Source organism: Schistocerca piceifrons, chromosome 5, assembly GCF_021461385.2.
Source record: "Schistocerca piceifrons isolate TAMUIC-IGC-003096 chromosome 5, iqSchPice1.1, whole genome shotgun sequence".
Taxonomy (NCBI): Eukaryota; Metazoa; Arthropoda; class Insecta; order Orthoptera; family Acrididae; genus Schistocerca; species Schistocerca piceifrons.
Genome location: NC_060142.1, coordinates 563,253,528 through 563,397,706, shown reverse-complemented (window position 1 = coordinate 563,397,706; position 144,179 = coordinate 563,253,528). Strand labels below are relative to the sequence as shown.

Below are 144,179 nucleotides of genomic sequence, written 5' to 3'. Positions count from 1 at the left end.
CTTCTGGAACACCCCCCCCTCCCCCCCACCCATTACATGCTCCTGCAGAAGTTGCAGTGCCCACTGCGGCCAGCGACCTTTGCCACTGCCAGTCTCAACAGCTGATCGCTGCACCTTGCGGCGCCATTCACAGCACATCACACCACTGCCGCACCATCTGCCATTGCCCAAATTTTGTCATGCAAGATTTCATTTCTACATTATTCTCATTTTTTCAATGCAAATTAGAAAAATCCAAAATTTATTGTTAAAATTAAGTAAGGTTGTCCTTCGCAAGACCCCATAGTAACTGTCAATTTGTGCCGCCACCCCCACCCATGCTTCACTCATGCACCTGGGGGTGAAGGGTGTACAGTGGGGGCCGTTAATGAATGGATTTAATAGTATAAAATTTGATTTTTACTTTTCGCTTGATGTTTGCCAGTGCCTTCTGCCTGGCGGCTAGTGCAGCATATTAGTCACGTTGCCCAAAACCGGACAGAACCACTTTGAAACTCACGTGTTGGACCATCTGCAGCTAAACTCACATGTTGTTGATGAGGTAACACTACCAAACTACAACTTGGCTGTCCAATAGGGAGGGTTGGAGGCAGTCATGTAGGGGTGAACCCGGGGCCGCCGGGAGCAGACGTGCCGTCCGCTCTCTTCTGCTGGCAGCTTCTGACCCGACCAGACGTTCTCCTCTCCTGCTCTCTTGGGCAGCAGCCCATTCATTCTCAGCAGCTTCTCTAGGCTTGCCTTTCCTTTTTACTGCATTAAACATCCATGCAGTTAAAAATATGTTTGATTTTTCACCTCAACGGGTGCCTACTGCTTTCCCTTCCTGGCCAATTCTGATGCATTAACTATTGTATGTTACCCATCTTTACCTATAGCTTATCCCTTTTGTTGTCCACATTGTATTATCCATCTTCCCCTATAGCTTACCGCTATTTTTCTCTGGATTTCAAACATCTTTCACCATTTTATACTGTTGAACACTTTTTTCAGGTAGACAGAAAATATGAAAAGTCTTTATTTTTCTTCAGTCTTGCTTCCATTATCAACTGCAACATCAGAACTGCCTCTTTGGTTCCTTTACCTTTCCTAAGCCAAACTGGTCATCATATAACAGATCCTCAATTTTGTTTTCCTGTCTTCTGTGTACTATTCTTGACAGCAACTTGGATGCATGAACTGTCAAGCTGATTGCGCAATAATTCTCATGCTTGTCGGCTCTTGTGACCTTGGGAATTGTGTGGATGATGTTTCTCCAAAAGTCTGCTGGTATATCACGTATCATACATTCTACAGACCAATATAAATACACACATCAAAAAAAATTTTGCATCACCCCGGTTCCCGGAAATCCTAAAGGTAGACGTTGACTGTGGATGTTTATCACAGACACAGTCCCTTTGACTGTTCATAGATGTCACTAAACCTGCCCAAACATGTAATCAACTATGCATGAGCAGTGCCTAATAGATGTAGGGGGTCTGACAGCCAACCAATTCCAGTCATTTCACCAGGAAGGAGGTACATGGCTCGTGTTGTCTGTAGTTCAACCATGCCTAGATGGTCAGTACTGTAGTTTGATCATGTCCACATTGTTGCTTTGTGCCAGAAAGGGCTCTCAACAAGGAAAGTGTCCAGGCATCTCAGAGTGAACCATAGCAATGTTGTTCGTGCATGGAGGAGATAAAGTGAGACAGGAACTGTCGATGACAGGCCTCGCCCAGGCTGCCCAAGGGCTACTACTGCAGTGAATGACCGCTACCTACGGATTATGGCTCTCTCCTCTGCTCACCATTTTGAATAATGCTTTTTGTGCAGCCAAAGGACGTCATGTTACGACTCAAACTACACAATGGGTTGCATGATGCCCAACTTCATTCCCAATGTCCATGGCGAGGTCTATCTTTGTAACCATGACACCATGCAGAGCAGTACAGATGGGTCCAACAACATGCTGAATGGACCATTCAGGACTGGCATCATGTTCATTCACCAATGAGTGTCACATATGCCTTCAACCAGACAATCGTTGGAGACATGTTTGGAGGCAACCCGGTTAGGCTGAACGACTTAGACACACTGTGCAGCGAGGTGGAAGTTCCCTGCTGTTTTGGGGTGGCAATATGTGGGGCCAAAGTACACTGCTGGTGATCACGGAAGGCATCGTAAAGGCTGTACAATATGTGAATGCCATCCTCCAACTGATAGTGCAATCACATCGGCAGCATATTGATGAGGCATTCGTCTTCATGGACAACAATTCATGCTCCCATCATGCACATCTTGTGAATGACTTCCTTCAGAATAACAACATTGCTCAACTAGCATGGCAGTATGTTCTCCAGACATGAACCCTATCAGACATGCCTGGGATGAATTGAAAAGGGCTCTTTATGGACAATGTGATCCACCAACCACTCTGAGGGACCTATGCCAAATCGGTGTTAAGGAGTGGGACAATCTGGACCAACAGTGCCTTGATGAACTTGTGGGTAGTATGCCATGACGAATACAGGAAGGCATCAATGCAAGAGGATGTACTACTGGGTATTAGAGGTACCGGTGTGTGCAGCAATCTGGACCAACACCTCTGAAGGTCTCACTGTATGGTGGTACAACATGCTATGTATAGTTTTTGTGAGCAATAAAAAGGACAGAATTATGTTGATCTCTATTCCAATTTTCTGTACAGGTTCTGGAAATCTCAGAACCGAGGTGATGCAAAACTTTTTTTTTTTTTTTTTTTGCCACTTCCCCACTGGTTTTAGAAATTCTGATGGAATGTTATCCATCCCATCAGCCTTATTTGATTGTAAGTCTTCCAATTCCAAATCTTGTCCAGTATCATCATGTGCTTCTCTGCACACAATGTATGATCTACAGGATACATAAAATTACAATTACAATTACAAAGCTCTTCCAAATTCCAATTCTAATACTGAATACAATATCTCTTCCTATCAACTCCTGTTTCTTCCTCTACCATGTCATCAGATATGTCCTCCTTCTCATAGAGGCCCACAATGTACTTTTGTTTATTTATTTATTTACATGTCTAGTTCTGTAGGACCAAATTGAGAGCAAATCTCCAAGGTCAGGGAATGTGTTAGTGTATGAAATTGCAACATAGAAGTAATAACAGATAAAATAAAATGTTTGTGAACCCAAAAAAAGTCAAGCCATCAGTTTAAGTAAACACGATCGACAATATAACATAGAAATCAGCTTAATTTTTCAATGAACTCCTCAATAGAATAGAATGAGTGACCCATGAGGAAACTCTTCAGTTTTGATTTAAAAGCATGTGGATTATCGCTAAGATTTTTGAATTCTTCTGGTAGCTTATTGAAAATTTATGCAGCAGTATACTGTGCACCTTTCTGCATAAGAGCTGTACTCTTTCAACCTATTCACTCTCTTCTCTGCATTTAACAGTGGAATTCCCACTGAATTCTTAATGTTACCACCCTTGCTATTAACTGCACCTAAGGTTGTTTTGGTTTCTCCATGTGCTGAGTCAGTCCTTCTGACAATCATTTCTTTTTCAGTTTCTTCATTTTTTATGTAGCCATTTCACCTGAGATTTCCTGCATTTCCTATTTGTTTCATTACTAAGTGGTCAGTATGTCTGTACTCCTGACTGATACATTTTTGTTATATTATATAGTTTTGCATAGTAGGATATAGATAAGGACTGGGTTTGTTGTGTGTGGTCATAAGGAGAGTTAGCTGCTTTCCAGAAACATCTAGGGACTTTGTTTACCATGGCTGACATGGCTTCAGGCTAAGCTGCACCAATACTGGGTCACCTGTGACAAAAGCTGTGAGACATCTGATGCTACTGGAATCCTCTGGAAATTCTGCTGCCACTGAGCCTCCAGTGCACAATATCTGACTGATTTATACTTTCTCAAAGGTGAGTGATGGATTTATAGACAGAAGGTGAATGCAGGACCAGGCAGCACAGCTATCTGCTAATACATATGCAGCTGTATGAGGTGCTGACCAGTGTTGATAATACATATGAGGTAGCATGTGACACCTTGCCTGTTGGACTAGTGGTCAATTTCACTACGAAGGTCAGACAAGCTCAAATGATTTAAATGGCACTAACAAACAGCAGGAGCATCCACAGTAAGTTCCCACCATTAGTCTTACTTATTATAGGTAGTAAGACACGTCTAGCTTCAGGAACAGAAAGCTGTCCAAAATGGGAAGTGAGCAGCAGCAATGGATAGACACCAATCATGGAAGGAGTTTGTAGCCATGAACAACTTGATAATGTATAGAGAAGTTACTACAGGTTCTGAATATGAAAGCATGGAAGCAGGCATCAAAGAATGGTCGTACTTGGTTAACAGGTGCTTTTACAGACCATCTGCTACTGGTGTGGTGGTGGAAGAGTGCTTCCAATAAAACTTGGAGAACATTGCAAGGATGTTATCACATCATGTTATGTAGTAGAGGGAGACTTGAACTTGCCTGCTACAGAATGGGGGATTGTTGTTTCCAGAGAAGGAATTCATGTGAAACTGTTATGAGCTTTTTTTCTGAAAAATACTTCAAGCAGCTAGTTAGACAATAGACTAATTAGGATAGTGTCTTAAACCTCTCAGTAACTTACCACCTAGCTGAACTTCATGAATCAGTTAATTTGGAGGAGTGCATCAGTAGTCATATGGCAGTCATAAAATGAAAGAGTACTGATGTTACAAGGAATAATATGAAACACAGGAAATTAGTTTTGTTTGAAAAAGAGTGACAGGAAACAAACTGTAGAGTAACTGAGTAGTTAACATCTTATATTCAGCTCTGGGGATGAAAATACAGAGTGGATATAATTCAAAGGAACTATACAATACACCTTAGTTCAGTATAGGAGAAGCAAGGTGGAAGGAGGGGGGGGGGGGGGGGGGGGGGGGGAGGGAAGACCCACCAAAGTTTAATAATTGTGTTAGAAAGCTGTTACAAAGGTACAGAGATCTTCACCATTGGCTTCAGCAATGTCAAAATATTACTGACAAACAAAAGCTGAACAAAGCCAAAATGGAGATTAGGAGATCAATCTGTGAAGCATCTAACAAATTCAAAAGTAATTGTCCACCAACTGCTGTGACCAAGATCCATAGGAAATTTTGGTGTTGTGCAGAGTCAACAAGCAGATCAAAATTATCTAATCAGTTACTACAATTACAGATCTTGAAATGATAAGCTACTTCTGCAGGCAAACTTGAATATGCAGTGGAGTGTGTGTTAGAAAGTGCTGTAAATTGTAAAACTGAAACAGGTGAAGTGCACTGAAAAAGAATTTGTGTACTACATTTTTGTACTAACAGAAAAGGGGCCTATTATTGTATTATATAAAGATAAACAAAGGGTAATTTTTCTTTGTTTTTAAAAAATCTAGAAGTCTTTAGAAATGAAATTCAGATTCAGCCAATACGCACTTTTTGCTATATGACTTAGGTTTAATCTTCAGAACTACAAGTATTAAAAGGGATCAACTGATCACCTTATCAATCTCTTATAGTCTCTCATTAACAGTCCAAGAGACCACCTGATGTTGTCAGTGAAGCAAAACAATAGCTGACCAGAATACCAGATATTTATTGGTAAAGAGATGTATGATTATAATGTTGCACTGATAAACACTGGTTTTTCAGATTACAAGGCATTTAAATGTGCTTAGTAATAACTGCAAAATAAATTGCAGCTATGTCACAAGAAAAGTCATTAATGAATAGAACAATGGGAGTGTCAACTACATGCAAAAAAGTGCTACAATTACTGAGAAGAATCCCTATTGCATTCCAGAAAATACTGGATATGAATGTTCTAACAGATAAAATAGAAACTGCCCAGCAGATTAAAACTATGTATCAAACAAGGATTTGAACCTAGTATCTTTGGCTTTAGTGGGCTGATGGAATGATCGTTTCTTTCACGACTGCTGGTCCCACAAGGTGTGTAGGATAGCTTCAAGTCTTCAAGAGAGGAGAAGATGTGCTGGTGGAAGTGAAGCTGTGAGGGCAAGTTGTGAGTCACACTTGGTTAGCTCAGTTTGTAGAATACTTGCCTCCAAAAGGCAAAGGTCCTTAGTTTGAGTCCCAGTCTGGCACACAGTGTTAAAACTCCTGGTGGATTCATATCAGTGAAAATTAATTTCAGAAGAATTTTTGGTTCAGTGCCACATGTTTCCACCCTTGCTTTTGATTGCTGTATTGTTTCTGACATGAAGCGTTTGACATACTTCGCATCCACAGTAACAAATTGGCGAACAAAATTACGTACTTTGGACTATTTGTAAAACAGAGCACACTTTAATGAGAATTTTGTATTTGCACTGGATTTTGGTCAGCTTCTAACATGTGTGACATCTTGCAAACAGCTTTCTCATATAAGATGTGCAACACTGTTTCTTTTGATACATTAAGGCAGCAGCTATTCACACATCTGTAATCACTGATTATTAAAAACCACATCATGGACTCTCTATATCATTTTTGTTTGTGGTTGTATATATGGGATGCCCTTCACATTTTGCTTTGGTTCCTCCCCCTGTTTCACTTTTTAACTATTGAAAATGAAGAAGTAGATTCAGTTGCAGAGGCAGTGTTTGGTTCTGGAGGGGTCACAGTCTGAACACATTTTAGGGTGATTTTCAAAATGTTTTATTATCAGTTTCTTGATTGGGGTAGTGGTGGTGGTTGGGCATGAGATTGACATTTAAGTCCCTACAGGCATTTGTTTATTGTTCTTCAGTATGTGGGCTACCTTCATCACAGTTTCTGTTAGCTGAGAGTTAGTTTTAGCATAAACTACAGAAGAAACATAGAAATACATAATTTGACAAGCTTTCTTATGTAAATTCAAGATGTGTGTATGGAGCACAACTTATTTTAGAGCTTTAATAGCAGAAAATTCTCACAACTTGTACAAAATTATAATTGCATGATATTTATTCATTTAGCATTCTTGTGCCTCATCATTATAGAATAATATAGGATATGTCATATGTGATCTTAGATAGATAACGACATGAAACATGTAGAATTCTATGTTGGAGAATAAAATATTCTTAGATGTAATTGGAGAATAAAACATTCTTAGGTGTAACATGAAACTGTACATGTAACAGCAATCATGATAATAAATGGAAACAATTTATGTTTCAAATCAGCATTTTGGGTCTCTATGATTAAGGAAATAAGCAGTTCTATTTCAAGTGCTGATGACTCAAGTATTTCTTGACACTTTAAAAGCTCTTTCTAGTTACCATTTTTAGTTCTTTTTTTAATATGTGAAATTTTCATATTTTTTAAATTTCCTTAGTTAGTTCACTAAACAGGATTTTAGGCTGATAAAGAGCCCTTTTTCGACATGAGGATTTTGTGTGAATTTCTCTAGAAAAATTGTCTCTATTTCTCATTCTATAGTTGTGGACTTGATTGCTTAATACAGAATGTTCCTGATGTGTATTCAGAAAATTTATACTTTCATGAGTACAGATACATGGTAGGCTCATGATTTTTTCTTTGTTGAAAAAAATTGTGTGTTTCTCTATCCGTCACCCATTTTATTATTCTCTCCCATCACTCTCTTTTGAAGTATAAATGTGTGTTTATCCAAACTGTTATCCCACCAAAATATGGTGTCATATCTTACTGTGCTACATATGAGAGCAAAGTATGATCATAATACTGCATCAGTACTATAGGCAATTTTTAGCATTCCAACAAGATAACAAAACTGACTCAATTTTTTTGTTTAATATTGCTGTATTTTTCTCCCACATTAAATTTTCTTCTAGCCATACCTCTAAAAATTTAGTACAGGGGTTTACTCTTTCTTACACAGCCCACGTTGTGCTGTTAGTTTGGTTCCTAGTTTGTTTGTTGCATGTCTGAAGTTTATCTAAGCTGTTTTTGTCATTAATGATTAATTTGTTATCCCTAAACCAACAACACTACATAAAACACAGTCTCCACATGAACATAAGAGGGAAAAAATTATGAGTTCTGAAATAATTAAATTTATAAATGAGCCATCCATAAAGTGTAGGACTGCAGTGCCAATTCCACCATAAAAAGAGTTATCTGAAACAGTAGAACCACGATCATTGGAATCACAGTTATTACCACTAACAATGGCAGTACAAGAACAACAATGATGATGACAGCAATAACAACAACAACAACAGCCAACCACAGCAGAGACTTTGTCATTATCAGCTGCAGACCAACAACCAACCACCAGTACTAGCAGCAGCAGTAGCAGTTGCCACAGCACAACATTACTTAAGCTTAAAGAGGAGCCAAAGACAAGGCACAACTACATCATTTAATGAAGCTTTTTTATCGCTTCAAACCAAAAAAGGGGAAAGACTGGGACAAACCAGCTGAAAAACTTACAGATAAGTGACAACTATCTGGAAAAGAGCAGTGCATTATCAGGTTCAGAGCAACATTTAATTAAGAATAGCACTAGGAAAACTATTCCACCACCTCTATTTGAGCCAAACAAGGAGTTAACAGATGCAACAAAAGGTCACAGCACCTCCTGTAACTTGAAAATGGTCAATCTAGTACCAAAATCCTCACACTATGTAACAAGTTTGTTTCAAATACCAAAGTTACTTGCAAATTTCTCAATGCTCATCAAAATATGCAGTCACTCACAAATGGAGTAAGTGAACTTTAAGTTCTTCTAGAGACTGAACTAAAATTTGTTACTATACTTTGCATAAAAGAACATTGGCTTTAAGAGGAAAAAGGAAAAATGCTGAGTCTCCAAAATTTTGTGTTTTCTGTTAGCCAGCTATTTACGTAGAACTATATAGACTTATGTAAGAAGTGTATATGCACCTATCCTTTTTCCAAAAGATATGCATAAAGAAAGGGTTTTAGAGATACTGGAGTTGAATTGGTAGCTGAAATGTAGCTATTATTTGCTTGTATAGAGCTCCAACATGCAATGTACCTATCCAGTCATGAAATTTTGAATCATAATTCCACATCTTAACACAAATGTGCAAATATCTCATTATATGTGGGGACTTTAATATTAACTTTCAGAAAGAATCAAAACTGAAAACTGATCTTTTGAACCTTGTTTTAATTTTTAGTTTAAAGAATAAAATAGAAGCAGAAACACAGATAACAGCAAAATCAGTGTCAACCACTGACCAAATATTTTCAATATGTAAATACAATACACAGACTTTCAATATAGGCTCTGGGGATCACAACAAATAAATAATTTCTGTAGAACTAAAAAATCATTGTCAGCTTTTGAAACAGTCAGTATCAGCTGTTTTTAGGAGCCAAAATGAACAAAATATAAATTTCTTTCTGTATTTTCTAACTAGGGAAAAATGGCAAGAAATTTACAACACTGCAGCCACAAATGAAATGTCTGATGCTTTCAGTAACATCTTCTGCCATTACTTTCAACTATGTTCCCTGACCCTGGCCTAAAGAAAGGAAATAATGCAAAAAAATAAGAAAAGTAATTGGCCAAGACCAGGTATACTGATTTCACTTAGAAAAATAGATTTCTATACAAAGTATCAAAACAGATTTTGATGCTTATTTTATGAGATATAAGCATATCCTAGACAAAGTCATTAAAATGTCCAAGAAACTGACAAATGAGAATTTTGTAAAAAGTGTCCCAAACAAAATGAAGACTATATGGGACATAGTGAGAAAAGAAACAAGAGCACCACAGTACTGACCTACTCGAAAATTCAACCAAAGTATCAGACTCAAAAAAAGTTGCAGTTTAACTCCTGCTTCACAAAAGTAACAGAAAATCTTATCAAAATGCATTCACCAATGCTAGGAAAGCATAAGTTCCAAAAGTTTAAATAAGTGTCTTTTTTTTATATCCAGTGGATGAGAAAGAAGTATCAAATGTTGTTAGAGGATTAAAATCAAAATTCTCATCTGGGATTGATAACATCCCTGGTGGTATTTTAAAGAAATGGTCAGCAGTAATAGCAAAACCATTTGCAACTGTCTATAATTTCTCACTGGCTACTGGATTTTTCCATTTCTCACTGGCTACCGGGATTTTTCCTGAAAAGTTGAAAATACAAAAGTGAGGCCACTATTTAAAAACATTAAGGGACACAGGTAAAAAATTCTCTTTACTGTGTGGCTTTTCTAAAATATTGGAAAGAATACTTTATAAGAGACTGATTAATTTTATAGAAGAAAATAACCTGTTCTCAAAATCACAGCACGGTTTCCTGCCATCTTTCATTTTGTAAATGAAGCACTGACCTCAGTACACCATAAGCAGCACTTATCTGCTATATTTTTGGACCTCATCAATGCTTTTGATGTCATAAAGAATAAATTACCACTCTCAAAATTGGAACGTGTAGATGTCAGGGGTCTTGAACACAAATGGATACAATCTTACCTGAACAACAGACAACAAGTAGTGAAACTTGAACATCAAGAAGGACACAATTTACATATGTATCAGTCAGAGAAATGGAATGTTAAACATGGTGTGCCCCAAAGTTCCATTCTTGTTTCTGCTGTTTATAAACGACTTTAAGTCAGCAACTCCTTCCAAGACATGTGTAAAATTAGTAGACAACACCAACATTCTGATAAAAGGGAAGACTGTAGATGAACTGGAGATTGAAATCAAAGTATGCATGTTACACACAACTGATCAGCTCTACAGAAGCAGTCTTACCATAAATGCAGAAAAGACAGTAACTATGCATTTACATAGTGCACAAAAGATACACCCCTCAAGCCCTACCATAGTATTATCTGCAAACAATTAGAAACTGTGAACAACACTAAATTTCTGGAATATGGATCCAAGAAAACCTAAAGTGGGATACGCATGTAAGTATCAATAAGAAACTTAGTACCATCTGCTATTGCATTTGTTTATTTATTTATATCCCATAAATCCAATACTGCGAGGCATTCGCATGATGTAGGACGTGTCAGAATTATTACAAATAATACAAAAGGAATACATAAAAGTAACTCTTGCAAGAGCATATCTGGTATAAGACAAAATACACGTTAATAGGTATAGAAAAAATTACATTAGAAAATATGGTAGATCTTAATAGTTAAACGAAAGACACAGTAAAATTAACAGCGATTTTGAGTATCGTAATGCACAATAGCACATCAAATTAGTAAATGAAAAAATCAATTACAGTTAACTCTACTGAAATATTCTTCTACCGAATAGAAGGAATTATCTAATAATTACTGTTTGAGCTGTTGTCTAAATTTGGGAAGCTCGTGGATAAGTAATTTCAGTGATGGTGGGAGAGCACTGAACAGCTTGCAGCTCATGTAATGGACTCCTTTCTGTACAATAGTAAGGTTTTTTGATTCATAATGGAGGTCCATCTTCCTCCTGGTATTGTGGGTATGGTATGAATCATTGGTTTTGTACGATTAACCATTTTTACCTATGAAACATAACAGGGAGTAGATATATTGGCATGCAGTTGTCAGTATCCCTAATTTTCTGAAAAGGTTCCAACAAGAATGTCTAGGCTGGACTCCGCTCATTATCCTAATAATTCTCTTTTGGGCACTGAATATTTTTTTGGATAGTGGCTGATTACCCCATAAAACTATGCCATACAGCTATAATGCATGGAAATAACTAAAATAAGCAGTTTTTGTGGTGTCTTGGTCACATACAGTGGAAATAATACGAACAGCGAATGTTGCTGAGCTGAGTTTTTTGTGGAGGTGCAAAATATGTTCAGACCATTTTAGACTGTTCTCAATGTGTACTCCCAGAAACTTGGTTGACTCAACTTAGTAACTCACTACCATTCAATGTAATACTTAATTGATCCTCAACTTTTTTCCTTACTTGGAAATACACCAACTGGGTCTTATTAACATTTAGTGATAACCCATTATTTACAAACCAATTACATACTTCACTAAAGACAATATTGGCCAATTACTCAAGATTGAGGTTGGGAGTTTTGTTGATGAGGATAGAGGTGTCATCAGCAAAAAGAGTAAAGTGAGCTTTAAAGATAGTATGCAAGGGAAGGTCATTTATAAAGATGAGGAAGAGAAGGGGGCCAAGTACAGAGCCCTGAGGAACACCACAGCCAATAGAGCCCCGGCTAGATGACACAGAGTACCCCTCAGAGTCGTTCAACATGACCTTCTTCTCTCTTCCAGCTAGGCAGGATTTAATCCATGAGCTAACTGAGCCACTTATACCATAATATTCAGCCTTTGCTAAAAGGATTTCATTATTAACACTATCAAAGGCCTTAGAAAGGTCACAGAAGATACCAACAGGAGATAATTTATTATTAAAAGATTCTAAGATTTGATGGGTGAAGGAAAAAATAGCTTGTTCTGTTGATACACCCTGTTGAAACCTGAACTGGCCACTGTTTAATACCTTATAATGCATGAGGTGTTCAGTAAGTCTTTTATGAAGCAATTTCTTAAGAATTTTAGAAAAGGCTGTTAAAAGGGAGATAGGCCGATAGTTGGTAACCTCAGCTTTATCGCCTTTTTCAAAGTGAGGTTTGACAATAGCATACTTTAGTCTCTCAGGAACAATCCCGTGCTGGATGGATTCATTGAATATGTGGCACAGTATTTTGCTTATCTGCTTATAGCACTCCTCCTGTAAACTTGAAGAGATACCATCTATGCCAACATAATTATTGCTCTTCATCTCTCTAATTATATTCTCAATTTCATGTACTGTGACAGGAGACACTTTAATCTGCTTGGTTTTTCGCATTAATAGCTTTTTGAAGGGATAACATGCCTTCATTATCAGAACATGTTTTTCCAGTTTGTACTGCTGATGCCAGAAAGTGGTTGTCAAAAATGTCAGTGATTATTTCAACATTGTCATGAATGGTATCATTTGTTTTAATTTCTATTGTTTTTTCTGCAGCAGGGATTTTACTTGTTTCCCTTTTCATTGTGCCCCATATGGTTTTAATTTTGGTATTAGAGACATCAATTTCTGATTTTATAGAAATACTCTTTGCCTTTCTTAGAACTTTTTTAAGGATAGAGCAGTATAGTTTGTAATGTTTTTCCTTTTCTACACTATAACTGGATTTGAGTGAAGCATACATATTCCTTTTCCTTATGCAAGACGTTTTAATTCCCAGAGTTAGCCAGTTTTTATTGGAGTAGGTCTCACGTTTGGATTTGACAGTCCTTTTAGGAAAGACCGCTTCGAATAGGCGGATAAATTCATTTAGAAAAGCATTGTACTTGTCATTAACATTGTCAAAGAGCTCAATCTGGTCCCAGTCTACTTCTTGTAGGGAATTACAGAAGCTATTGATAGACTGTGCGTTAATTACTATGAAAGTTTTACAGCAGGAACTGTTCTTGCAAAGAGGGCTAACATTATCAATTGAAAGTAGTAGACCATCATGGTCTGAGAGCCCATTCAGTATATGTTTTACAGTTATGTTTAGAATTCTACTACTGTCTAAGAAGATGTTGTCAATTCGACTTATACAATTAGCCGTGACTCTAGGCATGAAAATTCTTACTGGCTGCATGAAACAACAAATGATAAAAAAATATGAGATATGTTCAAAAAATTCCAGAACTTTGTCCACAAAATTTTTCTACACTTACTTTTTATTTATTGTGCATGGTATCCTTTGAAATACTCTCCTCCACAGTTGGTATACCACTCATAACACTGTTTCCACTTCTGGAAGCAGTCTTCGTATCTCTCTCGCTGGATTGCACAAAGTGCCATCTGCAAATTTTCTTTTATCTCATCTATCATTGCAAATTTTCATCCATTCAATGGGGTTTTCAACTTTGGAAATAAAAAAATTCTGCAGGCGCTAGGTCTCCAGAGTACGGAGAGTGAGGCAGCACAGTGATTTTGTTTTTTGTGCGATAGTCATGCGCCAACAGGGATGTTGTGGGTGTGCTATTGTGATGCAAGAGCCATGAGTTGTCTCGTCACATTTCAGGCCGTTTCCTTCTCACATTTGCTCGCAGGTGTTGCAACAGGTCCTGATAGTACCATCAATTAACAGTTCAACCCTGTGGTATGAAATGATGGTGAACTAATCCTTCACAGTCAAAGAAACCTATCGACATGGCTTTGGCATTTGACATGACCTGGTGAGCTTTCATTAGTCTTGGAGAATCTTTCCTGATCTATTGTGAAGTTTTAACCTTGGTCTCAACATCATAACCATAGACCGAAAGCTTATCACCAGTTATGATTGTCTTAAGAAACATGATCTTCTTATTTGCGTGATCCAAAAGCTCTTCACATTTTATGAGGTGAAGGTCTTTCTGGTCTTGACTTATGAGCCATGGGGTGAACTTGGCAGCATCATGATCAATTCCAAGATGCTGTATCAGGATTTCATGACCTGATCGAACTGAAATGTTACACTCTTCTGCAGGCTCTTGGACAGTCAGTTTTCAATTGTTTCATTGATGTTGCTGACATGAGTGTCATCAGTACATATTGAAGAGCACCATGAGTGAGAGTCATCTTTAACTTCTGTTCAGCCATTTTTAAATTGTGTGAACTGTTCGTTACACTGAGTATGGCTAAAGCATTCATCACCATAGACTTCCTGTATCATTTGGTGCGCCTCTGTAAAGATTTTCTTGAGTTTCAAGCAAAATTTAATGCAGATGCATTGCTCCTCTAACTCTGCCATCTAGAAATTTGCAAACTTTGTGACACAACATTCTACCGAATACAGCACCGAACAATAACAAACAGATGTACAACAATGAAACTTACAACAGTTATATATTAAACAGAGACTTTTGCAGGGATGCCAACTGCATATTTCTCCAACACATTATTGGCACAAAAATATGAATATTTCAGAATTTTTTGACCAGACCTTATAATTATGCACAGGTAGAATCACCATTGTGATACAGTATAATATTTTTTGAGCGGCTCACCTACCAGCAGATGCTTTATTGTCCATAAAAGAATTATAAGGCTCATAAGAAATGTAACTGCTAGAAGCTCATGCAGGTCACTACTTAAGAACCTAGAAATTCTTCCACCCCGCAGCTCGTGGTGTCGTGGTCAAGTTCTTGCTTCCCAAGCACAGGGTCCCAGGTTCGATTCCCGGCGGGGTCGCAGATTTTCACCTGCCTCGAGATGACTCTGTATTTGTGTTGCCCTCATCATTTTATCATCATTCGTGAAAGTGGTGAGACTGGACTGAGCAAAGGTTGGGAATTTGTATGTGCACTGATGACCGCGCAGTTGAGTGTCCCACAAACCAAACATCATCATCTTTCACTATCTTGCATATACATTTTGTAAGTTTCTTTTCATTAAGAAAATAACGTACACTGAACACCGAGTTGTGCAAAAAAATGAAACAGTTCATAAATACAGTACTCGACAGGAACTGCAGAGTGAATATGCAAAAACAAAACATAGATGAGATGGGCCCCTACTAGCAGGGAAAAAATTTTACAATAAGTTATCACGAAAAATTTAAGAAATTTTGAAATGGCTTGAAATATATATCTTTTAAATAGATCATGTTATAGTGTTGATGAATATATATATAGTCCTCAACTACATAGAAGCTAGTGAAGCTAACTGCTTCTAAAATCTGGATGAGTTCCTGTAGAATACATCAGTAGCTAACATAACCAGTGTTAAAGAATGTCACATAAGTTGTAAATATTTTCCGATTTTTAAATTTGTATCTTATGGACAAATGTAGAACAAATGTAAAAGCTATAAACTGTAGTCATGAAGAATCCAAAAAATTGTAAAAATTACTCTGATTTTTAAATAAGATTAATTGTTGTTCATTGATTTGAAAAGTGTCATGTTTTAATCTACGTTTGTTTCCTTAAAAAATGAATTTTTTAGCTATGATCAACACAATGATTTAAAATCCTCTTGCCTTTTTCTCTAGAAAACAGTTATAAGTTCTGCAGAAGAACATGAAGACATTAATCTATGTGCATACATTTGCTTGCAGTTCTATCATATGTAAACTTATTTATATTGTAGTAGATATACAATTCATAATAATCACATTAATTTGAAGCCATTTTGACTATTTTTCGACCGTGACTGACTCAAGAAATATGTAAAGGTTTTTTACATTATTAGTTTTAATTACCGTTACTAGTCACAAACTTTGTCAACTATTGTATTGCTTATTTATTTAGCGACATGTTACGAGGTTAAACCCCATCTTCAGGTTAAATGGCATTACAAAAACAACTTTACAAGAAGGTCATACTGATGTTACATAGTCTTTTCGTAAATGCTGTGGTCATCCATTGGAAGAAGAGAAAACTTAATAAGAGGCGATGTCACTTTGGAAGCTGGACTGATGTTTAGCAGTAACTTGGAAACACGATTACAAACAGTTCTGTAGTGCAGTGGACAAGATGGCGGTCGAAATACAGCTGGTTTCGATTTGACTATCGAGTTGTCGATCTATGTGGTGTCAGATGTCTTCTGCACATCTTGGTATCGTATTACAGATGTGATTGACGTAATATATAACAATTTGAGCATGTGTTACAATATTATTGAACACATCATGATGTAAACTATTTATTTTACATATTTCAGAGCTATTGCTGGGGCTACATTCCTTTTACAATTTCACTACAGTACTCCTAGAATAAAAGATACATTACATGACAGTCGTTTGACTTTAACCTCAGCAATAGCTCTCAAATATGTAAAATAAATAGTTTATATCATGATGTGTTCAATAATATTGTAACAGATGCTCGAATTGTTATGTATTTCGTCAATCTACATCTGTAATACGATAACGAGATGTGCAGAACACATGTAAACATCTGACACCACATAGATCGACAAATCGATAGTCAAATCGAAGCCAACTGTATTTCGACCGCCATCTCGTCCACTGCAGTACAGAACTGTTTGTGATCGTGTTTCCAAGTTACTGCTATGTTAGTGACAATTTGTGAACAGTGACCAAGAGAGCCACGGAAATGGAAACACCGCAGCGTTTCACAACGAGACTGCCATGCCAGAAGAACAAAGTGAGTGACCATTACAAACCGTTTTCGTGCAAACTTCAGTTCAGCCTCCAAAGTGATATCGGCTCTTACTAGGTTTTCTCTTCTTCCACAGGATGACCACAGCATTTACGAAAAGACCATGTAACATCAGTATGACCTTATTGTAAAGTTGTTTTTGTAAAGCTGTTTAACCTGAAGATGAGGTTTAACCCTCGAAACGTGTCGCTAAATAAATACATAATACAATAGTTGACAATGTTTATGACTGGTACTGGTAATTTAAAAAAAATAGACGTGTCCAAAATCTATTTGTAACTATGTACAAAAATTACGAAACAGATCAATCAATCATATGTCTGCTTCTTCTGCAGCTACTGTGTCTCTCTCCTGTAGGTCAGCTTTGTACATAGCTTTAACAATCAGACTGATGTCATCAGCAAACAACACTGTATCTGCTGCTGATATATGGTTTGGCATGCCATTTAGGAATATTTAGGACAGCAATGGCCCCAGTACAGAGTCCTGTGGCACCCCATGCTTGGTTCTTTGTATACAGATGAGTAGTAAACTTTATCTCTTGTTGTATCTCTACCAATTGGTATCTGTTAGAAAGATATAATATGAACCAATCATATGTTGCTCCATGACCCCTGTAGCAATATAGTTTTCTGAGCAATAAATTATGGTTTATGACATAGATAAAAAAACAGGTCACAATTTTATTGATTGTTGTCTATGGAATGTATAAGTTTTAAAAAGTTATAGGTTGCTGGGTCAGTTGATATGTTTTCCCTAAAACCATTTCTGTCTGTCAACTAATATGTGACTTTTATTGAGAAAATGGGAAAGTCTTTCATTCATGCATACCCTTTCAATTACTTTTGAAACTCCTGATAACAGTGATATAGGTCAGTAACTGGTGACATCAGACTGGTCACTCTTCTTGTAAATTGTTTTGACAACAGAATATTTTAGTTTCTCTGGGAAGACTCCTGGTTTGAATGACACATTAACGATGTCAGCAAGTTGGGAATCTTATGTATCTTGCACTGTGCTTTATTGCTTTGTCTAAAATCCCAACCCTGCCATATCACATTTTATTTTTTAACATATCTATAAGATTTCATACCTGTAATGCAGTAAAATGATTTAGAAACATGGTTTTATCGTTCAAGGGGAACTGCAATATAGAGCTGAAATTAGATTTTCTTTGAATTAATTTTGCTGGTGTATTTGTATAATGTTTATTGAAAATGTTGGCTATCTGCAGTGGATCCTCAACAGTCTTCCATTAACTTTTGATTGTAAACTGTTGTTTTTTTTTGTTTACCTATAATCCTATTTAAACAATGGAAAATCCAGGATGAAATGTAACAATATTATGAAAAGAAAAGTTACTACTCACAATACAGTGGAGATGCCGAATGCCAAATGGGCATAACAGAAAGACAAACGGCCTGAGACTGCAGTTATGTATGTGAGTTGATTTGCATGACTGTGTGTGTTTGTGTCTGTCTGCCTAGAGAGTAATATTATTTGATTGTTACCTTTCCTGATATATGACATGCGACAATAAAGTAATGAGACTGATTTTCTTTGTAAGATGTGGCAACCCTGCAGGTTTGTGTAGGCACAATATCTTTGACCTTGGTCTATAAGCTGCTTCTATTCCAAGCAGCACATCGATGCAACTGCTCAGTCGTGAGTTGTGCTGCAATAACCGGAAATGGAACCGCATAATATTGCACAAAGGTATGCCATTTCATTTTACTTTAAATTAGGTTATGTCAAGAGCTCAAGTTTTTTGTTGGCATAAAATGTTTAGTGAAGGCAGAAAGAATGTTGAAGATGAAGACCGCAGTGGATGACCATCAACCTCATGGATGGATGTCAACTTGGCCAGGGTGCATGAACTCATACGATCTGATCGAAGATTATCTGTGAAAATGATTCCAGAAGAATCGAACATCAATTGAGAAACGATTCATGTAATAATAACTGACGATTTGTGCGAAAATGGTCCCAAAAAATCTCACACCACAACAGCGAGAAACACGGAAAAATGTGGCAGACGATCTGTTACAGAAAACGGAAATCAATCCACAATTGTTGAGCCGTGTTATCACTGGTGATGAAAGTTGGTTTTTTCAGTACGATCAAGAGACAAAAAGCCAAAGTTCGCAATGGTGCTCAAAGGGATCACCCAGACCAAAAAAAGCTTGCATGTCAAAGTCAAAAGAGAAATGCATGCTTGTCTGCTTCTTTGATTCCAAGGGAATTGTTCATAAAGAGTGGATGCCTCCTGGACAAACAGTTAACCAATATTACTACAAAGAAATTTTAGAAAGAATTCGTAAAAGCGGTCTTCATGTCCATGTCAATATTGCTGATAATTGGATTCTGCATCACAATAATGTGCCACCCCATACTACCCTGTCAGTACAGCAATTTTTAACCTCAAAACAAATTTCAGTACTACCACAGCCACCTTATTCACCAGATATCAATCGCTCCATGCGACTTTTTTCTGTTTCCAAGAGTCAAAACGGTGGTCAAGAGACACCATTTTCAAACAACACAAGATGTCCAAAAAGTTGTGACGAGGGTCTTGGAGGATATTACAGAAGATGAGTTCCAGATATGAGCTGGAAAAAGTGTGTGCAATCAGAAGGGAACTACTTTGAAGGAGACAACACTAAACTTGACTAAAACAGTAAGCAAATTTTTTTTCCCCATAAGTCTCATTACTTTATTGTCGCACCTCATACAAGTCATCATTAAGTACCTTAGTTGCTATTATAGGGGAGAGTGGGGCACATTGAACCATAAAAAATATTTCTCCATGTTACTCATCCAATAATTTTATGACAGAGTTGTGATTTACAGATGTTACAGTTTAATCATTCAAGCATCAAATGGCATTATATGATTGCATTGTCAGTAATTGTTTTTTAGCTGCACGCCTTTGAAGAAAACTTTGTAAATCGTTCATGTGCCCCACACGTGAGATACAATGAACCACTTATACATGTTCATTGAAAGAACCTATTTAGTATAAAAAGTCAGTGTAAATATACTTTAAGCATAATGTTTACATATAGTCCATGTGTGAATCATATAATTAAATCTGTAGGCACACAATCATGTTACATATTTTGGAATTGCCAAACATCAATGAACTCAAAGCTGATTCCAAATTTGAAATATGATTTTTGTCTCTTTGTCACACCATTAGTAGCAGGTCATGGGAACATATAAAGTATGTTGCTAGTTGGAACAAAAGCTTCATCCTTTACCTGAGGAAAATAAAGTTCCCTCCCATTTTTTCACTTTTTCTCAAAAATCATACCTGACAAGTCTCCTGCGTCATCCTTCAGTTTCAAAATCTTCCCCATGTAGTAAACCGGTGTTTTGTTTTTCAGTTCATATTTGGTCAAAACGAAATCATCCGTTTCTGGTAATTTGTCCAAGTCTTCAAAGTTGTACTCAAGATTCACCACACACATCCACATTGGCATCGCTCTCTTCATAATGCACCTCACTAATGTCGTCATCTGATTCCTGCTCATAAAGCTTCCAGTTGACCTTTTTATTGGGATGTTTTGTGGCTTGCAACAAATCTTTGTCTGGTGTATCAGTAGCAATTAAACTTCGTCCTCTCTTATATTTATTGCTCTTCTTTCTGTTCTCTGCTTTTGGATGTCCTCGAATTATTTCAGAAGAAACTCCATTAGGGAAAGCTGTTTGGGTGTTAAGCACTGCATATGGTCCTGCTTGCTGCAGATCTTGTGACTGGCTGACATTGACTGAGGCTTGTCCTGCAGATTGTGCATCCTTGATACAATGGAGAGAATTAACATCTGAAGTTGTTCTGTTTGCCTCCATGACCCTGTCTGTTATTTCGCTGACCATGAAGTCTTCGTCAGTGAAGATGTCTTCATCAAATGGAAATATTCCACGTTTCTTGAAAGCAGACCATATGTTAGCGGGTGTCATTGATCTGTCATGAGCAATTTTGACACATGCAGCTACATCATAAATAGTGAGAGGAGTGCCTTTCCTGTGCAGGAGTTTTGTATTTAATGTTGAGTAATAAGTTCCCTTGAATGAAGAGAACACTCCTACATCTAGAGGCTGCAGTTTGTTTGAGGTATGTGGAGGTATAGTTAGCAAACCACCCCATTGGCTTTTGCTACATCTATTACCTCAATTGATAGATGGCTTTCATGATTGTCTAAAATTAGAAGCGCAGGATTGTCTTTGCTACTAGTGGATTTGTGGATGAAATGTTTCATGACATCCACAAAAAGTTCACTATTCATCCAGCAAGTCTTTGTTGCTAAACCCAGGGCGTCTGTTGGTGCATTACTTATCATATGTTGTTTAAAATGTACTTGAGGAAAAACCATTGCTTGGGGCAGGAAAGTACCACCTGCACTGATTATGCAACAAGTGGTCACTAAGACACCATGTTCTCCACTAGAATTGAGAAGTCTGTTTACTTCCCTTTTGTGCCACTACCTTTGGATTCCAATCTGGTACAGTTGAGATACTGGTTTCATCCAGATTGAAAACCCTTTTACCATCAGTGAAAGTAGGGTATCTTCGGTGAAGGCCTTCCAAGTTTTTGAAAATAATTCGAAACAGTATACTGATTAAAGGACATTACTCTTGATAAGCTGCAGCCCTCTGGGGCTCGGATACTTAAACTGGGATTTCGTTTCATGAAACCACAGAACCAGTCTACATCATCCATTCCCTCTGTCCAGTTCTCAGGATATTTCACGCCATTTTTCAAAGCATGCACACTTGCTAAGTGCCTGCATGTTTTAGTGACAACACCAAAGCATATCTTAGAAGAATGCAACAAATACTCCACTAATTCTTTCTCCTGATCCACAGAAAATACCTTACAACTGTTATACTTTGGTGTCAATCTTTCACTGGAACCACACTTAATGTTTTGAACATATCAACGAAGAGTAAGGTAAGGCAGTAAATGAGTTTTAGCTGCTTGGAGAACTGCCATGCCCTTATTAAGAACATCCTGTACAGCTTCTTGCATAACATCATGGCCAGTTTTACCCCTGTCCGTCTTCCTGTGGTATTAATGAACCATCTTCAAACCTGATAATATAAAACAGGATTGCTGAATGTCTGTAATTTAAAAGCCTTAAATACCTACACGTATGTTTTTATCCATGCTATGGAAACAAAGTACAGAGTGCTTGTATTGGACAATTAAAAGATTCCTGTGGCACAATGGACCACCCTGGGGCACAGTGAACCATGGCTCATTGTGCACTGCGAGAGCTTGGTTCAATGTGCCCCAACAGTACATATTTCAAACAAAGCTCATGTGAGGTTATGTATGAACACGGTTAATATTTGGAGATCTATATCATTAAATTGCAGTATTGATATTGTTACAATGACTTACTTTCTCTAAAATTTGGTGACAAAGGACTGAAAAAAGTCAGTCTATCTACATCCCCAAAAATTACTTCACTGTTATGAAACTAGCATATCACCAGTACAGCACTAATGGTGGGAACTAGTTCCTGCAGAAAACAAATGGCAGTCAGTAGAGCAGTACTGACAACATTTGCACAGAGGAAAGAATAATTTACCACCTTATACTGAAATTATGCTATCTGATTCATTGTTCCCCATGGTTCAGAGTGCCCCACTCTCGCCTAACTTTCTTATATGATATCCTGTAAACTTTTACACACTGTTTTGATGCGGTAGTATTTCTAGCAGATTGGTTTAATCTTCTGATGGCGTCTACTGATTCCTTTGGTCCTGACTAAGGTTTTTGTGACGTTTCTTACAGTTGTAAGGCAAATGCTGGACTGAGGTCCTCTTCCAAATATTACCAACTGGGATCCTAATTAGTCCATTACCAGATGCATTGTACTTCACTGAAAATACTGGGCTTCACAATGGCCCATGTCTAAAGCAACCTGCTGTAGCCTTCACAGTACAGACCTGAATGTACAAAAAATACAGTGTCCCCCACAGGTAAGTATTGTTTTTATTTTCTTTGTTTCTTTGTAAGTATCAGGACTGTTATCAAAGTTATTCCCAAATGAGGTGAAAGTCAGGTTAAAACCTTTAAGCTCATCTTTGAATTAATTTTAATGATAGGTCACTCACCTGAAGCAGTTATATCACTGCTGAGATTGCAGAGAGAGAGAGAGAGAGAGAGAGAGAGAGAGAAAGAGAGAGGGAGGGAGAGAGAGAGAGAGAGAGAGAGAGAGAGAGAGAGAGAGAGAGAGAGAGAGAGACAAGGAGGGTGCATATTGGTAGCTGAAAGTATGTGGTTACATAAAAAATATGGCGCTGTTAACCACTTATCAGGTATTCAAATATGTTTGTAGACAGTCTTGTGGACTGAAGAATATTGATGGTGGTCTCTTAAGCTCTAGATGTAAATAGTGAAATATTCTGTGATGGGGCCTCCAACGGTATACTTCATGTATAGCCTCCTCTTTCAGTCAACTTTCCTAACTGATGCTAATAATTCTCTCGGCACCTTTATCAGTGTGCTGACCAGCTTGCAGCAGGTGTTTGTTACTCACATCAAGGAATGTTGGACAATGCTGCAGCTAATAGCCAATAAATCAAACATCCACAAACTGAACACTGTCTCTTGTGCAGGATGTGGTCTAACCTAGAATACTACATCAATTTGGTAAGGCCGTGTGAGTAATACTCATTCCCCACCATTCACTTTTCCCGTGACTGAACTTCAAATGCACAGCATTATCCAGAAGCACTTTCACATGGGCAAGAAAATGCCAAGTGTGATCCAACAGATGTGTGACTCTAACATGTAGCTAAGGAAATATGATGGTTAGCTACATAAACTGCAGAGCACAGTGGAAGGAAACGATGAATTGATGAGTACAGGATGTGCAGTATACCTGGTTCCCATCCTGTTGCTGAATACCCAGAAATGATCCATTTTGCTCATACAGTGCATGAACTGTGACATGATCATATGTGAGTGCATCATGCTCAATTGTCAGTTGGTGACTATGGCTGACGCGCCTGACCAACACATAGGTTCTCAAAAGGGCAAGTGTAAACCAGATTTTCACTTTCCCAAAGTGGAAATTTTCTGACATGTTCTACATCCTGGAGGACCATCTCACCACGGATCAATTGGAATGAGAGAGAGAGAGAGTCAAAAAAGAAGTACTGGAATTGAGATTGTGATGCGCTTTTGCCAGTCAATCACAGTTCAAGTGATGTCGCTAGATAATACCGGTAGCAGCACATATTCAGAGCATAACTTAAATAGTGCGGACACACTAATAGAAAAAGTTAATGGTTTAAATTAACATGCATACAGCATAGCCACAAGAAAAGCTAAGATGCCACATATAATATTGGTCTTTTTAGCGTTATCCTTTAAGAAATACCATATACCAATGAGCCAGTAAAATTTTAACTAATGGAAGAATTTTTCAGGCTGGTGCTCAGTATTAAGTTTTGATTGAGAGTCAAACGGTCCGTGATTTAAGAAATTCTTCGCATATTTTCACATGTAACATAATTCAACTTGCGTAAAAGGAAATTTACTTTGAAAGTAACGTTTCTAAAAACACCATTCACAATATTTTCCCACGTTCTGTTAGAAATGTAAACAGCTGTGACGTCATGCTCATCAAAAGCAGTTTGTTGCTACGTAGAACTGCATAACCTTCGTCCTAAAAGCCTTTGACACCTTTTCCTGTCGGCAGACGCTTGTGTGTGCCACAGTCTATTCTGGTGTATGCACCGTTTTTGTTGTTATAAACGGCGTATTTTCTTTGCAACCAAGTTTTTCCTCGTACTATTCTCTGTTTTTTGTTTTATTGCTTCAGTATTATCAGAGTCTAACATAACAGTCGCGACACTTCGCCTCGATTTTGTTGCCTATCGCGCTAGCAGCGCCCCAAGCGGCCAGTAATTTCAACTGTGATTTCGGCACGATCCTGAAAGCGAATAGTGGTTGTTTATTTTGATTCCTACAATGGTTTTTACAAGCGGGAGCGTTTGTAGCGCAATAAATTGCAGCAACAACAGGATGAAGACACCACAGCTCTCTTTTTTTAGGTTTCCTAAGGATCCTGAGAGGTATATACCATCATGTTACTAAACTGTATCGTCAGGATTCACTTGAAAACTACATGTGTATTAATGATTAATGTTTCGTTTTAGGAGCAGAAAATGGCTAATTAACAGCAGACGAGAAGACCTTATGTAAAAAGGCCCAATTTAAATGTAAATAATATTAGGTTTTGTTCGCTACTTTCCGAACAAAACCAGTTCATGGACGCAGATAATAATAAACTCGTGTGGAATGCAGTACCCAGACTGTTTGACATCCCAAATAAGCCACCTCAACTGACGATGAAGAGGAAACTGCCACAAAAATTCGGCAATCCATCTAAAGCTGTAAAACAGTCCTGTGAAACAGAAGCAGCCAGTTCAGCTCTCGATGTATCAGTGCCAGATTCGTGTTGTAAACACAGACCTGTTTTGACGATGAAGTGGTTAGATTAAGTGCAGTTATTCGTGTTTTACAAAGTCGTAATGTTTGGTATTATTTCATTCACTTCTGCTGTTAGTCACTTAATTTTCCTTCCTTCCTTCGTGTGATGACATTATTCTGTTAGCACATTATTCACTGACAGATTGTTTTCAAATTATTCAAATATTTGGTTTTGTGTGAAATGTAATGTAATCAGCTCATTATAATATTTTCTACATATTTAACCCACTATTTGGCAGCTGCTTGTCCCACTTAGAATAATATAAAGATGAAGGTCGTACTTGTGGCAACAGGGGACAATGACAAACACAGTAGGCCTACAGAACGATAAATAAGCTGTCGATCGCTTTTGCATGTAGAGGTACTTGTCTGTGCTTCTTACGTGTGAATCTGTGTGTTTATATTCTTCTGATATCAACGAGGTAAGCTGCAATTCTATCCAACGTCACAAGCATTTCTTCACGAATGTGTTGTAGCTTGCCACTCGATTCATGGTTTTTGTCCATACTTGCGGTTATTTTAGAATCATTTTTAAAAATATTTTTGCCTTCTGATACTACACAAACCCTTGGGGGCAAAAAAATAACTCAAATATTTCGTAAATTACGTCGGAAATGGATGCAAAACAAACATAATGCTTACGACGCGTCTGATGTTCACCTTACTCGCCGCTTGGAGCGCTAGTGTCGCTCCATCTGTCATAACAACTTTTACAGCAGTGAGTGTCGCGACTGTTATGTTAGACTGTGGTATTCTTCTGCAGTAGCGGGGTAAAGTAAAAATGTTTGTTAGAGTAGGCCTTATCAGCTCTTAGCAGACAAAATTACAAACATTTAAACGAAAACTAAAACAATGAAAAATTACTAGAAGTCTAAACAATTCCCAGGATTTTCCTGGGTGAAAAAGTTCTCGCGCTTTTCCCGGGGCGTACACACCCAGCTCCACAAGTGCGTTTACCACACACTGACGTCGGAAACTATTCACGGCCCACCGAGAGTGGTTTGGGGCGAGGTAGTACACGTCATCTCGGGCAACTTCCGGCGACCTGCACGAAGCTGATTTGCCCTTTCTCCGTCTCATACCGCACCCGAGTGAAGAGCGCGTGGCTCGGGCATGCGGATGGAGTGCTCTAGCGTAATGGATTACGCGGGGCCAGATGGGTGCAGGGCGTACCTTGGCCCACTCCCAGTTCCTCTTGTCGCCGTCGCCGAGGCTGAGGTTGGCGCGGCGCAGGAAGGCGGCGTGCAGGGCTCGGTCACGGCGGCCGCCGTGCCACACGTCCCACAGCAGGCCGCCGTCCAGGGTCTCGCACAGGCGCAGCGAGGCGCGGTAGTCCCTCTCACCGGACACCACGTCCATCGCCACCGGCAGCCGCCCCCACAGCGCCCACGCGTCCACCGTCACTACACTGCGGACACACGGGCCACGTCTTCCTCTCTTCTCAGCAGTTAGGAGGGCGGAACACTTCAAAGATGGGCAACGAGCATCCAAAATACGAAGGGTAATCACACAGTCTTACATATCATTCACAAAAAAAGCTACGTAATTAACTTTTTGTTTAAATGCGGATTGACAATAATATACACGTGCCACAGTACTGTAGCATGCCGCAAGATACTACAGAATGAAGTGAAGTACCATGTCGGAATTAAGTGTTCTGCATCTGAACAAGAACATCGCCGCAACAATCCGTGTTGAGTTGGTGGAAGTGGGCGATAACTATACACTATCGTATATTAGTGTCCCTTGGTTCAAGAATCATAAAAGAAGGTTGTATACATGGAAGAATCCTGGAGATACTAGAAGGTATCAGATATATAATGGTAAGACAGAGATTTAGGAACCACGTCTTAAATTGTAAGACATTTCCAGGGCCAGATGTGCACTCTGACCACAATCTATTGGTTATGAACTGTAGATTAAAACTGAAGAAACTGCAAAGAGGTGGGAATTTAAGGAGATGGGACCTGGATAAACTGACAGAAGCAGAGGTTGTACAGAGTTTCAGGGAGAGAATAAGGGAACAATTGACAGGACTGGGGGAAAGAAATACAGTAGAAGAAGAATGGGTAGAACTGAGGGATGAAGTAGTGAAGGCAGCAGAGGATCAAGTAGGTAAAAAGACGAGGGCTAGTAGAAATCCTTGGGTAACAGAAGATATATTGAATTTAATTGATGAAAGGAGAAAAAATAAAAATGCAGTAAATGAAGCAGGCAAAAAGGAATACAAACGTCTCAAAAATGAGATTGACAGGAAGTGCAAAATAGCTAAGCAGGGATCGCTAGAGGACAAATGTAAGGATGTAGAGGCTTATCTCACTAGGGGAAGATAGATACTGCCTACAGGAAAATTAAAGAGACCTTTGGAGAGAAGAGAGCCACTCGCATGAATATCAAGAGCTCAGATGGAAACCCAGTTCTAAGGAAAGAAGGGAAAGCAGAAAGGTGGAAGGAGTATATAGGGGGTCTATACAAGGGCGGTGTACTTGAGGACAATATTATGGAAATGAAAGAGGATGTAGATGAAGATGAAATGGGAGATACGATACTGCGTGAAGAGTTTGACAGAGCACTGAAAGACCTGAGTCGAAACAAGGCCCCGGGAGTAGACAACATTCCATTGGAACTACTGATGGCATTTGACAACGTTGACTGGAATACTCTCTTTCAAATTCTGAAGGTGGCAGGGATAAAATACAGGGAACGAAAGGCTATTTACAATTTGTACAGAAACCAGATGGCAGTTATAAGAGTCGTGGGGCATAAAAGGAAAGCAGTGGTTGGGAAGGGAGTGAGACAGGCTTGTAGCCTATCCCCGATGTTATTCAATCTGTATATTGAGCAGGCAGTGAAGGAAACAAAATAAAAATTCGAAGTAGGAATTAAAATCCATGGAGAAGAAATAAAAACTTTCAGTTTCGCCGATGACATTGTAATTATGTCAGAGACAGCAAAGGACCTGGAAGAGCAGCTGAACGGAATGGACAGTGTCTTGAAAGGAGGATATAAGATGAACATCAACAAAAGCAAAACGAGGATAATGGAATGTAGTAGAATTAAGTCGGGTGATGCTGAGGGAATTAGATTAGGAAATGAGACGCTTAAAGTAGTAAAGGAGTTTTGCTATTTGGGGAGCAAAATAACTGATTATGGACGAAGTAGAGAGGATATAAAATGTAGACTGGCAATGGCAAGGAAATCGTTTCTGAAGAAGAGAAATTTGTTAACATCGAGTATAGATTTAAGTGTAAGGAAGTCGTTTCTGAAAGTATTTGAATGGAGTGTAGCCTTGTATGGAAGTGAAACGTGGACGATAAATAGTTTAGACAAGAAGAGAATACAAGGTTTAAAAATGTGGTGCTGCAGAAGAATGCTGATGATTAGCTGGATAGATCACATAACTAATGAGGAGGTATTGAATAGAATTGTGGAGAAGAGGAGTTTGTGGCACAACTTGACTAGAAGAAGGGATCGGTTGGTAGGGCATATTCTGAGACATCAAGGGATCACCAGTTTAGTATTGGAGGAAAGCATGGAGGGTAAAAATCGTCGATGGAGACCAAGAGATGAATACACTAAACAGATTCAGACGGATGTAGGTTGCAGTAGTTACTGGGAGATGAAGAAGCTTGCACAGGGTAGAGTAGCATGGAAAGCTGCCTCAAACCAGTCTCTAGACGGAAGACCACAACAACAACAACTTATCACGCAGAAAAAGTAAAGCTACGTAATTAATTTCTTGTTTATATGCGGGTACACACGTGCCACAGTACTGTAGCACGCCGCTAGACACTGCAGAATAAAGTGAAGTATCGTGTGGCAACTTGTTTTCTGCATCTGAACAAGAACAGCACCGCAGCAGTCCGTGTTGAGTTGATGGAAGTATGCGGTACCAATACACCATCATAGATTGGTGTCCACAGAAATTTTTCCACAGGGGAGTAAGTCTCTAAAATTGGCTTTTATTACTATATCCCAGAGAACTGATGATTATCCATTCAACATTTCTTACATTACATTAATACTTGTTCCATAGATAATGAATACATTTCATAACGATGTGGAATGTGTCAGTTTAACATAAGTTCTCGTTACACATGTTTCTTTAAATAGGTAGATTACCTTAATACTAGAAAGACAGGAATTGTTTCATGATTACCTCCAAAGTAAATCTTTTTGTGTTATTAGGTTAGTGCGTTAAGTTCGCAGCGTTTTTGTTTTGCATATTAACATTCCGGTTACTATGTGTTTATTTATCGATTGTCACGTATGATTTGCAATTCACTGTCGCTGTTTGAGTTAACATCTTGCCATTTTGACAGTGAGTGGCGCTGTGGACGCGATGAAATGGAGTACCAAGTGGAGAAATCGGACCATTTCCGACGTGTTCTTCTGTTTGAATGTAGTAGAGGAGTAAGAGCAGCGGAAGCAGCCAGAAATGTTTTCGCCGTGTATGGGTATGACGCCATTCGTCAGAGCGCAGCAAGAAAATGATTTTCTTGTTTTAAGGAGAATCATTGTAACATTAGTGGCTCTCCACGTTGAGGATGGCCTTCAGGGTTTGATGAAGATCGTTTAAACGCATGAATCCGTAATGTTCCACATGAGTGTACTCGATAAGTGGCGAATCTGATGAACTGTGACCATTCCTCCATCCGGCGACATTTTCATGCAATGGGGAAGGCTAAAAATCGGGTGTATGGGTACCGCATGCGCTAAGCCAAAATCAGTGGGCGGCAATATGTGCATCTCTGCTTGCTCGTCATCAACTATCTGGCGAACAACACAGATCATTCCTATCCTTTATCGGCACTAGTGACGAGAAACGGTGTCTTTATGCTAATATAAGGGAAAGAAATGAATAGGTGAGGCCAAACAAATCGGTCGTGTCCCTTACAAAGACCTGCGTACATCCACGAAAGAAAGTTATGCATCTGGTGTAACAGCGACAGTGTGGTACATTACATCTACATCTACATGGATACTCTGGTAATCACATTTAAGTGCCTGGCAGAGGGTTCATCGAACCTCCTTCACAATTCTCTATTATTCCTATCTCGTATAGCGCGCGGAAAGAATGAACACCTACATCTTTCCGTACGAGCTCTGATTTCCCTTATTTTATCGTGGTGATCTTTCCTCCCTATGTAGGTCAGTGTCAACAAAATATTTTCGCATTCGGAGGAGAAAGTTGGCGATTGGTATTTCGTGAGAAGATTCCGTCACAACGAAAAACGCCTTTTTTTTAATGATTTCCAGCTCAAATCATGTATCATTTCTGTGGCACTTTCTCCCATATTTCGTGATAATACAAAACGTGCTGCCTTTCTTTGAACTTTTTCGATATACTCCGTCCGTCCTATCTGGTAAGGATCCCACACCGCGCAGCAGTATTCTAAAAGAGGACGGACAAGCGTAGTGTAGGCAGTCTCCTTAAAAGGACTGTTACATTTTCTAAGTGTCCTGCCAATAAAACACAGTCTTTGATTAGCCTTCCCCACAGCATTTTCTATGTGTTTCTTCCAATTTAAGTTGTTGGTAATTGTAATACCTAGGTATGTAGTTGAATTTACGGCTTTTAGATTGAACTGATTTATCGTGTAGCCGAAGTTTAACGAGTTTCTTTTAGCACTCATGTGGATGACTTCACATTTTTTTGTTATTTAGGGTCAACTACCACTTTTCGCACCATTGAGATATCTTTTCTAAATCGTTTTGTAGTTTGTTTTGATCTTCTGATGACTTTATTAGTCGATAAACGACAGCGTCATCTGCAAACAACCGAAGACAGCTCCTCAGATTGTCTCCAAAATCGTTTATAGAGGTAAGGAACAGCAAAGGGTCTATAACACTACCCTGGGGAACGCCAGGAATCACGTCTGTTTTACTCGATGACTTTCCGTCAATTACTACGAATTGCCTCACGCAGGTGCAACCATTTATTGCAGACGTAGTCCGAGAATGACAACCAGGAAGATTGCGTAAAGTTATGTTGCTCCACGATACCACCCGCCTGCATCCTGCCACACTGACGAAAAAACACTATAGAGGAGTTGGGTTGGGAACTCATACCACACTCTTCTTTTTCGCTGAACTTGCTCCCTAGATTTTCACCTTCTGCGCTCTCCACTAAACAACCTTCAGGGAACCTCCTTTCCGGATGAAAATACGCTCCGAACATTACTCGACGAGTTTTTCGCCTCAAAGCCATTTGATCTCCACAGCTGCCGAATCAAAAAGTTGCGCTAGCGTTGGCGGACTGTTGTCAAAAGTGAAGGAGAATATATTACTGATGACTAAAGTCTCTGTGATGTGTGTCTGTTCTGTTTATTAAACTTACGGAAAAACGCTTCGAACTTGTGCACTAACCCAATAATTGAGGGATTATGTGCGTGACACGTTTTCGAAGTTGATGATCTAAAATTAAATCCTTTTACTATTACATCTAACATATATCGAATAAAATGATCAATAAGTTGGGATGTAAAGCATTAAAATGTTTGGAAGAAAGATTTTTATTCATACGCCAGAAATGTTGAATTGATATTGAATGCGAAAATTCTGCAGTAGGAAAAAATCAGAAAGGAGAATATTGTTCGTTGTAAACGATAATAACCAGTCATGAAGGGCCTTTGACTAACCTTTCTCGAAAGTGGAAATGCAGAGAACAAATTAAAAACGCTGATACACCGTTCCCTAAAACTCTGCTTACTAAGAATACATCTACTCATATTCACAAAAATGCAATTCCAATCATATCAAATGAAAGCTTTGAAATTACAGTTCTAAATAATAAAATGATCAATTGTTTTCCTAATAGGAGCTGATGAGGAACTTAAAAACCACGAAGAACCATATGTGATACGGAACTACAGAGAATGGAACATTACACCTGATCCTGTTTAAAAGCGAAGCAGAATCGCCGAGGCTGTTGCCCGAATTCGTCAGTTACTAAGTTAGTAAAATTAGGTTATTCAATCACTTTTGTTCTGCGAACACTTAGGATCTACAACTCACTTAACATGTTTTCATTCGTTGTAGAACCCAGCCACAATTTTACTCTTCATAGAGTACTGCTTGCTCAGCGCTGCATGTAGTTGAAGGCAAAGCAAGAGCAGTCAATAGAGCCCTTTTTTTATAGCAGGAGAAAACTCATATTCATCAGTAATGTCGATGATTGATAAATTTATGGGTATTTGTACTCTCGTTGACCAAAAAACTGTGCCGGCCGGTGTGGCCGAGTGGTTCTAGGAGCTTCAGTCTGCAACCGCGAGACCGCTATGGTCGCAGGTTCGAATCCTGCCTCGGGCATGGATGTGTGTGATGTCCTTAGGTTAGTAAGGTTTAAGTAGTTCTAAGTTCTAGGGGACTGACGAGCTCAGATGTTAAGTCCCATAGTGCTCAGAGCCATTTGAACCATTTCTGAAACCAAAAAATTGTACCACAGCGTTGCTTCAGACAAAAACTTACCAACATTATTATAATTTTGAGCCACTTGGACTTGCCGAGCTGTAAACTATCGAGGACATATATCACCGCATTCTAAATTTCGTATGACATCCAGATGTCAGATATGTGTAGAAAACTGCAGAGCGAACCTAATCAGTATTGCAATTTGAGAAAAGCTGTAAAACACAATTTACAGTATTGATATCTACTAACCTTGGTATCTTACCTACATAGCCTTCATCACCAGAAACCGAAAGAGAACAGAGGAAGTTGTTTGTCGGACGTGGATGTTTTTACAAAAGAGAGAGGACTGCTGAAGAACTCCGCACAGACTGTAAAGCTGACTGTCCTCCCGCCTTCCCATCGCAGAAGTATACATCTTTCTCCTGCAAAGTCCGAATTACTTGGAAGTAGGTTCAGCTGACGACTTGTGTCGAACTGTTTACTATTTAAAACATCGGTCCCTGACTCCTGCTTGGCCATGCAAGTCCTGAAAAATATCAATGACTGTTGTTACAGGCTTTAGCTAAACTAATTCACCAAGATACCTTATCCAAGCTACATTTCCTCCCAGCGCTATGAAATGGCGTAACGTACTCTTGGCTAACGACGCTTATAAGGATATTCTCAATGGTTTAACTGTAATGCACTCTCTCTGAACGTCAATAAAACTCATTATGTATAATTTCACGTGACAGTGTAATGGACAACATCTACAGCAAGTGAACTGTGGTAAGCTATTGGGTGTGTACCTTGATAACAAATTAGACTGACCCGATCACATCCTAGATCTGGAAGAAGACTTTATTCTGCAGGTTTTACTTTACGCATATTTGCATTATTTACACTTAAGGATGCCAGTAGAGCTGGTTACTTTGGATATTTCCATATACTGTTGTCTTCCGGTATCATCCCCTGCGGTAACAAGACCCGACCAATAAAAGAAAAAAAAAAAACGGTATTTATCGGTATTTATCGCTCAGAAGAGAGCTACAGGCATCATAAGTGGTGTGCATCCAAGACACTCGTGCAGGAATCTGTTCTGGAAACACCAGGTTTTCGTAATGACATCTCATTATATATTCTCTCTTACATGTTTCATTAATAAAAATCACTCTCTCTTCGAGAGTAATAGTGACTATCATAGCTGCAGTGTCAAAAGTCGACTTACATAGTAACCAGTGAAACTTTACCCTTATACAGAAACGAGTAAACCATTTGGGCATCAAAGTTTACTATGCTCTACCTGGAAATCTCAAGACTCTTGCTATTGAAACACCAAAATTCAAGAGCTAATGGAAGAAGTAACTGGTACGAAATTCATTCTATTCAATTTGTAATTTTTCAGTGCAAATGAGTAAGTATTTATGTAGCATTCAATTGTACAGATGACTGAGCCATTTAATGCAAGCATAAAAGTAAACTATTCCTAATATGAATAACTCACTGTGTGTATAAATGTTATTATTTCTGTTTGTGTGTTACGAAGCAACATTATTTGTTACGATGTGTATCATGAAGCAACCATATTGCACTTTACTGTATAGTAAATATTGTGATAAGACTGACTCATTCCATATCCTAGCAACTCCTTGCTATTGCGGTCAACGGAAATCGCAATTAATGAATAAATAAACTGAATGTCTTCTCGTGATGCACACGACAAAGCTGACGTGAAGCGAACTGTTCACTACACACGGTACCTCACGTGGCGTTCTGTGAAGCCAAACAATATTCCAGGAAACGCAGGGTTTACCTATTCTGATTATGTCGACTGCGACGGAGAATTTAAATCCGCTGCAATTGGGATATGCCCGCAGGCAATTTGACTACAATACTCGAAGAAACCAGAGAAAAAAGTCGGCACTGCTCACAAGAGCGGTTTTTAAACCATCGTTTGATCCGTGGTTCAGCAGCCTGCTCGGCATTGGGGACTCACAAACGAGTAAAGTCCGTCCTCCATAATCGAGTGTCTGTTGCTACATTTTTCTAATGAGAAAATCATAGTTGATTAGTATTGTCTGACTGTCATTACTCACATAATGCTACCACTGGCTAAACGAGAGGTTTTGCGGAATCACGGGAAGTCCCTTCTAGAAATGTACGAGTATTCTGTAACGGATAATAAATCTGTACTTCAGATTTCTGGGTGTGGGAGATGGGGGAAGGCAAATGCCTTCTCTTTCCCCTCCACCCGTCCCCCTTGCGGACGTCTGTGCCATCATATGACACAGTGGTTGGGTGGTGCAGAGGTGTCCAATGTGGTCAAGAATGTCAGAGTGATGAAGAACCAATGCCAGAACATCTCTCTGTGGAGGAGGTCCGAAGAGGCCGTATCAAAATCGAGACGATAGTGGAAAATTAAAAAGCAGTCAAGGATCAATTTTCAACATCTTGCACAACATTTCGATCTTGGCAAAGGTCACCGACCATTAGGTTTGCAACTGCTCACACCTAGTCAATGAGACCACCGAACTGATTTTAACATGGTTTTCTATCTCCGCAGAGAACGAAGCGCTGTGATGGCTGCTTACAGACGGCAGAGCCCGCGCAGAATACCGTGGCCGATAGCTGCGCAGGCAGCAAGGCACGCGTGGGGAGAGCGATAGTGGTTGCACCTGCAGGCAGGCGCTGGAAGGGAAGTGCCGATCCCCTCCAACACCACACTTGCATGGTAATAAGAAAGATCTATTACCTCTGCTTTGGTTTAGTGTCTAAAATGAATTTCGTCGAAAATGCAGCGATTTGTTTTCTCCTGGCTTGTTAAACATTTGTAACTTTCAGAGAAGTGTCACAAGTGGAGAATTTTGAGTAAAACCTACACACTTCTCTTATTGTTATGTTAAAATTTGCGTCTTTTGCCAAAACTCAGCGGAATTTACACTGTCTCACGTCACTAATTCGTTGTGCAGATGCAGTTGCAAAAGAATTCTGAAATAGCGGTTTAAAAGGCTATGAAATGAAAAACTGAAGAAAGTAAAGCTACCATGCATGGCATTTCAAAATGCTATGCATTTCTCATTTCATCAGCTATTGACAGCCCTTAAAAATTACATTCTTTCATCGAGAAAGCCTGTAGGTAATTCGGTAGATAATGAAGTTTTGCATAATAACCATACGGCAAAATACTCTCCTCTTTACGTGCTATCATTTGCCAAACTCTCATTTCTTATCTCAAACCCTTTATGAAATATGAGGATGTTGTCGATATTTCACTCTGGCTTTATCGCTTGTGTGGCGCGATCGCAAATGACTGTGACTACGTCAGATCAGCTTCTTTAACATTGGTGGCAGACAGAGACCTCCATCCAAGTCTAAAGTAAAATTTAATCTTTCTTTCTTCCTTTTTCAGGGCCTTGTTCCACTGCAACGCGGGGTCGGCCTTGTTACTATTGATTTGGCAGTGTTAGTTGCATAGGGTGGCCGGATGCCCTTCCTACTGCCTCCCCAAACGCCCCGGGACAGAATTAGTATACCCCAGCTGTCTGTCTCTAGTGGAAGCCATGGAATAGTGCGAACGTTTTCAAATGTCTGCGAATTGTGTAGCAGAGGCGGAACGTGTGGACCAGCCCGCTAGTCACCTAGCGGGATGCGGAAAGCCGCCTAAAAACCACATCCAGGCTGGCCTGCATACCGGCCATCGCTGTTAATCCGCCGGGCGGATTCGATTCGGGGCCGGCGCGCCTACCCGTGTCCAGGAAGCAGCGCATTAGCACTCTCGACTAACCTGGCAGATCTAAAGAAAAATTCAGTATGTTCGCTAAATTTCACACACACCAACATATTACATAATATGCACCAAACACAAAATCATAGCGACCGCTACTTTTGATTGCAAACTTTTTCGAATTTCGCTCTATGTCTTAATTCCACGCAAATATCACAATAACTATGACCATTAACGAAATGAAGGGCACATCATAATGAACCTGACAAAGCTACAAATAAAGCAAAAATGAGTTTTTTTTGCCGAATAGCTTCTGTAAAATCGTTCGAGAAAGACTGCAGGGCGTGCACCTCGATTCTGTCATCACCAACCGGCCGATAGATGGCAGACTGTGTCGGCGTCCTCTTCTGAACAAATGAATGAACTCTCTCAGCACTTTGGACGAAAATTGGTGCCTGCGCATTGGGCACTGTATCCTCCATGGTCTGTAATCGTCGCACCTCCACTTCTCAAACGTTGGATGCCAACAAATTTAATGAGACTATTGTCGCTCCTGTGCTACAGTCAACTTGTACAGAACTAAAACCGTTTTCAGCTTGTGCGGGGGTACACATGGATCCTCTATGACCTCATCCCCTTCCTCCACCTCCTCCTTTTCCTTGAACACATCCACACCCTGTACATTGTCCGCCACCTTGATCCCTCCCCCCCACCCCCTGGTGTCTCCCTTCCTCTCCACCCCCAGCCTGTTGCTGTGCCTTTACCATTGTGTCCCACCCTCTCTCCATCTCCACACCCTCCACCTTCTTTCCCAACACAACTTCCAGCATCTACCCCTCCCAGATGATGAGCTTCCCCCTGACGTCTACCCTTCCAACCAGCTCTAACTCCACCTTCCTCCTGCCCCCTCCTCAGGGCTCCCTCTCCTCCCCCTCCCTTCTTCTGAGTGGTTTTCCCCCTCCTACGCCCCCTCCCTCTCCCGTGCTCCCCTTCAGTGTCTCTGCATTCCCTCCTGCCTTCTCTTCCCTCTTCATCTACCGCCCCACCTGTCTCCTGATTCTTGGTGCAACCCTTGATGCCTCTACTCTTTTCACCCCGCTCCCTTTCCTGCTGCACCTTACTCTCCACTCCTTTTCCATCCTCTCAGGCCTCCCACTCGCCAGGTCCCTCCTGGCAGTTTTATTCTCTGTTGTGTGTGCTCCATCTCTTCAAGTGGTTTTTAAGTGTCTTGTTCTGGAGTGTTTTTATTACTGTGGGCAACGTTTAACCTTTGCATGTGGCTACCGTGCCCACGTCTCTATGTCAGTGTATTTTTACCTCCATTATCTCCCCTTCCTCTGTTTTTATGCTCCCCTTTTTATGGCCTCTATATGTATCATTTTCTTCTTTTATTAGCTATCATGTCTCTCGGCTGAAGATCGACGGATTGTGCTGCTGACATCCCTCCTCTGCCCACATGGGGCAGGGGAATGAAATCATAATGAAAATAAAAAAAGTTTGGGAGTACTGGGAAGAGTAAGTGTCAATCACCAGTAGAAGATTTTTTGTGGTTAATGGTGTAGTGTGAAGGCGGTAAATTCCATCTCTGTCAAGTTTGTTGAGACAAATGGAATCCGAGTTTAGTGTGGCATGCAGAGCACCTGTACAGATTAAGTCTAACACAAGAAGTGGCCTAAATCCTCAAATTATCTTTTTAACTGGACCTGAAATTGTCTTCCAAACTGAAAAAAAGGCTTGATAATACAATATCAGTTTTCATAAAAAATAGATTCATTCAGCAGCATTAATACAGTACAGTACATAACCAAGAAGGCTACTGGTTGTCATTACAAATACTGTATTTCTCTAAAATCTTCTGGTTTCTGATGGTGAAGAGCTAGAGGTGCGAGGGGTGTATAGACTGTAATTACACAGTTTCATTAAGTAGTTAATTTCATGTCTTTACATGTGTCCTACTCACATGAGAGAGAACACTCTGCAATTGTCGTAACAATAATAAGAGGACAGGCTCCGTGCAGTCTGTTCACAGGAAGATAAACGATTTCTGAGGGGAGGGCGGGGAGCGGAGGAAGCAAGCGGATACTCCAAGGGCGCTGACTGTGCCATCTACCAGCTGTCAGCTACCCCGTATTGCGCGTTTACGAAAATAAAAACTGAGATAGGGACGATGCGGATGAAGACACACAAGAAGTAGACAGGCACAATTAAAAAACACAGCCATAGTCTGGTTTCTCTTTGCATGAGATAAAAAACACAACTAGCGATAGTATGGTGGCTGTTCGCAACACTGACGAGGGACACACAACAGTGAACACTCACTCATAACAGCGCTATACAGTGACACGGCGAGATGGGGCATGGGGGGGGGGGGTGGGAGGACCCTGACCTATGAGGGGGGAAAGGGGGGGAGGGGAGGAAAAGAAAAAAGGGGGAGCCGGTGGAGGGAGGGGACATCGAAAAGGGGGGGGGGGGGCTGGGCGGACGCGAGAAGTAGCGGGAAAGGCAGTGGAGAGGAGAGTAGAAAGGACTCGGGGGAGAGAGAGAGGCAGATAGAGGGTAGGCAGGGAAAATACAGGATGGAAGGGGGGGAAGATGAAGCCCAGGGAAAGGGCAGAGGAAAGGAGGGGAAGGTGAGGGGAATGCTTCGTTTCTCATCAAGAAATCTATTAATTTGCGACACAACATGGCACAACAATCATTTCGTAATTGCTACTTCCATACGCAAAGTTATGTGTTAGATTGCTGAGATTGGCAGCAGCTTGGGGGCACAAAACATGAGCAGGCCGAAGTCGACCGACTTCTGCCGATTCATATCTATATTGAAAAAATAGGAGGTATTCGTTCATAGCTCTGTGAAAAGATTCCTGCGCCGTTGTTTGTGTCATCTGCTCAGTGCTGTCACCTAGTTAACAGCCAGATGAGAAAAAATTCTCTACTTAGTAGCTGCTACGTTTTCGTTTCTCGCTTTTTTTTCCTTATATCTTTACAGCGTCCATTTCGCTAACTGTAGTAGCTGAAGCTGGCTAACTCATAAAATAAACGTGACGTTAACTTTTGTTTCTTAACAATATTGGGAGTAAGACCCATTTCAAAGAAAATTATATTCTGCGAGAAAGCCACTCTGTTGTAAAAACAGTGCTGCCACCAATTTTACGCCTTGTAGAAGGGGAATATGACATTTTTGATGATATAAATATGTTTGTCGGGTTTTTGTGAATGAACGCGATGGTATTTTGTGAGGTGTCCTGCTATTTTATCTTTGCAATGAATGTTCTGGCAGTTATTAGTGAAGTCAGCGGAATGCAAGCAGTATGTTCGAAGTAAACAGATGGGAAAATGCCAAAGTCGATAAATGAGTTCTAAATGCCGGACGCCCTCCTCGGCTACTCAGCCTAATCGTTGTTTATCATCAGATAACGACGGAGAATAGCCCTACATTAAGTAGCATCGACATTGTGATTTCTCCGACAGACTTGTCGAAATCAGTGGATATGAATGATGAATGAACACGCGACAGATAAATTAATGCGCCATAATGCAGATATCTACTTCTACATGTAAGAAGAGCGACGGAAAATCGACTGTATGCCTCCGTTATCTTCGTGGTCCTCACGCGAAATGTATGTTGGCGGCAGTAGATTCGTTCTGCTATTAGCTTCAGATGTCGGCTCTCTAAATTTTCTCAAGAGCGTTCCTCGAAAAGAACGTCGTCTTTCCCCAGCGATTCCGGTTTGAATTCCCGAAGGATCTCCTTACACTTGCGCGTTGTTCGAACCTAACGGTAACAAATCTAGCAGCCCGCCTTTGAACTACTGCGACGTCTTCCTTTAATCCGACCTAGTACGGATTCCAAACATTCTAGAAGTACTCAAGAATAAGTCGCACCAGCGTTCTATATGCGGTCTCCTTTACAGGTGAATCACTCTTTCCTAAAGCGCTGCCAATGAACTGAAGGCGACCATTTGCCTTACCTACCACAGTTTTCACATGCCCGTTCCATCTCATATCGCTATGCAACGTTACGCCTAGATATTTAAACGACTTGACTCTGTCAAGCTGGACATTAAAAATACTGTATCCGAACATTACAGGTTTGTTCTTCCAAGTCATCCGCATTAACTTACATTTTTCCACATTTAGGGTTAGCTGCCATTCATCACACTAACTGCAAATTTTGGCTGAGTCGTCTTGTATCTTCCTACAGTCACTTAACTTCGACACCTTACCGTACACCACGGCGTCATCCTAAACAAGCGCAGACTGCTGCCCACCCTGTTCACCAAATCATCTATGTATGTAGACAACAACAGCGGTGCTATCACATTTTCCTGGGGAACTCCTGACGATAACGTTGTCTCTGATTAACACTCGCTGTTGAGGACAACATACTGGTTTCTATTATTTAAGAAGTCTTCGAGCCACTCACATATCTATGAACTTATTTCATATTCTCATACCTTAGCTAACAGCCTGCAATGGGGCGCCGTGTCAAATGGTTTCCGGAAATCTAGAAATAGGGTATCTGTTGCCCCTTCATCCATAGTTACCATGATATCAAATGAGAAAGGGGCAAGCTGAGTTTCGAAAGAGCGATGCTTTCCAAAACCATGCTGATTCGTGGAAGTAAGCTTCTTAGCCACAAGAAAGTTTATTATATTAGAAATGAGAATATATTCAAAGATTCTGTAGCAAACAGAAGTTACGGATATTGGTCTGTAATTTTGCGGGTCCGTTCTTCTACCTTTCTTATGTAATGGGGTCACCTGCAGTTTTTTCCAGTCGCTTGGGACTTCGTGCTGGGCGAGAGATTCACGATAAACGCAAGTTAGGTAAGGGAATAATGCCGCAGAGTGCTCCTCGTAAAATCGAACTGGAATTCCATCCGGACCTGGTGATTTATTTGTTTTCAAATCTTTCAGTTCCTTCTCTACGCCAAGTATACTTATTTCTATTTCGTCCAAACGGGAGTCTGTCCGATGGTCAAACGACGGTATGTTTGTACGGTTCTCATGCATGAACGATTTCTTGAACGTGAGCAGCTGCCACACACAGCGATCAACAAGGGACTGAATGGAAGTCTTAGACCCGCTTAGCGATTTTACATACGACCAGAATTTTGTGGGGTTCCGTGCCAGATCTTTTGCTAAGCTATGACGGTGATGGTTGTTGTATGCCTTCCGCATAGATCTTTTCACACGAATCTCTACTAACCGTCGCCTGTCATCGTTTGTGCGTCCCCTTTTGAACCTAGAGTGCAACAGCCTCTGCTTCCTCAGCATCTTTCGAATTTCGTTATTAAATCAAGTTGGGTCTTTTTCATCCTTTATCCACTTACTAGGCACGTAACTCTCCGGACCACGATTTATGATCTACTTAAACATTACCCATAATTCCTCTACATACATGTTACTGGTACTATGTTATGCCAATTCACTAAGATGGATGTTAATAACTGCTTATCTGCCCTATTTAGCAGAAATTTTTCTTCTGGCTTTCTTGACTGATTTATTAACTTTCATAATCATTTTTGTTATAATGGCATCATGATCGCTCATTCCCGTTTCTATACTGACATTGTCCATAAGGTCCAGCCTGTTTGTAGCTACAAGGTTTAGATACTTCCATTTCGTATGGGCTGCCGAGATAGTTGCTCAAGAGAGTTTTTTAAAAACGTGTTCAAAAGTATTTCTCATGACTGTTTCTGTGTACCCCCAGCAATGAATTCATAGACATCCCAGTTTATACTCGGCAGGTTAAAGTCGGCTCCATCTAGTATTACATGATCTGAATATTTACGCGCTATTGACCGTATCATCAGCAAACAATCGCAGATTACGGTCTACACAGTCCACCAGATCGTTTGTGCATATAGAAAATAATAGCGGTCCTATCACGCTTCCCTGGGGAACTCCTGACGATACCCTTGTCTCGGATGAATACTTGCCGCCGAGAACAACATACAGGTTTCTACTACTTACAAAATCTTGGATCCACTCATATATCTGGGAACCTACTGCATAACGTACCTTCGTTATCAGTATGCAGTGGGGCACCGTGTCAAATACTTTCCGGAAATCTAGAAATATGGAATCTGTCTGTTGCTCTTCATCCATAGTGCGCAGTGTAGTATCTCACTTTCGTATTTGCCTGAACGAAAGTGGAATTGCTGTACGCCATTTTCCCGAAATTGTCATGAGTGACTGGCTCTACACTCCCATTATGATGCCCTTTAAGCTTACATGAACAAAACACCTTGTCAGTGGCATGTCTGCCGAAATGGTATTCAAATTCTACTCTCTGACCTCACCAAGCATCACACCACCAATTGCGCTATCCAAGCACTTTCAGTAGACAGATTCAAAGCCTCTGCTTGCTGAAAAAAAAACGTGTTCAAAAGTATTTCATTCATTTCGCTCCGTGACTGTAAAGCTCTGGCATCAATTACAACTTCGATTAATCCTCGCATTGAAATGTCCCAGGGCGTAACAATTAATTAGCAAATACTCATCTCCATTTCTCGGCGATCTCCAATGCTGCAGAAGCAGCTAGAGAATTTTTTGCGAGTTATCTGGTCCACTCAAATTTGCAATAACTTGCTGAGTTGTTGACAGTGAGGCTATTGATTTGAGAACGCTAAGAGAAATTCCAAGGAATTCAGGTTTACATCATGTCCTCTTTCAAAACCACTCGTTTGTTTCGTAAAACTGTCGCTAAAGTATCTCACAAAAACTGTCGGAAAACTGACTGTCACACCTGGCTAATTCGCCACTCCTTACATATGTTTGTGACAAAACTGCCTACGCTATCCATTATTGGGAACAGAAATTTATGGATTACAGTCAAAATCTTGCTAGTGTACACAGATTGTCGTCATGCAGTTAAGCATTAATTCGTTCTTCTCACATTGCAACATGAAGTGTTAACCGCTTTTAGCTTTTAGTACTGAAATTCGTAAAGCTTGTGTGTGCAATTACAGTTGCGAAGTGTTTATTTTTTGCCTGGAGTGATAATGATATTTTATTTAATTGCTTTTGGGTGAGTTTGTACGCTAATTACAATTTCATCGATACCAGGGGGAGTCTCCGCTATTATCCGCACTAAAGGTGGCCATACCGGCTATTACATAGGTGGTTATGATGTCCTGGCTGATCAGTGTATAACTACCAATACATGATCGTTAGGATGAATATGACATGAAGTGTTGACCACAGGTGTCAGGCTTATATACATTTTATAACAACCTTATTTCATACAATGAAGGCCTTCACGAGCGGATCTTTCAGCTGCCGAGAATTCTTCCGGGTTGTATGGCCGTGGTCCATGGAACTCTTCAATCCTTGACGTTTGGTAAAACCGGGGGAGGGGTGCGATGAGCTCTGACGCCACATTCAATCACATCCCAGACGTGTTCGATCGGGTTCAGATGTGGTGAGTTGGGAGTCCAGCAAATCAATTGGAACTCGCCACTGTGTTCACTAAACCACTCCATCACACTCCTGGCCATGTGACACGGCGTCGAAGAGGAGGAAAGAAGATCTACATAGAAACATAGAAACACTCACAGACACAATAGATAGAGCAGATTAAAATTTAACGACCATATGTACAGAACGAGTGACAATAGACTAGCGAAGAAAAGTTTTAACTTCATTACCAAACTAAGAAACAGGACGGGATGGCTGGAAGAGACAAGAAAGGGCTTGAGAAAACTTAACGTCGTAGAAAATACCATACCTAACAGAGAAAGTTTCAGGCTACTGATCAATACTGTAAAATTTTCTGTCCAACAACGAAATTCACAACCTATGAGGGCGATATCAAATGAACAGAGACAGTGGCGCCGTCACACTAACCTACATATCTGAAAGGAATTGCTAAGAGGACAAAAACCAACTGTGACTGGCTAAACCGGAGACCTGAACATGTACTGTGGGAATAGGGTGTAGAAAAATTCCCACTACCAGTCACAATAAAAGATTATTTATTCGCCACACGACCGGTTTCGGTCTTGTGCGCCACCTCAGGTGTTTATACTTTCATGTCAATGTTTATATTGCTGGAGATCAATAAAGATGAAGCATCATTATTATAATTACGCTGTGGTGACAGTTTTTCCATTTGGTTGCACACTCATTATCATTTTCACGTCCATATTTCAGTTTTATAAAGTTTAGCTGCATATTTCACTATTATGACGTGAACTCGTGAAATACACTGTGTTCACACACAAACATGCAATGGAATCTACTATTGTCACTGACAGCACACGTTGTTGACATACCTACCTTACCTCCGAGCAAGTGGACTCGCCCGTCCCACGTCATCAGCGTGCGCACAATCGAGGGAAAAACAGTCACTCGTGAGCGAGCGGTCTAACGTAACTGTGTCACTATGTTTTCGAAACAGGAACAACGGAGTTGGTTCAAGATTGAATGCACCAGAGGTCGTATAGCACGACAGTGTCATCAAGGTCTTAAAGAGGCGCGCGGGGAATCGACATTACCATACAGAACAGTGGCACGTTGGGTAAAAGCCTTCAACGAAGGTCGGCAAACTGTGGCAGACATACATCGGGCAGGTCGTCCTAGCGTCTCTGAAGAAGAAGAAGAAGTGCATGCTGTTGCCGCGTTAGTGGACAGTGATCGACGCCATACGATTCGTGAGCTCGCCGACGAAACCGGATTAGCGCATACGACTGTGCTTCGCATCCTGAAGGAGCGCCTGGGCATACAAAAAATTGCATCTCGATGGTTTCTGCATGACTTGAGGGAAATGCAGAAATGGATGCGTCACGACGCTGCTCAGACACACTTGGAGCGATATGAGCGCGAAGGAGAGGCTTTCCTACGCCGTATCGTAACAATGGATGAGACATGGGCCACATCGTACGAGCCAAAACTGAAACCACGAGCCAAAATTGAAACACCAATCCAACGAATGGCGTCATTATGGGTCGACGCGGAAGTCGAAAGTGAGTCAGAGGCCAAGAATGGTCAAAGTTATGTGATCGTGTTGTGAGTTAACGAGCATTGCGCTCTCATTTAAATATATGGCCAAAAGAGTCAGCCCTCAGGAATTGTGAAACGAACCCTGTCGTCCAGGACCGCGTGCCACAAAGGGCGCAGATTCACCACGAGATGGGGAAAGTCACAGGCGTCTATTTTCTATTGAGGCCTAAGTGCTGTAGTGTGCGAGTGAGATAGACGAGAACCTACGTCATAGGGAAACCCAGTAGAAACCATTTGCGGCCGAGGAGACGCAGCAGTGTTAAATATGGCGGACGTGAGATTGGCCGTAAAGGGAAACACTTATGAAAACTATTTAATATTGTAGTAATGCAGGGAATCAAGCCACAGTAATTTTAATCTGCCGTCCTCCATAAATTTTCATGGTGATCCCAATATAACTTGAATATTGATCATGTCTATAATAGTTTAGGATTTACGGTTAAAGTGAAAATAACGAGTTTTGTAACAAAGACCTGAATGCTAAAATCTGAACACTTTGGTCGATCTTAACGATCGACATTTCATATAGAAGCGCATCATTAAAATGGCAAACGTTGTAAATATCAACTCTGTAACTTTATTTCTTTAGATGATATAGTAAATTTAAATTATCAGTATTTTCTGTTAAGCATCAGATCATAATTTCCTCCAAACAAAACACATTGAACGATGACAGCATGACACCTTTTTGAATCATTAGGTAATAGAATATTTGTTGTAAAGTTTACTTCATAATACTTAATTTTGTTCTTTATTTATTTATCAGAAAGCACATTGGTGCAAGGCAACTGGCCGTGACATTCAAAGTTAAGAAGGAAATTGTATTGGTTTTATGTAAAAGAATTTAACAATGGATGTTATTGTTACTTTATTTAGAACGTGAAAGTGGTCAAGCTTCGATTATTTAAATATGTTAAAATGTAAAATAATGGAGATAAGCTGTAGCCAATCAGATGGACGGTTTCAGGAAGTTGGGCGAAGATGTTCGGCGCGAAGGGAAACGTGGCCGGGCCGGGCAGAGGGACAGTTCGGCTGGAGACACCAAAGGGTACAGCTCTGCAGCAGACGCGAAAGCGGAAAGTCGGTCTTTAGGCAGCTAGGAAGTGAAACAACTTATAAAATTTCGCGTTGTGTGGTATCGCGGGACGTAGTCTCTGGGCGGTGGTCGGGCGCGCGCCTGGTGTCAACTCTAACTTTTCGTGTAAATATCGGTGTTGGACTTCTGTCTCGCGATGAGATTGTGAATGATCGAACTGTATCAAATGGATATGCTCTCGAGTGTAACAGTAACTCTAAATATGACCACTTTCGCTATTAGTTTGCTTTCTGAATAAACATTATTAAAACCAAATCGCAACTGTGTGGCCTACATCAGTTATCGGTCGTTAATTTAGTTCCCGATGTTATCATTACTGTTATTATATGTTATATTAACTTTGAATTTCTCAAACTTGCCATCAGCCAGACAATTTAACCAAAGGGTCACAAGTGTCTAATTTGGGGCGTGTAATGCGACACGTGCGGTTCAACCCCCAGACGAGTTTGAGCCAAGACATTTCAACGAAGAGGAAACGCATGTGAGCCCGAACATCTCTGGGATGTTAGCTCGCAGTGTTATCCTAACGCATGACGTTCCTCCACGGCAGACCGTCAATGCACAGTATTACTGTTCGTTTTTGGAGCATCATCTGCGACCAGCTTTGCGAAAGAAGCGGCGCCACTTTCTGCGCAACCCACCCATCATTCTGCGCGACAAAGCGCGGGCGCATGCAGGCCAGTCTGTGGCTGCTCTGTTCGGTCGAAGGGACTGGGAAGTACTGTACCATCCACCATACTCCCCGGACTTACGTCCTCGTGACTTTGACTTGATTCCGAAGATGAAGTAACCACTTCGTGGAATTCGCTTCAGAACTGTTCCAGAGATTCGACAGGCAGTAGACCGCTCCATTTGCACCATCAACAACAGAACAAGCTCTGCTAACGGTATACTGCGCCTTCCACGTCGCCGTAAATGGGTTCTACACAACGCAGCTGACTACTTTGAAGGACAGTGACAGGTACAAACATGTAACTCTTTTGTATCGGTTGTGAATAAATAGTTGCCACTATTTGAGTTCCAACCCTCGTACATTCCTACATGTTTGTATATAAAAACACGGAATGCATGATTGTTGTTGAAGAAAGAAGAGTGGGAATAACTTGTGATTTTAAATTAACTTGTAATTCGCGTGGCTATGAATTTTCATTTTCCTCCTCCAAAAAACTGACACTGGCACCTATGAATACAATTTTACGTTAGCGTATGCTCTGAGGTGCATTGCACAGGGCAGGGAAGGAGGTAATTTATTGTGTGGTTTTCTGAACATGCCTCCACCTTGTGCAAGGTCTGAAAAAATAATTAAAGCAATGTCTGATGCTGTATGCGAAAAATATTCAAATTTGCGTGAATTCCTAAGGGACCAAACTGCTTAGGTTATCGGTCCCTAGACTTACACACTACTTAAACTAACTTAAACGAACTTATCCTAAGAACAACACACACACCCATGCCCGAGGGAGGACTCGAACCTCCGGCGGAAGGGAGACCGCGAGTTTCTATGAAGAAAGCAGTGCAGAAACTGTGGAAATAAGCAAAAAAGAAATAGATCCTGGGGTAGATATGCATGACAGTCAATGTCCTACAAATGTTACTGACCTGTGTGTATCTGTAGATGGGACCTGGATGAAAAGGAGTCACGCATCTCTGTATGCAGTTGCATCTGTTATTGGTATTGACTCAGGTAAAGTTTTAGATGTAGAAATTTTGTTTAAACACTGTACTGCCATCACAATGCAACTAGGAAAATGTCCAACAATGAAGACAGTGAGAAACTGTGACAAGAAAAGCGTACAGTAACATGCTCTAAAAATTATAGTGGTTCAAGTGGGGGCATGGAGGCTACTGCAGTTGAGAGGATGTTCTCCAGATCTGAGGACCAGTATGGTGGTAGATATACTAAATACCTTGGTGATGGGGACTCCTCTTCATTCAAAGCTGTAACAGAAAAAAATCTGTACAATAGAAAATAGAAAAGTTGGAATGTATTGGCCACATCCAAAAGAGGCTTGGTGATAGACTTCGTCGCTTGCTGAAAGAGAAGAAAGGTGAAGTACTTGAGGATGGAAAACAACTAGGAGGAAAAGGTAGGCTTACTCTGAAAGAAAATGTTTCTCTTCAGTTATTTTACGGGACAACTATCAGGACAAGCACACATAACTTAGAGGCAATGAGGCGTGCTGTGTGGGCAGTTTTTTTCCACAAACTATCCACTGACCAAGTCCGCCCCTCGTGGTCTCGCGGTAGAGTTCTCGTTTCCCGAGCACGGGGTCCCGGGTTCGATTCCCGGCGGGGTCAGGAATTTTTCCTGCCTCGAGATGACTGGGTGTTATTGTGTCGTCTTCATCATTATCATTCATCCCCATTACGGTCGGAGGAAGGCAATGGCAAACCACCTCCACTAGGACCTTGCCTAGTAAGGCGGCGCGGTTCTCCCGCGTCGCTCCCCTACGCTCTGTAAAGAAGTTTGGGACTCATCATCATCATCATCCACTGACCAAACACCAATGCACAATCTGTGTCTGAAAGACGATTGGTATAAGTTCAGCAACAGAAATGAGACGTATTCACATACACTCATTACCAGAACCTGTTATGAAAGCAGTTAAGCCCGCATTAAGGTTTGTTGTAAACCCTGATTTACTGAGAAAGTGTCTCCACGGAAGGACACAAAGTGAAAATGAAAGCCTCAATAATTTAATTTGGATTAGACGCTCAAAAAGGACATTCTATGTGCTTGAAGTACTCAAAATAGGTGTCTATGATGCAGCTTTATGTTACAATAACTGAAATAATGGCAGAATTGAAGTGCTGAAGAGAGTTGGTATAGATCCTGGTACGTTTACAGCAAAAGCATTTTACACCATCGACGAGAGCAGGGTCAAGAAAGCTAACAGATCAGTGTCTTAACTGCAAATACAGGCTAGGCAGATTCCAAGAGGAGAGAAGAGAAACCTGGAGGATGAGGAGTATGAGTAAGGCGGATTTTAAAATTGAGGTTGTAATGTGGCTATAATTTTGCACCTTACAAGCACTCATCCACATACTTTGCCGTGAACTACAATCACAATTAGGTACCGTTCGATAGGTTGTACATCGTATATACGAATATTTAAAGGAGACTGACATTGTCACTTACACCTTGTACATAACTGTTAACGCTTATTGCACGAGAGGTGACGGATTGTCTTTATTATCAGAACGGCGTAATGAATGATTGCCTATACTAGTAGAGGTTGGAACGAGAATGGAAATGAAACGACAGGCAGAACTCAAGTTCTGGGTGCAAGGCCCGCACAAGTGTTGGTCCTGCTTAAAAACAGGAAGTAGCTAAACGGACGTCGTGGCACCTGAGCTCTGGAGCACAATAGGGTGACGGCCGGCCGCTATTGTAGCAGGACCGGAGGGATAACCGGGAACTCTGCAAATCTTGGACGCAGGTGAGAGGAACGAAGAAGCGGCACCACGGAAACCACGCAGCCTGGGTTATTTCCAAGGATTTTTACTCAGAAGCGTCCCATTGTACGAGTATAGGTTTTTCCTCGCAAACTTTCCGCGCTGGACGACAAAAAGACTAAAATATGGTTGGTTGGCGTTTGGAAGAATCTCTAGAGAGGGAAAATATTCCATGTTTTCGGGAATATGATTCGTTTTCGGAATTACGAGGGTGGGGAGCCGAGTCTTGCTGGGAAGCCAGCAGTGGAGAGACGAGGTCTTGCGTTGTGAGGGCCCGTGTATTATGGTCGCTCAGTATCAGCTTTGTTGGTACAGATGGACTTGCTGTCTTTGCTCTCAGGAGAGTTTATAGTTAGAACAGTTAGGCACTGTACTGTTGTGAAACTATACGATTCTGGACTTCAACCTCCGGGTTGGAAGTCGTCGTTGAGTACGCAGCGTTCCGTAATTGAGAGCACTTCTTCTGAGACGTTATCTGAACTCCGTCCTTGTGGCTGGGATTGCGCGTTTCTCGTCTGTAGAGCACAGAGAGGAGAAGAAGGTATTAGAGTATATTAATCAGAGGACCACCTTCTGCCGTCCTATTGTTTGAATGAGTTTTTATATTTTGTGGCTTGAGTTCTTCCATTATCACAGACGAGTACGAGAACCATCACTTCAAAAATGGTTCAAATGGCTCTGAGCACTATGGGACTTAACTTCTAAGGTCATCAGTCCCCTAGAACTACTTAAACCTAACTATCCTAAGGACATCACACACATCCATGCCCGAGGCAGGATTCGAACCTGCGACCGTAGCGGTCGCGCGGTTCCAGACTGTAGCGCCTTTAACCGCTTGGCCACCACGGCCGGCAACCATCACTTCGACGCACTGGACGCAGTACATACGGTGATGTCGCAAATTGCTTCGGCTTATTAGGACTATAAAGCTAAACAGCTGTGATTACGTTACTTTATTTCCACTGGGGTTCCACACCACCGTAGATCATCTTTGAAAGTAGTGTCTTCTAGTGTTTGGTACGTAGATGATGTCAGTCATTTCGCGTTAGTGATATTAGACCGCGCAGTCATAATACGGGGCAGAGTTAGGCAATTGATTAATAATTTTGGTTAGGAAATGTAGACAATTATACTTAAAGGGTTGATTTTAATCTATAATAAATATATATTTGACAACAACATTTACATTTACTAGTATTAGTTGCCTTCATCATTCATTTATGTTTAGATTGTAATTTATATGTAAAAAAGAACATTGAGAGACACTAAGATCTGCTTCAGGTGGGTAGTCAGACTGAGCCAAATCATCATTTCAGCGTTTATTATTTTACGTTGTGCACATTCATTTTTACAGCTGCCTGGAGTAGAATCTTGGAAGGTAAGCTTATTACATGTAGAAGTATGAGAAGAAAATCGTGGAACCTCATTTTCTGTTTTTTACATTTTTTACGTTGTTAGAAGCCTTTATGCGCTAATGCTATGAAAGTTTCAGGAACTGTTCTCAACGTGTTGCTGTCAACCTGGAACTAAAAAATACGATATCCTGCAATTACATTCAGATTTTTAGATGATTGTATGTAGAAAAAAAAATAATTTTGGATTTGCAAAATTAAAAACTCTGTTATTAATAGACACTGTACCATAAATTAATAACTGTGATCCAGAGGTCTTATAAACTTCTCAGGGCACTAAAATAAATTTTTCAGATTAATTGCATGATTGGAATTTGTTATGGCTTTTTATAAAAAAATAAAAAATTTAAAATTTCAAATTACTGGAAAAATATTTATCCTGCATATTTTATTATATTTTTCCGTTAAAAAACAGCTCTTTTGCTTTACACACACAAACTTTTGGAGTTGTACATTAATAAATATGGCTGTAATGATTTTTTAAATAAATTTTTACATTTTCCTTTACACCCCCCCCTCCCCTCCCCTTAAGACAGAGCCTGGCCGCTAGCTGCGACCACAGTTTGCTGAGCCAAGCTGTTCCGTTGCAGATCTAAATCTGGATCTACATCTCGCAGAAACACAATTCCAACAGCAGCACCAACCTCGAAGATCAGCACAGTAGACAGCAACGAGTGGCCAGCAGTCTGTAAAACAACTTTCATCCCTTTCGACGTCGGTTTCCTTTAGACTATACTTCAAAACTGGTATGCGCTGGTTGACTTAAGTATTGTAATTTTGTACCAGAAACTACCGTCAGTGATAGGTACCCGACTGTACAGGGCTATTACAAATGATTGAAGCGATTTCATAAATTCACTGTAGCTCCATTCATTGACATATGATCACGACACACTACAGATACGTAGAAAAACTCATAAAGTTTTGTTCGGCTGAAGCCGCACTTCAGGTTTCTGCCGCCATAGCGCTCGACAGCGCAGTGAGACAAAATGGCGACAGGAGCCGAGAAAGCGTATGTCGTGCTTGAAATGCACTCGCATCAGTCAGTCATAACAGTGCAACGACACTTCAGGACGAAGTTCAACAAAGATCCACCAACTGCTAACTCCATTCGGCGATGGTATGCGCATTTTAAAGCTTCTGGATGCCTCACGGTTTAAAGTTTACGGCCCCTTTTTCTTCTGCGAAAAAAAAAAAAAAAAACGTTACAGGACACGTGTATCTGGACATGCTGGAAAATTGGCGCATGCCACAACTGGAGACCGACAGCGCCGACTTCATCTTTCAACAGGATGGTGCTCCACCGCACTTCCATCATGATGTTCGGCATTTCTTAAACAGGAGATAGGAAAACCGATGGATCGGTCGTGGTGGAGATCATGATCAGCAATTCATGTCATGGCCTCCACGCTCTCCCGACTTAACCCCATGCGATTTCTTTTTGTGGGGTTATGTGAAAGATTCAGTGTTTAAACCTCCTCTACCAAGAAACGTGCCAGAACTGCGAGCTCGTATCAACGATGCTTTCGAACTCATTGATGGGGACATGCTGCGCCGAGTGTGGGAGGAACTTGATTATCGACTTGATGTCTGCCGAATCACTAAAGGGGCACATATCGAACATTTGTGAATGCCTAAAAAAACTTTTTGAGTTTTTGTATGTGTGTGCAAAGCATTGTGAAAATATCTCATATAATAAAGTTATTGTAGAGCTGTGAAATCGCTTCAATCATTTGTAATAACCCTGTATTTAGGGTTTTACTGATCGACGTCTGACCTAGGCAGTCACTTCAAGCGTTCTTGTTACTGTCAGCGAATCAAACTGAGACTGTTATTCATTATCTATATCATAACAACAGGAGCGTTAATTTGGTAGCCAACAGAATTACAGTAAAGACGAATATGGCCTGTAAATAGTTTTCTTTTTTTTTTGATTCATCAGTCTTCTGACTGGTTTGATGCGACCCACCACGAATTCCTCTCCTGTGCCAACTTCTTCATCTTGGAGTAGCTCTTGCGACCTACGTCCTCAATTATTTGCATGATGTACTTCAATCTCTGTCTTCCTCTACAGTTTTTTTCCTCTACAGCTCTCTCTGGTAGCACGGAAGTCTTTCCCTGATGTCTTAACAGAAGTCCTTATTCTTGGAGTAGCTCTTGCGACCTACGTCCTCAATTATTTGCATGATGTACTTCAATCTCTGTCTTCCTCTACAGTTTTTTTTTCCTCTACAGCTCTCTCTGGTGGCACGGACGTCCTTCCCTGATGTCTTAACAGAAGTCCTATCATCCTGCGCCTTCTCCTTATCAGTGTTTTCACGTATTCCTTTCCTCGCCGTTTCTGTGCAGAACCTCCTTATTTCTTACCTTATCACTCCACGTAATTTTCAAAATTTGTCTGTAGCACCACACCTCAAATGGTTCGATTCTCTTCTGTTCTGGTTTTCCCACAGTCCATGTTTCACTACCACACAATGCTGTGCTCCAAAGGTACATTCTCAGATATTTCTTCCGCAATTAAGGCCTATGTTAGATACTTGTCAGGAATGCCTTTTTTGCCAATGCTAGTCTATTTTTGATGTACTCCTTGCCCCGTCCATCATTGGTTATTTTGCTGCCTAGGTAGTAGAATTCCTTATCTTCATCTGCTTCGTGACCATCAATCCTGATGTTATGTTTCCGGCTGTTGTCATTTCCGTTACTTCTCATCACTTTCACCATTTTTCGATTTAATCTCAGTCCATATTCTGTATTCATTAGACTGTTCATTCCATTCAGCAGATCATGCAATTCTTCTTCACTTTCACTCAGATTGGCAATGTCATCAGCGAATCTTATAGTTGGTATCGATTCACCTTGAATTTTAATTCCACTCCTGAACCTTCCTTTTATTTCCGTCATTGGTTCTTCGATGTACAGATTGAACATTAGGGACGAAAGACTACATGACTTTCTCACACACTTTTTAATCCGAACACTTCGTTCTTGGTCGTCCACTCTTATTATTCCCTCTTGGCTTTTGTAGATATTATATATTACCCGCCTCTCCCTAGAGCTTGCGCCTATTTTTCTCGGGGTTTGGAACATCTTGCACCATTTCACAATGTTGAACGCTTTTTCCAGGTCTAGAAAGCCTATGAACGTGTCTTGTTTTTTTCTTTAGTCTTACATTCATTATCAAAGTCAGAATTGCCTCTCTGGTGCCTTTACCTTTCCTGAAGCCAAACTGATTGTCATATAACACATCCTCAATTTTCTTTTCCATTCTTCTGTGTATTACTCTTGTCAGCAACTTGGACGCATGAGCAGTTAAGCTGATTGTGCAATAATCCTGCGGAGCCAGAACGCAGATTGATAGCCCTATTATAACGAAAGAGTGAAAAGAGGTAGGCACAAGCGTACCTAAGAAGAATGAGAAGTATGAGTTAAATTTAAGTGATATATCCTGAATCATCGCTATGCTGTCTGGGGGCAGCGAAATATTGCTGGATACAACAGAATGGCCGATATGGTATGGAAACTGCCGACAGTAGTAAATTGCGCGTCCACGCGTGCGCACGTGTGTGTGTGTTTGTTTGTTTGTTTGTGTGTGTGTGTGTGTGTGTGTGTGTGTGTGTGTGTGTTTGTGTGTGTTTGTGTGTGTTTCTACCTCAGACTACAATAAAGAGGAATAGTGAAGCTACATAGGACAATATACTGCTTAACTGTTCTCCGAGGAGTCATGGACTGTGCGGCTGCTCCCGGCGGAGGTTCGAGTCCTCCCTCGGGCATGGGTGTGTGTGTTTGTCCTTAGGATAGTTTAGGTTAAGAAGTGTGTAAGCTTAGGGATTGATGACCTTAGCAATAAAGTCCCATAAGATTTCACACACATTTAAACATTTTTTTGTTCTCCGAGGAACATTGATGCTAAAGTCATCATAAATAATCGTAGAAGAGGCGATGTTATTAGTAACATAATTCTCAGTCGTAGTAATAGTTCCTGTAGAAAAAAACCAGTGTAGTGGTGGTAGTAGTAATTACTTGTATTAGTGGTAGTCGTAACTGTAATACTTATTTACGTTGGTTTTTATTGTAGGAGCAGTACATGCTATTACAATAGTACTGACAGCAGTAGGTATCTGCGAAATTAGTCAACATAATTTGAAATTACGTTAGCCAGTTGCCATTTTTATTTGACAATAAAGGAATACGCGACTAACGTGTAAAAAGATGCCTCAGTAAAACTACATGTAGAGTAGCGTAACGGAAATGTTAGAATGATAGTGGTACAAAGAAATAAACAGAAGAAATAACTGTAAACTCAGTTCGGTGTTTAGAATAGTAAATAAGAAAGAAAAGTAAATAGATTATCATGAAGATTCATATAAATGTGATTTCATACTTAATCAGTCCATTGCTGTAATCAAGAAACTGGATATTATAAATAAATGAATAGGCTACTGCAGTGGGAATTCTAGTGGACAGCAGCCAGCATAGCGAGCCGACGAGTTTGCTTTGGCGCTGCAGACTTCGATGTAACGGCGATGCGCCCACAGAACGATTTTGGGTTCCTTCCGCGTCAGTCACATATTGTGTGACGGTCGTTGTTTCAAGTAATCCTGTTGATCAAGCTCTGTCGCCACAGTTACCAGTTACAGTGCAACATTAAGCAATGGTCCCTTCCTTTAATTTTCTGTTTATGATTCGCGTTCATAATCTTGGTGGTACTTTTTATGACATCTATAATTAAGCTGTTACCATAGCTAATCTTGTGCATTAGGTTAGTCTGCTGTCATAAAAGGCAAGCCCCGTCTACATACTGTATTTTAAATCTTGAAAAGTTAATTTTGATGTACAAAATGGTTTTGGTTTCATAGCGTTCATTATTGTTAAATGGAATTCGATTTTCTCAGGTTCGCTTATTTTGATTTGTTTAAATGTTGGACTCTCCGTCTGGAGCAAATAAGGTCGGTGGGCATAAATATTTTATAAGCTGTTATAGAGTTGAATGTTTACTGAATCATCTGTGAGCTGTTGTAAAGCATATTGCACGCAATAAGCTCAGTTCTCCTACTTCCTTTCTGTCCAGCCTGAGAGCTTGCCCTATCACTAATAGTACAAAAATACCTTCACAGCTTCTTCGTCTGTGCCCCTTCTTTCCAGTGGCCGAGCAGTTCTTGGCGCTTCAGTCCGGAGCCGCGCTGCTGCTACAGTCGCAGGTTGGAATCCTGTCTCGGGCATGGATGTGTGTGATATCCTTAGATTAGTTAGGTTTAAGTAGTTCTAAGTCTAGGGGACTGATGACCTCAGATGTTAAGTCCCATAGTGCTTAGAGCCATTTGAACCATTTTTCCAGTCGCGTCTTACTTTACGAATGCTGATCGAACTGCCCTCTAAGTAATTCCATTCACATGCATCTTCTTACCCACGTGACGTACAGTTATCACATTCCAAGGTTTGGACATTACTGATGCAACAACGGCGAGACCGCCGTGATCTCCCGTAAGACATTCTGACGGACTCGCAAATTCGCAACGAGCATATCGTTCCGCTAAATGGAACAGCCAGACTCTGACATCACGGAAGGACATAAATAATCGAAGGAAACAGAAGACAGGGCAGAGTCGAGAGGAAGCGGAGTTTTGGACAAGCTTGACAGCGGCGGCTTGGCTGACACCTCATCAAACTTTACCGGCTATTCGGAAATTCGTCAAGTTTGGGTTATAAATATTTAAATGGTGACGTTTTTATGGCGAATAGTCAGTTACTGTCACCGACTTTCAGCTGCGTTACCTATGTCAGTCAACTCACAGTACTTGTAAAATGGTTAGGAGATGTTAAATATTCCTACTAAGGTGAGATTTTGAAGAAGCTCTTGACCATTCGAGCCTCTGCTCGCTTAAATTACCATCTAAGACAGGCTGAAATTAAAGAAATTTCTCTCTCTCTCGCTTCCACTAACGTCATGCCATGGTCACAGAACTCTACCCACCTAAAATCTGCTTCAGTAATGTTGAGTCGGGCTTAGTACCCATTACTCTACGACACCGGTCATCGAAGATATGTTTGTCATAGGTGGCGAACTGTATCCACGCACGAGATTCATTGATTCTTCGCTTTACACAAGTGTCGGTTCTCTCCGCACTTGATGTGAACCTTCATTCAGCCATCCTGTTTTGCCAGCAAGGCTCTATCAGCGAGGGCAGGAGAGGCAATTTCCCGGCTTCTAACAGAAAAAAAACTATCTCCTCAAACCAAACTCAGTTCTTGCACCGCTACACAGACAAATATATCAACCCAGTACAGTTTTAAGAAAACCAAATCATACAATGGAGTCCTACTACCAGCAAATGTACCAAGAAGTATTTGTCGTTAAATTTCAAATCGGTTTTGCCATTCTCCACTCTTCTACTTGCAACTGAAAGTGCCATATGGCTCTGTGTTCTAATAGCTTGCAATAGCGCTGTAGCTTCAATTCGCGACGTTTTTTGTTTAATTGGACAATACGAAATTGTTAAGGCTTTCGTGGCCACTTGTTGACAAACTGCCTATTGGCTTCTGTCTCGGGTTCATCTAATGACTTTTCTGACGTTTCACCAGCACGAGTGGCTGGCATTGTCAAAGCTTCACCCTCCATTGCCGGTGGTGAACTGGAGGCGAGCTCGCGGCCGCAGACTATATGTACCTGGCGCGCCAACGTCCGAGGGCTTCTCCGCGGTCATTTCCGGTGCGGTTCTCCTCTTGCTACCTGCGACGGTAGTTCGCTGCAGTACGGGCAGCCAGGATCCGTTTACCTTAAGGCTTTCCTCTTTCTTGTTGAAACTGTTCGCGTGTTTTTGGATTTCTACAGCTTCTCTGAACAAGCGCGTGTGATAGTGCTTCTCTACAGTCAGGACTTCCGTGTCGACGAATTTTATTACGTGGTCGGTCTCATTCAGTGCATGCTATGCCACGGCCGATTTCTCCACCTGCCCCAACCTGCAATGCCGCTTATGCTCTTTGATCCTGGTGTTAATTGATCGTCCAGTCATTCCGACATAAACATTTTCGCATGTGCATGGTATACGGTATATTCCCGACATTGCAAGTGGGTCTCTTTTCTCCTTCGCCGATCTAAGACACTCTTTCATCTTCCTTGTCGGTTTGAAAATCGTCTTTACGCCGTGTTTGCGCAATATACGGCCGATTCTGTCCGTCACTCTGGGAATGTATGGCAGAAAGGCCGTACCCGACATTTCTTTTTCTGGTTCCTTACTTTGCCGAGTGTTTGGCTCTGTTACACTTCTAATGTAATTTGTGGAGTACCCATTGCTCCGCAGAACAGTTTCCAGGTGTTGCATTTCTCGTTTGAGATGTTGAGGCTCACATATTCGTCCTGCTCTCGTTACGAGCGTACTAATCATGCCTCTATTCTGGCTCGGGTGGTGGTTTGACAGATTGTGCAGGTATCGGTCCGTGTGTGTCGGTTTCCGATACACGCTGTGTCCCAGGTTTTCGCCGTCCCTTGTGACCAGCACATCTAGAAATGGCAGTTTCTTGTCCTTTTCTACTTCCATGGTAAATGTTATGTTGGCATGGAGGCTGTTCAAGTGTCTCAGGAATTCACCGAGCTGTTCTTCACCATGGCTCCACACCACGAAAGTATCATCGACGTACCTGTACCACACCTTAGGTTTGCAAGTCGCCGAGTCCAGTGCCTGTGCTTCGAATTGTTCCATGAAGAAGTTGGCCACCACTGGACTGAGAGGACTACCCATGGCGACACCTTCCAGCTGTTCGTAGAAATCGCCATTCCACGTGAAATAGCTCGTGGTGAGACATGCATGGAAGAGCTTTTTGATGTCTTGCGGGAACATGGAACCGATGTGCTCCAGAGCGTCCCTGAGTGGCACTTTCGTAAATAACGAAACAACATCAGAACTGACCAGGATGTCGTTTGGCGCAAGTTTCAGTTTCTTCAGCTTACTTGCAAGTTTCAGTTTCAGTTTCTTCAGCTTACTTGCGCCAAACGACATCCTGGTCAGTTTTGATGTTGTTTCGTTATTTACGAAAGTGCCACTCAGGGACGCTCTGGAGCACATCGGTTCCATGTTCCCGCAAGACATCAAAAAGCTCTTCCATGCATGTCTCACCACGAGCTATTTCACGTGGAATGGCGATTTCTACGAACAGCTGGAAGGTGTCGCCATGGGTAGTCCTCTCAGTCCAGTGGTGGCCAACTTCTTCATGGAACAATTCGAAGCACAGGCACTGGACTCGGCGACTTGCAAACCTAAGGTGTGGTACAGGTACGTCGATGATACTTTCGTGGTGTGGAGCCATGGTGAAGAACAACTCGGTGAATTCCTGAGACACTTGAACAGCCTCCATGCCAACATAACATTTACCATGGAAGTAGAAAAGGACAAGAAACTGCCATTTCTAGATGTGCTGGTCACAAGGGACGGCGAAAACCTGGGACACAGCGTGTATCGGAAACCGACACACACGAACCGATACCTGCACAATCTGTCAAACCACCACCCGAGCCAGAATAGAGGCATGATTAGTACGCTCGTAACGAGAGCAGGACGAATATGTGAGCCTCAACATCTCAAACGAGAAATGCAACACCTGGAAACTGTTCTGCGGAGCAATGGGTACTCCACAAATTACATTAGAAGTGTAACAGAGCCAAACACTCGGCAAAGTAAGGAACCAGAAAAAGAAATGTCGGGTACGGCCTTTCTGCCATATATTCCCAGAGTGACGGACAGAATCGGCCGTATATTGCGCAAACACGGCGTAAAGACGATTTTCAAACCGACAAGGAAGATGAAAGAGTGTCTTAGATCGGCGAAGGAGAAAAGAGACCCACTTGCAATGTCGGGAATATACCGTATACCATGCACATGCGGAAAAGTTTATGTCGGAATGACTGGACGATCAATTAACACCAGGATCAAAGAGCATAAGCGGCATTGCAGGTTGGGGCAGGTGGAGAAATCGGCCGTGGCAGAGCATGCACTGAATGAGACCGACCACGTAATAAAATTCGTCGACACGTAAGTTCTGGCTGTAGAGAAGCACTATCACACGCGCTTGTTCAGAGAAGCTGTAGAAATCCAAAAACACGCGAACAGTTTCAACAAGAAAGAGGAAAGCCTTAAGGTAAACGGATCCTGGCTGCCCGTACTGCAGCGAACTACCGTCGCAGGTAGCAAGAGGAGAACCGCACCGGAAATGACCGCGGAGAAGCCCTCGGACGTTGGCGCGCCAGGTACATATAGTCTGCGGCCGCGAGCTCGCCTCCAGTTCACCACCGGCAATGGAGAGTGAAGCTTTGACAATGCCAGCCACTCGTGCTGGCAAAACGTCAGAAAAATCATTAGAGGAACGTCGGCCGAAGAACCCGAGACAGAAGCCAATAGGTAATTGGACACTGTCAAAAGCTTCAAAAACATGACTATAGAAAATATACGCATGTATCTGGACATTAGATGTCTGGCAGCAAAACAATATTTACAAATCTCGTACGGACTACACTATTTCAGTGAAGTACAGTGTAGATGGTTGGTTGATTGGTTGGATGTTTTTGGGGAAGGAGACCAGACAGCGTGGTCATCGGTCTCATCGGATTAGGGAAGGATGGGGAAGGAAGTCGGCCGTCTCCTTTCAGAGGAACCATCCCGGCATTTGCCTGGAGTGATTTAGGGAAATCACGGAAAACCTAAATCAGGATGGCCGGACGCGGGATTGAACCGTCGTCCTCCCGAATGCGAGTCCAGTGTCTAACCACTGCGCCACCTCGCTCGGGATGGTTGGTACCTGTTACAAAATGTAATATTATGCTTGGAGATTAACAGCAGTTTTTCAACTGTTTTGAGTTTCGTTTTTGGAAACTAGCTGCAAAACCCGGTATTTCCCGGATATTCATTTTGCCATTTTTCAATTATAAACGAAATGAAAAAAAAGAACTGTGATATTATTGAACTATGGAAAAAAATTCATTTCCATGTTTAGGTGAAAACAGCTTTGAAATTATGAAACAGTCGTATAAACAAATATGCACAAATTAAAAATGTGTAAGTACAGCAGCCAAATTAAGAAACATGACCCTGGACAATTTCTGTACTCTGGGCGCAGCTGCTCCGTGCGTCTACAACGCGATTTTGTAAACGTCTCTACGGCAACGCCTCATTATAGCTCTATAGACGACTACAGCTTTCGCCTATAGCAGTTTACGCTTCGCAGTTGAAAGAAGCCAGTTGTAAGGGACTTCCTTAGATTGACTCTTAGTAGTAAATAGTATATGTATTAAAGCTTCATGCATGGTGCAGCACTTTTTCACGTGTCTCAGTGTTTTTGACGTCATATCTCTAGAACTACGTACAATGATATACTTGTGTAGGTACATTCAGCAACATATATGAATACTGTAAACGAATAGCTGTAGTAGCAAAGAAGTAATATACATAAACGTCACATATGATGCAGCAGCTTCTCACGCATGTCAATGTTTACGGCATCATATCACCTGACCTGTGTGTCATACACTGTTGTAGATATATTCAGCGGCATATGTGCATACTATCTGCAAAATATTTTGCGAATAGTATTAGTAGAAAAGAAGTAATATATTTAAAAGTCATGCACAGTACGGCAGTTTCTTTAGCATCTGTGTGTGTATGACATCAATCTCCAGAACAATGATGGGTAGGTGGTTCAAACTCCACAGCGATTGCTGCCTGACAGTAAGGGATATGCGTACCAAGTTCGGTTGACATTGGTCCAGTGGTTTAGGAGGTGTGAAACACACACACCCACCCACCCACCCACACACACACACACACACACACACACACACACACACACACACACACACACACACGCGTACATACATACATCGTATTTCCCTTCGTTTCCTCCACTCGTTGATATGAGTTTACCTCCTCCCCGTCCGCAGCTCGTGGTCGTGCGGTAGCGTTCTCGCTTCCCACGCCCAGGTTCCCGGGTTCGATTCCCGGCGGGGTCAGGGATTTTCTCTGCCTCGTGATGACTGGGTGTTGTGTGATGTCCTTAGGTTAGTTAGGTTTAAGTAGTTCTAAGTTCTAGGGGACTGATGACCATAGATGTTCAGTCCCATAGTGCTCAGAGCCATATGAACCATTTGAACCCCCTCCCCCCCCACCCGCCCTCCTTCCTGAACGCGAAACATCGTTCTTTTGCCTTGAAACACTATTCAGAAATCTCACCTGAGCGTTTTTTGTTTTTGAGTGTTTATTCGGGGCCGGCCGCGGTGGCCGTGCGGTTCTAGGCGCTTCAGTCCGGAACCGCGTGACTGCTACGGATGCAGGTTCGGATCCTGCCTCGGGCATGGACGTGTGTGGTGTCCTTAGGTTAGTTAGGTTTAAGTAGTTCTAAGTTCTAGGGGACTGATGACCTCAGATGTTGAGTCCCATAGTGCTCTGAGCCATTTGAACCATTTTTTGTTTATTCGGAGTAGAAGCTACTTAGCCACAAAGACAGGGAAACAAACGGTAGTGGAGCTCGCTACCCAGTGAAAGCCCTTCCATTTGCCACTGTGTTAAATTAAATGCACAGCTCTTTGCTGTAGATTACCATGAGGAGAGCTTGACGTCATGTGCTTTGTTTGCATCGATGTTAGTGAAAATAGAGAGAAGCTTGCCGGAGAAACCATAGGTAACTACAGCCTAGTGTGAGAAGGGGATTATTCATGTAGTTCCAATAATTTCTTGTACAAAGTTGACTTCTACAAGAGGGCTAATAAAAGAGGCCCAACTGTTCTTCATCGTGTACATATATTTCATTCCGTCTTATTTTACTTAATGAAGAGGGTGTTTCTGACGCCAGACACGCAAGAACAGCGTGACTATCGCTAATGCACTAAATTATTTTTCCGAATTATTCTGGATTAGTGAAAACCTTCCCTTCGGTGCCTGACTCCTTAAACGTGAGCGCGGAAATTGTATCGAGACGAGAAAAACAAATATCTTTGGTTACTGAGAGACTAATGTGAACCTTTCTTCTGTAAACAGTGTAGTTCGGCGCATGAATTTTTAAAGGAGAGCATAATAAATTGTAATAAATGAAGAAATACACAAATGACTTATATTGCTGAGTGACACACGCTGATTTTTCTTCAGTAAACAAGGCAGTCATCCTGCCAGAAAACACAGGCAGCAGAATTTTCCTCAAAAATAGGCCATCGCTTCTATAGTACGACAGTCGATGTTAACGAGAGCGGGGCTGATGGGACACGCTTCGCTTATACACTTCGATTATACAATCATGTATAGCCGTAGTAGAGTCTATCTGATTATTAAGAAACGGAGTAAGTTACACAATAGGCAACGACGCATTAAAGCCCACCAGAAGAGTAATAGTTGATAGTAATGTTTACAACACAGGCTTTTACGATGGTACTAAATAGCTGAGTCTTCAGCGTCCTTAAGAGACGAGTAGGGTGAAAATTGAATAAAACAACTATGTGCTCTAACATCAAACAGGAAGAAGAAACGAAAAGGATTTAAAATACAACAGAGACCTAAAGAAAATCACGAAGAACATTAAAACTAAAAATAGGTGTAAACGACATAAAAAACTAACAATAAAATAAATTACATAAGTGCAGAACAAGAGCATGTACAAAGGGAACAGATTCTTATGATTGGGTAAACACTTAATAATAATGGATGACATAGAACTTCGTAGTGTCGTCAGCCACAACCGTAGAGTACACAACGAATGTAAGTAAAATGAACAAGACAGCTGTAATTGGTGATTTTTTACTGTCACAACCGGTGTCGCTGTATTGAAATAGAAATAGCATCCTCAGGTGAAAAAAACCGTCACATTAGCGCACCAAGGATTTGACTTTTGACTACGAATGTAGGGGGCGTCTTGGAGCGCTAATGTGACACTGTTTTCAACTGAGGACGCTGCTTTAATGCAGCGAAACCGCTTGTGACAATAAAGAAATCACCAATTACAGCTGTCTTGCGGCTCATTTTACTTCCATTCACTACGAATAATGGATTTAACAGCAACTCTTCAACACACTAAAATCTCTCTCCCGGTATCGTGATAGGGAGGCCGGACAATCCATACAACTTTTATTTGTACACACTCGTCTCATTCATATTTAAAATAGTGGGCGGATCATCTGGGGGAGACAGATCAGTCATTCTCATCTGCGTATAAGAATTTCCCAAGTGTGTTGTTTGGTAATACACGACGGCCTACACGCATTTAAACACTTTAAAACATGGGCGAGAGGTGTGCAATATTGGCCATTGTGTACGTCTGCCACTGACTAGTGCAGCTGGACACGTCCCCTTAATAAGATCTTACACATAATTGTTCCGTGGCACTTGGTCCGGAGGTAGCTGGTTCATTTTCTGAATTTAAAGGAGAAATGCTGTTAACAATCCACGCTGAGCAGGTGGAAGAGTGCGGCAACAATGCATCAACGTACGACACAGTGATTAGCGCATATATTTCCAGTGTGGCCACATAAGTCTGAATGACGAAGAACAACATGTATGAAGAAACAGAAATGGCAAAAGAAGTGGAGGCCTCAGCGCTCGAATAGTGGTGTATCACAAGCGAGGCGATAGTATAAAAAGTGAAAATCAGTCATGAATCATTTATCAGTACGTTGTAGGATACTCTGAATACGAGTACGGTGGCTCCCCACTTGTTCCATGACTGCTGATATCCACTTAAAAAGGCTTTCGAGCAGTGGGAGTGGCGGAATGTTGCAGCTGCGTCGAAACAATCCAGGTACCTTCTTTTGGCGCCTAATCACCATGGAAGGGCCCTGGGTGTCTCGTGAGACAAAGGAGTAAACCAAACAGTTGCTTCACCACCTACGAGAAACGTGAAGACCCAACCATCATCGGGGGAGGTGGCGCAGAGCGTTCTTTTGGGACTGCCATGCTGCGTTGCTAATAGATTGTGCACGTAAGAGGCAAACCGTCACGGAAGTATACTACCAAAATCTCGTGGCGATGTTACGGGAGGCTCTTCAAACGATGTGTTGCGGGAAGCTGAACAAGGGGGGTGTTTTTACTCCACGACAACGCCACAGATCGTTGGGCGCACTACACGATCACATCCATGGCCGTCCGCAGAAATTTGTCCAAGAGGGGACAAGATTCCAGAATTGTCATTTTGATATAACACCTTAGCTGAATTTGAGAACTTGTTGTGCCACAAGAAATAAGTCTGACAGGAATTACACGTAGCTCACAGTATCTTAAGGGTTTGATAGCTATACACTCAATATTTTTTGAAGGTAGATTACTGTTATACCTTAAATATAAGCGTGTTTCGTAAATATATTCAAAGTACATCTTTTTGCACTGTTAATACACTGACGGAAAAAATCGAAACATCATAAAATAACTAATGTGGAGTACCGGAATGAAATTTCAGAGATATATTTGTCTAGTTAACATATTTAAGTAATGGACATTACAAGATCACTGGTTAATATCAGCGAGAGATAAGCCATTGCAAATGTCAAATGTTGGTACATTAATCACAGGTGTAACTACCAGAATGTTGAACGCGAGAATACAAACGCGCATGCATTGTGTTACACAGATGACTTTGCTCTTGGTCGGTTAATGCTGTTTGTGGATGACGCTGGAGTTGTCGTCCGATGACGTCGCATATGCGCTCGATTACAGATAAATTTGATAATCGAGCAGACAAGAACATGTCGACACTCTATAGTGCGTGATGGGCTACAACAGCGGTATGTGAGCTAGCATTATCCTATTGTGAAACACCCGCTAAAATGCACACAGGTGGAATCACCAGAGTGATGTACAAATTTGCAGTCAGGATGCGTTGGATAACCACCAGAGTGCTCCAAGTGTTATACGAAATCGCACCTTGGAGCATAACTCTGGATGTAGGTCCAAAGTGTCCAGCACGCTGGAAGATTGGTCGCAGGTCCTCAACTGGCTTCCTAACAAACGCACGGCCGTTAATGGCACCGAGGCAGAAACAGCTTCCGTCAGAAAACACTGCAGACCTCCATCATGCCCTCTAATGAGCTCTCGCTTGCCATCACCGAAATCGCAAATGTCGGTGGTTTGTGGTCCGTGGAATGCACGCTACAGGGCGTCTGAACGATTTGTAACAGTTGTTTGTGTCACTGTGGTGTAAACTGCTGCTCAGAATACTGCTGCAGATGCTTTAGGATGCGCCACAGCCTTACGACGAACTCGATGGTCTTCCCTCTCGGTAGTGCCAACTGTTCGTCAGGAGCCCAAATTTTTTGGGATCATACATTCCCGTGACCTCCGTTGCCAGGAACCGTGTACAGCAACTACATCTTTACAAAAGTATTTCTGGAGTATCGCAGGGGGGACATCCAGCTGCTCTTAGCCCTACTATACGACGTCGTTAAACGCAGTGAGGTGTCGGTAATGGCGTCTTTGTCACTTTAAAGGCATTCTTGACTAGCACTAGTCACCATGTCCAGTCGCAAACGTAACTAACGCTCACGACCGTTACAGCATGTGATTGGAGCAAACCTGATTTCCTTACTCATAGTGGCGCTATTAGCGCCAATGTTATGGGATCGGCGTGAAATTCGAATAGACGTCATCTTTCAGATGCAGAAACACGCTTATCAAATTCCCTTTATGTTGCACAACTCCTCTTTGGTGTTGAGATCTTTTTCCTTCAGTGTACGAATATGGAGGTTAGAAGACTTTCGAAAACAACCATCAAATTATTCAGTATAACCAACTCTTAATAACGTATGACTGAACCAACACGATCTTCATCTCCCTTGTTTGGCACGTCATTGTTTAGTCACGGCAACTGGATTACAGAGTTCGTCACTATGGCTAGATGTCACGCAAGATTGTGCCCTATATACACACATGCTCATAAATTAAGGATAATTGGAGAATGTGGTGCCACACAATTTGGCACTACACAAAACTGGCGCTAATACCATAGGCACATAGGGAACACACACGACACAGATCTGTAAGCCCACGGTATTGGTGATAAGTTGAGGAAACCGTCCCAAAACACATGTGCTACAAAACGCCACTGTTTCCCGCTCACGTAACCCGACATCAATATGGGATATGACCACCATGCACACGTACACTGGCCACACAATGAGTTGGCATACTCTGGATCAGGTGGTCGAGCAACTGCTGGGGTATAGCCTCCCATTCTTGCACCAGTGCCTGTCGGAGCTCCTGAAATGTCCTAGGGGTTTGAAGACATGCAGTGATACGTCGACCGAGAGCATCCCAGACATGCTCGATGGGGTTTAGGACTGGAGCACAGGCAGGCCACTCCATTCGCCTCATATCTTCTGTTTCAAGCTACTCCTCCACGATGGCAGCTCGGTGGGGCCATGCGTTATGATCCATCAGGAGGAAGGTGGGACCCACTGCACCCCTGAAATGGCGGACATACTGGTGCAAAATGACGTCCCGATACACCGGACCTGTTACAGTTCCTCTGTCAAAGACATGCACGGGTGTACGTCGACCAATCATAATCCCACCCCTCACCATCAAACCACGACCTCCATACAGGTCCCTTTCAAGGACATTAAGGGGTTGGTATCTGGTTCCTGGTTCATGCCGCCAGATGAAAACCCGGCGAGAATCACTATTCAGACTTTATCTGGACTCGTCCGTGAACATAACCTGGGACAATTGTTCCAAAGATCATGTACTGTGTTCTTGACACCAGGCTTTACGGGCTCTCCTGTGACCAAGGGTCAATGGAAAGCACCTTGCAGGTCTCTGGGTGAATAAATCATGTCTGTTCAGTCGTCTGTAGACTGTGTGTCTGGAGACAACTGATCCAGTGGCTGCGGTAAGGTCCCGAGCAAGGCTACCTGCAGTACTCCGTGGCCGTTTGCGGGCACTGAAGGTGAGATATCGGTCTTCTCGTGGTGTTGTACACTGTGGACGTCCCGTACTGTAGCGCCTGGACACGTTTCCTGTCTACTGGAATCGTTGCCACAATCTTGAGATGACACTTTGTGGCACACGGAGGGCCCGTGCTACGACCTGCTGTGTTCGATCAGCCTCCAGTCGCCCTAGTAATCAACCCCTCAAACGTCATCAATATGTGTTCTTTGAGCCATTTTCAGCACACAGTCACCATTAGCGCGTCTGAAAACGTCTGCACACTTACTCGCTGCACCGTACTGACATGCACCAATACACCTCTGCGTATGTGGACTGCTGCCAGCGCTACCATGCAACAACCGCAGATCAAATGTACCGCATGGTCACACCCCGAAGTGATTTAAACCCGCAAAACACCTACCAGAGTGTTGTTTCGCAATGTATCAGCATTATCCTTAATTTATGAGCATAAATGTAGTTTAAGAACCATATACGTATTGAAGACTGTGCAAACACCTTTTCGACCTTGATATTTGACCACTCTTTCCTCTCTTCCAGGGCAGAAACTGGTATTTCTTTTTTTCCCTACATCTACAGCATACCTACAGCATCGCATGACCCTGTTCTTCATACTCTGCTACAAATGCTCTAACTTGTAAAACTGAATGTAGTGTCGGCGAGCTTTAATGGAACAAATGCAAACTTATAGCTGAGATTAAGACGAGCGCAAGCGAAGGGGCTGTTCTTATGGGAAATGCGGACGGTTGTCAGGTACGTGTACTTTGGCCACGTTTTACTGTGCTTGATGTTGGAACGACTCTTTCCTGTTACTCATTAAAGGGCTGTATAAGGAGGCGACAGAGAAAAGATCGTGTACTCTACTCAGAGATGACGAAAGCCATGGGATACCCCCTTATATCGTGTCGCACCTCCTTTTGCCCGGAGTGGTTGGCAGCTTGACGGGGCATAGACTCAACAAGTCACTGGAAGCCCTGCAGAAATATAGCCATCCACAAGAAGTGACTTCTGAATTATGTCCCACAAATGTTCTATGGGACTCACATCGTGCAATCTGGGTGGCCTAATCATTCGTTTGAATCACCCAGGCTGTTCTTCAAATCAATCGTGAACAATTGTGGCCCGGTGACATGGCGCATTGCCATCCACAAATATTTCATCGTTGTTTGGGAACATGTAGTCTATGAATTGAATACAAATGGTTCCCAAGTAGGCGAACATAACCATTTCCAGTCAATGATTGGTCCAGTTAGACCGGGGGACCCAGTACATTCCATGTAAACACAGCCCATACCATTATGGAGCCACCACGAACTTGCACAGTGCCTTGTTGACAATTTGGGCCCACGGCTTCGTGTGGTATGCGCCACACTCTAAGATTGCCATCAGCTCTTACCATCTGAAATCGGGACTCATATGACCAGGCCACAGTTTTCCAGTCGTCTAAGGTTCATCTGATATGGCCACGAGCCCAGAAGAGTTGCTGTAGCCGATATCGTGCTGTTAGCAAAGGCACTCGCATCGCTCGCCTGCTGTCATAGCAAATAAACGCCAGATTTCGCCGTACTATCCTAACGGATATATTCGTCGTACGTTCCACATTGATTTCTGCGGCTGTTTCACGCAGTGTTGTAGTCTGTTAACACTGAAACTCCACGCAACCGCCTCTGCTCTCAGTTGTTAAGTAAAGGCCGTCGGCCACTACGTTGCCCGTGGTGAGACGTAATGTCTAAAATTTGCTATTCTCGGCACAGTCTTGACACTCCGGTTCTCGGAATCTTGAATTCCCTAACTATTTCTGAAATGGAACGTCCTATGCGTCTGACTCCAACTACCATTCCGCTACCATAATCACGACGTAGACTTTTTCACATGAATGACCTAAGAGCAGACGAGAGCTACCGCCATCTGTAGGTTGTGTATGTCGCTATGCCATGACTTTTGCCACACCAATCTATTTTGACACTGTTCTGTAAAAGTTCGCATCCATCACTGTTGCAAAACAATGCCGATATTGCTGCCATGACTCTAAAAGGACTGTATAATTTTTCGTGAACAGCCAGACAACCAGCCAACGTAGTTTTTACTAAACCACAGTATTTCCCTTTGCGTTTGGCAGTGTTGGGTCTGTGGTTGAGTAGAATCGGAGACAACCATGGTATCGATAGCTACGATGCCACAACGTAGATGCGCTCTGCTAGGTTGGCACTACGGCAGACACCGACGACAGCGCACTCTAGCCGGAGCGGGAGAGCCCTACGAGCTCCTCTCTAGATTCTCCCCATTTCATAAAGAGCACACGGCCTGGAAACATCGCTTCAACCTCACAAAGTGTTGGCTTGCTATGGAGACTATGTACTACTTACGACGGGTCTAAGGTTTCGCACATCAGTGCAAAGTTATGTATCCAGTTAATATTGTGATATAGTAAAACCATTTCTAAGAGCAGTACCGAGAGATTTTCACCTTTCCCTACTCCTACTCACTTCCTACATTCGGCCTACCCTTCAGCTTACAGGAGCAGACCCACGCGCCGCCAATCAAGTGGGATACAAAAACAACTATAAAAGCTCTACTACAATTCCAGAGGGAGAAAGTGCTCCCCCTTGCCCCCTGCCTCCCCCCCCCCCTTCCCCAACCACCCTGCTGATGGCACCCACTGACTCTCTCTGTTTGCTTGGATGAAGAAACTGTTGCGTAGCAGGAATTTTCAGAGCGAGTACGAGGTTATTTTTAATGTGGAACGGCCGGCCGAAGTGGCCGAGCGGTTCTAGGCGCTACAGTCTGGAACCACGCGACCGCTACGGTCGCAGGTTCGAATCCTGCCTCGGGCATGGATGTGTGTGATGTCCTTAGGCTAGTTAGGTTTAAGTAGTTCTAAGTTCTAGGGGACTGATGACCTTAGAAGTTAAGTCCCATAGTGCTCAGAGCCATCTGAACCATCTTAATGTGGAACGTTTCCTCAATAGCCGTTATGCAGACATTTACAACCAAGGTCCCCTCCGATTTCTCTATCAGTCGAAAAATGTATGACGATTTAGGGTCAACGTGCAGAGAAGGACTGACTTCATATCGACTTTCATGGTCACAGATTAATTATTGAGAGAGAATTTTTTCTCTAATTAAAATTAAATGGATACCCTTTGTACCTGCCTGTGTCCTATGTGAAGTCTCAAAGCTGACGATAGTTACTTCATGGAGTGGGGGAATGTGACACTTCTGATTATCGGCCAAATACGCGAAGCTCTGACTTTTTATTTATTTATTTAGCGTATGGCATCTACAGAGTAAAATTGCACACACACTATTAATTAATGTAATAAACGAATTACAAATATATTATTAAATGATTGATTGCAAACAACAATATGCGAAAGTTTAGGGAGACAGCCACTGCAGCTATTACAAGTCCACATCTACAGTAAGTAGGTCAGCCACTGAACAGCACGTGGAGTAGCATTCATGATATCCCTCCATTCTTCTTCAAACCTCCTCGCAGAACATTCGAAGATCAGGTGAAGTATTGTTTTTTCTTCTGCACCACAGTCGCATCGTGTGTCATCAGTGAGTTTCCATTTGTGGAGAATGGCCTTACACCTGCCGTGGTTAGTCCTCACACGATTAAGTCTGCACCAAGTTCTTCGGGGCATTTGCATTCCTTCCACCGGTACTGGAGGACCAAAATCAGTGATGAGAGGATAGTGATTATTCAGCGACCAGTATTGCCTCCATTCCCTTGTTATGTCGTACCTTTCTGGGAATTTGAGGACTTCGTCTTCCCATACAGGTTTCCTGGATTTTAGGCGGGTAGTTAGTAGATGGTCCAATATTTTTCGGATAGGTATATTTTCAGAGACAGAGGGGTCATTAATTTTCTTACATTCTCGGATAGCTGCTTGTTTCTTTGTTGCTGTTCGTAAGAAATGTTCTGGCACTGACTTTCTTGATCTCCCTTGCTTTCTTTTCACACGAATTCTTACCATCACAAAGACGATACACGCGACCCCACACTCTACGCATACTCGTTACAGTAATTGACACCGAACAGGGACACCTAACAACTTATTACACAAGAAACAGAAGCAGCGTGCGGTAGCGTTCTCGCTTCCCGCGCCCGGGTTCCCGGGTTCGATTATCGGCGGGATCAGGGATTTTCTCTGCCTCGTGATGACTGGGTGTTGTGTGATGTCCTTAGGTTAGTTAGGTTTAAGTATATGAGATTCGTCTACTTCTACTATTTTATTCGGTCCACCAATTGGCACACTGTGATTTGTCACAATCACGTAGCACACTTCTCGACAAAACCCAAAGTAGTCACACAGGGTATTTGCCGATAACTCAGTTTTTGATGCTGTGGCTTGCAACGAGTAATCTCTAATCCAGCTCGACACAAGAATTACGCTCGTCTGAACTGATAATTTGGAGGACTCGAGCCACGTACTTTTCCTGGTGCTGGTTCGCTTTCCACAGAGTCCGCAATGAAATTGCAACGGAATCTCAGTGTCCACACTCCTCTTACGAAGTTTCACAGACTTCGCAGCACCACAGTCAACACAGTCCCTCCTTTCCTCGTCCGGTGGAATTCCATATTTCCGGCAAAAAGTCAAACATTTGTCTATGCTGGAAATGCTTGGAATTAGAGTTTTCCATGTGAGGCAATCCGAAGAAGAAACTTGAGAAGCAGCACACATTACACTCGCTATCAAGAGAAACCGTGTCGATTTCCCAATGGAATCACAAACAATTATGGCGGGAATGTAATGTATACCAACTGAAGAAACAACGCAAAACTGATAAAAATGACGATCACACATAATTTATCATAACGCGCGTCACGAGACTTCCATAATCGATTTACTATCGCACGTTCGATATCTATCGTTTGGAGCCCTCCAACTTAGCCAGGCAATCATTCTTGGAAATTACCTAGTGAGGAACTATTGTACTGTATTATATTGAAGCATACTCACAGATCCCCGTCCACTATCAGCGACAGCTTCTCGACGTCACACACTCGCAGCATTTTGACACGGAGAGCGAATTTTACGTTGTTCCCAGATTATATGAAGTGGGCTCCAGCCTCTATTTCCTCACAATGGTTCTACAGACGTTGCTAGAGTAACAGAGCTGAGCTTGCGAGTATTGTTGCTGGAGTTGAGGTCCTTCCAGAGATAATACCATTCAGTCTATCTTTCAGCTACATTTTTAACACTATTCACATTTTACGACCAAACTGTGCTGGCTACAGCTATCGTTAACGAATCTAGTGAATGTCACAAATACTTAAAATAAAACAGTTAACCATTAACGCAAGTTATTTGTGTGTATCTTAAGTGCGTTCATTATAGTGAATTATTTTATAGTTGGGAATTTTCTAATAGCTTTAAACTCTCAGGATTTAAGCTGACTTGTAGAAATTATATAGAAAAGACAATTTTTGGGGTTTCCAATTGGTATGGATGTTAGTATCCACTGTTCCTTTCACGCTGCCCTGCCCTGCGCTGTTTAGCATCTCTGGAGCCATCATACCATAGGTGAGATCTATTAAACTGAGTCATTTCATTCTCACTGGCGTTTTGCAAATATGAAACTAACATGCGTATTGAAAACCAGATGTCACTTACGATTTAGTTCTGTATTTTCTTGATAAGGAATAGGTTACTGTTATGTGTTCCACAGTTATTGAACACGTAAAACAATGTCTTTGAAAACACATTATGATATAAAATTTATTTCACTCATAATGTGACAGACATTGTGTGTACTGTGTATTGAACTGGGGCCCTAGAAACGACGGAGAGACGTCGTCCCGCCGTAGCCCTCAGTGGTTCACAACCCCATAACAGGCTACAACAGCCACGCACCCCGCCGCCGCCCCACACTGAACCCAGGGTTATTGTGCGGTTCAGCCTCCGGTGGACCCCCCCGGAACGTCTCGCACCAGACGAGTGAAACTCCGATGTGTGCGTGCTAGAGTAATTATGGTGTATGCGTACATGGAGACAGTGTTTGCGCAGCAATCGCCGACATAGTGTAACTGAGGTGGAATAAGGGGAACCAGCCCGCATTCGCCGAGGCAGATGGAAAACCACCTTAAAAACCATCCACAGACTGGCCGGCACACCGGACCTCGACACTAATCCGCCGGGCGGATTACTGCCGGGGACCGGCACGCCTTTCCGCCCTGAAAGCAGTGCGTTAGATCGCACGGCTAACCGGGCGAGCTCTGGGATACTTGTACTCTACAATGTCATAAAACAACGAGGACCTCAGAGAGAAATGTTCTAGAAACTGTTTATTTTAGTTTAAACGGCGTCATGTAGTAATGCTTATTGAAATTAGTTAAACACCCTGTGTGTTACGTGGGTTAAATCCAGAACCCGAAAAATAAGAAATAATAGTAGTTTCACTGATAACTTGGTGTTATACATGAGAATTTAGTACATATGATTTTGAAAACTGTTCACCTCCAAAATTTCTCTCTTTGGAAACAGCTGCATAATGACTATGGGAAAACAGAGCCTAATGGTACGGAATAGCGCTGCAGGGAGAACCAAAGATCATGGCACAGCCTCTCTACTTATTTTCTTTCTTTATGGTATTTTTCTGACTCATCTGTAACGCAATGACGTTGTATTTTGTTTTCTATGTTGCGAATACGTCTGCAGTCACACAGGTATGGGTTGGTTTACCATAAGATCGGACCTCACAGACTTACAACGAGGACAGATGTACGAGACCGCCTAACTGGTAAATATTTGACAGCTGTGACATGACACTGGGAGCATTTAGAGGTAGGCCTACTGCCTGCTGTGTATTTATAGCACATTGAATTCATGGAAAATTCAAATGTGGAAGGGAACCTAAACTTACTGAAAAGATTGTCAGTGTGTGGGTGTTATGTTGACGAGTTACACAGTGGATTGATCTGACAAGTTCCCTTTGGTTCCTGCAAGAAGCAATTTCCACCCCACACTCCTACAGAAGTCAGACAGACGCTCCCAACGTACCAAAAAGAAACGCCTCAAAAACTTTCAGCAATAAATATCTTCTCGAGTCATCCACTGTAAAGGAAATACACAAAAAATATTCTATTTTCTTACGTAACTAGGGGGATACTTGGGTACTAGAGTATTGCTAGTTAGTGTAAGAAAAACATTAAACGAACGAATAATCTTATTTATTGCAAAATTTAAGAAAAATCGATGAAACTCTTATTTATAAACTTATACACAAATTTAGGGTGCTTTTCGGAATAGGAGGTTACCTCTTATGGATAGGAATCCAATTAATGACATTTATATACAAAGTGTGGGAAAACTCTTTTATCCCTTTTCTTTAAGAATGTTATTTACTCAGCGGCATTGCTGAGAGCCACGCCTACTCAACTTAAATAATTATCTGGCTGAATTTTTCTAAGTGTAGTCGAGGCTGTCACGTGAGAAATGTAATAGAGTGACGTGAATGAAGTATGTTACTTCTAATGGAGGAAAGATGGTGCTCGCCTACACTGCAGTGCACAATATTGTGAGCTGCGACGACTGCTGCCTGCGTCGCTCGCCAATGAAAAATAACAAAACTACCTCTTTCTATCTGGATTGACCTTTGCCAATCGAACTCTCACTACACCTTGATGAAGTCAAGGACTCCTATCTGCCTCTAGTCTAACTATTGGCGTGGTACACCAGTCAGATAACCAGTCCACCGCAATGCCACTCAATGTTCGCTCGCAGGCGCTAACAAATACTCTGTCTGTGTTCACACCGCACATTAAGTGTCGCGGCCAACACAGTGAACAAACGCTTAATCCCGAGCAACTCAGTATAGAGTATCACTTCAATTCGCTAGTGTCAGCGGTTCTCTCTCAATGGAGCACTGAGTAGAGACTTTGTTCCTCACTCTCTGCATACACGCACGAGCGCACTCACTCCTGCTACGTGTTCCTGCTACAAGAGCGTCACTGGAACGACTTCCCTCCATGCAAAAAGCGAAAGGGTATATCATCCGCTGTCTTTCCCTCAATCCTCCGGCTTATTGTGTCGGGAATAGTCAACCAATTAGCGTTTTTCTTACAAACAGGAGAATGGCTAAGCCGACCAATTCGGAAATACATAGCATCTACATTAGGCGTTTACTGTCCACTTTTGAGAACTCTGAAACTGCGCACTAGGGCCGTCAAAAAATGCGTATGCTGGGGCTCTCCCAAACAATACAGCGGGTTTTGCTTTTAAGGTGAACACACAGGTCATTATCCCTTTTCTCTGACAAAAACTATTTTGGTCTGTGGGTGGCCAGCCGTCCGGAGCACCAGCATGCTAACTCACCCTCCTACAGACTTTCCAGCGGGCTGGTTGCCTCCGCCAAACAAAAACTCCTGTGGCCATAATGTCTTGAATGTTTGTGTACGCCAGCCTCGACTTTTTAATCTTGGTGTGCACTTGGGATTAATTTATTAGATTTGCATATCGATTAAATGGAAATATGTGAAATTGACTCTACCCTATCGAGTTTGGGCTCGAATGAAACGTCTTGATATGCAGAATACGATGGTGAGATCGGAATATGTAAGAAATGAAGTTCAAGAGGCCATGCTACCTTACAAGATCGCGACAGATGAGTTCAATATACGCCCAGAGAATACAGCATGAATGGAAACATTGCAAGTGGAATTGTGCACACAAAATTTTTGTGGCAGCACTAGTGTTTCCACAGGTTTTGTAATCTGAGTGAATGCAAAAAGAAGACTTCAGTGTTACAAACAGTACAAAATCCGAAATGACAAAGAAACATGAATGTGGTCTGGCAACTCCACTTGTACAATACTACCAGTAATGATCCATCCCAGGTTCGCAAGAGTGGGACTAACCATTTACTGCCAGATGAGTTGTCTGGCATAGTGGTAATATTAGTCAATTACATGCACAAACCTTCTTCGCGAATAACTCCATCTGTTAATGAAAACCATTTCAAAAACCCTGCAGTAGTTCCTGAGTTGAGCCATCGCATACAGACAGAAAGAAGCAGTGGATGATTTTAATTTATAATGTGTATAGTTCTCCAACAGTAGGACACGTTTTGCCCCATGGAGAACAGCACGATAAGCATAAAATCAAAACTGTTTTCTTACATTTGTGAAGCATGATGGAGATGGTGAAATGGTTTGGGTGATTATTTCTTAATTTTAAGTAGTCCTATGGCTACGCTGAAGCGACACTATTACTGTTTATGAATTCATTTCAGGTCATCATTTTCAGTACATGCCACATACATTGTTCCCAGCAGCCACTTGCATATTGCAGCATGGAAATACCCGCATATCATGGTCAGTTATGTCCAGAATTGATTCGGTGAGTATTAGATGAAAAATTTCCATAAATCTCAACAATCGCTAGATTTAAATACCGTACAGCTAGCGTTAGAGATAACGCGAATAGCGTAAATATTCACTGACAACATACACCCACACACAATATTAAAATACGGGTTTAAGGCGTTGTAACATTTATTATGTTCAACTTACAATTGTAAATAATACACCAAATGAAAGAGAAACTCGTACAGTTTTGTTTGTATATCTGAGCGCAATGGGAAGAGCATGGAATAACAAAGAGTTACTGAAAAACGTACTGAACGAGTGTGAGTCATTCACGTTTAGCCCCAAGAGATATCCCCGCAGGAAGTTTATGGATCTTTCTTTTACGGTGAATCACCTGTAACTGATGTTTCTTATCTTGGTGTGCTACAGCTATGGCCCGTGCCTCAATCGGAAGAAGTTGAACAACACATCTTTATTTGGGAGCAAGATGGTGCGCCGCCTCACAGGCATAACTCAGTACGCGACTGGTTAAGCGATGTTGTATCCGACCGGTGGATTGGGCGTAAGGAGGCGGTTGACACAGAATTTTATGCATGACCTCCACGATCACACACGATCTGTGTTTCTCTTTCATTTGGTGTATTATTTATAATTGTAAGGTGAATGTAATATGTGCTACAAAGCCTTAAAACCCATATATTCATTTTGAAAGATTCCGTAAGTATATAATATTAAGTGTGTGCAATAGTTTGACCAACTGCTTCAGTGCACAGCACAGACGTAATAGCCACTCCGGCCGGCTTGCAAGGATTATTATCAGCGGATTTCCCTCTACGAGAAGGATTTTGTCGATGGTTTTTGCGCCAGACTAGCACAATTATGGGATTTCTGTCATCAGTTCTCTTTACCGACGAAGCAATCTTTATCAGAACTGGCGTTATCAGTCTGTATAATCGTCATCTGTGAACTACAGATACGGTACATGGTCAGAGGAACTTTCATTCGTCAGCGCCATCTACCGTGGCAACGATGCATTTCCGGACACATATCCATAGGACCTTTTTTCCTCCATTTCCAGTCAGGAATTCGTCCCTGCAATTTGTCGGTTTTATTAACGTTCACCATGTATAACAACTGCAGGTAAGTACTCCTTTAATAAACTGATAAATGTCCGCAACTCGTGGTCTAGTAACAGTCGACGCGGTAGCTCAGCGTGTTCGGTCAGAGGGTTAGCTACCCTCTGTAACAAAAAACTGAGTGAACGGATCATCGGACGTCCGCCCTGAACAAATTCAACGAACAATACAGAACAAAATGAGATAAAAAAAGGTGGCTAGCGTTGCTACCTCTGGATCACGGGATCCTGGGTTCGATTCCCAGCCGGGTTGGGGATTATCTTCACACGGGGACTGGGTGTTTGGGTGGTCCTCATCACATCATCATCATTGGCGAGACGGGACTGTGTAAAGATTGGGAATTTGTACGGGCGCTGATAACCGTGGAGTTGAGCGCCCCACAAACTAAACATTATCATCACATCATCATGAACTGAAAATCACTATATTAACCTGATCTCAGTGAATTTGTTTTGTCTACTCACAGGCGAGGACTGGACAGCAAATCGTGGGGAGGTATAGACTACCTGAGAGCAGAATGCAGAGCTTTATGCAGATTCTGCCCATACGAGTTTCTTAGGTTAGCGTTATTAGTAACTCATCTCTATATTCCACGTAGTGTTAATGCATTCTGTGAAAGTAAACGCCTTCAGGCGTGTCTGTACACTGTGTCAACAGTGATTCATAAAACGCACTGCAGAGGGTCAGTATAAATTTGTGAAATGCCCTGTAGTTGCTTCTTGTGACGTAACGAGGTAGATACAATGGTGAATTATTTGTTCGCTCTTCAGTCTGCAGACCTATAAAGGAGGTAACCGCATGACCAGAATCCGTCTACCTGCCTTATCTCACACAGGCGCTCTCCGTCCACTCCGCCTTCCCGACACCCCTCCAGACCGTCACACCCCCAGAACATAACAACTTATCCTTTAATGCGGCTATACTGAACATAGATGTGGCAAACACATTTATTAATTGTTATTCATCCAATTCCTTTAATAGTAATCAGTAATTTTATACCATTACAACACTATTTTAATAACCTGCGATTTTTCTATCCTTTGCAATGAGGAAATTATTAATCCTAGAGAAAAGATAAACAGTAATTATTCTGTAGGAAGCGTAATGTAATTAATTTTGTACTTGGAAATATTTTTGCTAGGAGCCGCAGTTATCGAGTTGTTCAAGAAAAACATTAAAAAGTGACCTTTAAACGACTCCCACCCCTTCTTACGCTTACACACCACCACTGGGGATTTTTTAGTATGCTGTTTATGACATTGCCTCCCATCACAGTAAAAAATAGTGACTATCCGATTTTTTCCCCTATTCGACTTTTTTGATGGTTGACTGGCCTACGGCATCTGCTGATCAAATTACCTCAAATGCTAATCACCGGCCTTAACATTACGAACGTAACACCTGCTTTCCACATTATGAAATGCTGTGTACCCATTGGCATTCCATAACGTAACGCCGGGTGCTGGGCCCGTATGATGATGACGAATGCAAAGTGGCAATGTTCGTTCTCTCCGCAGCCTCTGATGTAGTACGCAGAGCCTGGACACCTCTGCAAAGGAGTCGTCGTTCCACGCCTGTGGTATGCATGGCGTTGGGTATGGCTCTCTCGAACCGCTCTATTTCGTATTCGCATGACAGTTGCGGGCTCCCACCAACGCGAGCGGCAGTATCATATAACAGTGCTCTGCAGTCTCGATAGGCCGCGATCATACCGTCGTCAAATTGGGAGATGTGGTGGTGGGTGTTTCTCCTTCTTACGTGAGACGTAATAGGATCTTCTCACAAGCAACCAAAATTCAAATGCCGTTTCTGAATGAGAAATATGCTGCGTAATCTTTCCTTTATAGGGGTAAGCTGAGTAAAGTGACTACACTATGGAAAAATATTGTTTTTCTCTGACATCAAGTCATAGACAAGCTTATGAAATATACACTGAAGAGCCAAAGAAACTGGTACACCTGCCTAGTATCGTGCAGGGCCCCCGAGAGAACGCAGAGCTGCCACAGCACGACATGGCACGGACTCGACTAATGTCTGAAGTAGTTTGGAGGTCATTGAAACCATTAATCCTGATGAGTTGTCAATAAATCCGTAAGAGTACGAGGGGGTTGGAGATCTGGACAGCATGTTGCAAGGCATTCCAGATATTGTCAATAACGTTCATGGCTAGGGAGTCTGGTCGCCAGTGGAAGTGTTCCTGGAGCCACTCTGTAGCAATTCTGGACGTGTGGGATGTCTCATTGTTCTGCTGGAATTACCCAAGTCTGTCGGAATGCACAATTCACATGAATGGATGCAGGTGATCAGACCGGATGCTTACGTACGTGTCAACTGAGTAGTATCTAGACGTATCAGTGGTCCCAGACCACTCCAACTGCACACACCCCACACCATTACAAAGCCTGCACCAGCTTGAACACTCCCTTGCTGACATGCAGGGTCCGTGGATTCATGAGGTTGTCTCTATATCCGTACACCTCCATCCGCTCGATATAATTTGAAACGAAACTCGTCCGACCAGGCAACATGTTTACAGTCATCAATAATCCAATGTCGGTGTTGACGGACACAGGCGGGGCGTAAAGCTTTGTGTCATGGAGTCATCAAGGGTAGACGAGTGGGTCTTCGGTTCCGGAAGCCCATATCAATGATGTTTCGTTGAATGGTTCGCAAACTGACACTTGTCGATGACTCATAATTGAAATTTGTAGTAATTTGCAGAAGGGTTGCAATTTTGTCACGTTGAACGAGTCTCTTCAATCGTCGCCGGTTTCTTTCTTTCAGGATCTTTTTCCAGCCGCAGCGATGTCCGAGATTTGATGTTTTACCGGGTTCCTCATATTAACGATACACTCGTGAAATGGTCGTAAGGAAAAATCCCCACTTCATCGCTACTTCGGAGATGCTGTGACCCATCGTCGTACGCCGACTTAAACACTATGTTCAAACTCACTTAAAATCTTGATAACCTGCCAATGTAGCAGCAGTAACCAATGTCTTATATAGGTGTTGCCGACCACAGCGCCATATTCTACCTGTTTACATAACTGTGTGTTTGAATACGAATGCCTATACCAGTTTTTTGGCGCTTCAGTGTATTTGTATGAAATTCATACATTCTGTACTATAACACAATTGTATTGTTATTTAAATCCTCGTTTTGTATTAAAAAAAGAGCCTCAACGAACGTCTGCAAAATGGCACAGCAGGTAGGGAAAAGTGACCAGAGACAGAGAAAAAGAAAAATAGGATTCAGGTGAAGTGGAATCAGGTAGGGAAAAATGGCCAGAGAGAGAAAAGGAAAAATAGGATTCAGATGGAATCTGATTTTCTAAGGCTAATGTATGGATGTTTCTTCTTAAACTCTGTCACTCAATCCTTAACTGCCATCTTTTTCTCTTTGTTGAATGCGTGTGGTAGACTATTCCGCTCACCAAACTGAAATGCCAAGTGGCGTAAATCAGTTACTTGTGTGTCATAATAACATCATTCCACCTCAGAAACAAGGGAAAAGAGTTCTTCCTCTCGCTCCTGGTCGACTATACATATTAAGTTCCCAAGAACCTTCTTGTCCCCAGTAGCATGACTTTTTTTGTTTTTTATTGGAAGAATTCTTCTTTTAAGTGTGTTTCTTGAGATGTTGAATAGTTTGGCTGATGCAGCAAACGGCATCTCTTCTTTTCTTACAGTATCCAATGCCTGTTGCGTAGCTTGGGAATCTCATGATTATTGTAATGATTTTATTAAATAAATTGATTGCATCTTAACATTCACTTGAAAAGTAGAATATAACTTCCCACCAATTTGTTAATAATGCCTTACTATATGTATTTCCATTGTCTTGCAACAAGGTGAATACATTACAAAACGTATGTTTGGACAAAATGGCCACTCGATCACATCGTCACCTTCCATCTGTAACCTACTCTACCCATCATGTCCCAAATAAAAGCGCCAGTCCATTTTGTCTTCACTTGCGTGGTGTCGCACTCCAAACCAAACGCCATTATCTAAATGTTGTCTGAATACGAAATTACGAGGATTGTCCAGAAAGTAAGTTCCGATCGGTCGCTAAATGGAAACCACAGTGAAAATCAGAAACATTTTATTTGCAAGAGTTAGCTACACTTTCCAGCTATTTCTCTACATAGTCGCCGCTCCGACTTAGACATTTGTCAGAGCGCTATACCAAATTACCAACACCATCGTCATAGAAGGCAGCCGCCTGTGCTTTGCGATAATTTTCTACGCTGGTCTATAGCGCGTAGCCTGCGCCCAAGTGTTGTCTTCGTATCTAGCGTTTCATGTGAACAGAGATGATACTCAGGACGAGCCAATTAGGGCTGTGTTGTGGGTGGTCGAACACTTCCTATCGAAAGGGCTGCAGTAGCGTCTTCACTGCCCCTGCAGAGTGCGGCTGAGAATTGCCATGAAGAAGGAAGTGCGTGGCAGTGGTGTTGGGTGGGCTGCATTCATTAAGGCGAAGCCTCCCAACTGGCCCTCCTACTTGGCGGGAGGCATCGTTGTTCTAAGCACCTTTACTCGCTCACAGTGTGCTCACAACTGAAAAGAGCGTCTTGATGCGATCGACGGTCATACCAGAGACACTGACCAAAACGTCTGTGAAAAGCTTCATCGGATATTCACCGTGGTGTACATTTTGCGACCGATCGGAACTTACTTTCTGAACAAACCTCGTATATAAAATATGCAGTTCCTAAACATTTGGTTTTGAAAGCTAAAATTAATTTCTTACCAGCTTTGTAACAATTAACTGCTGCAATACATATTTTTAATATGTGAAAATGAATTTTTTAACTTGCCTTACAGTAGACGTGGAAAAGTTACAAAATACTTCAGAACAGAGGAGCGCGAGCAACAAGCGCCACAGAACTCGCTGACAAAACCAGGAAAGTCTATTGGAAGATTTTCAAATGTTTGCTAGAAGGCTGCCCACTCTCCAAGAGAATAAAACGAAGCGACCACTATATCCGTCCTGCCCACTGTAGCCGTCGTTATTGTATACAGGATGTAGAAGCTGTTACACTGACCAAAGTTTTGTGGTTTACAATCTTTTTCACTTCGTAATACGTTTTACACTGCATGCCAATTTGATGTTAGTTGCATTCCTTCATCATGGTGTCGCAATTTCAGTGACCACCAGTGTGTGTTACACCTAACATTTGATTGAAAAGTCGGTGGATAATATGGTGATTTGAGCTGTACAGCATACTTACTTCACGTGTTAATTCTACGCCTTTCGAATGGGATTCCGCTAAATCAAACAAAACAGTGTCAAGCGTCACAGATATTTAACATCGACCGCTAAAGTGGAGCACCACTAATCTCTTATCGAACGCTGGCAGCGTTTGTTATTTCTGTGGGAACAACATCCTTATCGCAGGTGCCAATTACCCCGCAGTAAACAAAGTGTTTGCCGGCTCACCGCAGCACGCGAGGGCAAATCGTGTTGACGCTACGCGGGGGCAGCGAGAGCCACGCGTTGCCGTCACCGGATGCCAGTGGCGCCCTAGTCACGTGACGGACCCCACACATGTCAAGATGGCGGCACTGATCGCCATGGCGAGGGCAGCCGGACTGCTGTCCTTCCGTCTCTCCTCTGGCGGCAGGTACGAATATTCCACTGATCTCAGCAATGAATTACAGCACTAACACACAATACTTTCTTATTTTTCACTTTAAACGTGAATTCTCTTATGGGATGTTTTTAGCCTCGTAGTGCACAGTGAAATATTTAGTGTATCAAGTGACACCTCCCACAAACCTCATTCTCAACACCCTATAGTCTTCCCTATCTGCTAGGCGGGATTAGCCGAGCGGTCTAGGGCGCTACAGTCATGGACTGTGCGGCTGGTCCCGGCGGAGGTTCGAATCCTCCCTCGGGCATGGGTGTGTGTGTGTGTGTTTGTCCTTAGGATAATTTAGACTAAGTAGTGTGTAAGCTTAGGGACTGATGACCTTAGCAGTTAAGTCCCATAAGATTTCACTCACATTTGAACATTTTCTTCCTTATCCTTGAGAAACCTGGCCAGGTGCCGCGTTTCTATCAACATGTCACAACTTTTCTCGTTTTTCGCGCAGTCCATATCCTTCCCAATGAAATTTCTATCGCCTTCCCCTCCCTGACCATGAACTCGTCCCTGCGCTCTACCCTCCCTTCCTCCTGTGACCTATTCTACATATCCTGTCCCAAATAAAAGCACCAGTCCACTTTTTCTTCACCTTCTTGGTGTCCCACTCCAACCCAAAACGCCTGCAGACCAAGTGTCAGTTCCTTCAAACAGAGAAACCTCCCATCTACACTACTGGCCATTAAAATTGCTACACCAAGAAGAAATGCAGATGATAAACGGATATTCACTGGACAAATATATTATACTAGAACTGACATGTGATTACATTTTCACGCAATTTAGGTGCATAGATCCTGAGAAATCAGTACCCAGAACAACCACCTCTGGCCGTAATAACGGCCTTGACACGCCTGGGCATGGAGTCAAACAGAGCTTGGATGGCGTGTACAGGTACAGCTGCCCACGCAGCTTCAATACGATACCACAGTTCATCAAGAGTAATGACTGGCGTATTGTGACGAACCAGTTGCTAGGCCACCATTGACCAGAATTTTCAAATGGTGAGAGATCCGGAGAATATGCTGGTCAGGGCAGCAGTCGAACATTTTCTGTATCCAGAAAGGCCCGTACAGGACCTGCAACATGCGGTCGTGCATTATGCCGCTGAAATGTAGGGTTTTGCAGGGATCGAATGAAGGGTAGTGCCACGGGTCGTAACACATCTGAAATGTAACGTCCACTGTTCAAAGTGCCGTCTATGCGAACAAGAGGTGACCGAGACGTGTAAACAGTGGCACCCCATACCATCACGCTTGGTGATACGCCAGTATGGCGATGACGAATAAACGATTCCAATGTGCATTCACCGCGATGTCACCAAACACGGATGCGACCATCATGTTGCTGTAAACAGAACCTGGATTCATCCGAAAAAATGACGTTTTGCCATTCGTGCATCCAAGTTCGTCGTTGAGTACATCATCGCATTCGCTCCTGTCTGTGATGCAGCGCCAAGGGTAATCGCAGCCATGGTCTCCGAGCTGATAATCCATGCTGCTGCCAACGTCGTCGAACTGTTCGTGCAGATGGTTGTTGTCTTGCAAACGTCCCCATCTGTTGACTCTGGGATCGAGACGTGGCTGCACGATCCGTCACAGCCATGCGGATAAGATGCCTGTCATCTCGACTGTTAGTGATACGAGGCCGTTGGGATCCAGCACGACGTTCCGTATTACCCTCCTCAACCCACCGATTCCATATTCTGCTAACAGTCGTTGGATCTCGACCAACGCGAGCAACAATGTCGCGATACGATGAACCGCAATCACGATAGGCTACAATCCGACCTTTATCATAGTCGGAAACGTGATAGTAAGATTTGTCCTCTTTACACGAGGCACCACAACAACGTTTCACCAAGCAACGCCGGTCAACTGCTGTTTGTGAATGAGAAATCGGTTGGAAACTTTCCTCACGTCAGCACGTTGTAAGTGTCGCCACCGGCGCCAACCTTGTGTGAATGCTCTGAAAAGCTGATCATTTGAATATCACAGCATCATCTTCCCGTCGCTTAAATTTCGCGTCTGTTGCACGTCATCTTCGTGGTGTAGCAATTTTAATGGCCAGTAGTGTATTTCCATCCCCATAACCTCCTCATAACACCCACATTCCTATCGCTACCAGTGGTTACTAGGAGCCCATATCTCATTATCATCATTATGATTAAGAATATAAATCACATCGCCATTAAGTATTAAAAAAAATCTTCATCTGTATTTTAGCCTTAATAAGTTTCTTTAATTTTAACCCGAACTGTGTTATAAAAATAAATATCTGAAGAGTGGGAACATGGCCACTGTCAGTCTCCCCCACCGATTGGGGGAGGGGACTGTGAGTAACGTTAAATAAAAAAAAAAGATAGATACTGGAATGCCTCTGCTCGTAGATCATGATTTACAAGTACACAGGCCGGCCGGTGTGGCCGAGCGGTTCTAGGCGCTGCAGTCCGGAACCGCGCGACTGCTACGGTCGCAGGTTCGAATCCTGCCTCGGGCGTGGATGTGTGCGATGTCCTTAGGTTAGTTAGGTTTAAGTAGTTCTAAGTTCTAGGGGACTGATGACCTCAGCAGTTAAGTCCCATAGTGCTCATAGCCATTTTTTGAACAAGTGCACAGTAGCAAAGCAAGTTTTGCGTTAGTTGCAAGACCTCTTAGTTAAGATGCGAATAGTTCCGTGAATTGTCGCAGGCAGCTGTACCACATGAATTACACAGCCAACGTCACTTTGTACCAATTCACCACAAAGCAACATACAGATGTTTTGCAGCACCAGATAATTTTAAGTAACGAATGTTTCTGTGAAGCTGACAATGGTGTAATTGTAGTGCCAATGGCATAATTCTCGTTGCATTAGTTCTGAAGTGCGATGGTGACTACAAACTTTACGCAGGTTGGACTACCAGATAAACCTAAATAACAAGTTATCACAGAACACAAAATTGCTTGTAATTTGCCGTTATATTCACATACCATTTTCTGAGCATACGCCATAATCCTTCACAGCAATACAATGATGAGCAGGTGGATCAGAAAAACCAAACACACTCTTATGCCATGATGTCGACGAAAATTAGTGGCCCTGACTCCACAAGGCACCGGAAGTGCTGGACAATCATACTGATTCACGACCACTCATTCATCGCCCACAATTCACGGACATTGTTAGCAGTGTGGTCGAATGTGCGCACATCTCATTTGATGAAGTTCTAGGTGGACAGAACAGGACTGACATCAGGGAACCTTGGTGGTCACGCAAGTATCTTGAGGCCCATGGAGTGCTCCTCCATGCATTCTAACACAGACGATCCTAGTGTTTCCGTGACCAGAGATGGAGCGCCCCAAAGTCTAATGAAACAAATCAGCCGCAAGTGTTTAGAAGGCTGTCACTCATATAAAACGGACCTGTTGCAGCATCTACCTTATGACACTGTTTGGAGTCAGTGGCGTTGTGCGTTTTTTTGTAGAAGTGACAGTTCGTTGTATATATGCTGTAGGTGAATAAATGAATGACCGAGCGAAGTAGCGCAGTGATCAGCACGCTGGACCCGCATTCAGGAGGACAACAGTTCAAGTCCGTGCTAGGCCATCCTGATTTAGGTTTTCTGTGATTTCTCTAAATTGCTTATGGCAAATGGCGGGATGGTTCCCTTTACAAGGGCACGGCCGATTTCGTTCCCCACCCTTCCCTAATTCAAACTTGTGCTTCATCTCTAATGACCTCAACGTCGACGGGACACTAGTCTCCTTCTCTCCCAATAAACAAATGCAAATTACTGGTGGAAGTGTAGGACACCTCAGCAGTAAAGTTCATTGGCAACGTTGGTTATGCGCATGTTAACATCTGTGGGTCAATAAAATGTGGCTACCAGAAGTACATGTATGTATCCCATAGCGAAGGGTATGGTACGGCTGTTCACCTGTTGTTCTTCAGCACTGAATTTGCAAGTGATCTGCTGCAGCGTGGAGTATATACGCTGAAGAAGCAAAGAAACTGTTACACCTGTCTAATATCCTGTAGGGCTCCCGCAAGCACTCAGAAGTGCCGCAACACGACGTGGCATGGATTCGAATAATGTCTGAAGTAGTGCTGGAGGGAACTGACACCACAAAACCTGCAGGGCTGTCCATAATTCTGTAAGAGTACGAGGGGGTGGAGATCTCTTCTGAACAGCACGTTGCAAGGCATCCCAACTATGCTCAATAATATTCATGTCTGGGGAGTCTGGTGGCCAGTGGAAGAGTTTAAACTCAGAAGAGTGTTCCTAGTGTCACTCTGCAGCTATTCTGGACGTGTGGGGTGTCGCATTGCCCTGCTGAAATTACCCAAGTCCGTCGGAATGCACAATGCACATGAATGGATGCAGATGATCAGACAGTATGCTTACGTACGTGTCACCTGTCAGAGTCGTATCTAGAGTGTCAGGGGTCCCATATCACTCCAACTGCGCACGCCCGCCTCACACCATTACAGAGCCTTCACCAGATTGAACAGCCCCCTGCTGACATGCCGGCTCCATGGATTCATGAAATTGCCTCCATATCCGTACACGTCCATCCGCTCGATACAATTTGAAACGAGACGTCCGGCCAGAGAACACGTTTCCAGTCATCAACTGTCCAATGTCGGTGTTCTCGGGACCAGGCGACGCATAACGCTTTGTGTCGTGCAGTCATCAACGGTACACGGCAGAACCTTCGGCTCCGAAAGCCCATATCGATGATGTTCGTTGAATGGTTCGCACAATGACACTTGTCGACAACCCAGCATTGAAATCTGCAGCAGTTTGCGGAAGGGTTGCACTTCTGTCACGTTGAACGATTCTCTTCAGTCGTCATTGGTCCCGTTCTTGCAGGACCTTTTTCCGGCCGTAGCGATGTTGGGGATTTGATGTTTTACCGGATTTATGATATTCACGGTACACTCGTGAAATGGTTGTACGGGAAAATCCTCACTTCGTCGCTACCTCGGAGATGCTGTGTCCCATCACTCGGGGGCCACTATGACAACAAGTCCAAACTCACTTGAATCTTGATAACTTGCCATTTTAGCAGCAGTAGCTGATCTAACAACTGCCAGACACATGTTGTCCCATATAGGCATTGCCGACCGCAGCGCCTTTTTCTACCTGTTTACATATCTCTGTATTTGAATATGAATGCCTGTACCAGTATCTTTGACGCTTCAGTGTATATGTGCAAAGTCTACTTTTTTCATCCCTAGTGAAAACCTGATGGAGCTTTGTGCAGATGGGTCACAGTATCTCTAGCATGTCTGTCTATGGCGTCACGGTCACGTCGCACTTTCCAGTTTTGAGCTCACGGCAAGCACGCACAGATGCCTAGAACAATAGTGTCTCCTGCATGCCGTCATTTGATTTCATCATGCTGAGGGGTTCCGCCTAATTTCGTGCAGCCACATCATGTAACTGCCGTACATGACAGCACAGTGCAGTAATGGTGCGGGAACTTTGAAGCAGGGCTTACAGATGATAAAGGCGATCAGGGAAGGAAGCGATCGTCAACCGATGATCTTGCCCAGTGATAGGATTAGTCGATTCGAGAAAATCGTCTACGAAGTGCAGTTCAGAACAAGTGAAGAGTGATGTCATCAGACATTGTCCGTCTTCATGACGACGCTCGGCCGCATATTACATCTGAAACGAAGGGGCATCGGCAGCGTTCTCGATGCGAAGTGTTTGACCACTCATCATACAGCCTGGACTTGGCACATTTTCATCCTTTCATCATTTGCTCACGTGTGCCGCTGACCATGAGAACATATGGCATAGACGACGAGCCGCAGACCAGCATACAGAACTGGCACAGACAGCTGCGTTCTTTGATGAGGATATTGGAAAGTTGGTAGGTGCAACGCTGTGACAACTGTCTATTACAGAGTAGAGACTGTGTAGTGACGTAGCTGGAAGGTGTAGCTAAATGCTGGAAATAAAACTTTTGCATCTTTGCTGGGTCACCAGCGAGGTAGCCAGTCTGTGTGGTGGGCCTGTTATGCACAACTCTGGTTCAGCCCCCTGACAACCCAGTGATCACTTCTGGTAACTAAGCTGTCACCACCTTGAGTTTGGTTGCTCATCTTCTTGGGAATCAGAACTCATGTCAAGCACTGCCATGCTAGACAGCCCTTGCTGTGACTGGGTGGTGCCAACAGGCCAACAGGCCGAGCCCCTGATCCAAGTGGGTGGTACCAGGAGAAACGCTCTGCACGTTTATCGTCCCAAGCTCCACACTTCTGGCTGCTCTTCTGCGGCTGACTCTTCAGACAGAAATAGTTTTAGCCTTAATAAGTTTCTTAAATTCCTACGTTTGCTTCCTCAGCCTACATCTCCCTGGCCACTCCCTGGGAGAAGGGCCAGGTCCACTCATTTGGGGCCAAACCCCCTCTGCTCGACTAGATTTGTTCTGAGACGAAGCGTTACACTCCTCTTCTTTGAAGAACACACTGAAGATTAGTTTCGTGAAGTTGACCCCCTGAGTAAGATGTGATCTGGTTCCCTATTTATCAAAACCTCTTCTGCAAGTCAGTCGCTTCCCTTTGGACTTGTGGGTGCGTAGGAGACATTACAGTGAATAGTATTCTTTACCAGTCCTTAAATATTACACAGGGCATTATTTTCCACAGGGATTTCCTTCTTCAGGCTGATGAGGAACTCAGGACTAATTTGGCATGGCATGGCTTTAATTTCGACTGGCGAGTCCACAGAGGACAATTGTATTGATACTGGCGCTTTGATACTGGCGTTGGTGGGGAGGCTTGCGTGCCTCAGCGATACAGATGGCCGTACCGTAGGTGCAACCACAACGGGGAGGGGTATCTGTTGAGAGGCCAGACAAACATGTGGTTCCTGAAGAGGGGCAGCAGCCTTTTCAGTAGTTGCAGGGGCAACAGTCTGGATGATTGACTGATCTGTCCTTGTAACATTAACCAAAACGGCCTTGCTGTGCTGGTACTGCGAACGACTGAAAGCAAGGGGAAACAACAGCCGTATTTTTTCCCGAGGACATGCAGCTTTACTGTATGATTAAATGATGATGGAGTCCTCTTGGGTAGAATATTCCACAGGTAAAATAGTCCCCCATTCGGATCTCCGGGCGGGGACTACTCAGGAGGACGTCGTTATCAGGAGAAAGAAAACTGGCGTTCTACGGATCAGAGCGTGGAATGTCAGATCCCTTAATCGGGCAGGTAGGTTAGAAAATTTAAAAAGGGAAATGGATAGGTTAAACTTAGATATAGTAGGAATTAGCGAAGTTCGGTGGCAGGAGGAACATAGTAGGTGAATATGGATTGGGGGGAAGAAATGAAAGAGGAAGCCGCCTTGTAGAATTTTGCACAGAGCATAACTTAATCATAACTAACACTTGGTTCAAGAATCATAAAATAAGGTTGTATACCTGGAGGAATCCTGGAGATACTAAAAGGTATCAGATAGATTATATAATGGTAAGACAGAGATTTAGGAACCAGGTTTTAAATTGTAAGACATTTACAGGGGCAGATGTGGATTCTGACCACAATCTATTGGTTATGAACTGCAGATTGAAACTGAAGAAACTGCAAAAAGGTGGGAATTTAAGGAGATGGGACCTGGATAAACTCAAAGAACCAGAGGTTGTAGAGAGTTTCAGGGAGAGCATAAGGGAACAATTGACAGGAATGGGGGAAAGAAATACAGTAGAAGAAGAATGGGTAGCTCTGAGGGATGAAGTAGTGAAGGCAGCAGGCGATCAAGTAGGTAAAAAGACGAGGGCTAATAGAAATCCTTGGGTAACAGAAGAAATATTGAATTTAATTGATGAAAGGAGAAAATATAAAAATGCAGTAAATGAAGCAGGCAAAAAGGAATACAAACGTCTCAAAAATGAGATCGACAGGAAGTGCAAAATCGCTAAGCAGGGATGGCTAGAGGACAAATGTAAGGATGTAGAGCCTTGTCTCACGAGGGGTAAGATAGATACTGCTTACAGGAAAATTAAAGAGACCTTTGGAGAGAAGAGAACCGCTTGTATGAATATCAAGAGCTCAGATTGCAACCCAGTTCTAAGCAAAGAAGGGAAGGGAGAAAGGTGGGAGGAGTATATAGAGGGTTTATACAAGGGCGATGTACTTGAGGACAATATTATGGAAATGGAAGAGGATGTAGATGAAGACGAAATGGGAGATAAGATACTGCGTGAAGAGTTTGGCAGAGCACTGAAAGACCTGAGTCGAAACAAGGTCCCGGGAGTAGACAACATTCCATTAGAACTACCGATGGCCTTGGGAGAGCCAGCCATAACAAAAGTCTACCATCTGGTGAGCAAGATGTATGAGACAGGCGAAATACCCTCAGACTTCAAGAAGGATATAATAATTCCAATCCCAAAGAAAGCAGGTGTTGACAGATGTGAAAATTACCGAACTATCAGTTTAATAAGCCACAGCTGCAAAATACTAACGCGAATTCTTTACAGACGAATGGAAAAACTGGTAGAAGCGGACCTCGGGGAAGATCAGTTTGGATTCCGTAGAAATGTTGGAACACGTGAGGCTATACTAATCTTACGACTTATCTTAGAAGAGAGATTAAGAAAAGGCAAACCTACGTTTCTAGCATTTGTAGACTTAGAGAAAGCTTTTGACAATGTTAGCTGGAATACTCTCTTTCAAATTCTGAAGGTGGCAGGGGTAAAATACAGGGAGCGAAAGGCTATTTACAATTTGTACAGAAACCAGATGGCAGTTATAAGAGTCGAGGGGCATGAAAGGGAAGCAGTGGTTGGGAAAGGAGTGAGACAGGGTTGTAGCCTCTCCCCGATGTTATTCAATCTGTATATTGAGCAAGCAGTAAAGGAAACAAAAGAAAAATTCGGACTAGGTATTAAAGTCCATGGAGAAGAAATAAAAACTTTGAGGTTCGCCGATGACATTGTAATTCTGTCAGAGACAGCAAAGGACTTGGAAGAGCAGCTGAACGGAATGGACAGTGTCTTGAAAGGAGGATATAAGATGAACATCAACAAAAGCAAAACGAGGATAATGGAATGTAGTCGAATTAAGTCAGGTGATGCTGAGGGAATTAGATTAGGAAATGAGACACGTAAAGTAGTAAAGGAGTTTTGCTATTTGTCGAGCAAATTAACTGATGATGGTCGAAGTAGAGAGGATATAAAATGTAGACTGGCAATGGCAAGGAAAGCGTTTCTGAAGAAGAGAAATTTGTTAATATCGAGTGTAGATTTAAGTGTCAGGAAGTCGTTTCTGAAAGTATTTGTATGGAGTGTAGCCATATACGGTATAGAAGTGAAACATGGACGATAAATAGTTTGGACAAGAAGAGAATAGAAGCTTTCGAAATGTGGTGCTACAGAAGAATGCTGAAGATAAGGTGGGTAGATCACGTAACTAATGAGGAGGTATTGAATGGGATTGGGGAGAAGAGAAGTTTGTGGCACAACTTGACTAGAAGAAGGGATCGGTTGGTAGGACATGTTTTGAGGCATCAAGGAATCACAAATTTAGCATTGGAGGGCAGCGTGGAGGGTAAAAATCGTAGCGGGAGACCAAGAGATGAATACACTAAGCAGATTCAGAAGGATGTAGGTTGCAGTAAGTACTGGGAGATGAAGAAGCTTGCACAGGATAGAGTAGCATGGAGAGCTGCATCAAACCAGTCTCAGGACTGAAGACCACAACAACAACAATGGTTTACTGTTGCAACGTGAAGCCCTGTTTCCTGTGTCTCTGTTTTGGTCACATGTCTTTGCAATGTGAGGTGACTCTTATTTGCAGCAACTGTGGCCATCCTCTCCATGTGGGGAATCCTTGCACCCCACTGCCCAAGTGTTTGAACTGTTCTGGATCGCATTCCCCTCGCCTGACAGATTGTCCATTCCATAAATAGGAAAGGAAGATTCAGGAATTGAAAACTCTCGATCGTCTATTCTACTCTGAGGCCCAACAGAAAGTCGACCATCTCCCTTGGTATCTCTAACATCTACCATTGCTTCTGTTGCATCGTTTTCTCCTACTTCTTCCTCTTTATCTCCATCTGTCTTCATTTCATTTCTTCCTCCCTATTATTTCCCATTCGGTCCCTTCATGGAATTGTTCCTTTTCCTCAGTTGGTGAAGATATCCTCTTCTCTGGCACCCCCCAGCGTCTCCAGGATAAGAAACCTTGCAGAGTATGAGTGCCCCAACTGACCTGAAGTAACCTTCAGGCTGCTTATTCTCTCTCAGGTCACAATATTGCCTTTACTTGGTATCTTCCCCACCACCCTGCAAAGGAAGGCCCTCCCCAGTGTCTACAGGACAAGAAACCTGTCGCTTCGACTCAGCCAGGGTACTCTTGCTCTGTGGGCCTTGAGAAACCCCCCCCCCCCCCCCCCTCCCATGTCCTATCAGACACTGGCGTGGCACAATGATCGAGTCTGGTCCATCCAGTGTCCATCAGGACTTTTATACTACTGTCCTCCAATGGAAGTGTAGTGGTTACCATCGTCATCTTCTGGACTTGTAGTCTCTTTTTTCTCTCTACTCTGTAGCTTGTGATGTATTGCAGGAGTATCACTTCGTGGATAATCATTTGCCGAATCTTTGTGATTTCCAAACCTCTTGCCGAAACCAGGTCGGCTCTTTGCGAGCCTCCAGTGCTGTCTGTATCTTGGTTCACATGGACATTACTACTGTCTGAGTTCCTATTCAAACTGCACTGAAAGCAGTGGCTATTCGGATCTATCTGTGGTAACAGAGTGTAAATAGACCAGCCTCCTACGCTTGCTGCTCTTCTTGCCCTTCTTAGGCAGCTACCTCTTCCCTTCTTCTCCTTGGGGATTTTAACACCCATAACCCTCTGTGGGGCAGTGCTATGACCACTTACCAGGTCAGGATTGTTGAAGACCTGCCAGTGGAGAGATCGTGACGATTTGTGCAACAGCAAACGTTTTCCTTTTATCGTTTCTTAAGCGTCATTCACCTGGATGCCCTTCATGGTAGACCTTTACTAATGTGGATTAAGATGGATTTTCCTTGGCTGCTATCCCACCTGCTCTACCACATAATGGCACTGGTGAGTCCATAGAGATTTTGACTGACGCCATCCTTTTCGCAGCTGCTTCAGCAACTCCCTCTTCCTCGGAATCTCCCTGATGGAAGACTGTCCCTTGGTAGACCCCCAAAATTGATGTCGCTTTTAAAGACCTCTGTTGTGCCTTCCAACACTACAAATGGCATCCATCTCTCATTCATCTCCTGGCCTTTAAATGGCTTTGTGTGCAGGCCCATTATCTAATTAAAAGCCAGATGTCGATTGCTGGGAACGATATGTCACTTCCATAGGGCCATATACTCTCTCTTCACAGGTATGGGCAAAGATCAGGCGCATTTGTGGCCGCAATTCTCCCAGAGGTGTCCTGGGAATTACCCTGAATGGTGTTATCCTCACCAACCCAGACTCATTCGCTAATCATTTTGCTTGGCATTTCGCCCAGTCCTCAGCATCCTTCCATTATCTGCCCATGTTCCACCTCCTTAAACACTATCTGGAACGACTCCCTTTAGTTTTCGTTCCCAATCGCCTGGAGCCTTATAATGCCCTATTTAGCGAGTGGGAATTCTCCAGTGGCCTTGCTCTGCCCCAACGTGGGTCCTGGACTGGACTGGGTGCACAAGCAAATATTTCAACACTTATTGGTGGCTATTCAGTGTCACATACCTGCCCTTTTTTAACTGACTCCAGAGCGACGGGGCGACTGGGAATTCCCTTCCCATTCACGGGGAAGTGTCGTTATTCCAGTTGGGAAATAGGGTAAACAGCCTCTTCAGATGGAGAGCTACTGTCTGATCACTTTAACCAATGCCCCCTGCAAGTTGTTTGAATATGTGGTGAGTTGAAGGCTTTACTGGATCCTGGAATCCTGGGACCCTTTGGCTTCGACCCAGGGTGATTTTCGCCAAGGCCGTTCTAATGTGGATAATATAGTCCACCTGGAATCTGCAATCTGTAACCGCTCATTAGAAAGTGGGTATTCAGAAACCAATATTAGATTGAATTCTGTAATACGAAATGATCCAAGAGCCAAAAAACAGCAGTAGTCTTTCGGAGAAATAGTTAGTTAAAATTTTACAAAGAGTAGATACTAGAAATAGAGAAACGCAAAGTAATACAAAGGGAATCCAAGGAAGACATAACTGAGCTGCGTTTTGTTTTGAACATAATATATAAGCCAATGCGCAGTATTGTTAGCTCTCTTGAGTCTTTGTTTTCAATGGTGCATGTTCGCAGTTTTCCATGGTAGTCGGAAGCTAGGGATTATAAGCCTAATTAAACATAATTCTGATAACTGGGTTAGACATTGGAGTGGTGAATAATAGATTATTTTGAGATATCGGGACGGAAAATAGTTGGACCTTCTCACACTAATATCTTTGCCGAGCGTTGTCAAGGTGATTCTGCTAATAAAAGAGACGTGAGACATAGTGTCCGTGAAAAGGCAAAATTTATGCTGAACAGACCTTGAAAGAACTCGGACTTATTATTAATATCGTGTCGGGAGAATTAAGGAGCTTAGACACTGTAAAGACAGAGACATATTTATGATTTATCAGATATTAATAGTTTCATGGAAATCATTTCTTTGGTGATAGGAACGCGAAGGAAACTGGTACGATACACACTAGGATCAGCTCCTTCCTTGATTCCCCAGTACCATCTCTCATTAATTTAAGAATTGAAGTATGTCAATAAAACAGAATATATACGAGACTTTCTCCGTGTTTTCTAAATCACAGAAATCAGCTAGTACATAGAAGATTATATCTGTGAACATTCAAGGGTTATTGAGAAAAGCTGGTTAGCTGTTACAAACAGATAATAGGATGTAACGAAGGCATTTTGACTACGAAGGTAACTAAATCAAATTATTTGGGAAACAAAAATTAGAAAAAAATAGACTGGGAGCCGACTGCTATGTTACTACTGAGTAATAAAATCACTGTCTTTGCATCCGTCGTGGTTGAAAGTATATGGAATGTCTCTGGAAATAAGAAACGAGATCAATTTCCAACTGCTAGTTCACACAAATAGATTCACAACGTGATTCAAAGATGTTTTATGCCCGACCCACAAGGCAAGGAATGGTTCTCAACTAGCCGGGACAATATATATACAAACTTGTGAGATATGTGTGATATGTGGCTTATGAGCAGCCGCTCGTCCATGAAATCCAAGTTTTCTCACCTCCCGCCTAATTGTCATAGTACTTGCAGTGGACCCTGATGCAGTTTCGAATTCCTGTGGACAGATGTCTGCCTATTACACATTACGACCCTCTTCAACTGTCGGCGGTGTCTGTTAGCCAACAGACGAGCTCGGCCTGCAAGCTTTTGTGCTGTACGTGTTCTTTCACGTTTCCACTTCACTATCACATCGGAAACAGTGGCCCTAGGGATGTTTAGGAGTGTGGAAATCTCGCATACAGACGTATGACATCCGATCGTCTGACCATGTTCGAAGTCCGTGAGTTCCGCGGAGCGCCCCATTCTGCTCTCTCACAATTTCCAATGATTACTGAGGTCGCTGACATGGAGTACCTGGCAGTAGGTGGCAGCACAATGCACCAAATATGAAAAGCTTATGTTTCTGGGGGTGTCCGCATACTTTTGATCACATAATGTAGCTCCAAGGTGCGACGCGCCCCCGCCACAGCAATGACGCGCCCGCATAGCTGGAGGTTGGAGGTAGTTTTAGCGGGCCGATCGGCCGCCGGTATCCATCACCAGAAGGTCGTCGTGGTTGGCCTCCAGTGTCAACAATCGTCATTCTCTCCGGGCTCGCTTATTTATGCGTCTTTTCCCTACGCCCCTGACGTAGTTCCTTTGGAGGGGACAAGTGGAGTGTCTTTAATAATTAGAACGTCATCTTTCTTCAGCCCGCTTCAGCCTCTGAACACAGGTCACTAGGTACTGTTGTAACTGGAACGTATGGGTTCTTCACAGCACGTCGGTGCCCTGTGCTGCCCTGATTACTTCACATTTGTATACGGTGCTCTCCGGGCCGTGCCTCCTAGCCTGCGAGGGGTGTCGTAAACCTGCCTCGCAGACTCGTTTGCAAAATATCAACATCGACCGCACCTGTCATCCGATGTGCCAATCGGTCACTTAACCACTACCTTCCAGCCATAGCTGCTCGAGATTTACAAGAATTCCACTTATTCGTGGCGCAACAAGTGTATTAATAATTAGGAATGCGTAAATCGTTGTGGAGTTAGAAGTGCACCCATAATTAGGGAGCTACTCAGTTACTCCATAATACATGTAAGAATAATACTGAAGAGGGGCAACTTTGAAATTGTCTTCGTGACAATGTTGAGATTGTTAGAAATGGACTATTTACTCCATCAGAAAATGGTGTGAGGTGATTCTGCCATTAACCATTGCATATAATTTCACAGTAATTGCTGTGAATTAATTTAGTGAATACATGACAAATCTAAATACACGATGCCCAAGCCTCGCTCCTCTCTGAAAGCAGGTTTGTGTCCTAGCAATTGGGAAGTATCAATGAATAATGATATACGATGAGAAATCCACTAATTGTAAGGAAAACTTGAAAACATGAAGGAATTGCTGTTATGAGTTTATAAATGACGTAATTACAATGGAACAATCACAACATGCAATACATCAAAGATTTTATGTATTACTCAATCTGTGTTAATGCCCTAAGGTACAATCACTATATCCCATTTTTGAAATGACAATTTTACACCTATACACATCAGGAAATATTTATGGCAGTTAGCATTACTTATTAAACATTGTATTAATATGAAACATACGTTATCATGACCATTAAATATTGAAATTCAAAGTTGCAAAGCGATAAGAATTGGAGCGAAAACGTAAGGCCACTAGGAAGAGGGGTGAATGGTAGATTTTGGTTTATTGAAAGAATGTTAAGAAACTATCGCTCATCTACAAAGGATATCGCCTATAGAATAGTAGTGTGACACATTCTTGAGTACTGCTCGAGTTTTTGAGACTCCCCCCAGGTCGGATTAAAGAAAGACATTGAAGCAATTGAAAAGCGTGCTGTTAGTTTTGTTACAAGTGGGTTCGATCAACACGCTTGTATTATAGAGATGCTTCGTGAACGTAGATGGGAATCCCTGGAGGGAATGCGACTTTCTTTTCGCGAAAGGCTATTGAGAAAAAAGATAGAGAATCAGCATTTGCGGCTGACAGCAGTGTGATTCTGCTGCCGCCAAGGTACATTTCGCGGAAGGACTACGAAGGCGCCGGCCGGTGTGGCCGTGCGGTTCTAAGCGCGTCAGTTTGGAACCGCGTGACCGCTACGGTCGCAGGTTCGAATCCTGCCTCGGGCATGGATGTGTGTGATGTCCTTAGGTCAGTTAGGTTTAAGTAGTTCTAAGTTCTAGGGGACTGATGACCTCAGCAGTTAAGTCCCATAGTGCTCAGAGCCATTTGAACCATTTGAACTACGAAGACAAGATGAGATAAATTAGGGCTTTTAAACTAAAACTAAACTAAATTCCTCCCGAACAGGCCATGAAGGCTCAACGGTACTGACCGGCCGCCATGTCATCCTCAGCTCATAGGCGTCACTGGATGCGAATATGGAGGGGCATGTGGTCAGCACACCGCTCTCCCGGCCGTATCTCAGTTTCCGAGACCGGAGCCACTACTTCTCGATCAAGTAGCTCCTCAGTTTGCCTCACAAGGGCTGAGTGCACCCCGCTGGCCAACAGCGCTCGGAAGACCGGATGGTCACCCATCCCAGTGCTAGCCCAGCCCGACAGCGCTTAACTTCGGTGATCTGACGGGAACCGGTGTTACAACTGCGGCAAGGCCGTTGGCACAAATTAGGGATCTTACGGAGACATATAGACAACCGTTTTTCCCTCGCTACATCTGCAAGCGGAACTGGAAAGGAAATGACTAGTAAAAGCACAAGGTACCTTCCGCCATGTTCCGTGTAATGGCTTGCGTGGTGTGTATGTAGGTGTAGATGTACCGCACACGTTATTTAATTACGCGGCACATGCAAACATCACAGCACAACGAAGGTAGTATCTACACAATATTATAAATTTTTCAAAATATCCTTATAATATGATAGGTGAACACTGATAAATTTCTTGTATAAATACAGTTACAATTGTCGCTAGAAACGTTAACTGACTTCAAGTACTTAATGCCAGTAAGACTCAGTGGTAGTATTAATGGTAGTTTAAATTATTCAATTCACATAATAAATAATATTGGCAGTGTGACAAGCAACACTCACTGCTAAAATATGCCTGTTAGTCACAATTACAGTCACAAATAGGAAGTAAGTTCATGAGTTGGTGGAATTATTAAAATAGATTTTATAATAGGTTGCACAGTACAGAATATGCATTGGAAATCTACAACGTATAAGGATTACATCATAGTTACTAGAATGAACAGTAGGTCTGAAATGTTCATACAACTTACAGGACTGCAGCCTGGTAACGTTTTTGAGGATGTTACTCAGATACATTCCGGTAAGTCATCAGAACATATTCTCTCTAGCGTGATAGGCTGCCCAGATGTAAGAAAAGATAATACTTACTTTAATGAGTTGATCTTCCTAATATTAATTTGTTTACTGTTTACATTTTGTTAGACTTAATGCAGAGACATAAAATAAAATACAAAGAGCAACAATAGGATATTTTATGTTGTGTTACCATTTTGTGCAACTTTCCTCTTTCAAAGCAACAATACACTACAGAACATAAATAAGCAACATTACAATTACATGTGAACTGACACAAATTTTAATTTGTGTTTTCATATTGCTACTAAAATTCAATAAATGATTTTAATAGTTTCTGTAATTTTTCCAAGAATTTTACGTGTCCCTGTGAAATTTCTTTATTCAGCTCTTCCTTTGAAGCATTTCTTATAGAATGACATAGCAGAAACACATTCCAATAAGTTGATAATTATTTTATTTATTAATACGCAATTTACCAATTTATTCCTTCTATTAGTGAATATTTTCTTAGTATAGAAAACCCTTCCAAAAAGCCCGATCGAGTGTGAGGATTCTACAAATTTGTTCATGAACACAGACAAATGAAGAAACTCATAACTTGTATTCACACTGATTACCTAAACTGAAAATTTATTAGGATTTTACCACTTTAAGTATTTATCGTATTTGTATGTCAAAGTCTGTGATATTATTTATCAAAATTGATCTAACTCTTTATAAAATGCGGAAAACGTTTACAGTTGAGTTATTGTATTTATTTGTTATGTGTGCGGATTTAAAAACTGTGAAAAATTTAATTCCACATTTTGTTGTTGTTGCAAATTCTGTTTTTTTTGAGATCACCCATCTACCAAGAAACATTATTATCTATTTCTGAATATTGTGTAATTGGTCTTATTGTTACTCGGTTCACTAGTAAATGTGGCCACTATTATTCTTTCAGTAGAGGCTAATATCAAGAATTACGGTTCAAAATTCTTGTACTTTATTTCTGATCGACTACAAAGATTGTTTGTAGCGTACACTCAAAGAAAAAAAGAAACGACGCACCATGAAGAAATTATCCGCGTAGCACAGAAATCAGTAGATGTGATGAACATGTACTGACAAACAAATTATTGCAGTGTCAGAAAAATTGGATGATTTGTTGAAGAGAAAGAGCTTAACAAATGGAGCAAGTCAATATCGTGTTGGTCCACTTCTGGTCCTTAGGTAAGCAGTTATTCGACTTCGCATTGATTGACAGGGTTGTTGGACGTCCTCCTGTAGAATGTTGTGTCAAATCCTGTCCAGTTGGCACGTTAGATCGAAATCCCCTGCTGGATGGAGTGCTCTACCCATAATGCTCAAAACATTCTCAATAGGGGAGAGATTTGGCGACCTTGCTGGACAAGGTAGGGTTTGGCAAGCACGAAAACAAGCAGTAGAAAATCTCCGTGCCGGTGGACATTATCTAGCTGTAATCCCATGAAGGTTAACCTAACGGTGCGGAGAATATCTTCGACGTACCGCTGTGCTGTGAGGTCGCCGCGGATGTCAACCAGAGGATTCTTCTGTGAATAGAAATGGCTCCTCAGAACATCACTCCAATGTGTAGGGCGTATGGTGCGCGCCTGCCACGTTGTTTTCCTACCGCTGTCCGGGGCATCTCCAGACACGTTTCGCTGGTCATTGGGGCTCATTTCAAGCGGCACTCATCACTGAAGACAATTGTACTCCAGTCAGTGAGATTCCAGACCGAAGATAGAATTTGACACATTATCCCTGAAGAGGACATCCATCAACTATTACTTAATGCTAAGCCAAGTAACTACTTGCATAGGGCCAGAAGTGGACCTACACGTTTTTGACGTGCTCAATTTTTTAATCATTTATTTGTCTGCACACGTAGAGCACATCTAACGATCTATTGATTTCCGTCCCATTCTAATAATTTGTCTTAGAGTGGATTTATGTACTTCAGAAATTCTTTTACTCTACGAAAACTATTTGGGATATTTATTTGAAATATACTTTTATTGAGGTAGTGAGAGGAGTTATGCAGTTATTCCAGTTATGTAGTTACGCCAGCAATGTTTGACAGCCTGATTTTATATTTTGTTCAAAAATGGTTCAAATGGTTCTGAGCACTATGGGACTTAACATCTAAGGTCATCAGTCCCCCAGAACTTAGAACTACTTAAACCTAACTAACCTAAGGACATCACACACATCCATGTCCGAGGCAGGATTCGAACCTGCGACCGTAGCAGTCGCGCGGTTCCGGACTGAAGCGCTTAGAACCGCTCGGCCACCGCGGCCTGTTCATATTTTGTATTTTAAATTTTGTTACATGAGCTGCATGTAGGTCGTTCATCTTTGCTTCCTATAGCGCAGTTTGGATAAGGACACGACGTTCAAACGGTACGCAGTCAGTTGTTAACGTATATTTACTTTTTCGAAATTTGCAGTTCGGATCTAACATCTAGCCTGCCTAAAGTAGGATCCTTTGAACTTCCTTGACCTGCTATTCCTCTTGGAGTCTTGAAATTTGTTGTGTGATTAGACGTACTGTGAAATCCCTAACTTAGTATATAGTTGTTATTTCCTCTTAAAGTGCGATTTTTTGATCGTCATCTATTGGGTTTGGGAAACTGTAGATCTCTGGAAAGCGTTTGACACAGCACCCACTGCCGACTGTTAACGATTGTCCGAGCATGCTGAATAGATTCTCAGATATGTGAGCGGCTCGACGACTTTTTAAGTAATAGCTGTCCTTTACGGCAAGACAATGGTATCATCTGGAATGCCCCAGGGAAATGTGACAGGACCGATCTTGTTCTCTATTTACATAAATGAACTGACGGATAGGATGAACAGCAGTCTGCTACTGTTTGATGATGATGGTGTAGTATACGGGAAAGTAATGCTAAGCGACTGCAGGAGGATGGAAGATGACTTAGAATTTTGCAGCTTGCTGTAAATGTAGAAAATGTAACTTAATGCACATGAGTAGGAAAAACAGTCCTGTAATGTTCGAATACATTGTTAGTGGTATGCTACTTAGTATAGTCAAGTCAATAAAATATCTAAACGTAAAGTTAGTAAGGAATATGAAATGGAGCGAGCAAATAAGGACGCTGGTAAAGAAGGCGAATGGTCGTCTTCTCTTTATTACGAGAACTTTAGGAAAGTATATTTCGACATTATCAAAGGAACAGACTACTGTTGATAAGAAGTATAGGATCTAACTTACTCTCACCAAGCATAAGTGCGTTTGCGCTTGCTAAGAGTAAGTGCGATGTTGTACTTCGTATCAAGTGTTCTGTTCCGACAATGACAATATGCCGAAAAGCGCAAGGAAGAAATAAAGTAAATATTTTGCGGTCAAGACGAGCGTTTCATCATAAACTAACGGTTCCTTTAGGTATCAGAGTATTCGTATGAGAATTATCCAAGTGTACTGCTAGAACACTCTGCTACCTTAAGTAGTACTGTACTTTTGCGTTGAACACGACTAGGAATTCGACGTTAATTTGACTTTCATTCCCCCTCATGACGGCTTAGTAAATGATTTATTAACTTCTCTGACTGCTGTGTTGCCTACCTCGAGAACTTTGCTTTGTGACAGCTGGCAGTCAATGCTTAATGCAGACATGCTCAATCATCTTCACTGTGGCAGTTCTGCATGTTCTGCGCAGCGTAATTAGTAAAATAATGTAGGACTCATTTTGCTAGTTTGTCCATAAATAAGATTCTGGCAGAGGTAGGTGTGAGTGAATGGAAATAGACAGTTTGACGGAAGAGTGGAGAGCTCTCTGCAATTTACAATGTTTGCGACAGGGAAATCTAATGACGCCAACTGTTGTGTCTTTGTGCTCTTCCGTGGTGGAACGTGGCTCAAGATAGGTAGCAAGTATGTGGGAGTTGATCGTACTGACCCACTAACAATGCGCATAGCCTGGTTAAGTTGTCGGTCTATCTTTTTTTAAGTGAAGACTATTAAACCAGACAGGCGCACAGTACTCTGCTGCAGAGTATACAAAATCAAATGCTGATAGCCGGGGAGTGTCTGCTGACGATACCCAACGAGAACCGCAGAGTTTATGGAGAATGTTGATTCTGGTTTTGAGCTTAGCAGATGTTCGTATCAAGTGCTCCTTAAAAGAAAATGTCCTGTCTACCGTGATCCCAAGTTATTTTGGGTGCATATTACGATGAAGTTTGTCTCCTTCAAAATAGACGTCGAGGGCTCCGTGTGCCAATCCACTTGATAGATAAAAATATGAAACTTCTGTTTTATTTGATATTGGTTGTAGCCTCCATTTGCGGAACTTGTGGCTTAATACATGTAGATCAGAAGCTAGGATTTCTCCAGTTCTTTCAAAAGTTGGGTAGCTATTGCTCAGTCGCCTGCATAGCCAAACTTTCTGGACTGTGTTGGAGAGATATCAGACATATGTAGATTAAACAGGATGATAGGATGTCGATTATAAGATTCACATTTGACATTGCTCCCCTCAGTGAAAATGATGAACAATTGCAGTGACTGTTGAATGGAATGAACAATCTAATTAGTACTAAATATATAGCGAGAGTAAATTGAAGAAAGACCAAAGCAATGGCAGAAATGAAAATAGTGAGAAACTTAATACGAAAATCAATAATCACGAAGCAGACGAAGCTAAGGAACTCTTCCACCATGGAAGCAGAATAACCCATGACCGATGAAGCAAGGAGGACGTAAAAATCAGACTAGTGCTGACAGAAAGGGGCTTCCTGTCCAAAAGAGGTCCACTAGCATCAAACATAGGCCTTAGTTTGAGAAAGAAATTTCTGAGATTGTACCCTTGGAACACAGTACTGTATGGTAGTGGGTCATGAACGGAAGACAATTGAGGCATTTGAGAATTGCTGCTACAGAACAATGTTGAAAATTAAGTGTACTGATAAGGTAAGGAATGAGAATATTTTCTGCAGAATCGCCGAAGAAAGGAACATATGGTACACAGACAAGAAGAAGGTACAGGATAATATGACATGTGTTTAGACATCATGTAATAACTTCTATGGTACTAGAGGGAGTTGGAGAGGGTGAATATTGTCAGGGACGACAGAGATTGGAATACACCCTACAAATTATTGAGGATGTAGGCTGCAAGTGCTACCGTGAGATGAAGAAGTTGAAACAGAGAGGAATTCGTTGCGTGCGCCATCAAACCAGTCGTAAGACTGATAACTACGGAAAACTGCAAAATAACCATACTAAGGTTACTCAGTGTACAAGCCAACGGTCGTTAACGCCCTGCACGGATTCCGTCCGGGTCTAGGTCACCGCCCTGTCTCTTGAACTATCGCGTTGTGCATTAAGGTTCCGTTCTCCTTGGTCAGCCTATAAAATAAGCAATTTTTACAATTCCTTTGGAAAAATTTATGAAACAATCGACGTAAATCCTTTTATGCATTATTTATTGATTCTTGGACACAATTTTCTGATTTTTTAAAAGAAATCCTGTCATCATTATGCCCCCCACCCGAGGAGTTAAAGTTGCTCCGTCCAAAATGAGATGTGTCCACGACGAAAGATCTGCCGTCTGCGAATATTATTGCGAATATTTGCGGAGTTCAGGGCTTCCGTCATGGCCACATCTCATTTTAGATTGAGCGAATTTAACGCCTCGGATGGGGGCTTAATGATGACTGAATTCCTTAAAAAATCTGAAAATGTTGACCAATTATCGGTCAATAATGTGCAAAAAGATTTACGTTGATTGCATAATTAGTTTTTCCAAAGAATATCGTAAAAATCGCTTATTTTATGGGCTGATGGAGGAGAAAGGACCCTTAATCTATATAGTTCTGGTGACCCCATCCCCCAACCTAGTGCACACGTTAAGCGCTACATGGTTGGTACGCAAATTGTAGCCCGGTTACCTCATAAAATCGGAAATAACTTACAGAAGATGTGTGGTCGTTCTAGACTGGGAAGCGAGTTTAGAGGAGGATTTATTATGAATGATAAAACGGGAATTTATCAATCTGGAAACACCAAGAGGAACAATGTCCAGATATGGAAATCCGAACTCCCACTGTTATCACTGAACCAAACGTGAAGAAATGTGTACATGTCTTCTGCCACTTCCAGATGACCTACGATTGGCTCATCTACCTTCACTGGGACATGTATCTCATCTGTCTCCATAGACATGAAACGATAGACATTGGTTAACGTAACAGCTCAAGGCCGAGGAACCGTAGCAGCCATTCCAACAAGACGGGGCGATACAAATGAACCTACAGAAGTTGTTAAAGTGACGTTATCCAGTTCGAATTGTTCTTTTAGCATGGCCACAGACTCCTACACATTCCTGCTGCTTTTTCAGATCTCTCGCTGTAAGATGATCTCCTGTGGTATTCATCAACGTCACTCTTTACATCCCTGCCGACATGGACAGCATGGCAAGATGTATTGATACAGACACTAAAAACTTCTTGCTAGACCTCATTGAGAGAGCTTGGTAACAAGCTTTCTACAGCTCGTATCTCGGTCATATGAAGGAAGGAAAATTAAGGTTTAAAGTCCGGTTCATGATGAGATGTTCTAGGAAGGAGCCCAAGCTCGGAATGAGGAAGAAAATCGAGGGTGTCCTTGGCTAAGGAATCACCCCAGCTTTTGCCTTAAACGATTTAGGAAAATCACAGAAACATAAATCTGGATGACCAGACTGGGTTCGATCAACTGTCATCCCAACGTCTTACTGCTATGCCACACCGTATAATTCCCAGTCAGATTCCAGCCCAAATGCTGATGATATGTCAGCGAGCACAGCAAGCTTTCATCAGCTTGGCAGAATGGCGTTGGCTGCACGAGCGAACCTCCTACGGTCAGTCAGACCTGTGCGGTCATGCATGAACCAGGTGTGCTTGTCGAGCGTTTATGCTGCAGCACCCCATACCAGCCAGTTCCACATACACTGTGATTTGTAGTACGACACTTCCTTGGTTCAGTCGCAATCCAATATAGAGCTGCTTGGGCTTACGTATGGTTGTAAGGTGACAGTTTGCTCGTGAGTTGGCGAATCCGTATCGATGGGAGTCTATTTGGGTCTGTAAAATTTCGTAATGTGGGCGACACTATGGATGGCAAAAGTGGGCATATCGTGATTTGGCCAGATTTGGCCACTGACAGAGCTGTCAGAGCTGGCACCAACGAGAGCCGTCAATCCAGTTCTGTATTCGCATGGCGAATCCGCGTGAGCGGCGTTCGTCTACATCACTCGCTATCCACGCGCACGCGGAAGCAAGCGGCTGGCAGGTCACTCACTCACTATCAAGCGGGGCTCACTCACAGAGTGATAGGCAAGAGCCGCCTGCACTTTCCACGTGGGTAAGTAAATCTAGGCTGTACCTACACAGCTTCGACACAACACCGCGGCAATAATTGGGCTAGCAAACGTTCGAATGTATTTAGCATTAGAATTTATTTTTAGATGTTGGTTTTCCATATTTTCTGAGGAGAAGATGTGTGCTGTACCTGAGATTCACTAAATTTTACCGCAATATAACGATAATTAAAGTGACAACCGAATGTTGAATGTTATTTAAGTTCATTGTTTCACCAGTGAAACTGTATATTTCTGTAAAATAATAGCTGATGAAATAATGCTCACTTTCAGTCAGCTGCTAAACTCGCACTGATGTTTAGACATATTTTGAACAGAACAGTTAAAAAGATTTACGTTGAGGAGTGTGACAACAGACTATAATTTGTAATTAACAAAAAAACTTTAATCCATCTACACCATAAGCTTCCGTGAGTAAATTGAGCAAGTGAACTAATATTACGCATTAAAGTTGATAATATGAACAGAAAGAGAAAGGAAGCGAAAATGTACTGAAGGACTCGATGGCTATTCTTCGAATAGATTTCTATCTGGATAATTATTCGAATAAGTAGATCATTCAGACAAATTTCTTGGCCAAAAAATGTTTTGTAAGTTAAATAACGAGTAGCAAATAACGCGTGTATTTTCTTTGGTTATTTATTGTACAGAATTAGTATTTGTCCTCTTAGCTCAGTGCAGTTACTGTTTGATAAATAACTTATTAATAATTTATCCAGAAACGTGTCTTTGTGGCTCAGTGGCTTGAGTTCGAGACTACGAAGCTAAAGGCATAGGGTTTTACCTACGATACTCTCTGTTACTTATTTCTTCTTTCACTTATAACAAAGACAATAAAGGCAAATTAAGTTGCACCGTATTACGGAGTACCTGTTGAAATGTATGTCCCACTCTAACTGGCTGTATAAGGATGTCCAGAGGTGGGAGGAAGCCAATGGCACACCACCATGCCCAGTAAAGTACTGTAGTGCTGAAACCTACTTTCGAATTCAGCACAGCTTTACTTTATTTACGGCATAACAAATGAAACATAACAATTCTTGAAGACAAGACGACCTTAGTAGTTTTGCCTGTAGCGCTCCAGGCAGCCGCAATGTGGAGCAGCCAACTGACAGTCAGTGGTGACCGAACTGTCTATTTCCATTCATCCATGCGTGAATACCAGAAGATTGCTAATAACATTGACCTTCCAATAATGGGCGACGTATTCCCTGCGGATCGAAAAAGACTAAGATCAAGACCTTTCATTCTCATCACAGCCAGGATGAATGGAAACGCTGCTGGCAACAAAACTGTTCCCCACGATGCCTGAAGCTACCATGCATCCAGAAGAAACCCCTGGATTCGACCAGCCTCGAGCAATTTGGACTATCTTGAACCGCGCCATGGACGATGCGCAGACACTCTCTACAAGTGTCACATCTTCAGCACCATCCTGTGACTGTGGTGCGGAACGAGAGACAGTTGCTCATGTTGTATCGACATGTCCCGCACGTGCCTACAAGGGTCCTTTCGAAGATTGCCTCACAGCGAAGAGTGATGTTATAAAATACATAAAAGACGTTGATATCCGTCTGTTATTCGTGTTAATTTATCCTGGAGAGCTGTGCGTAAATGTTGACGGTAGTAGTTTTGTAATCTTTGTATATGTATTGCCTTACGATAAATAAATAAGTAAAATTCTGTATTGAAATCCCAACCTTGAATCTATCTTTTATTCTCACCATTGCTTCTTCGATGTATAGACTGAACTGTAGGGGCGAAAGACTACATCCTTGTCTTGCAACCTTTTTAATTCGAGAACTTCGTTTTTTGGTGTTCCAGTCTTACCGTTCCCTCTTGGTTCTTCGCGTATTGTATATCACCCGTCTTTTCATACAGGTTACCCTTATTTTTCTCATAATTTCGGAAACGTTGCACCATTTCACGCTGTCGAACGCTTTTTATGAGTCGGCAAGCCCTTAAGAAGTATGTTTCTTATGTCTTACTTCCGTTATAAGCCACAACATCAGGACTGTCTCTTCGGGGGCTTCACTGTTCTTAACCCAAACAGATCATCTGAAGCAGAGGTTCCCAAAAAAATTTTGTCAAGGAGCCCCTCATCGAGCATGATTGCTACCTTGTCGTATCACAGTATCAAGTACCTAAAAAACAAATTAAATGTCTTTTTATACGTTTTTTATTTTTGGTACTTAGAAAAAACATTGACATATTCATTGTTGAAAAAATATTGAGCTTAAAACTTTTTCAATTTAGCCATCATTGTTATCGTTAAATTTTTGATTATCGCTCAAAATCTTTGTCTTCAAATCCGGGTGTTTAATATAACAAACTCCTTAAAAAAATAAAAATTAAGTATGAACTGAAAATGACAGGAAAAATTTAAAACTGAGTGTATTGGTCTTTCGAGTGTACTACACTTGAGATTGCATAGAGTAGACATGTGTGAAAAATAAGAAAACTCTAATTTCATACAAAGTATTATTTACTTGAAAAAATACAGTTACAACAGAGTACTCCATCAGTATACAGTTACTTTTAATTTTCAGTTCTTAATGAGATGAGTTCAATCTGACCTTTGAGTCCATTATTTCTGAAATATTAGGTTCCAAACTTGAAACTTTCACTCTGAAATCCGACAGCTTGTCGAGCCGATTCCTATATTTGTTTTTCATGAAACACATGGAAGAAAATGCTTGCTCACACCGATATGTGGTTGCAAATGGAAGGATATTTTTCATTGCCTTATCTCCAAGTTTCTTGTAGTCCTTGCGTGCTGATGCCCAGAAGTCTGTAATTTTATCACCGATGAAAATGTTTATCGTCGTACCACAGCTGGACAGATCCACAAGTTGATCTTGCTCTTCTTCAGTGAGGCCTTGGATTTTGTCTATTTATTCACAGCTGAAGGGATTTCGAATCCATCTGTCGCCAGGGTCAGGTCCAGGGAAATACTCTCTAAAAGTGGTGGTTAGGCTGCGTAGATGCTCGGCTGTATTGATCTTGATCTGGTCAGGCAAACTCTCCTCTGAAGACTCCAAGAATTGTTTTAAAGTAGAAAAGTTAGTTATTGACTTTTCTTGTATCCTTGAAGCCCAGATCTGACCCTTTTTGACCATAGCACTAATCTTATCCTCTACTTTGGAACATGTCTACATTTTTTCCTTATAAACTCAAGTTTAACACATTAGCTAAGTACGCAACTGAGCAAAACCAAGAGAAGTTAGTGAGAAAATACACGTACTTTGTGTCAAGAAGGAAGACACGAACCTTTACTCTAAGTTAAAAAAATCTTCTTGACAAGATCCTACCTCGAGAAAGCCATCTTACTTCCGTATGAGAAACAAGTTGCTCATGCTCACTGCCGATCTCTTTACACAACAAAGAAAATAAGCTGGATTGCAGATGTCGGGTTTTAACGTGGTTGATGATTTGAACTACTTCGTTAAGTATCTTTTGCAAAGGTGCAGGCAATCTTTTGGCTACTAAGGCTTCACGATGGATACAACAGTGAGTCCATTTCACCTCAGGGGCTACTGCTTTGATACGAGCTAGAAGTCCTGTTTTTTTGCCAGCCGTTGACTTTGTTCCATCCGTCGACAAGACTACACATTTTTTCCAGGTGACATCGTCTTCATTGAGATAATTATTTAATGCAGTAAAAATATCATCTGCTGTTGTATGCAGTAGTTCCCATGAAAAAATAAAATCTTCGAACAATTGCTCCTCCCAGAAGAATCGTGCGAAAACCATCATAGCTTTTTTTTGATATGTCTGTGCTTTCATCCAATTGTAGAGCGTACATGTCACTCATGCAAAATATAGCCAGCAATGTCTCTTCGATGTTAACTGCAATAAGAAGATGAAGAAGTTGATGAAATGTATGATGAGATAAAAGAAATTATTCAGGTAGTGAAGGGAGATGAAAATTTAAGTCATGGGTGACTGGAATTCGACAGTAGGAAAAGGAAGAGAAGGAAACATAGTGGGTGAATATGGATTGGGGCTAAGAAATGAAAGAAGAAGCCGCCTGGTAGAATTTTGCACAGAGCATAACTTAATCATAGCTAACACTTGGTTCAAGAATCATGAAAGAAGGTTGTATACATGGAAGAACCCTGGAGATACTAAAAGGTTTCAGATAGACTATATAATGGTAAGACAGAGATTTAGGAACCAGATTTTAAATTGTAAGACATTTCCAGGGGCAGATGTGGACACTGACCACAATCTATTGGTTATGAACTGTAGATTAAAACTGAAGAAACTGCAAAAAGGTGGGAATTTAAGGAGGTGGGACCTGGATAAACTGAAAGAACCAGAGGTTGTAGAGAGTTTCAGGGAGAGCATAAGGGAACAATTGACAGGATTGGGGGAAAGAAATACAGTAGAAGAAGAATGGGTAGCTTTGAGGAATGAAATAGTGAAGGCAGCAGAGGATCAAGTAGGTAAAAAGACGAGGGCTAGTAGAAATCCTTGGGTAACAGAAGAGATACTGAATTTAGTTGATGAAAGGAGAAAATACAAAAATGCAGCAAGTGATGCAGGCAAAAAGGAACACAAACGTCTCAAAAATGAGATCGACAGGAAGTGCAAAATCGCTAAGCAGGGATGGCTAGAGGACAAATGTAAGGATGTAGAGGCTTATCTCACTAGGGGTAAGATAGATACTGCCTACAGGAAAATTAAAGAGACCTTTGGAGAAAAGAGAACCACTTGCATAAATATCAATAGCTCAGATGGAAACCCAGTTTTAAGCAAACAAGGGAAACCAGAAAGGTGGAAGGAGTATATAGAGGGTCTATACAGGGGCGATTTTCTTGAGGACAATATTATGGAAATGGAAGAGGAGGTAGACGAAGACGAAATGGGAGGTACGACACTGCGTGAAGAGTTTGACAGAGCACTGTAAGACCTAAGTCGAAACAAGGCCCCGGGAGTAGACAACATTCCACTAGAACTACAGACAACCTTGGGAGAGCCAGTCCTGATAAAACTCTACCATCTGCTGAGCAAGATGTATGAGACAGGCGAAATACCCTCAGACTTCAAGAAGAATATAATAATTCCAATCCCAAAGAAAGCAGGTGTTGACAGATGTGAAAATTACCGAACTATCAGGTGCAAAATACTGACGCGAATTCTTTACAGACGAATGGAAAAACTGGTAGAAGCCGACCTCGGGGAAGATCAGTTTGGATTCCGTAGAAATGTTGGAACACGTGAGGCAATACTGACCCTACGACGTATCTTAGCAGAAAGATTACGGAAAGGCAAACCTACGTTTCTAGCATTTGTAGACTTAGAGAAAGCTTTTGAAAATGTTGACTGGGATACTCTCTTTCAAATTCTGAAGGTGGCAGGGGTAAAATACAGGGAGCGAATGGCTATTTACAATTTGTACAGAAAGCAGATGGCAGCTATAAGAGTCGAGGGATATGAAAGGGAAGCAGTGGTTGGGAAGGGAGTGAGACAGGGTTGTACCCTCTCCCCGATGCTGTTCAATCTGTATATTGAGCAAGCAGTAAAGGAAATGAAAGAAAAGTTAAGACTAGGTATTAAAATCCATGGAGAAGAAATAAAAACCTTGAGGTTCGCCGATGACATTGTAATTCTGTCAGAGACAGCAAAGAACTTGGAAGAGCAGCTGAACGGAATGGACAGTGTCTTGAAATGAGGGTATAACGTGAACATCAACAAAAGCAAAACGAGGATAATGGAATGTAGTCGAATCAAGTCGGGTGACGCTGAGGGAATTAGATTAGGAAATGAGACACTTAAAGTAGAAAAGGAGTTTTGCTATTCGGGGAGCAAAATAACTGATGATGGTCGAAGTAGAGAGGATATAAAATGTAGACTGGCAATGGCAAGGAAAGCGTTTCTGAAGAAGAGAAATTTGTTAACATCGAGTATTGATTTAAGTGTCAGGAAATCGTTTCTGAAGGTATTTGTATGGAGTGTAGCCATGTATGGAAGTGAAACATGGACGATAAATAGTTTGGACAAGAAGAGAATAGAAACTTTCGAAATGTGGTACTACAGAAGAATGCTGAAGATTAGATGGGTAGATCACATAACTAATGAGGAGGTATTGAATAGAATTTGGGAGAAGCGGAGTTTGTGGCACAACTTGACTAGAAGAAGGGATCTGTTGGTAGGACATGTTGTGAGGCATCAAGGGATCACCAATTTAGTACTGGAGGGCAGCGTGAAGGGCAAAAATCATAGAGAGAGACCAAGAGATGAATACACTAAGCAGATTCAGAAGGATGTAGGCTGCAGTAAGTACAGGGAGATGAAGAGGCTTGCACAGGATAGAGTAGCATGGAGAGCTTCATCAAACAAGTCTCAGGACTGAAGACCACAACAACAACAACAACAACTGCAATATCAGTAATTCGTCTTTGAACAGTATTATTTGAGAGCGGGACAGTTCCTATTACCTTAGCAGCTGCATCACCTAACATTCTCTTGCAAAGTATTATTGCTGATGGCAGTATAAGTTCCTCAGCAATTGTGTCGTTTTTTTCCCACATTTCGCAACAAGCTGTACCACCTCGTAAGACGCAAGGGTTGCATTTTCATTTATATTTGCACCACAGTGTTTGATAATTGTTTTACGAAAGGTATTCAACTCTCCTAATTTATTTTTGAAAAAATCTAATGACTTACTTTTGTACTCTGGGAGCTCTGTTTCAAGATGGCGCTTGAGTTTTGCTGGTTTCATACATTCATTCGAAAGGTTTTCATAGGAAATTACACCGAGCGAGGTGGCGCAGTGGTTAGCACACTGGACTCGCATTCGGGAGGACGACGGTTCAATCCCGTCTCCGGCCATCCTGATTTAGGTTTTCCGTGATTTCCCTAAATCGTTTCAGGCAAATGCCGGGATGGTTCCTTTGAAAGGGCACGGCCGATTTCCTTCCCAATCCTTCCCTAACCCGAGCTTGCGCTCCGTCTCTAATGACCTCGTTGTCGACGGGACGTTAAACACTAACCACCACCACCATAGGAAATTACACATTGAGGTTTAGGCTGTTTCTCAGGTCCAGTGAACGTAAAACAGATTTCCAAGTAATCAGAGTTATATTTTCTAATTTTTCCAGTAAGCTTAACACTGATCTTGGAAGGGTTAGATTAAAGGGACGCCGACGATTTAGGTTCAACGGACACTGACAACTTCGGTCCGAGAGTCGCTGACTTACTTGAAGATCAAATGCATTATCTTCCACTTCATCTGTATGCCTTTCTCGTTTTAACGAACCACTTTTTAACCAACGGTCGATTTTTAACTATGCGAACTGTAGCTTCCGCGAAAAACAACGCTTTACAGACACTACTGTTTTAATACATATATTGAGTATGTAAACAACACCGTCTGTGAAAGCACTGGCAATAAATTAACAATGACCGATGTCGTGTGAAATGCGAGTTTCTGTGTAAAGTGACTGTCAGTTGTCAAGCAACAAAGAGGCAGCGCTCGCAGTCTTACGGCATACAGCAAAACTATTTGTCTCTATCTAATTCTAGTTTTGCGCTAGAGAGTGCTAGTGTCAGTTGGCTTTAGGAAGACGGTAGATACAGAAGTTAGCGTTCGCTAAAGTTTTGCTCATGCAGGAAGCAGCCAAAACAAAAAATCTGTTATCATACGAAACACATTTAATATAGTTTTTATTCTAATAGCATATTCTAATAGCATAGCTCGTGGACCGCCTGTTGGGAACCACTGGTGTAGACTATATCTGTATACATTGTTGATGAAAATATGGGTTTATGGCCGGCCAGAGTGACCGAGCGGTTCTAGGCGCTACAGTCTGGAACCGCGCGTCCGCTAGGATCGCAGGTTCGAATCCTGCCTCGGGCATGGATGTGTGTGATGTCCTTAGGTTAGTTAGGTTTAAGTATTTCTAAGTTCTAGGGGACAGATGACCTCTTAAGTTAAGTCCCATAGTGCTCAGAGCCATTTTATAGGTTTATGAAATTTTATACTAACTTCTGATTATTCGCTTTATCTTTCATATAGTACGGTTTATTGTGCAGACTGCAGCCGTACTGGGTGTGCTGGAAGCCAGGCAAGTACCTGGCTGCAGTACACGCTTTGGTGCTCAGTGGGGTTTCCGCCCTGCTGCTGCTGCTGCAGCTTCACACCCATGACGACCTCCGCCTGGATCTGGTCGCCATCATGATGGTACAGGTGAGCCACAGCGTCCGTTGCTGCCAGAATGGTTAAAACTATGAAGCCTGTAACTTACCTGTCGTCGTAAGTTCACTGGTCAACATTTTAGTAACTATTTTACGAGGGTTAGTCACAACGTTTTAATTATCACCTTGAAATGTTATGCATTTAATTTATTCAGTCTTTAAGAACACACTGAAATCTTCGGAACACAGTTCCGTAAGACGCCGCTAGAGTAAAAAAAAAGGTTGGATCACAGCCTACCTTCACTTTAGCAATTTATTTCTAAAATCACAACAGAGCTCAATACTGACAATGTCGCATACTGTTTCTTAATGAAGAAAATAGACATTAGCAGAGATGACGTGCAAAAACTACTTTCCTTAGCCAAAATACTTTATAAAATCGTTAATATTTTATTACGATGTGTCTTGTCCCTCTTTGTGGATGGAAGTGCCGGCCGCTGTGGCCGAGCGGTTCTAGGCGTTTCAGTCTGGAACCGCGCGACTGCTACGGTCGCAGGCTCGAATCCTGCCTCGGGCATGGATGTGTGTGATGTCCTTAGGTTAGTTAGGTTTAAGCAATTCTAAATTCTAGGGGACTGATGACCTTAAATGTTAAGTCCCATAGCGCTCAGAGCCTTTTTTTTTTTTTTTTTTTTTTTTTTTTTTGGATGGAAGTGACAGAGTATCCTTGCAAAACTCTAGATGGTCTCTCTCTATGCATCTCGTAACTCTTCCTTTGTCTTTAACCTACCCTTCCTGCAGCACTAAGCACTATCTCTGAATTAATTTGGAACTGACCTAAAGTTGGAGGGTAATATACCCACTGTCCTCAATGTCTCTGAAGGAAAAGAACGAGCTGAGTTTCACGTAATCAATACTCTTCGATATTTTACTTTTGCAAAGAGTGGAATGTGTTCCAAGTTTGTACTGAACGACGATAGTGATAAAGACCAGTGTTCTCAACGGAATTTTGTTGTAAGTTCTTATGGGATCAAACTGCTGAGGTCATCTGTCCCTAAGCCTACACACTACTTAATCCAACTTAAACTAACTTACGCTAAGGACGACATACACACCCATGCCCAAGGGAACACTCGAACACCCGACGGAGGGAGTCACATGGACCGTGACAAGGCGCCTGAGACCGCGTGGCTACCCCGCGCGGCTCAGTATTCTCATTTCAATACTGTAACTGCCATTCTGAGAAGACTGTTTTGTATCAGTCTTACTCACATTACTCATCCAATTAAACTCACTCTCTCTAGATTGCATGCTGAGGAGTTTAGCACTCTTTATTGGTTTATAGTATATACGAGTCTGATACGTTTGACAGTATCGTGGTGATATAATGGGCGATTAAGAAGAAGAAACGTTTGATCTGTGCGTAACAGAGCTCCAGATGGAGGAAGTTTGAAACATTTTATATAAATCGCTTGTGCTATTAGTTCTATAGAGCTGTTGTAGTGTTTGGATTCCATACCAATTAGTTACTGGGAAGAGAGAAATGATCATAGCACATAAAAACACACTCTTAAGGCTTCACGGTTCTGCACCTAAGCATTCTGTATTGTAATTTTATTCCTGATATATTAGTCACGTGGTTAATACGCCAATGTCGGAAATATATTTCGAACACCTAACATACGTTCACGCTGGAAGTTTTCTATCCTACTCACTATGATGAGAAACTTTGAGATGATAAAACTATTCCCCACCACACCAAAGGAAAAAAAGGATAAATCCTTTGTGATCCATGCACTCTATAGCTTTCCAGAAATATATAGCGAACACTGATCACATCCGATTACGGTCTGGAAGCTATGCTACACTCGCATAAGTCCTATAAAATGATCATCAGCAATGGGAAATACATGAAACGACATCTTATAAGGAAATAGACAAACACAAGGCAGTGGTGTTTGACATGTGAAATTACACGCCATGCTGCTCTAACTCCATGAACAGAACATCAACTCTTCCACGCACAACATCTGTCAAGCAGAAGTATACACAGAGATTGCAGTACCTCACAAACCCCTGTCACTAAATTAGAATCACCGAAATTATGAAACTGAAGACTATTTGTGTCAAAGATGCGGCAGGGGAATGAAGTACTTCGCATGCGTCTTATGTGGCAGGAGAATGAAGTACTTCACATGCATCTTCGTTCGTCTATAGGAGGGTGCCAAAATACGTTTTCATTGGTCTGTTGGACATGATTCATCACACATACTTTGGAAGTCCTCTGCTGACTGTGCTATGGAGAGGTTGGCTGTTAACGATGACAGGTAGTGCTCTAATGCACATATGGAACATGCAGTTGTACACGAGTCGAACGCAGGTTACACATCTGATATACCCAGACAACAACAGAAAACGTGGTTAAATGTGTGATAAATGACCAGTCGCAATATCTTCCTCTCTCTAGAATGCATCATCAGTTTACCATTAAATCATATCTTGTTACAATCCCCTCAACCGATTATTCCATCTGCTTTCTGTGTTTGGTGGTTGATGGCCAGATGCATGATGCTGTAGTGATGATTTTGTTTGGTGCAAGATGCGAATTGTGTTTATTACAACGATATGGTATGGTGGTACAATCGTTTGTGATGGATGGAGATCGGTTTCATATCGAAAAATTCAAGCTTTCCTCGACAGTAGCAGAGCAGTGTAATTGATGAAATGTCTTTGGCGATAGTTTCTGAATTTCCTAATCTGTAGAACACTTATTGCAGGACTTAACTGTCAGTGCAGTATGACTGCGGCATGTTTTTCGGTCTTTACAAAATAGTTTGCAGCCAAAATTCATCTGCGAAAGAGGCGGACAGTGCTTTCACACCAGCAGGAGCAATTTGGTGGGTAAATTCAGTAAGAGCCAATCAGAGTGCCCCATTCATAGGGTATTCCATAACGTCACAGAGTCACAAGACATCCTTTGTGGGGGCACAGGAGTCTCTACAGACTAGTTCAAACAAGACAGGAGTAGAAAAAGGTATCTACGGAAAGTTTCGTAGCGTTAGAGACTCACGATATGTCTTCTTTGTTCGAGTGTTCAGAGACAAGTGCAGGGGTACCAGACTACCCTGGTTCTGACAAGTGGGACGCTGTCCTCCATCCGCCACTGTGGCTTTAGAGCATCTCCAGACCAGTAGTTGTAGGATTTAGAAAATTCATCGAAATTCCAGCTATTTTTCTCTTCTGTAGGACAGTGCTTCGAATTCCCTTTCACACAACCGAGCTGCTGTGTATTTGCGTTTTTTCATGATCTGCTGAGGGTATCGAAAAATCTCACTAACTTTGAGACGTGATTGTTCTGACTTTCCCATCTCTGCTTAGACACCAGTGTGCTTCCAAAAGTGAGGGAAATAAAAAATAAGTGCCTTAACATCCCTGACCCCAGCAGCAAATATAGACTATGGCCACTCAGCGTTTCAGAATAGTGATGAATACCACAGCAGTTGTAGGGCTCAGAAATTTATTTTCTCTCTGACAATACCTTCAAACAAGCAGCTAATACTCGAAAAGTGGTAAGCATCCTATTTAAAGTTACAGAGATATTTATTTAGAGTTGTAGGTGAAGTGAGCACACTATGTGGAGTTTGATTCTTCCTGCTACTAGTTTCGAATGGTACTGTGAATTTTTTCTCGGCAAGATAACAATCGTTGTGTGTCGTCGTCAGTATCGAGCTCTGTTGTGATTTTAGAAATAAATAAACTGCATGAAATTTATGGCAGCAAACTGCTTAAATAAATAGTATTCCGCAGTGCCTAGGCTCCTGCATACTTTTAAAATAAACAGTATGCCTGATAATTGTTTAAACAATATTCCAATACCTTAAATTGCCCAATGCACTTGATGACGATATAACAGCATACTGTCAGATCTTCCCAGTATAACAGTCCAACACTGACTGAGCGTTTTTTCTCGTCATTTCCAGGGGTGAGTTGGTGGTGGAGTTCGTGGTGACGTCATGGAGTGGGGGTTAGTTAGGTTAATGAAGATAGCTCAGTTGCCCCATTTTCCTGCTAAAATTTAAATTTTCTGCCATTTAAGATTATTTCCCAGAGGAGTGGTGGAGAAAGGAGACATGTGCCGACTCGGGAAGCCATTGACGTCATCAGGGGTTGATTATAATTAATTAATCTAATTAATTAATTTTTATCATTTTTTATCAGTTTGGCATCAAAAGTATCCATCCTAGTACGGCCATTATCCCTCTATTGTGATGGGCGTATCATAAGGACTGAGAATATCATAGCAACCCATGGCTGCAAACGTCAGGGGTAAGTCGTAGCAGAGGTTGAAGATAGGAAAGGAAGCAAGAGAGTGATGAATTTGAAACGTACCCATGGCGTACGACGTGAATGTAGCTCGAATATTATAACAGATGCGCGAACTTTGCACCATGAGACACCACGCATGCTTGACATCGATGGAGTTTCTTTGATTGTAGCAGCTGTGCAAACAATTCTTGCTACGAGATCAATTTCAGACTCCACGTAATTGCGGTACTTGGGAGGTTTGTTCATTTTGGACTGGCTGCTCATAGGCATTTGAATAGCTGATTCTCACATCGATGCAGTGGGCGTGGTGGACCGGTTTCCTCGCCCCCGCACTCGATGGATTTGTGGAGCCTTGATTTTATGGTGTGGGGAGGCATGAATCCACACACAATCCACGTGAACCACACAATTCAATGGAGTCTGAAATTGATGTCATCGAAAGAATCCTCTGTACTCAAGTATTACAGAGACACTTCGGGAGCTCAAATGGGAAGTCCTGGAGGCAAGACGACGGTCTTTCCGTGAGGCATTGTTGCGGAAATTTAGAGAACAGTTATTTGAGGCCGTCTGCTGACCGATAGTACTGCCGCCGCAGTACATTTCGCCGAAGGACCACGAAGATAAGATGAAGGAAAATTGGATCCGTATGAAGGTTTATAGATACTCGTTTTGGCCCCGCTCTATTTGAAAGTGAAACACGAAAAGAAATGGCTAGTAGTGGTAAGTGGTACTCTTCGACATGCAACGTATGGTGGCTTGCGGAAAATGTATGTGGATGTAGAAACGAACCCGTGATCAAACACGCCGCTATTCGTTGGATCTTCCTACTCCTACTGCCAATCCAGTCTAGTAAGGGTCCCAAACCGTTGATAAGTCGAGCAAGTGTTTTGAAAGGGATTTCCTTAAGAGTCTTCTATGCATCTTACTCTGGCATCTTCTTTTCCTACTATTTGTTTTATGGGATCATTCCACTTAAAAAAAATGGTTCAAATAGCTCTGAGCACTATGGGACTTAATATCTGAGGTCATCAGTTCCCTAGAACTTAGAACTACTTAAACCTAACTTACCTAAGGACATTACACACATCCATGCCCGAGGCAGGATTCGAACCTGCGACCGTAGCGGTCGCGCGGTTCCAGACTGAAGCGCCTAGAACCGCTCGGCCACACAGGCCGGCTCCACTTAAAAGTCGCACCGGATGGCTACTCCTTGATATTCTACCGTAGTTACTGTTTCTAGCAATTTCACATGAATGGTGTAATTCTACAGTATTGGATTTCTTGATCTATATATGCGCAATGTCTTACACTTGTTGACGCCCAGTGTCAACTGCCAGTCCCTGCACCGTTCACTAATCTTCACTTTCCGACGTTAGCTGCAAGACTATTACGGTTCTATCATGATTCCTTGGGTTACTGCTGTCATTATGTATAGGTCTGTCGACTATGTTTTCTTAAGAGTGACGTGTCGATTTCTATCTACAAGAAAAGTCTAGAATCCAGTCGCAAATCTGGTCTGGTATTGGAAAGCTCGTATTTCTTTTCTGTAAACGGCAGTAGAAGACTGTCTCAAATGCGTTCCAGAAGTCAGGAGACAAGGATCAATCCGATCGCCGATGTTTCTGACGCTGAGGATGTCATGGAGCAGCAGAGCCAGCTGAGTTCCGCAACATCTCTTTTTGCAAATCCATGTTGACTTTTCTATACGAAAATGTGGAGAAATTATCCTTCTCCAAGTACGTCATACTTCTAGAACATAAAATGTTCCGTCGTTGTGCAACAAACGGACGTCAGCCATACAGGCCTTCCTCATCCTAGTGATGCCATTACTAAGGCTACAGAGGGTGTTACATGGCGCTAGCGTGATATGTGCTGCGGGTGACTTACGTTTTTGTGGTCGACAAGCTTACTCGAAGCCGTGATTGGCCGCGGTGCTACAGGTGTTGCCCGGCGCGGCGGCGCTGTGGTCGTCGCTGCAGCGTGAGGACGCTACGCTGCGCTGCCTGCAGCTGTCGCGCGGCTGCGGCTGCGGGCTGCCACGGCTGGCTGGCGCGGCAGCGGGGCTGGCGCCAGTGGCGGCGTGCGCGTCGGCGTCGTGGGGCGGCGCGCCGTGGCGCGCGGCGGCGCTGCTGGCGCTGTGGGCGCCCTCCGCGCTGCAGGACTGCCTCGCCGCCTGGTGGGCCGAAGCCGCGGGCCGGGCCGCCGCCAGCCTCAACAACCAGCTGACCGCCGTGGCGGCGGGCGGGCTGCGGAGGCGCGCGCACGTCGCTGCCGGTAAATGCGAGAGCTGACACGTTCTCAGTTCCAGCAGGATCTCGCGAAATTGATGTACTACTCAAATACTGCATTGCAGAAGGAGGTCTGATTAACTAGTAACCAAACGAAAACCGTTTAATGGCTGCTCTCGTTTTAGCTCTTGGTTCTGGTATGTGGAATGGTTTCCATCTTCACCTCACAATGAGATGACAAAAGTTTTGTGATGCAGCATGGATATCTGCCCCTCCCAAGTTCTATAAGTCCGTACAGATCCTCAGTCGCTATGCACTCCGCCTATCTTACTGCGTTCGGATACATTCCCCTACAAGGATCATCTAACAACTCATCAAATTCCCGCCTTTTCTCACTCACATTCAACAGTTCCGAACAACTCGACTCCAATAGTTTTATCGTTTCTCCTCCACTTTCCAGTCCTCATATACTGCCAAGCCTTTATCAACACATTCCACTAACCCTCCACCTACACACCCTGCTCCTACTCTTCCAAAGATACTTCAACTACCGTCCTCTTCAAGATCGTGATTTCCACCCTGACATTTACCTTTCCCACATTTTCTTACCACCCTTTTCTCCCATCTGTTTTTCTTTTCACACACCCCTTTTCTCAGCTGCTATTATCGCCACCAATTCCCCCTCAACTCCACACCTCCTTCTGTCCCAACTCCTACCCCGATCGCTTCTATGCACCAGTCCTCCATCCTTATACCACCACATTCCTACCTTCCTTACCGACCAACATTTCTCACAATAGAGTCCCTGTCCCAGCACATGTCCTTCCGTTTCTTAATGACAGAAAAGAGCTGCCTTCAAATATCAGTGTTTCGGCGTCTGGTTATAAATGTGTTGTCATCCTGTTCAGTCTGGTGTTTTTCCCAGCTGGGCACACGTAGGAAAGGCTAGCCGGTCGGAGTGGCCGAGCGGTTCTAGGCGCTACAGTCTGTAACCGAGAGACCGCTACGGTCGCAGGTTCGAATCCTGCCTCGGGCATGGATGTGTGTGATGTTCTTAGGTTAGTTACGTTTAAGTATTTCTAGGTTCTACGAAACTGATGACCTCAGAAGTTGAGTCCCATAGTGCTCAGAGCCATTTGAACAAGTTTTTGAAAGGCTAGAACGTTTTAGTTTGCTTTTTACCTGAGCATAGCTGCCCCAGATTCTGACTATTCTTTTTTAGCAATGTAATTTTACAATTTAGTGACATTTTATTCTGATGAAGACACCTCTGGTAGTTGTCGAAACCTAGGTCAACGTACTTACCGTTTATGTGCAACGGGTTGACTGTTTAATCCTATGTTGAAACTAGTATATGGTTGCTGAGTAACAGCCAAGTTCAAAACTTTATCATCTGCAGTGCCTCTCCTGGGTTCATGACCGCACTGGTAGCATCCTAGGCAACAGGAAACCGTCCCGATTTCAGGTGGTAGGAGCTGATGGCAGGGTTCGATTGTGGCGCAGACCCCACGAAATCATGGATCCAAGATGCCAACAATGCACTATGCCAACTTCTGGTGGCTCCATAATGGTGTGGGCCATGTTTACATAGAATGGACTGGGTCCTCTGGTGCAACTTCACCGATCATTGACTGAAAATAGCTATGTTCGGCTACTTGGAGACAATTTTCAGCCATTCATGGGCTTCGTCTACCCAAACAACGATTAAATTTTTATGGATGACACTGTACCATGTCACTGGCCACAACTATTCGTGACTGGGTTGAAGAACATTCTCGACAATTCGAGCGAATTATTTGGCCACCTAGATCGCACGACATGAATCCCATCGAAAATTTGTGGGACGTCACTGAGTCTTCATTTCATGCAGTGACAACGGTTTTGCAATTGTGGTCGGCTACAGGTGCAGAATGGCTCAATATTTCAGCAGGGGTCCTTTCAGCGACTTGTTGAGTCCCTGCCACGTCGATATGGTGCACTTTACCGGCAAAAGGAGGTCTGACATGATATTTGGAGCTGTTCCGTGACTTTTGTCGCCTGAATCTATTTCAGACTATTGTAACAACATTTACCAACACGAAAATGCTACACAATTTAGAGCAGAGACTACCATAAGTGAAAGAATTTTTGTTCACATGTTTGAGACCTTTGGAGAAAAGAGAACTACTTATATGAATATTAGGAGCTCAGGTGGAAACCCAGTTCTAAGCACAGAAGGGAAAGCAGAAAGGTGGAAGTAGTATATAGAGGGTCTATACAAGAGCGATGTACTTGACGATAATATTGTGGAAATGGAAGAGGATGTAGATGAAGATGAAATGGGGGATACGATACTGCGTGAAGAGTTTGACAGAGCACTGAAAGACCTGAGTCGAAACAAGGCCCCGGGAGTAGACAACATTTCATTAGAACTACTGACAGCATTGGGAGAGCCAGTCCTGACATAGTTCTACCATCTGGTGAGCAAGATGTATGAGACAGGCGGAATACCCTCAGACTTCAAGAAGAATACAATAATTCCAATCCGAAAGAAAGCAGGTGTTGACAGATGTGAAAATTACCGAACTATCAGCTTAATAAGTCACAGCTGCAAAATACTAACACGAGTTCTGTACAGACGAATGGAAAAACTGGTAGAAGCCGACCTCGGGGAAGATCAGTTTGGATTCCGTAGAAATATTGGAACACTTAAGGCAATACTGACCAAACGACTTATCTTAGAAGAAAGATTAAGGAAAGGCAAACCTACGTTTCTGGCATTTGTAGACTTAGAGAAAGCTTTTCACAATGTTGACTGGAATACTCTCTTTCAAATTCTAAAGGTGGCAGGGGTAAAATACAGGGAGCGAAAGGCTATTTACAATTTGTACAGAAACCAGAGGGCAGTTATAAGAGTCGAGGGACATGAAAGGGAAGCAGTGGTTGAGAAGGGAGTGCGGCAGAGTTGTAGCCTCTCCCCGATGTTATTCAATCTGTGTATTGAGCAAGCAGTAAAGGAAACAAAAGAAAAATTTGGAGTAGGTATTAAAATTCATGGAGAAGAAATAAAAACTTTGAGTTTCGCCGATGACATTGTAATTCTGTCAGAGACAGCAAAGGACTTGGAAGAGAAGTTGAATGGAATGGACAGTGTCTTGAAAGGAGGATATAAGATGAACATCAACAAAAGCAAAACGAAGATAATGGAATGTAGTCGAATTAAGTCGGGTGATGCTGAGGGAATTAGATTAAGAAATGAGACACTTAAAGTAGTAAAGGAGTTTTGCTACTTGGAGAGCAAAATAACTGATGATGCTCGAAGTAGAGAAGATATAAAATGTAGACTGACAATGGCAGGGAAAACATTTCTGAAGAAGAGAAATTTGTTAACATCGAGTATAGATTTAAGTGTAAGGAAGTCGTTTCTGAAGGTATTTGTATGGAGTGTAGCCATGTTTGGAAGTGAAACGTAGACGATAAATAGTTTAGACAAAAAGAGAATAGAAGCTTTCGAAATGTGGTGCTACAGAAGAATGCTGAAGATTAGATGGGTAGATCACATAACTAATAAAGAGGTATTGAATAGAATTGGGGAGAAGAGGAGTTTGTGGCACAATTTGACAAGAAGAAGGGACCGGTTGGTAGGACATGTTGTGAGGCATCAGGGGATCACAAATTTAGAATTGGAGGGCAACGTGGAGGGTAAAAATCGTAGAGAGAGGCCAAGAGATGAATACACTAAGCAGATTCAGAAGGATGTAGGTTGCAGTAAGTACTGGGAGATGAAGAAGCTTGCACAGGATAGGGTAGCATGGAGAGCTGTATCAAACCAGTCTCAGGACTGAAGACCACAACAACAACATGTTTGAGCTGAGCGAAAACAAAACCCCCTTGAAAATGGATTTTTGTCCGAATTTTCGTAGCCAAACATAGAGTGGGAAATGGACAAATGGGGCATCTAACTACCAGCGTGAGGTTTAGTTTTGTAGTTTTGTAATAAAAGATTTAATTACTTCAAAGTAATGAGGGAACTTAAGAAAAACGTAGTGGTTTGATGGAAATCTTTGTCCGAATTATCATAGCCAAACGAAGACTGGGAAATAAACAGATGGCGTATCTAACTACCGCGCGGGATTAGCCGAGCGGTCTGGGGCGCTGCAGTCATGGACTGTGTGGTTGGTCCCAGCGGAGGTTCGAGTCCTCCCTCGGGCATGTGTGTGTGTGTTTGTCCTTAGGATAATTTAGGCTAAGTAGTGTGTAAGTTTAGGGACTGATGACCTTAGCAGTTTAGTCCCATAAGATTACACACACATTTGAACATTTTTTGGTATCTAACTGACCATTGTGAATCCGGTTAAAAAATTATTTATCAGTGTGATAAAAAGCTTAATTAATGATTCGAGGGTAATCTAAAATATTCCACGAATTGATGCTGCTAGCGATGTGAAGTGCTAAAAAATTTATCTCTTCAAAGTTTAGTTATTTCGCGCATAAGAAGCAACTTTGATGTGATATTTAATAGCCAATAGAAAGAAATTGAAATAAAAAGTTTTGAGAGAAAAGGTCAAAGGTTTTGTGAAAAGTTTTAAAACTGAGGAATAAAGTAGATAAGAGAAACATTTGAAGCATCTTTGAATGATGCACGAAATCAAGTGCAGCAAATAAGCATCCGGCTGAGAAATTCAATGTTTGACTTAGAATCTTAAAATTTTAAAAAATAATAGAGGATATACGTTTGGTTGATTATGTAGAAGACGCGATCTCATTTAGTGTACATGATTTTGGACATCATTCAAAGACGTGTGCAAACCTTTCTCCAATCTATTTTATTTCTTATTTTTAGACAGGAGGTCAAGGGGATCTGACAGAGAACTTAGGGCAACATTCAACCGACTGTGAATAGGTCAGGTCCCCTTAGACCTTGGATCCACAGACACACACACACACACACACACACACACACACACACACACACACACACACACACACACAAACACGACTATGGAGTGCTGTTTAGCATATCGTTAAGATATGACCTACACTGAAGAGAAACACTCCATAAGATCACGCAAATTATTTTTAAGATAGTGATAGCGTCACGGAAACAGAAACGTGTTAATGAAATGATAATTAATAAGAGTGGCCCAATCAAGCATGAAAATATGGGTACCACACCACACACACAGATATATTAATAAGGTAAGGTATCATTTACCCACAAGGAACGAGTGGTCAGGTAACAGTCAGATTTATTATCGTAAATCGTTGATATGTGAATTGCCCAATGACATGACTGAGTGAGCATTTAAGAACTGGACTAGGGATTATAACTGAAGCATAGCCTTGGGATAGGTGGGAGGGTACAAAAAGGCATGATTATGAGAATAAAGGGCGGATATGGCCAATGACTGCAAGAGTGGTTAATGGTTACAGAAAGAACGCCGGCCGCGGTGGTCTCGCGGTTCTAGGCGCTCAGTCCGGAACCACGCGACTGCTACGGTCGTAGGTTCGAATCCTGCCTCGGGCATGGATGTGTGTGATGTCCTTAGGTTAGTTAGGTTTAAGTAGTTCTAAGTTCTAGGGGACTGATGACCACAGATGTTAAGTCCCATAGTGCTCAGAACCATTTGAACCATTTTTTGAACAGAAAGAACACGGAAAAATACACACATCAAAAGAAAGTTTTGTATCACCTCGGTTCCGAGAGTTCCCGAACCTGTACAGAAAATTGGAATAGAGAGCAACATAAATATCATTTCCGCCCTTTTTATTGCGCATGAAAACCACACATTCCATCTTCTACCATCATACAGCGAGATCTTCATAGGTGGTGGTCCAAGTTGCTGTGTACACACCGATACCTCTAATGCCCAGTAGCACTTCCTCTTGCATTGAAGCATGCCTGTATTTGTCGTGGCATACTATCCACAAGTTCATCAACGCACTGTTTGACCAGATTGTCCCACTCCTCAACAGCGATTTGGCGTAGATCCCTCAGAATAGTTCGTGGGTTACGTCGTCCATAAACAGCCCTTTTCACTCTATCCCAGGCATGTTCGATAGGGCTTTTGTCTGGAGAACATGCTGGCCACTATAGTTTAGCGATGTCGTTATACTGAAGGAAGTCATTCAGAAGATGTGCACCAAGGGGACGCGAATTATCGTCTATGGAGACATATGCCTCGCCAATATGATGCCGATATGGTTGCACTATCGGTCGAAGGATGGCATTCACGTATCGTACAGCCGTTACGGTGCCTTCCATGACCACCAGCGGCTTACGTCGGCTCCACATAATGCCGCCCCAAAACAGCAAGGAACCTCCACCTTGCTGCACTCGGGCAATGTATCTAAGGCGTTCAGCTTGACCGGGTTGCCTCTAAACAAGTCTCCGACGACTGTCTGGTTGAAGGCACTCATCGGTGAAAAGAAAGTGATGCCAATCCTGAATGGTCCATTCGGCATGTTGTTGGGCCCATCTGTACTGCCCTGCAAGGGATTGTGGTTGCAAAGATGGACCTCGCCATGGACGTCGGGAGTGGAGTTGCCCATTATGCAGACTATTGCGCACGGTTTGAGTAGTAACGCGACGTCTTGTGGCTGCACACAAAGCATGGTGGCGTTGCTGTCAGGGTTCCTCCGATCCATAATCCGTAGGTAGGAGCCATCCATTGCAGTAGTAGCCCTTGGGCGACCAGAGTGAGGCATGTCATCGACAGTTCCTGTCTCTCTGTATCTCCTCCATGCCCGAACAACATCGCTTTGGTTCACTCCGAGACGCCGGGACACTTCCCTTATTGAGAGCTCTTCATGGCAACAAGTAACAATGCGGACGTGATCAAACCGCGGTATAGACCGCCTATGCATGGTTGAACTACAGACAACACGAGCCACGTACCTCCTTCTTGGTGGAATGACTGGAACTGATTGGCTGTCGGAGCCCCTCCGTTTAATAGGCGCTGCTCATGCATGGTTGTTTACATCTTTGGCCGGGTTTAGTGACATCTATGAACAGTCAAAGGGACTGTGTCTGTGATACAGTATCCAAAGGCAACGTCTATTTTCAGGAGTTCTGTGAACTGGGGTGACGCAAAACTTTTTTTGATGTGTGTAAATACGAACACACGAAAGGTCGCCAAAATGCTTGACGAAAGCAACTAGGTGGCCGGAAGAAAGGAGTTAACTAATATCACTTCCCTACCAAATCGATGATGGCCATGCCAGCCCATTCTTACTACACTCCTGCAGCTTGAATGCGAAAGACACTGGAGATTCAGAGTTCAAACTGACCTCTGCACTCTTACTTATCCTTCACAAGGTTTGTCTTATAGCAACTCTTTAAAATTGTGCTGCAGGTCCGCAAGTGCTCTCTTTCAGCGTCCAGTGGCAAGTATTTACTCTTCCATTGTCCAGAAGCAAAAATTCTTAAACTTAACGCTCTGAAACTTAGATGTTTCTGCCAGAGCAGGAATCTCGCTGGCCAGTTGTAGCAGACATTGCGAATTCCGTCCAGTAATAATTTGTGATGAGGTTAGACAAATCCCTGTTCCTGCGGATTTCGTTATTATTAACGAGGCTGTTGTGGCTTGGTGAGGACGACAGAAAACCTCTCTTACTCCATAGTATGATTATTAAGTAAATAGGATGGCCTACATACAGACATGAACGAAAAAGCGTGTGCTCTGCAGAAAATAATATTATGAACCAATGAGGAAGGCTGTGACTAAAAGTTTAAGGTTCTTCTGTGACATGGCTGACGAGGTGCCGGAGTTTGTCATGCTCCTGTGTCTCTGAAATGCTGCAGTTGGCTTAGATTTTCATCTTTCTAAAAGGAGTTTTTGGAAACGCGAACAACGTTGTTTCTTAAGAAAAAGTTGGCCCCTTTTGACCACCAGGAGAGTCGGGGCAGGCGCGAGGTGAATTGCGTCCTCTGCTATCTACGCTCGGCGTCAGCCTTGAGCTCAACGACTTTATGATGCCTTTCCCTGTTCCTTTAACAACCTCCTATCACGTCGCCGCCAGCTTGGACTCTTTCATCTGTGCAGAAAATAGCAATCCCTCACTACAACAAAAGAATAGGGAAGATAAGAGACAATAAGTTGGGCAGTCACTGGAAGTACTGAATCTTGTCTGCGGTTTTGATCAGTTATGGTACAGTGTAAAACTGCTCTGGGGTTGTGATTCCAAACCTTTCTTAGGCCATTACCCCTGAGTGCAATTAGGCATTAGCTAGTATCTCCCCACCTCCTTGCCCCGCCCCCCGCCGTCTGCTCCCACCCCCTCAGCATTATCACCAACTTTAGCAGCTAACTAAACTGTAGAATGAAAAACGTTTGTTCGAACACTTTTGTTTTTAAAATGATGAAATATGAATGATATTTGCTTTATGTGTGTGTGTGTGTGTGTGTGTGTGTGTGTGTGTGTGTGTGAGAGAGAGAGAGAGAGACAGGGAGAGAGAGAGAGAGAAAGAGAGAGAGAGAGAGAGAGAGAAATACAAATTTGTGGTAAGTTCTATGGGACCAAACTGCGGAGGTCATCGGTCCCTAGGCTTACACACTACTTAATCTAACTTAAACTAACTTACGTTAAGGACAACACACACACACACACACACACACACACACACACACACTTGCCCGAGGGAGGATTCAAACCTCCGACGGGGGGAGCCGCGCGAATCGTCACAAGGCGCCTCAGACCGCAGGACTACCACGCGTGGCGAGAGCGAAAGAGAGAGAGAGAGAGAGAGAGAGAGAGAGAGAGAAGTAATGACGAAGGAATTTGTGGGGCATCGCAAGTACAACTCACAACTCCTTCCCAGATAAGAAAGCTAACTATCAACAGTGAGGGTAGACTCTCGTTACAAAACGTACTTCCCCTGCATCACATGTCTCTACTGCGGCAGTTGCTTGACCTGCAGACTACAATCCCATTTAAAATCAACTAAGCTAAAATGTGTACACTATACTTACTGTTCGTAAACCACTTGATTGCTGGACTCCTTATTTCTGAAGTGGCAGAAGTTGGAAGACTTCAGGCTGTTAATGCTTTGCGTTTGACCGCAGCTACTAATAGTAATAACAATAATAATAATAACAATACTGTGTACAGTTCTGTAGCAGCCCTTATGTAGTTATTGCCGAGTCGTGCAATCAATCAGTTTACCTGTTTCGAAGCGAGTAACGAAGCAATTTGTGGACTACTGCAGATACTATCTACAATTTGGAGAAGACATTTTCTTGAGATATTTAGCATTTGTTACGTGTATGTCTCACTTTTATCATTAACAATGTACGGGACAAAGCACAACATACAAGTGTGTGTGGTGGGTCGACTATGTGAGGAACCTGTAACCTTCACCGCACTAACACTGCTAGTTAAGAAGCAATATTAGAGACTTACAAAATTGTGATAATTGTAATGATCTTTTGAAAATAATTTAGTTTCGTGGCTGAAAAAAATTAGTTTAATCATTTTACCCCTGGGGGGTCGTAACCTCCCCCTCACTTATCGACCTTAATGACAGTGAAAAATTAAACCGCGTGTACCTAATGGAAATTTGGGAAAAGCAATCGTCACCGAAGTTAATCTGTCGGTAAAGAGGGAGGAAAGAGTTACATCTAAATGAAAGGAAAAATGCAAATGAAACTGGTGGAAATTAATTTTGAAAAGGGGTAAAGTTAATAAAGAAAGTAAATGTGCGGCCGTTACGTTAACAATTAACTAGCGGTAATTAGATATTTGAGATTTGGGGGAAATTACGGTCGCCAGTCCTATGGACAATTACTATAGTAACTGAAAAAGAAAGGTTATTACACATATAATTAGCACTAGAAGCGTGGCAGATGAAGGTTGACACGTGTAATGTGAAAACTGAAAGTTTGTCAGAAGTAATAAATTTCGCTACACTCTGACTTAATTTAGCAAAAGAATTAATAAAACCGGAAAATTGAAAGTTAATTTTGTGACTGAAATTAATAGTGAGCTTTGTTTCTGAAGCACATCGAAATTCAGTAAAATACGGTTACTCTTGGGCTACCTCAACAATCATTTCAAAAGCTACTTGAATCTACGCAATTTAGAAATAAGAGATTTAACTTTGAACTTGAATTAAATGATTCTGAACAATTAACAATAGTAAAATTTAGTACGTACCAAGCTGAGCTGCAGTCACAGGTAAGCTAAAATACGGTAACAAAACTCGCACTCTTAATTTGTGCTTGTGTAATCTAAATATTGTAGCCAGCTATGAATACCTTAACTGCACTTTGAAATTAAAGCAGTAAAATCGAATGATATTACTTTAATGCTGGCATTTGAATTTCAACGACACTCGGGTTCATCCCAGAAAAGGAAGGGACCCTGCTTGGTAATGCAACTGGGACAATGAGCAACAAAGGTTCGTACTAAGTTGCTGTAATTTTGTGATGCAACAATGTTAAAAGCTGAGGTCTGCCATACAGTTCTAAATCTTTACGTGCTTCCAGTCTTCCTCGTTGGTTGATTGAAGGTTTGAAGTCGTCGATCGGGGAGGTGGCGACAGTCACTCATTGTCGGCCGTCGCTGTTGCAGAAGCTGGATGTTGGCGCGCCTTCTTCTCGACACTGTCACCAGGCGAAACGGGCTCTTGATGTGCGATAGCTAATGTTTCCCGTCCGCGACTATCATAGCAAGTCGAGCGCAATTACATGCTGCCAAACCCTGAAAGCGTGGCAACTCGCGGGAGCGTCACACAACACACCTGCTCCACCGCCCTACCCCAGCCAGACTCTCTCTGCTCAGCCCGCGCTCCACGCGGCAGAGTTAACACTACCAAAGATCCTGAAAACTTTGGTTCACAAACGACCTATCGATGTATTCGTTGGATAGCATAGTTTTCCCTAGGCAAGACCCAGCGTAAAAATACAAATAATATTTACAAAACAAGCCAATTATACATTGATATATATATATATATATACAAATAGTAAAACAATTACAATATATAAAGACACAGAAATGCCATATCTTGAAGTAACAAAAAAAATTATAGTACAATAGATGGAAATAGGAGGATATGCATTTCCAGCGTTACAGGGTGACCATATTATATCACGACATATGGAGGGGTCCAAAAAATTGATATATTTAAGTTTTACTTTAAGCTACACTTTCACCTCCGTCATTTAGTTATGGACTTTTAAACAGTGGATACAATTTGTTGGACCCCTCTGTATATTGCGCGACAGGTTGGGGAAAAAAGTGCCATGTAGCAACACCCACTCACACACACACACACACACACACACACACCATATGGGTGCTTTTAAGATGGGGAGACTCTGTGTGACTTCTATTGGCACTGCTGGACGGTGACTGAATGTCCTTTTTTTGGAGGATCGAACCCTTCAATATGGTCACAAGATCACTGTGCAAAACATCGGTGTAGAGAATTGGTACCAATTGTAACGAAACTCGTGGAAGTTAAGTGATGCGTATGTACTTACCAACTGTATGGAATGGGGTTAGCGTGAACCAGAATGTTTAACATTCTCAGTGACCAGATGTTGCCGTTTCTTCTACATCTTCATTATAATTATTGTGAGGACACTCCTATCTTACAAGAACTCACGTATACTATTACACTTCATCTGGCCGCCTACATTACCCATGTTAATCCTGTAAAAAGTCTCTGGGACCATATGGACGGTGGACGAAACGTATTAATCCACATGCCCGTAATTTGGAAGCTCTATGGACTCGCTGAACTGTTACACGATATTAATTTGAGACCTCCTTGTGGATGAAAAATTTTTTGCTTGATATGCTTATTTCTGGTTTAATTTTTGAGGCGATAAATAAGTTGGTAGAAAGTAACACCGAGCTTGAATACCACCGGATTGACTACCCACTGTCATATAACTTCTGTAACTTCGCGCTGTTTAATGTCTAGGTAGAGGTTGGGAAGAATAAACACCCTCCAAAAATAAACACATTGTTCATATCTACCAGTTTGGTGGATGGGATGCTAGTCTTAGTGACCTTACCCTCTTCTTCCACCCCCCCCCCCCAATCACTGTGTGGGAACCTGAGAGTACTTCCTTTTTAGTCACATAATACGCAGTGTGTCACAGTTCCGTTAGGAATGAGGCTGTGAAAAATATAGTAATGAAGTATGTTCAGGAAGTTCTTGTATTTATTCAAAATAGTCTCCCCCTGTATCAACATATAGCTGAAATCCTTTTAAAGCTGTACCGAAATAGTCACTGTAGTCCTGGTTTGGAAGTGCATTTAGTACTGCAGTACAATTTTCCTGGACGTTCTTAACTGCGTCCTAACGGTGTCCTCCCATCGGCAGCTTCAATTTAGAGAACAAACAGAAGCCGGCTGGGGCCAAATCCGACGAATATGGTCCAGGACTGTGAACTGTTTGCTGGCCAAAAACTCGCACGTGATCTTCATTCTGTGAGCTAGGGCGTTGTCATTGAGAGCGACAAGGAAGCCACCTCTCGGTATTTGGGTTAAAGTTGACGAATTTCTCCCACAAACACAGAACTTAACACAACACTTGATGTTACCTCTCAGCTCCACAGCCATTTTCCGATGACTGTCAGATATGTCTAGTTACATTCGCGACCATGATGCCTGTTGCAGCGATGCTGGTACTTTGATCTTCTTTGTGGCTGCTCTTGAAACCTTAAGAATTGTGACGCCACAACTCGCCACGAGATAGCATCGCAGCTTGGAATTTCACACATGTAGTCTAAAGACAAAGGTTATCGCTGAAACAACCAGTTTTCGGTTACATCGCTTTTTTTTCTCACACCAGTGTAACCTGAATATTCGAACTGCTCAAAACAGACAGTTCCTAAAATAACCAACTTTCGGTCTTTTATTTCCGTTATTTTTTGTAATAAACATAGAAACTGAACAAAAATTTAAAAATTTTGATGGACTCAGTTTCAAGATATATAGAATCAAAATATGAAATTAAATAGACAAATAAAGGAAAACTTAATGTGTCCACCATTCGCTGCTTTTCCGGAGTAGTGATAATTGGTCGAATACCACAAAAAATCACCGGTATTGTGCTATTGATTCTAATTTTTTAAGCTGCTCAAAAATCATCGGGACTTACACCACTATTTGAGAACTGTAAATAGTCGATGCTAAAGAGTGAAAATTGGAGATGAGGAACTCTTTTTTTAGTGTTAGTGTAGAAGCAGATGAAGGCACGTTATGTGGATGAACATAACAGATAAACTAATTTTTATTTTTGCTGTGTACTATGAACTGTTGCTAAGTTAGTAATTTATTACTGTTACCATAATTACCTTACTATTTTATTATTTAATAAAAACGGAATATAGATATTTAATCTTTTAAAACAAATGAATCATTGTACTTCACTGCTACGTCACTTGCTAAAAATATTTCCAGACTAATGTTGGTGCCATTCTGCAATAAAACGACAGCGAGGAACTACCGTATAGACCAGTTAGGGGCAAGTCACGCACGCTGCATATAGTCGTGTACCTTAAGACACAACACATGGCAACAGGGACGTCATGTCTCAGCAATGCTGTACTATTTCTTATGCCACGTGTTTGTTGCTTGTTTCTGCCGGCATTGTTACTAAAATAGCACTGATCGCTTTTCCGATTTTCTATAATAGCTCAATATTTCAAACCAATACAGATTTTACGAATAAAAATTTCTCCTTTTTTTAAAAAAAGAAAACTTATTGAAAACAAAAATTTTAGCCTACCTTCTATGTCTATTGACATTTCGATTTTTTATTCTGTTATTAGATAAAATGAAAAAAAACTACTGGTATAACCAAGACCAAAGAAATACCGAAAAATACCGGTTATTCCGAACCACACTACCGTTTGTGGAAATTCAACACCAAGAAGGAAACGCATGAATTCAATTTCATCAGGTTACCCTCCATTCAGATGCTGTGGCACGCAGCGACTGTTATATTGACTTGTAAATAATAGATTTCAGCTATCAGTCGTCCTTTTGAAATTTTATTGGCAAGTCTGGATTTCAGCTAGAAACTATCTATTCTCAATACACTATCATTTTTGATCATTGCCTGTAATGCCTGTTGGTTGCGCTTCATCCACAGTTCATTGAACACTCAATGAACTGTGGAAGCCCGACCAACAGACATTACATGCATGGCGCTTCATCAGATCAGAACAGCAATAATTAGCATAACAAAGTAAGACAAAGCAAAGATGATGTTCTTCACAGGAAATGCTCAATATCTCCACCATCATTCCTCAACAATAGCTGTAGTCGGGGAATAATGTTGCGAACAGCACTGTAAAGGATGTTCGGAGTTATGGTGAGGCATTGGCGTTGGATGTTGTCTTTCAGCATCCCTAGAGATGTCGGTCGATCACAAGACACTTGCGACTTCAGGTAACCCCAAAGCCAATAATCGCACGGACTGAGGTCTGGGGACTTGGAAGGCCAAGCATGACGAAAGTGGCGGCTGAGCACACGATCATCACCAAACGACACGCGCAAGAGATCTTTCACGCGTCTAGCAATATGGAGGTGGAGCGCCATCCTGCATAAACATCGTACGTTCCAGCAGGTGTTTATCAGCCAGGCTGGGGATGACGCGATTCTGTAACATATCGGCGTACCTCTCACCCGTCACGGTAGCAGTTACAAAACCAGAATCACGCATTTCCTCGAAGAAAAAAGACCCGATAACGGTAGATGTAGTAAATCCAAACCCTATCGCGACTTTCTCGTCGTGCAATGGAGTTTTCACGACAGTTCTAGGATTTTCGGTAGCTCATATTCTGCAGTTGTGGGCGTTGACAGACCCTCGGAGGGTGAAATGAGCGGTCCACAACACGTTACTCAACCAATCGTCATTTTCCGCCATCTTTTGAAACACCCACACTGCAAATGCCCTCCGCTTCACCAAAGCTCCAAGTAACAGTTCATGATGGCGATGGATTTTGTACAGATAGCATCGGATGGTACGCCTAAGTGCCAACCAAACAGTAGTGTATGGAATGCCGGTGCGACATGCGACTGCACGAGCGCTGACTTCCCCGTGCATAGACGAACCCGCTACAGTCTCCATTTCTTCCTGAACTGTCTCAGCAGCATTACGCCTTGTGCTCGGTCGGCCACTACGGGGTCTATCGTCTAAACAACCTGTGGCTTCGAACTTCGAAATCATTCTCGCCACAGCTGCATTTGTCAACGGACCTTTACCCGTTCGAATCCCCTTCCTATGGCGATAAGACCGTAACGTTGAACTAGCCCATTCCCCATTCTGATAATACAGCTTTACTAAAAGCGCCCTTTCAGGTAACGTCAACATGCTGCGACTGCTGGCACATCTGATTCTCTCTCTCATTACAGATCCTTTTATACACGACTGTCATGCACAGTCACTGACGTTTTGCTGTCCAGCGCCATCTGTGGGATATTTTGTTAACTTTGTTTTTTTCTGGTTCTAATAAAACCCCATGTCATTCCAAGCATGTGTGTCAGTTTTTACCTCTCTATCTACATTATTTTGTTGTTTATTAAGTTTTCAAATTTATACTGACTTTTTGATCACCTGGTATATTACCGGTACCGGTCAGTTTTTCCCATGCCTAGTCCTAACGGACCTGGGACACACTGTGTACACGTAACACTAAGTATTGAAAACCCCCGCCCCCATTGGTCCACGCTGTGTCTTGCGAGTAGATCACAGTGTGTGGGTTGGTAACGGTCGCACGCGTTTGGCACACGCAGCGGTGTGGCAGCTGCGGGGCCAGCAGGAGCGGGTGCGGCAACTGTGCGCGGCCGTGTCTGCGCGGTGCGGCGCCTTCTGGCTGTGGTCGGCGGCGGCCGCGTTCGCGCAGCTGGTGCTGGCGCTCGGCCAGCTGGTTCGCGCGGCGGCCGCGCGGCCTGCCGAGGCGCTGCGCGCGCTCCGCTGCGGTCTCTGCTGCGCCGCCGTGGCCACACGCCTCCTGCTCTCCTGTCGCGCCTGCCGGGCGGTCGTCGCGCAGGTGAGCCGAGCTGTCCGCCCTCAGAATTACCGTAAGCCAGTTTTACACCAACGACTTTCAGCTCAAAATCGACTAGCGTGCACTGATCCGTGGCCGCTCCCAACTATGCATTATCGTGAACTTCGATGTCTATCTGTGTTTGGTTTCCCGCCCTTGTTGCGGTTACATCGTGGTTCTTCTTCCTTCTACGTGTGGCAGCAGCGATGTGTATCGATATTTGCACCGGGTACCATCTTTGGTTTTGTGCATATAGTTTCCGGCTAGAGGGTCTGCAGTGAGTCGGTCGGTTGCGGCGGACTAGTGAAGTTATCTCCGCGCCGTGAAGTCGGCTGAGTCCATTGGTGGTCTCTGCGCAGTGTCGGAGCGTGTATGGAGCTGTCCAACCGCTGCGAGCTTCGTGGTTTACCGACCCAGGACGTCAAACTTGAGTAGTGGTTTCAACTACCCAAGCCACGTCCATTCATGTTGTGTGGTTCGTTTCCGTGGTTCGCTGTTGGGGAGATTTTCCTGTGAGCAACACAAAGTGTTTCTATTGCTGAAATTTAGTCGCCATGCGTTGTAGTTAACTATATTGGTTGACTACAATTCGAGTGCACCATCGGAATTTTCTGCCTTGTGGCCGTTAGTGTTCTGGTTACCTGCTGTGGCCAGTGACGTAAGTTCAGGCAGTGTTCCTTTTGGACGAAGTTAGCTATATTACCGTGTTTCAAATTCAAGAGTACCAGGGGAATTTTCTGCCTTGTGGCTGTTAGTGTTCCGGTTACCTGCCCTGGCCACTAACGTAATTTCACGCAGCGTCCTTTCCTCACCTGTTGTCGCTGTCCAATATGGTGTGTAGTTTTGACAGCTAATACATAGTTCATTGTGTATAATCACGTTCGTAACCTTTTGTGTTTGAGTTCTCATATACTGATTGGTGGCAAGCAAGTCGTTGTGTTGGTTGGTCCGTGGCTGTCCCCTGGTTGGGTTCCGACGGATCAAGTGTAGTTGGGCTTACCACCTGTCTCACCAAAGTCAACGAGGGCAGACCGACCTCCCTGGAGGCTTCTGAGTCCAGTTTTCTTTATTGTCCTTCTCAACGGTGTTTAATTGTCTGTTTATAATCTATCATAGCCAATGATTTAAAACTTCTTGTTTCTACTGGACTTAATGTATTTTTGAATTTTGGAAAATCAGTTGTGGGCCTTAAGCCGTTTAAAACTTTATTCTTGAAATTATCCTTTAAGAAAAAATGTGGCCTTCTGCCTTAAAAGAATTTGGTAATATATTTTAATATTTCCAAATTTAATTGTGGCCCTCAGCCACTTGTATTGCACCTTGCATATGTTTGTTGTATCTACTTTTGCCTTGTGGCTTTCCAGCCTAGCTGTGATACCATGTATATTTTAATTATTTTATTTGCTATTTTAACTGCATTTTTTCTTGACTTTTAAGATTTCTTGTTTGGAGGCCCTCAGCCGTGAAATAATTGTCTTTTTGAAACTCGTAGTTCTTAAGGTTCAGTTATGTGTCGTTTTGGTTCAAAGGTGTTATTAAATTATAATAAATTGCAATTTTGAGTGAACCTGACCGACACCATATATGGCCTTTTCTACAATCATAATCACCAGTTCTGCCCTGCAGGTTTAGTGGGCGTCTCATGCACCTTTCGGGCCTTAGTGTAAATCAGCAACCACACACGATGCGAGTGAGTCTGTGACGTCAACGCTCTACACTGATGAGCCAAAACTTTATGACCACCAGCTTAATAGCTTGTTTGTACTTCTCTGGAACGAAATACATCTCTGATTCTGCGTATCACGGATCCGACAGTTTGTGGTAGGTTTGTGGAGGTATGTAATATTAGATGTCTACGAAGAGGTATGTAATTCGTGTAATTAGCGGGCCGCTGATTTGCGTACGCGATTGTGGCGCCCGATTGTGACCCTGATTAACATCAGGCGAATTCGGTCACCGAGATGTCAACGTGAGTTCACTATAACGCTCCTCAAACCACTGTAGCACGGTTCGGGCTCCGAGGCACGGACAGTTATACTGCAGAAGGATGACATCGCCGTCGGCGGAGACACCAATCGTGAAGGGATGCAGGTGGTTCGTAGCTGTCAGCATGTTCTTACAGTTCCCACGCAAGTGCAAGAGAACGTCTCCCCTAGCATAAAACTACTCCTGTCAGCCTGCATTTGCGGCAAGCTGCATGTTATGAGCTGCCAATCACCTCGATGACGGCGTTTGTGGAGGCGGAGCTAGTGTGGCAAAAGTGTGATTCACTGAAAGAGCCGACACTATCCTATTGATCGACGGCTGAATCTCGATGGTCAGGTCCTCACTGCAATCGTAACTGACGATGTTGGGTCAACATGTGAACACACAGACCTGGTCTGCTGCGGAAGTCCATGTTCAACAATGTACGATGAACGGTGTGCTCCAAAAGACTTGTGCGTGCACAAGCATTGTGTTCTCTCGGCAGAGATGCCGCAGATCGCAATCTATCCTATTTTCCAGAGCAGGCAAGTCTCAAGACCCCACGTTCTGTGAAGAGTCGTGGGCGTCAAACCATTTAGCGCCTAGTGGTAGTTTCACTGCCCTTCTACCTGTTTCCGTAGATGCTCATGCCAATAGCACGCGAATATTTGACCAGCTTCGCCTTTTTCGAGACACTCGTTCACAGGCTCTGCGTAATAATAATCTGTCCTTTGTCAATGTCGCTTATCTCAGTGCATCTCCCTATTTGCAGCCCGTATCTTCGCTAGGGTGATGCCCATCCGTTCCTGCTGCGCTTACATACTTTTCATAGTACGTCAAGTGCACGCAACGCGAGGCCCACGAAAAAGGCAGGCCAGGGCGCGTACGTTACGAAGGTAGGTCTGAACACCTCGCTCAGCTCAGCAGATAAAACACGCTTCTAAACCCGCTAAATCGCAGCTGGGCGTGTACGTACTAGCGAGTATTGCATCTTCTACTGGAATCTGTTATTATGATGTCTTACTGATTAACAGTACTACAACAAAATTGAATTTAGAATCAATACTCGATATAAAGGGTATAACAGCTCATTTATAGCATTTAGTCTCTTCTGCTTAGCAGTTCTCATTTCATACAAGGAGTGGTATCATATGCTACTGATAATCACTTTGGCTTGATTGTAGTTTTATTGTGCCCCAGTGCAGCTGTAACAAACTATAAGTAGACCTGTGGACTTCCGATCACTGTAGGATTCCATAATAGCGGATTTCAGTAGAAGATGCAATTCTCGTTTGAACGTACACATCTAGTTACGAGTTAACAGGTGTAGAGACGTAGTCTGTCTGCTGAGCTGAGCGAGAGAACTGGCTCAGGCCTACCTTTATTACGTACACCCCTCGGCCTGTCTTTCTCGTAGGCCTCGCCGCAACGCCACCAGGTGGCATCCAACCTCGCTGTGGACAGTGGTCATAATGTTTTGGCTTATCAGCTTCTAGATTGTGCCGAGTGTGGAGTTGTAAATTTCCGAGTATGATGCATGGTGCGCATGCGCAGAGACAAGGGATTATGGCATCGTCTTCTGACGCCAGAAGTTATAACCTATTCTGGTCGAGCTCACTTCTATTATAGAAATGGATTTTGTGCTTTCCTGTCTTCTTAATGTTCATTATGTTGATTGCTTTGTTTTCGTGGCACACTGAAAAGTTACACAAGGTCCTGGTACATTTTCTTCTAGTGTTCTCCTGCAAGAGAGTCGAATTATCTGAAATCAAAAAGTATTTAAGTTTTACAGAGCAAAAAATCTACACTATGCATAAATAAGAACGTAAATAGATACGCCTGTTTTAATGAAAATTATTTCAACAGTGAGAAAGTCTGAGCTATTGGAAGAAAAGAATAATTTTCGTCGTTATTTGGCACTTAGCAAGAAAACAAGATACAAAGCATAAAGCAAAACTGAGGTCTACATATTGTCAATGTGTTTCCAAGTGTATATTTCTCGAGCAGACAAGTGTGTATGTTCGGATATATGTGGATGACACTTCTCTTATTCTTTCAGTTCTCAGGAATGTGAACAATCTAGCACGTGAGCTTTGACAAAAACTTTCACTATGAATTCTGCTTTGGTCATAAATAAAGTCTATTGTCATTACTTGTTTCTACATTTTGTTACTGTACTTCGATTTTTCCGTAAAAAGGTAGTCCCTCACAGTCTCACTTTCACCAGTCTGATGCCACAGCAAATAACTCTCACAACACCGGCAAGTTTGGGCGCTGACGTGCAAAAGAAAGAGGTCATCCTTGATGACTTATTCTTCTAGGATGGGGTGTAAGGATAAAGGAAAACACTTTATTTATTGCACATTCAGTTGGGCTTGAGCACTCGATGGGTCCTTTAGCCTGCTGTCTTTGGTGATGTCTATCTCCTACGGAGGGTGAGATGTGTGTGGGCTGTTATGTGTGACTGCTTCCTCGTGTTATGACAGATTGCCTATGGGGGGTGAAACGTTATTGACTTCGGTACTCGAGACTTGTGCCATCTTGCAGGGTTTACCATTCCTACCGATTCTAATTGTCGAACTTCGTCCCTAAGGGCATCGATTTTGTCAAAAACTCGTAGAGCCTTGTCATGGACCTTCTCTTTTATAGTGGTCTCGTGGAGTACGGTGAGGATGTCGACGTTTCGTGTTCACCATAGAGCTCCTGTGATCCATCGGTAGCAAATGTTTTGCAGCGCTTGGAGTTTGTTGTAGTTGGAGACGCACGTAATTCCCACGAGGTGGAGCTATATTATACAACTGGAGTTTAGTCTTAGGGTTGAGGTCCTTACTCCTCAGGAACGGAATCAATGACCTGGCCATCTTCTGGGCTGCCGTCTTCTTGTCGTCAATATGCTGCGTAAAGAGCAATTTTTTGTCGAGGTAGACACCGA

General features: G+C 42.3%; 1 pseudogene; it reads right to left on the bottom strand.

Moving 5' to 3' along the window:
• Positions 1 to 100,427: 100,427 nt before the first annotated feature.
• Positions 100,428 to 100,545, bottom strand: LOC124799382 (annotated as a pseudogene).
• Between the last annotated feature and the right edge of the window lie 43,634 nt (positions 100,546 to 144,179).